Below are 137296 nucleotides of genomic sequence, written 5' to 3' on the forward strand. Positions count from 1 at the left end.
AGCTTATGCTGCCATCTTCCTTACGTCTCCCTAGTGGTCTCAGGACAGGGTTTTTAAAAAGGGAAAAAAGGAGACACTGATATGCAGGCTGGAGGAATAAATCTTTGGTAGACACCTAGCTTTGCCTCTGAGCCACAGCTGACAGCTTCAGCTTCTCATTATTACTCCCTGAATGATCTTTAGTCAGAGCTTGCGTCAATAAATAAAGGATAATGCGCCCTGCCACAGAACAAAGGTTAGGAATGGTTGCAGGAGCACGACGGTGCATTTTAAGGGTTGATGTGGCCTCCAGACCTCCCAGATATCAATTCAATCAAGCATGTGTGGAATGTGTTGGACAACCAGGCTGTTCTTCACAGCTTACAGGATGTAAAGAGTTTGCTGCTGCTAACATCTTGGTGCAGACACTCTGGCACATCTTATTACCAGGGCATGGACTTCAGTGGTGTCCGTCCCTGATTGGTCAGGGCTGTTTTGGCAGCAACACAATATTTGGCAGGTGGTCATAACGTTATTCCTGATTGGTGTACATGTTCATCGTTATACTTACATTTATATTTATTTAGTACTTTGAGTCAAACGTTTACTTATATAATGTGAACACTTGCTTCACGATGGCCTAAAGAGATTTTTGTTGCGAGTCCAGAAAATGACGTGTGCTGACTGTGATGTTGTTTTTACATGTTTGCAGTACAGAGCACTGTGAGGGGTCCATGCAGCCACTGGTATCTGTGAGCTTTGTCTGTGTTCTAATACAATAACCTCCTTGGTCTTTGAGAGAGATCACATCAAAATCAATAATTATTTTTTATTGTTTTTTTCTCCTGCTGTTATTTTATTCTTCCACAGGCGGAAAATGCTCTTTACCTTTTACTGTAAGTCACAGTAATGTTGTGCTGACTCTTTAGGACTCGTGCAGAATAAAGACACGTTTGTTTGTTTTTTAAATATTATTTGTGTCACTTTTGCCAGTCTTGTGATCTTTTTGTTTTTACATCTTCCATAATGATTGGCACTTTTTATATCTTCCTATTTATTTTGTTTTATACAGTTTTATATAAAGTACAGTGGCACTGCATATAGTCTGAGAAAATATAAATAAAATTCAAAATGAAATAAAATTTATTAAAGCTCTGAACATTTCAACATATGTGACCAACGACTTGTAGGAGAGATGATTCCATCTAGTGGACAGGAAGTGACATTACACCGTGCTAATCCCGATCATGATCAACACGATGTTTGACCAGTCCAACACATAAACCAGCAGTGGGGAGTGTTACTACCGTATGCAGGAGGCACAAATGGTTTAAATGGTTGGAGGCAAATATCGGCAGGTACCAATAAAAAACTTTATTAATATGCCAAATTACAGTTATTTACTGCATTTCTCTGCAGACAAATGAGTTTCAAGTGGTTTCATGTTACGCTTGATTAATGTCAGAATTCTCAAAGAAGTCCAGTGTGCCAGCTAAAAACAGGGGTTTAGTATTTATTTATTTAAATGCGTTTTGGAGCTTTCTTAATTCTGTTCATCAGGACGTTTTCACTGGGAGAAACGTTTCGTCACTCATCCAGGTGACGTCTTCAGTCTCAGCTGACTGCAGGTTTCAATCTTATAAACAGGACATCTGCACAATGACTGAAACCAGCCCACTGAAGGAACAATGGGCTGGGAGGTCAGTTCCTTAATCTTAATTATGCAAACTCTCATTGATCAACAACCTCTGATCAGTGGCCATGAGTACCATTCACAGAGAGTTGGGGAATGGCTGCAATCACAGCATGTAAGATGGTGACAGATGCACCCTTAGGCCCCTCCTCCATTCAGAGATGGTCTTTCCCTTTTCACGTAAATGGCCTCCTTGACTCCGCCCTCAAACCAGCGTTCCTCCCTGTCCAGGATGTTACATCCTCATCATTGAAAGAGTGTCCACTGGCCTGTAGGTGTGCATAGACTGCAGAGTCCTGGCCTGACGAGGTGGCTCTTCTGTGTTGTAGCCAGAGGTTGTTTGGTTTCCCCGATGTATAAATCCTGGCAAACCTCCTGCACTTAACAGCGTACACTATGTTACTCTGTTTGTGTCGGGGGACCCGATCCTTGGGGTGGACCAGTTTTTGGTGCAGCGTGTTTTGGGGTTTAAAAGCCACAGAGACCCGGTGGTTAGAAAAAATGTGTCTCAGCTGCTCCGATACTCCTGACACGTACGGGATCACTACAGGTTTTTGCTTAGGCAGCGGCTGTCCTTCTCTCCTGTGGGGATGGTGTTCCCTCTGTGTTATAGCGTCCTGATGACACCCAGTTTGTGCTCCAGTGGATGATGAGAGTCAAACCTTAGATACTGACCCATATGTGTAGGTTTACTGTACACGTCAGCTTTTAGATGTCCCCCATTACTGATGGAAATCTCACAGTCTAAGAAGGCTAACCTGCCACTTTTCATATCCTCCCTGGTGAATGTGATGTGTTGGTCCACCGAGTTAATGTGATCTATGAATTGTGGCACGTCCTGAGATTTGATTTTCACCCAGGTGTCATCCACATACCTGAACCAATGGCTTGGTGGTGTTCCAGGGTAGGATAGCAAAGCCCTCTTTTCCACTTCTTCCATGTACAAATTGGCCACGATGGGTGAAACTGGGGAGCCCATGGCACACCCATGTTTCTACCTGTAGAACTGAGCCTTGTATGTGAAGAAGGTGGAATGAAGACACAGTTCAAACACACTTGGTGGATGCTGACGCTGGTCCTGTTGCTGAGGTCATCCTGTAGTCTCTTACGGACTACCTCCAACGCTTCCATGACTGGGATGCAAGTGAAGAGAGATGTAACGTCGTACGAGACCATGGTTTCATCTGCCTCCATGATGACATCTCTCACCTTCTCAACAAAATCCAAAGTGTTCTGGATGTGGTGTTGAGACCTGTTTATTAGATTGGGGGAAACCTGCAGTCAGCTGAGACTGAAGAAGTCCCTTGGATGAGTGACTAAACGTTTCTCCCACTGAAAACGCTACATCCAGAGGAACAGAATCAACTTTTGGAGCCTTCTAAAGTATTCGTTTCCTCGTTCGATGGTCTAATAAATCTGACCTAAACAGGGAAAAGGCTCTCAGGGCACACATACCGATGGGCCAGAGGCTTCATGTTTATTAGGAGGACTGGAGAAATGATATTAGAGCCGTCACAGTTTCTCACAGCATCATCCACCAACTCAAAGAGTTTACTCAACTTTTCTATTCTGCTGGAATCCTGTTGACTCCTGCACTAAACGATATTTAACCTGCTCCTTTACCTCTGGCCTGACAGAAATGTCAATCACACCAACACAGCCCTGACTCTACGAAGTCTGAAACAAACAATCCAATCACAGTCAGGTATGAAAGTGACTCATACGGCAGGTTGTGTACCAATGGTCGTGTTTAATTTTAAACAGGATTATACACAAATAAAAACCATTAGCTTATTTTATTATCTAAAAAAAAAAAAAAAAAAGAAGCTCACACACACAATCCGTATGGACTGGGAGGAAAAGGTGGAAAGGTGAACTCCACAGAGGCCATGATGTCCCGGTTCAGCAGTAGATGGGCTCTGGCAGACTGGATGTCACATAGTCCTGCTGTAACTCTGTGGACTGCCAGTGACAGTCTATCAGTGCATCGTACAGTTCCTCACTGTGCTCCATGAACTTCCTGTTGGCCTCCACCACATCCACCTCCACACTTGGATCTGCGAAACACAAACATCCACTTAGAAGGTATATGCGCTGCAATTACACACAAGCCTCTTTATTAGGTAGACCTCCACCACTCAAGAACGCAAATATTTGTTTTGCCAAATCACAAGGCAGCAGGATGACCTGTTGAAGACCACAACACCAGCATCATCTGTTTAAAACATCAGCAATGGGCCAAACTGCATACACACGAATAAATAAGTAGGAATACTGCTAGTGTTACCCCTCAGCCTACTAGGAGACACACCTATGATATCAATGTCATGTTATCACATTCACAAGACTTTCACAAAACGTGACCTCTGACCTTTAGTTTGAGGTCACTGACATTCAAACTTGTCTGATGTTGTTAGTAGACGAAACGTTTCTTCCACTGTAAATGTCCAGATCAACACAACCAACCCGTTGAAATTGCCTTACCCAGATGATCGAGCATGCATCGAGAAATTTGAACCCACTTTGGCCCCGACTGCTTGAAGCTAGTACGAGCACGTGCGAGTAAATGTGGTTATCCCAGCCGGGCATTTGTCGAAGCAGGGAAGGCGCCTACAGAACGCTCCAAACCCGTAGTGGTCCCTTATGTGTCAGGAGTTAGGGCTGTTCGATATAACGATATATAATCGCATGACGATATAAAAACATCTATCGTTTGTTTCGTGGTGTCGCCAAATAAACTGTTTACTGCAATATTTTTTCATGTTTTGATGTCACTGTAGTGGCTACATTCATTTCTTAAAGCTCTCTCTTTCTCTTATATTTAATATAACCACACTACGGACGGACAAAATGGTAAAACCATCGCGTGTCCGCTTGTTTATTTTCCACATCAACCTTTCACAATAAAGCTCAAGATCCTGTTGAGACTTTTCAAAATAATCTGCATCACGTGAAAGAGTATGCAGAGTGTTTACAGATGAGAAGCAAAAATGAGCCGTTAGGTGCTCCAAATAAACCTTAGACTCAAACGTTAGAACTTTTCCCCGCAGTACGCCGTGTAATAAATACTCACAAAGAAAACGGCGGCCGTTACAACTTATGTCTAAAAATGTATCGTTTCATGTATCGGTTAAAGCACTCGACTCAGCTACATGACGCGCAGCTGGAAACACGTCACGCAAGTCGAGCTGCCCGAGATTCACAGAAAATGTAAAATTTTTGTGATTTATATCGTTATCAGGACGATGGATGTCTTATATCGGGATATGAGATTTGGTCATATCGCACAGCCCTACCAGGAGTATCGGAACATTTTCTCTAAACACAGAGTCTCTGTGGCTTTTAAACCCCAAAAAACGCTGCGCCAGAAACTGGTCCACCCCGACACAAACAGAGTAACATAGTGTACGCTGTTCAGCGCCAGGATTCATATATCGGGGAAACCAAACAACCTCTGGCTACAACAATGAAGAACTCGTCAGCGGGGCAGAGCGACATGAGGGAAATCTAATATCACAATATTTTCTTTATATAAATATCACCAAATGTTTAAATAACCTCCAAATGTTATTTTCAACCATATAAACCTAAAATTTCACTGCTATACTCAGTCAAATCGACCATTCAATGGTTTTTTTCTACTTGAATACAAAGAAAAAAATCTGAATGTTTTATTTTAGCCGTTCTTTAACCATCAGGTGCACAGAGGATACTGCCACAGTACGTCTGTGGTCAACACCTTTAACAAAGGATTTTAAAGGTTTCTTTGGTGTGTGGGGAGACGTTCACGTGCAAAGTTTAATATTGCCATGGCAACTCATACTCGATGGTTAGGATAAAGACATTTTAACCATTGTACGTGGAGAGACTCGCGATACAATGAAAATGTTCGATATCGCCCAGCCCTACTCGTCAGGCCAGGACTCTGCAGTCTATGCACACCTACAGGCCAGTGGACTCTTTCAATGATGAGGATGTAACATCCTGGACAGGGAGGAGCGCTGGTTTGAGGGCGGAGTCAAGGAGGCCATTTACGTGAAAAGGGAAAGACCATCTCTGAATGGAGGAGGGGCCTAAGGGTGCATCTGTCACCATCTTACAATGCTGTGATTGCAGCCATTCCCCAACTCTCTGTGAATGGGACTCATGGCCACTGATCAATGGTCATGACCTCCCAGCCCATTGTTAGTCAGTGGTGCTAGTTTCACTTATTGTACAAATGTCCTGTTTATAAGGTTGGAATATGGTATCTAAGCAGATTCTTACTCTGGATGGCATTACCTTGGCCTCCAGTAACGCTGTGAGGAACCTTGGAGTCATTTTTGACCAGGACATGTCCTTCAATGCACATATTAAACAAATATGTAAGACTGCTTTCTTCCATTTGTGCAACATCTCTAAAGTTAGAAATATCCTGTCTCAGAGTGACGCTGAAAAACTAGTTCATGCATTTATTACTTCCAGGCTGGACGACTGTAATTCATTATTATCAGGAAGTCCTAAAAACTCACTGAAAAGCCTTCAGCTAATCCAAAATGCTGCAGCAAGAGTCCTGACAGGGACTAGAAAGAGAGAGCAGATTTCTCCTGTTTTGGCTTCCTGTTAAATCCAGGATTCAAAATCCTGCTCCTCACATACAAGGTCTTAAATAATCAGGCCCCATCTTATCTTAATGACCTTGTAGTACCATATCACCCTATTAGAGCACTTCGCTCTCGCTCTGCAGGCCTACTTGTTGTTCCTAGAGTATTTAAAAGTAGAATGGGAGGCAGAGCCTTCAGTTTTCAGGCCCCTCTTCTGTGGAACCAGCTTCCAGTTTGGATTCAGGAGACAGACACTATCTCTACTTTCAAGATTAGCCTTCAAACTTTCCTTTTTGCTAAAGCATATAGTTAGGGCTGGACCAGGTGACCCTGGATCCTGCCTTAGTTATGCTGCAATAGACGTAGGCTGCCGGGGGATTCCCATGATGCATTGAGTTTTTCCTTTCCAGTCACCTTTCTCACTCACTATGTGTTAACAGACCTCTCTACATTGAATCATATCTGTTATTAACCTCTGTCTCTCTTCCACAGCATGTCTTTATCCTGTCTTCCTTCTCTCACCCCAACCAATCACAGCAGATGGCCCCGCCCCTCCCTGAGCCTGGTTCTGCTGGAGGTTTCTTCCTGTTAAAAGGGAGTTTTTCCTTCCCACTGTCGCCAAAGTGCTGCTCACAGGGGGTCATATGATTGTTGGGTTTTTCTCTGTATCTATGACGCGCCTTGAGGCGACTTTTGCTGTAATTTGGCGCTATATAAATAAAACTGAATTGAATCCTGCAGTCAGATGAGACTGAAGAAGTCACTTGATGATGAAATGTTTCTCCCACTGAAAACGCTGCAGCCAGATGAACAGGATCAACCTTTTTGGAAACTACTGCTCATCTTTTTCTTATTTTTTTAAGTCTGGCATGTGAAAATAATGACAAGCAACAGCAAGCAGCTGCCACCCAGGCTAAATGCTAACCTTCCAGTCCTTCGTCCTCCTGAACGGTTTCACTCTCCTAAAACAAACAAACAAGAGGTTAGAATGATTCCATCTGTTTAACAATAACTGATATCTGCAACTCTGGTTTAACAGAGACAGCAGTTACCTGTGCAGCAGAATACTGTGAGTAATCATACTGCGGATAGTTGTAGCCATACATTCCTCCAGTCTGGTCATAGCCCCAGGAAGAATAAAAGCCAGGATAGGTCTGCTGCTGGTACTGGGTGTACTGGTCATAGTTTTGTCTGTATCCAGAGGTAGACTGCCATGATTTGTGCTCCGACTGCTGCTGCTTGTTCTTTAAGCTTAGAGAGGAAAGCACAGAAACACTCGTGAACTGAGCCAGTCCTTGGGGCTGTACTACGGGCACAAATACAGCCGTGTCCTGACAAAGGGAGGTAAGATTCTGAGAACTCACTTGTTAGCAGCCAGGCTCAATCGCAGAGGCTTGCCACCCAGCCCCACAGCTCCCTGACACTCCTCTAACGCCCGCTTCTGCAGCCGCTCATCAGGGAACTGAACGAAGCCACAGCCCCTGCAGAGAAACACGGCGGTGTTAAACTCACGAGGGAGCAACTCGTCTTAGGACCACCAGAAGTTTTCTTATGTTTACACCACATTTTAAAACAGAGGGTAAGAAAACGCTCTAGATTCAGTTTAGTTTGGATACTCCGGGATCATGTTTGAGTCTGGATAGGCTCAGATAAAGACCAACACTTAATTATACATTCGTGGTGCTGTTGATTTTGGCTGCCAGTTAAATCCACAGGCAGTATGGTCAGTGTGGAAAAAGTCTTTTTATACACAGTTACACAAAATACTGCAGAAAAATCAGGGTTAGACTGAAGTTAGCAGCACACGTAGCAGAACATAGTCGCAGCTATGGAGCGGAGCAGTGTCTGTAACATGTTCATATACTGTCTGTCAAATTCATCGCTTCAAAGTTCATCAACAGTCAATAATTGTTCCTTTTACGATAATTAACATGTGTGTAGGTCCCCGTCAGTGAATCACTGCCTTATTGTGGTGAAAGGGTCTGATTGTTTGTTTGCTGTAGGGGCAGACTGGTCCTGAATGAAGGACCAGAGAAAGAGCGATTCAGAAGACCCCCGTGACTACAACATCAAGGCAACAGTTCACCCTGCCCGGGATACCGGGGGCCATGAGAGGCAGTGGGCTGCAGTGGGTATCCTGGTATCCACTTGCCTTGGGGTTTTCCTCAGTGGACGAGAGGGTTTGCTCCCTGAACGGGTCCTGACTGTCATCTGCACGCGCCAAAGGACCATTCAGAGTATCCAGCCTTCTTGGGAGTCCCTGTGTGGGGACTCTGTCATCCTACTGGGGGACTTCAACGCTCATGTGCGCACTGACAGTGAGACCTGGAGGCGCCATTGGGAGGGATGGCCTTGCTGACCTGAACTCAAGCAGTGATGTTACCGGAGTGTTGTTTGTCAGTTTGTCCATAACAAACGCCATGTTTGAACATAAGGGTGTCCGTAAGTGATCGCAGTACCAGGTCGCCCGAGGCCGCAGGCTGTTGACTGATTGTGTAATCGTATCATCAGATTCACGGCCGGATGTTCTGGACACTCTGTGAGAGGAGGACTGAGTTGTCAGTTAATCACCACCTGGTGGCGAGTTGGACCAGGTGGCGGGGGAGGACAGACCTGCCACACCAACACGTATAGCGAGGGTGAAAATATGACTGGATGAGTGCAGCAATGCCATTCTGTAGATCCAAATGTGTTCTGACATGTTAATACTTACTTGGAGTTGCCCATGCTGTCCAATACCACTTTTCCACCACGACAGGAAGGGTAACGATTGTAAAAAAACTCATAAAGCATCCCATCATCCACATCTGGAGTGAGATCTCCGACAAACAGAGAATACATCTGCCTACAACAAGAAGAGACAAAGTCAGAGCAGCGCTCCGTGATGGTTCTGTCATTAGGACCGTTCCGGTCACCTTGGATAATTCTGCTTGTCCACCTGGACTCACCCGCTTTCCTGTTTTCCAAAGGTCGCTCGGTTTAACTTGAATCTTGTGGGCTATGAGAAAATAAAGTCCAATCAATCAACAAATGAATAAAATCTCTGAAATGATAAACAAACAAACAAAAGATAAGGCTGTTGTTAGCAACTGCTGTTCTCCATACCGGGTTGGCTCCCGGTAAAGGTTTTCCATTGATTTTGCGGAGACACCTCTCGGCTGTGGCCTCGTCTGTCATCTCCACAAAACAGTAACCCAGAGCACCCCTGGGGGACGACACACTATTTAACGTCATTATAGAATAACTGCAAATAAGAATACTGCATGTGAATTCAGCTCTTACCCTGTCATCTTGTTGCGGATGATCCTGACATTAACCACCTGCTCGCCCATGGTGGAAAAAGCTCTGGTGATGAACTTCTCATCCATGTAGGTCTCCAGCTGCAGAGCAGCAAAAACAGTTAGCTATGTGATCACTGTAGTGATTACTGTTAGGAACGAGTCGGGCTTCAGCTAAATGTTTCTAACAAGAGAGGGAAGATAAATCTCCTTTGGTCCACAGAACTGCACAGTGAGAAATAAAATGTGAAATTCCCCCTTTTCTAATGAATCTGTCACAAATCTGGGCTCAAAGTAATGCTGGTCTAGTTAAAGTGCGACTTATCACAGCTGTGCCACTCCTATCAAACTGAGGGTACAGTTTGCACAGGCTCACCTAAACTGGACAATTGGAAATATGCTGCCTGGTCTGACAAGTCTCGAGCTCTGCTGCAACATTTGGGGGACAGGGTCCCAGGTTTAGATTTTTAAATACATAGTGAGATTGAAAAGATGCAAAAATATACACGTTCCAATCATTTGCTGGTGATTTTACCAAGATAGTTTAACTAGAACCATTTCTAGGTTATACATTACACGACACATTTTGCAAATATTGTTGAGTCTTATGCATCACATCTTATATAAGTGAGATGGATGTTAGTTTCCCTTTGAGCGATTTGCCTCTTAACATAACAATTAAAGTGATTTTAAAAGTTTGCATTTTGTGTGTCACAGGACATGCTATGGATGATGCCCACATTACCCGGTTATTTCTCTGTGTAAGAAAGTCGTCAGCAGCTTCTCCTACAGCTGGAGGAAGAGAAGAGAGCTGGCTGAAGTGCAAATACAGCTGGGTCTTCCAAGTCACCAGCTACTCACAGAGGCAACAGCTCGCTGGGGATCAAGGCTTCTCGTGATAGAGAGGGGTCTGGAGCAGGAAAGAGCACTTTCTAAAGTTCTCTGTCGACATGAAAACCAGACCTCTAGTCCCTACTTGGCGGGACATAGAGGTCCTGGAGGCAGTTCAGAAAGCTCTCAAACCCTGTCAGGACTTCACTGATGCACTTTCAGGAGAGAAGTATGTGACCCTGTCCTGTGCTACACCTGTTTAACACTAGTCTCCTGGCACCTGGAGAGGAGGATAGTGAGCTGTGTAAATCCATCAAGACCCGCATTGTGGATTACCTCAACAATAAATATGCAGATCCATCCACCAGTGACCTGTTGGACATGGCTTCTTTTGTGGATCCACGGTTCAGGGCGAAATACATCCCTAGTGAGAAAATTAATGCACTAAAACATAAACTCGTCTTGGAGGCAGAGTCTCTGCTCAGCTATCAGGGCACGTGTTTGTCTGAGCTGCCTGATCCAGCCGTGCCTGAGTCTGCAGACCAAGAAGAAGCAGCAGTGGGTGACACAGCTAAAAAGAGATCACTGGCAAGCTTCTCCCAGCACAGCACAGCCACCAACACTGGTTTCACAAGGAGGGAGGCAATCGAAAATGAATTTTCTAGCTGTCAGTTTGTGTAGAGTGATGCTGACCCTCTCAAATGGTGGAAGGAACATGAAGTTGCATTTCCAGCACTGAGCCTCCTGGCCGAGAAATACCTTTGTGTGCCAGCTACCAGCTCCCCTTCTGAAAGGACTTTTAGTTGCAGTGGAAACATGGTAACCTGCCACAGGGCATCCTTGAAGCCTGATACTGTTGACAGATTAGTTTTCCTGGCACAAAATCTGGAAGCTGTACAGTAGCTGGCCTTGCCAATTGTTTGTGTTCTTTCTATATTGTTATTGTCATTGGAGATTTGCACAAAGACCCACTGAGCAAAGAATGTAATTTTGTTCATTTCATTCAACCTGTTTACATGTTTAGTTTTTTGCACAAAGTACCAGATGATTGTTCAGGAATACACACAAGGAAGCAAAACTTTACTTCAGTGTAAGCCACTTCCAAAGGCCAAGTTGCCTTTGTCACTTTTGCTCTGCATCTTTTTAGTTTACATTTAGTTTACAATTGTGAGCTTTTTGTTATACATGAAAAAAAAATTTTTTTTACATTTTATTTATGGAGCATTATTAAATAATAAACGTTGACAATTTATTTTTGACTAATTTTTCATGTACATCTGCAGTTGTATGTTAATAAAAGTGCCTGTGTGACATCTGGGACAAGCAGCTTTGACTAAGAACTCTGTTTGTTCTTACTTTATGGGATTAAAGAAAAATAATCAAGATATATACTGTTTATCGCCACCCAGCTAAAAAATATCGAGATATGAATTTTGGTCCATATCGCCCAGTCCTATTGGTGCTGTATAAATAAAACAGAATTGAAATTGCTTGCATTAATAAATAGACTGTAGTCAGCAGGATCTGTGACACTGTTAAACACAAAATAAAGAAATTTGCTGTTTTGTACCCACAGCATCATTACCAACCGAGTCCACTTTATAGAGCTGTTATACTTGTTGCTGCCCTCTTGGCCAGATCGATCTCGGACAAAAACAAACATTTTTATTGTCATTGAGACTCTTGAGCTGCATTAAGGATATAAAGTGACTTGAGATCATTCATGAGAGATTTGTCTGACATATTACCAGCAAGATATTAACAACAAAGACTGGAAATCGCTTTTAGTGCAACACTGGTATCAGCCAGCGAGTTGCAAGAGTTTGTTGCAGTAGGTCTGATAAGGAAAAGTCACTGTTATGGGTAAAGACCGGTTAAAACCGTGTCCTGGGTTTATCCGCGGCTAAGCTGCGGAACGCGGATGTATGCTAAATGTATGCTACACGAGAAAGCGTGTTTTGGTCTGTCCACGGTTGGTGTTGGCCCCTGACTGCCACATTAAACACAAAGTAACCGTCTTACAGGAACTCCGTACAAAGTTTTGTGCGGCAACGCAACATTACATGAAGTCAAGTTACGTTCATTTGGCGTGTGCGGCTCGTTTACAGCTAGCTAACACTCACGGTCAGACCAAACAAGTTACCGCGACAACAAGCTGGAAGCAACTCACGTTTCCCATCCATAGCGTACTCATGGCGCTGCCGCGGTGAAGATCCGACCACGAATACGGTTTACGGTCCAACTGCTAAACTACACCGAAGCTTCCTGTACGCTTTAGCCTAACGCGGACCACGCGCCACCGCTAGGTCCTACGTCACTCAAAAGGGCTTTGGAGCGTGATGTCACGGGAGGGGGCGTGGCTGCCGAGGCGCCATTTTAGCAGGCCAAACAAAGGAGCGAAAGCACACGGATGGCATCAGCAATGGTTCGCACTTGCTGTGTTGTCGGTTGTAATGATCGCACGATCGTGAAGGGAATAAGCTGGAAATGGGCTGTTTTTATTCTTTCCCCACCTGGAAGCATCGTGAGGCAGCTCGTGTATCCATGTTACCAAAAGAAGCGCCTGGATAGCAGCTGTGAGACGAGCTCCACAGACATCTGTTGGTGCTCCAGACATTTTCATTCAGGTAAGATCTGAATAAGTTCATATCACTCTTTGTAGCCTATTAGTGTTATTTTCAATGCGCTCTGAGCTCATAGCAAATTAGAACAAACATCCTACTGAGTGATTTTGTAGATTTATGTTCTGTTTATAGAGTTGCTATTTGTTTTTCATTATTGCAGCAAACCAGTGGCGTGTCCAGCGGGGTGGCCTGGGGGGGCACAGGCCACCCCCCCAACCAGACTGGCCACCCCAGGTGCCACCCCAAAGGCAAAACAATAAAATTCAATCAAATATCAAATGTACGATTATGTTTTCACGGTGAAGCTCAGATATCCGAGTGTAAGTGAATGCAGCACCGGCTTCTGCGCTATGTGCATCACGTTAGCAAAGGTAGGAGAGCCAAGCACGAAAGACGGCACTGCAGGAAACAATTTTTCGGTGAAAGAAAATGAGGACAGAATAAATGTCAGTAATATTAAGTTTGAGTTTAGTAAACTTCGGTGAAATTAGAATACCAAGGAAAAAATAACACTTAAAATAACACTTAAAAGAATTATTGGAATATTTCAGACAGTATGCTACTGAGGGGAGCTAACATAAGAGTTATGAGTTATAAGATATAATCTAAGTCGTAACATTGCTGTATGGAGCTGCAGATTTGGTTGCAGGTTAACATAGCTGGACTGGCCATCGGGCATACCGGGCATATGCCCGGTGACTTATTTTTTATTTATTTTGTAATGGCATGAACAGTGAGAGGTGGTGGATCGGCCAGATGCAGGTCGATGTGTAAAAATAACTCAGTTGTTTGGTGGTGGCTATGGCAGGGCTTCCACAGAGGCAGCAGGTGGATGAGGGAAGGGGAGGCAGGAGGAGAGCCCCGAGGCAGCCGCCAGTCCGAGTGTCAGGTGAACTGAACTTCAGGTAAGAAGTGATGACCTGCAGTCTATCTGGGTCAGATACAAACCAAGTTTAGGTGGAGTTTATTTTCGTTGTGCTGACTTTTTACCCTCAGTTGCAATAACTCATACTGCGTTCTAGCCAGCTTGATGGAGTTTTTATACAGTACAGCTGGGTGGGTGCTATGATGTTACTGATAGTGAACTTTATTTTATTCATAAGGTTAGTTAGTAGAGTTGCCAATGACTCCTTAAAAAATGGAATGGTCCCTCAATCAGAGAAAATATTACGCGTTTCGTATTGAGCTGAGCTGAGACGCAGTTTGTCCCGAACTTTAGCTAGAATGGAAAAAGAGACAAAGCTGGATTTATTCTGTCTTTATGCTGCACAGCTGCCTCTTCTTCTCTCATTCTCTCCCCCTCCCTCTCCTGTTTCTACTTCAATCATGAAACTGATCAATGATCAGCTGATCGGCTCTCTTGTTTGTTTATCGCCCACTTTGCGCCAGAAAGAGGAAACCAGGAGATGTCGCGCAGCAGCACGTTTAAGCTTGATCAGCTGTTAGAATTTATTTAATATTAATTTCTAGTATCAGCTGATGTTTTCTGTAGCCACAGCTGTAAAGCTGCTGGTCATGATGTTGGTTTGGATATGTGGTGAGAGGGAAACATGAAGATGAAACCAGGAGATGTCCTTACTGAATCATCAGAGCTGAACAGGTGATGGAGAAACAGGTTTACCTTTTAGGTGACATGAATGAGTTGAAGTTATGAACTGTTTCTGAGAGACAAATAACACCAGGATCCTTTTCTAAGTAGCTGACAGCTGGTAACTGTGCAGGGGCAGATCTAGCACAGCTTTTGCCAGGGGGGCAGGTAGGGCATTAACAGGGAGAGGTGGGCACAAAGAAATACTTTTCTTTCTTATTCTCATTTAAAATATCTCGCTTTTATTAAATAATTATCTGAATCTTACAACCAAAGTTTTTATCTGACGTAAAATGTATAGAAATCATACATATACCAACAAGACTGTACATCACTGTCACAACAGGGTTTGTTTTCATTCAAAGGCTTTATGGCTTTAATACCTGGTGGGTCGGTCTGTAGTAAAAATGCCCGATTTTCTGTCCCAGTCCAGCCCTGCATGTTAATACTGGCAGTGTCACCATGCCAGCTGACTGTATTTCATCATCAGCCAGTGTTGTTCTTTATCAATATTACCAAAGTTTACCATAAGGCAGCACAGAAAGTATTTACTTGCTTTCAGGTTTTATTCAAATGTTAGTCTTTTCAGTTGTTTCTCCACTTTTTTCCTGTTTCAAAATCAAACACCAGGTTGTGAGAAGATTATCTTCTTTTTTTAACAGGCAGATAAAGTTTAGCATTGGAACTGGATAATTTGTCAATTGTTTGTTACAAATGTTCGTATTTTAATATTCAAAAATGTTTTTGCCCAAAACATATGTGCACTACATGTCAATAAAAATACTATGCAAATATGGATGTCCTTGACTGCTGAATAAACACTGACTGATTGTATCTCTTGTACTTTATCAACGCAGTATCTAAAAACTTTGCACCGTAGTGGTTAAAATCTCATTCTAATAAGAGTTAAAAGCACATTCGGTTATTAGGTTTACAGGGTTATTGAATTATGGTTAACGGTTGGTAGAATTGTTTTTAACATTATCTGCCAATTACATCTGCCACCCCTCTCCAAATCTGTGCCCCTACCTGGCCCCCCCAACAGAAATTTTCTAGACACGCCACTGAGACTGATGCGACAAAACCAGTAAGTAGGTGTACAGCGTACACTGTAGTGTGTAGCACACAGGAGTATTTGTTTATTACGTACACGTTGGTAAGCTGTCTTGTTGCAACTGACGAACTGAAACAAACGAGCGTGCTGTGTGTGCAACAGCGCGACAAACATTACCTGTCCTTTTATTAACTGCACAGGTAGTGCTGGTCACAGCTGCTGGCTACCTGTGTAAGGCTGTCATGGGTCTGTAGCTCTGTCACCGTTTTAGGGAACATGTTTAGTTTTAAAGTATTTAGAACATATTTAGTTTTAAAGTATTTAGAAACATATTTAGCTTTAAAGTAAGTTTCTGGGCTTTTCCTGCCTTTCTGGAGGGATTATATTTCACTAAAAAACGGTCTAATATGCATGTCCACATAATTATGCATTATTATAATTATAATATATTAAAAACACACGCTGTATTTTAAAGAACATACATTAAGAGGCAGATTATATTAGATTTATATTTTAAATAAGACAAAATTTGGATTTTACAGCAGTAAAATGATTGTATCTCTACAGTTTAAACATGTAATAAGCTTTGCCCTGCACAGAGTGGATAGTGAAACAAATGGAATCATCATAAATACATTATTTCATATTTATTACTTCCCCCTCCTCATTGCTTTATTATTGTAGCTCTAGTAATAAATAATAATGTAAGGATGCCCATAGTATATACAGTATTCTGAAGAAGGTCTAAAATGTCACTGTGCGTGCATGTGTGTTTTATTTAGATGGATTTTTTTTTAAAAAGTATTACTCATGATATAATATTGTGCAGACATGGCTGGTAAGGACATGAGGAGGAAACAGCAGAGCTGTGTGAGGCTACTAAAGGCAGGGCTATAACATTTTTCTGTCATCATTTTATTATAGATTAAGTGCTGGAGTTGTTAGGTGTGGATAATTAGATTATAGTTTATTGCAATAGCAAGTTGTGCCTTGTTCTCACATAGACAGCAAGTGGAGAGTGATATATGAAATGATGGGAAGGAAGGAAGAAGAGAAGCAAAGAGTGATTTACAGGCAGAGCCTAAATTATTTCTCACAGTTTTTTGTTGCCTTATGGTTCCAAGCGCTGTCACCAATCTTTGCATTTTGTTATTATCTCATGACACTTGTTTAATCAGCTACCATCTCTCCTATGGACTTTTTAATGTCTACAGTCTCAGATCAACACAGCCCTGCCCTCCAGCACTATCAGCAGCAGGAGCAGCAGAAACCCCTCAACAGCAACATTGTACCCATCAGGTAAAGCATCGGCTACGTTTGCTTTGCCTTGTTGCCCATATTAGATTCTTGATGAATGTGTGTTGTTGTTATTCAGCCTGGCTCAATGTGCCCCTTTTTAACTTTGAGCACCCGCCCCTTTAAACCTCTCTGCACAGCCCTGACGCAGTATCTAAAAACTTTGCACCGTAGTGGTTAAAATCTCATTCTAATAAGAGTTAAAAGCGCATTCGGTTATTAGGTTTATAGGGTTATTGAATTATGGTTAACGGTTGGTAGAATTGTTTTTAACATTATGTGCCAATTACATCTGCCACCCTTCTCCAAATCTGTGCCCCTACCTGGCCCCCCCAACAAAAATTTTCTAGACACGCCACTGCAGCAAACCAGCCTATGAAATGGATGAAACACCCTGACTGGGTTCCAGCGCTACACAAGGGACCTGCTTCAAACAAACCACCATGCCAATCAGATTACTTCTTCCATGTGAGGCTGAAGAGGGGACCCTCCTGGATAAGATGGTGAAGGTTTGCTGCGTTTTGGTGAACATGTGCCCCAGTGTGGCAGTAAAACCAGGGAAAAGAAACTTGCTCTTGTTAAGAACTCTTAAAAGTCTTGTGCTGTTTATGTAGTGACAGTAAATTACAGAACGCTATAGTGGGTGATATTATTTAAATGCTGTCGTGATTTTATGTGAACATTTTGTCATTTGTAAACTACACATGACATGGATTCTACATTGTTACTGATGTGATGTTCTACAAAGTGCTTTTAATCTTTTTTTAAAAGGCAAACATGTATTTCTTTATTCAACTTTTGAACAGTGGTACTTAGTAAGTACACATTCAGCAAATCCAAATTACTTACATGGCAGTGCACTTCAGGCACAAATGTAGACCCCTAAATACAACATTATGGGTCATTCAGAACAGAACTATGCTTGGAGAAATATTTTCCCATCAGTTGATCCAACTCCTCCACAGTAGCAGGTGGAATTTTTCTTTTTTGAGGACAGCTCCTTTTACCTGTCAATATGGATGGTCTGTTTATGTTTTGATCGAGAGCCTTTTTTTGGGCAGCTGAAGAGGAGAAGTCTATCTTACAGCCAACCACTGGCTGTATCTTGGTCATATTACCCAGCAAAACCCAGTATGCAGGTTCATCTGTAACAGTCCTTGTGCCAAGGATCAACACTGCTGCTTCTACTTTAAACAGAAGAGCAGCGACATGGCTGCAGGTCTCCACGACTCCGGCCATACAGGTGCAGTGGCCGGCTCAACCTTCCCTGTGATGCTCACAGTGACCCATGGCTGCAATGCTGGTTCATTCAGTCTTTGAGAGTGCAGCACCTGAAACACACACCAAGTTCATAAATGTGTTTGATCTACTTTGTTACGGCCCTAGCAGGGCCTCCTCCTGAACGGCCTCCCTCCTATGTGCCTGTGTGGGCGTGTCCCACTACCCCTTCTGCCTGAGGTGCCACCTTTCCCTTTTGTGCAGCTGACTCTCATCAGTAATTAAAAGTATTTAAGCCCAGGGAAAGGTGAGCTCTGGGCGGGAGTGCCAGTAGTGTGGTTACAGCTAGTGAGCTGTGTTTGGTGGTTTTCAGCTGGTGAGCTGCTTTTTCTTTTTGGCTTACGTTTTACTTTATTGATTGACCAACGCCTGAGTTTTGTTTGTTGTTTTTCAAAAATGGTGATAGCGGCTTGTCCGTCTCTTTTAGTTGAATTACTTCAATAAAACTGTTTTATTTAACTGTTTTGCCTCCTTGATTCCTTTTTCTGACCCGGTCACTTTTGTTACTTCCCCCTCATCGCCTAGACCCCCCCAGGGGAACGTAACAAGTGGGGGCTCGTCCGGGATAATTGAAAAGGGAGGTCTGTGTTGGATTTGGTTTTTTTTTGATTATCTCGCTTTGGCGCCTTTTAGAGTTTCACCTTCCCAGTTTAGTTAGGTGAGTGTCCAGCTGAGCTTTGTTTTAAGTTCTTCCTTTGGGCACTCTTTTGTTGTTTTGCCTTTTTTATTTTCGGAGTAATCCTGGGCGGGGATTAGTTCCCTGTTGGGGGTAGGCAATTCAGGGCCCCGGTCGCTGATGCCACTGTTTTGCACATGTCTCAACTCTGTATATTTTATTTTATATATTTTATTTATTGTTTACTCTATTTAATTTGTAAAATATGTGTGTGTACACACACACACACACACACACGTAGAAAAATATTTAGTATACACATCCAGAAATGCATATGCTATTATATATTGTACATATATTTATTAGTTTCAGATGTAGCCATTCTTGTACTTTGCTTGTTTACATTATTGTATTTTGCACAACTCTGTTGCTTGTGAAGCTCGCACACAAGAATTTCACTCACATGTGCTGTACCAATGTACCTGCACATGTGATGTGACAATAAAAGTGATTTGATTTGATTTGAAGTTCTGCCTTTCAAGTTGCCTCGAGCCCAGCACGCTCCAGAAGATAGGTAGGCAAGTTTGTTGTGCTCAGGAACTGGGTAGGTTGTGTGTGTGTGTGTGTGTGTGTGTGTGTGTGTAGCAGAAGGTAAGTTGGTCAAGAAGAATAAGTTGTTCGGTTACCATTAATTGTTGGCTAGCTTGTGAGAATTGGCACAGGTGTGTGTGTGGTGGTGGGTTTTTTTTCAGGCTGGAATGGCGTTCCAGTTGAATCAGCTGGAGCTGACGAGCACTGGGCCTACATCTGTTGGTGAACAGGTGTCCAGAGGCTCGTTTATGAGCAATAACATCCACCTGGTTCCAGTTTTCTGTGAGTCCAATGTTCATAGCTTCTTTATTGCCTTTGAACGCATAGCGACCGCACTGCAATGGCCTCAGGACATGTGGTGCGTGATGTTACTATGTAAGTTGACAGGTAAGGCTCAGGAGGTTTGTTCTGCTTTGTCAATGGAGGACTGCTTAGTTTATGAAAAGCTTAAAAGTGCTGTCCTCCAAGCCCATGAACTCATACCTGAAGCCTATAGGCAGAACTTTCGAGGTTTGGAGTTGGCACAGGGTCAGTCCTACCTTGACTTTGCTAGGGAGAAGGCAAAGCTCTTTGATAGGTGGTGTTCTGCAAGCCAGGTTAACGACGTGGGGTCCATACGTGAGCTTATGCTGGTGGAAGATTTTAAAAACTCGGTTCCTGAGTCTATTTCTTGTTATTTAAGTGAGCAAAGGGTTTCCACTCTACAGCAGGCTGCCATACTGGCGGATGGGTTTACCCTAACTCATAAAACAAACGCGGTGGAATGTGACATCCCTTCTCACGGTAACACATCTTGGAGAGCTAGGAGGGAGCCAGCTAACAAGGCTGAAAAAGTTGTGGTTTCGAGACCCAAAACGAAGCTTTGTTTCTTTTGCCACAACCCTGGACACCTCATTGCTGACTGTTCGAAATTGAAACTCAAACGGAAAGCCGACTCAAAGCAAAAACTGCCTGCTTTGAGAAAAGCTAGTCGTGGTTCTCAAACCGACCAGGTTGCCAGGCCTAGTAAAAGGCTACACTTGGAGCATAATTGCTCAATCGTGTCATGTAGTCAGTGTGAGAGGTCAACTAACCCTGAGCTGCTGCTGGTTGACAATGTCCCTGTTCCTCAACATGACCTGCAGGTGGACAGATCATGTATAACACCACCACTCAGATCTGCACCCCTGACTAACAAGCATGCCTGTACCCGTGACCGGAGCAATTGTCTGAAAACTCTTACAGTAAGGTCTTCTGACTGCCATCACATGTGTTCTCCACATGTGATGGCTCAAAGCCCTAGCTATCGCATGAGACATTGTTTTGAGGGTCTGCGGCCACCCTCAGTAAGTATTTTGAACCCATTGAGATGGGGTTGGCAACTTCCGCGGGCAATGCCTAACCGTTGCTATGGGGTTTGGTAGGTGGAAAGCCTGCAATTTGTTGATGCGACGGTTACGGACATGATTAGTTGTTTTGGTTATCATAATCATTGGACAAACCACGGGTTTGTATTTATGGGAGGGGGTGTTACGGCCCTAGCAGGGCCTCCTCCTGAACGGCCTCCCTCCTATGTGCCTGTGTGGGCGTGTCCCACTACCCCTTCTGCCTGAGGTGCCACCTTTCCCTTTTGTGCAGCTGACTCTCATCAGTAATTAAAAGTATTTAAGCCCAGGGAAAGGTGAGCTCTGGGCGGGAGTGCCAGTAGTGTGGTTACAGCTAGTGAGCTGTGTTTGGTGGTTTTCAGCTGGTGAGCTGCTTTTTCTTTTTGGCTTACGTTTTACTTTATTGATTGACCAACGCCTGAGTTTTGTTTGTTGTTTTTCAAAAATGGTGATAGCGGCTTGTCCGTCTCTTTTAGTTGAATTACTTCAATAAAACTGTTTTATTTAACTGTTTCGCCTCCTTGATTCCTTTTTCTGACCCGGTCACTTTTGTTACTTCCCCCTCATCGCCTAGACCCCCCCAGGGGAACGTAACAACTTTATCATAAATGTAACAAAGTGTTTAGAAAGTTGGCACATACATGTAATTTTTCATTTCTTTATGTGTCCATCTATAGAACGCTGCATTTTATACAGGGAGTGCAGAATTATTAGGCAAGTTGTATTTTTGAGGAATAATGTTATTATTGAACAACAACCATGTTCTCAATGAACCCAAAAAACTCATTAATATCAAAGCTGAATGTTTTTGGAAGTAGTTTTTAGTTTGTTTTTAGTTTTAGCTATTTTAGGGGGATATCTGTGTGTGCAGGTGACTATTACTGTGCATAATTATTAGGCAACTTAACAAAAAACAAATATATACCCATTTCAATCATTTATTTTTACCAGTGACACCAATATAACATCTCCACATTCACAAATATACATTTCTGACATTCAAAAACAAAACAAAAACAAATCAGCGACCAATATAGCCACCTTTCTTTGCAAGGACACTCAAAAGCCTGCCATCCATGGATTCTGTCAGTGTTTTGATCTGTTCACCATCAACATTGCGTGCAGCAGCAACCACAGCCTCCCAGACACTGTTCAGAGAGGTGTACTGTTTTCCCTCCTTTAAATCTCACATTTGATGATGGACCACAGGTTCTCAATGGGGTTCAGATCAGGTGAACAAGGAGGCCATGTCATTAGTTTTTCTTCTTTTATACCCTTTCTTGCAGCCACGCTGTGGAGTACTTGGACGCGTGTGATGGAGCATTGTCCTGCATGAAAATCATGTTTTTCTTGAAGGATGCAGACTTCTTCCTGTACCACTGCTTGAAGAAGGTGTCTTCCAGAAACTGGCAGTAGGACTGGGAGTTGAGCTTGACTCCATCCTCAACCCGAAAAGGCCCCACAAGCTCATCTTTGATGATACCAGCCCAAACCAGTACTCCACCTCCACCTTGCTGGCGTCTGAGTGGGACTGGAGCTCTCTGCCCTTTACCAATCCAGCCACGGGCCCATCCATCTGGCCCATCAAGACTCACTCTCATTTCATCAGTCCATAAAACCTTAGAAAAACCAGTCTTGAGATATTTCTTGGCCCAGTCTTGACGTTTCAGCTTGTGTGTCTTGTTCAGTGGTGGTTATGGGCAGAAATCTGTGCCATCAGAAACTAAATTTGAATAAGTTAAATTTGAATTTGAATTTATGGTTTGAAAATGATCATCACTAAATTGAAATTGAATTTTATATTTTGAAAATGAATTGATTTGCTTTGAAACTGCATTTTATCCTTTAAAAATTCAGCTCTTGAATAATTTCAGTTTCACTTCTCACCATTCAGTTTCAGTTCCAAAATTCAGTTTTTTGGAACTTACATCCGGTTCTGGTTCAAGAGCAGATTAATAGAACTACGTTTTACTAGCGGACCGAAAGTGTTACTGACGGGAATCTACAGCGTCTTGAGCTGAATTAAGACTTCAGAAGTCATTCGTCATGTCGAATGACCAGCGGATAAACTCTCAGGTTGGTAAATGTATTACATGTGAACAAGCGTCATGTTAACAAATGATAGCCGTAAGGTAACTTTTATGCTTATTGTAGCTGTTAGCTAAAAACGCTAATTTAGCGTAGTTTGCCCTGAATTCAGCTTTGACAACAAATATGATCGACTGTTTCTAGTAGAATTCCAAAGTTGTCATCTTGGACCCTCTCAGAGTACCCCCTCTGTATGCTTGCAGAGACCCCTACAGTAGGGAAACATGCAAAACGGTGTCCAAACCTTTGTATTTTAGCTTTATTTATGTCTTACACAGCATCCCAACTCTGTAGCTAACTTAATAACTTTAGCTAAAGTGAATAGTTAGTCTAATTCATTAGTGCAGCATTACTGGATCACCTCTGTTTGAAGTGATATAGTATTGAGTATTGCACACCTTGTGCTTTTGGGCACTCCAGTGATGTTGCAGCTCTGAAATATGGCCAAACTGGTGGCAAGTGGCATCTTGGCAGCTGCACGCTTGACTTTTCTCAGTTCATGGGCAGTTATTTTGCGCCTTGGTTTTTCCACACGCTTCTTGCGACCCTGTTGACTATTTTGAATGAAACGCTTGATTGTTCGATGATCACGCTTCAGAAGCTTTGCAATTTTGAGACTGCTGCATCCCTCTGCAAGATATCTCACTATTTTTGACTTTTCTGAGCCTGTCAAGTCCTTCTTTTGACCCATTTTGCCAAAGGAAAGGACGTTGCCTAATAATTATGCACACCTGATATAGGGTGTTGATGTCATTAGACCACACCCCTTCTCATTACAGAGATGCACATCACCTAATATGCTTAATTGGTAGTAGGCTTTCGAGCCTATACAGCTTGGAGTAAGACAACATGCATGAAGAGGATGATGTGGACAAAATACTCATTTGCCTAATAATTCTGCACTCCCTGTAGTATAAATCCACCTGTTCTCTGTCAGAAACCTGCCTGCAGAAAATGAACCTAAAGTATGTCATGGAAGGATGTCATCACTTTAGAGATGGAGAAAGCATAAAGTGACAATTATGAATCACTTAATATGATAATGAGATTCTGCAGGTCATTAATCGATGTATAAAACTAAAATAAAATGTATTTTTAGTGACACAGGACACAAACATGGAAGCAAGGTGTATAATTAGGATTATTTATAATAAACATTAATAAATTATTGCAATTTCTTTAACCATAGAGAATAACTAAATTGTCACAATTTAGTCACATCAATGCACTGAACTCACTATGTTATCCCTCTGACAGCCTCCACATGTTCTCACTGTAATTTCCCCTCATGAATGAATTTATGCTGCACTAATCTGAATGTTCGGGAGGAAGTCGAACGCATTTCACTCGCAGTACTCGAGCTGACTTACCTTTGTTGGAATGACGGCGTACTCACGACGTGGAGGCTTAAAAATAGCCAAATCTTGTACCCAACCATTGGTGAACTGGATGTGCGCCTCCAGAGATTTATAATTGCGAAATTGGTTCGCCGTGTACGCGCTGACTCCACAGGTACGAGAATAGATCACGCTACGTCAACGGCGGTTGGTCCTCAGGGTTTCTACTCCACTGCTGTTATTTCATACGGGTCCACATTTTCAATGCACGCTATTTTTTTGCAAGTACCGTCTCGTTGCATCCGGTCGCAGTCTGTCTCTGTACCGTCCTTTTTCTTTTGAGCTGCTTTTAAGTGCGGTTCGTAGCACTCTTCCTTCCAACACAGTGGCCGTGTCCCTGTCACCTGGACTCCTCTGTAACATTTATTTGACACTTGATTGAATTTTATTTTTCTGTAACTCAGAGTATTGACCACATTCTAACATTACACGTTCAAGTGTTTCACACTTCCCCGTCTCATGCTTATTCATCTTTTTTACAGTGTTATTTAAACCTGTATGACCAAATCTTACTTTTGAGATTATATCGTCTTCTCTCTTACTGTTATGACTTCTTCTACAGTGTCCAGCTGCTCTCTGTATACCATAATAATATCTACCTTTTCCTTCTCTGTCCCATTGTGCCTGACACGCGACCTTTAACCTAATTTTTACTATATTTTATATCCATATCTACATGACTTCTTCTCGTTGCACCTTTTGCAAACTTACCGGCCTCTTCCTTTCCATCTACACCGATATGTTCAGGAATCCATAAAAATGTATTTCTATTCCTGTTTGATTCTACAGATTAAACGAATTATATTAAAAAACAATATCGTGTCTAGAATCCAAACACGTAAGACATATCCTCAATAGTGCGCTACCAGAGTCCGAGCACATCAAACACTTCCTACTGGTGCCTCCTCCACCCAGTTTGCAGTGATTAACACTGCTACAGTTCTCCAGTATAAACATCAGTAATTCTTTTATTCATCACAAAGCTTGTTTCTGGAATAACAAACACAACACTTTATTATCTAACAATTATGCTGCATCAGTTTACATGTTCTGTCCACATGTTCTGAATACTCTCCCCTTATGTGATCATATACCTGGCTCTTCCTTTGTGTGATGAATGAAATCAGTTGTCTGGTCATATATCCATGGCAGTAAATTTGAAAATGGTTCTGCTGGACTAATATGTTCGTTACTAATTCCTGTCTCATTTATTTTTCCCCTATAATCCAACCAAAACGTCTTATTCGTTCACTTTTTTACTTTTTCTTAAACAAGGTTTAATTATATTCTGAGCTTTATGATTTTCACTGTGTCCCTTTAACTTTGCCCAGTAAGTTACAGCTATTTCATGTCTTCTGATTTCTAATGGTTGTTCACCCACTCCAACGTGCAGTGTGGACACTGGTGTAGTTTTAATGGCCCCACAACAAAACCTCAGCGCTTGACACTGAATTTTATCCAAGTTATTTAACAATGTTTTAGCCGCTGAACCATAAAGCAGAACTGAGCTAATGAAGTCTTTATAAAGCTTTTGATGCTGTCCTATCTGCACCCCACGCGCTGCCTTTTAAACATCTTCAAATATCCAAAACCTTTTTACATTTCTCAGTTATTCCCCAATATGTGTTTTCCATGTGTTAGATTTGTATTGTTGATTGTCATTTATGCTTAGAAATATTTACTTATATATGCTTAGAGTTTTGTAATTAGTTGTAGATTGGTAGAGGTTTTGATCCTTGATAGTCTGCAAACTTTGTGTGTATTAGACAGCACTTTGGGAGCATGAGAGGTCGTACCGTGTCTTATTATTTTATGGTAGGATTAACGTAGTTGCGTCTGTTCTAGTCTAAGTGCTCTTTGTTTAGATGAACTGCAGGACTTCCTCACCGTGTTATCTAGGATGAACCATCTAGGGTGAGGGGGAGGCTACCCTCTTCCTGACCAAGGATGTTTGACCCTTTGATCAGCACCACACACACACACACACACACACACACAGGCAAGGTACTCTTTGTGTGTATGTAGACGTCATATGTTAATGAACTTATGCATATTCATGTAACCTCAATAAAAGAACAGTGGTACGGGAGAACGGACGAGAGCAACTGGGGTCAAGCGAAGGAACGGTGCCTGTCCGGTTCTCTCCCGTGCACGAGAAACATGAAGAAGCTTGCCTACTTGTGTCTTGCTTTGCAGTGTAATTATATTGCCTTCAACGTTCCAGCGGATGGGTTCAAGCTGCAAACCTATCACCATGTAAGCCTTTTATCAAACCACATACCTAAATGTTTAAAGCAATCAACCTGTTCCGTCTCATTCCCATACAATTTGAGATTAAACAGCTAATCTACTCTCTGTAAAAATAATCCAAATGCCTCCATCATCAGCAAATAATGATTGATCTATATTATTAAATACCTCGTTAGGGTTCAGGGTTAGCCTAACCCCTGAGCAGCATTGCCCCCCCCCCTGCTGAAGGACCCGTCCCATCCTGGCAACAATCTGTTCCAACTTCTGCGATCCGGCAGAAAGTTCCACATCATCCGGGCAAGGACAGAGACTCAAGAGGAGCTTCTATCCCCAAGCCACCCGAGCCCTAAACCATAACATGAATACACGTGTGCATATAATGTTCTTCTCTCGCCCTTTGCACAGTCGAGGAGCGTGTCAGGATACATTTCACTGCGTGTTGTACTTGTAGAACTGTGCATGTGACAAATAAGGAATCTTGAATGCTAACGCCTACCTTCCTGCCATTTCCAACTTTCCAGCCCCTGAATTTGGACACAGCCATGATAAAAATGCCTCCCCATCATTGACTGGTTCATCTAGAGGCCCTATATTGAGAAACATTCCTTAAACCGGTGTAAACAGATTCCTGGTCAGTGACTGCACCCAGGAGCTTTAGCTCGCCGAGCCTCAGGTGATCTCAGGACGTCACATGAGAGGGTGAGGCCTTGTCTCGCTGTGACTTCATCCCCTTTCCCCAGTGACATAATGACCCACGCCCTTTTTTCCACACCATGGCTCATGTGATGACTCACATGATCAATAGTGTGTCAGTGATCCCTCAGAACCAAAGATATCAGTCATCATATCAGTGGAATAATCTAACGCAGTCAGCCATGACCTTATTCCTGTTTAATAATGTTTTCATTTTGATCTTTGCTCCATAACAGAAATAAAAACAGCTGTGAGGACAAACATGGTGCACTTTATTCACCCTTTATTTTTAATAAGTATTATAGAGATGACGTTCCTCCATCACTGGCACATCTGTATTCTAACCTATTTTTTGACTTTTATTTTTATCAGATTGTGTGAAACTGGCCTGATATTGTTTATAAAGAGATCCAAGAAAAGTCACAGTACCTCCACACTAGATGTAATTCTGCTCCAACACAGCGTTCCCACAGAGGCATCGGCCTTCAAGCCCCGTGAACTACATTTCTGTTGCTGCTGCTTACAAACGTAGAACCTTTTTACAGGCTGCTGCTTTCATCTTCAATCATTTGTGTGCTCCATTTTTAAACGATGAAGCCCCAACAAACGTAAACGGAGCCTGTAAATGAACCATAAAGGTTGTTTTTTTTTTTTTTTTTAAACGGACACTGAGCGAGTCTGTTCCTAAAACCCTTAGTAAGAAGTACTTTCACCTGATCTGACGTTAATGTCCCGTACAAAGCCTCCCATGTGTCCGTCCCTGCTTTCCTTTCTATTTCACAAAGAAAAGAAACGATAAATGAAACTCCAGAAGCTCAAAGGTGCTGTAACATCTGCGTGTTCAGTTTATTAACAAAGTCTGGTCCTGGAAGGAGAGTGCTGAAGAAGCACGAGATCATTTTCCACCACAAAACAGAGACAGGACGTGTTGTTTAGTCGTACACTCCCAGTGTTCCTAATATGTGACGATTATCAGCAACAGTCAGACATAAAAACACCAAAGTCAGCTGTACTTCACAGAGATCATCGTCTGTGTGGAGAGACGATGTGCGTACTACTCAGAGAGCTTACAGAGTATTAAAGATCAGAAAAGAGAGAATCTTGTTATTATGTCCTAACATGACAAATGTTTCTGAAATGTGTTTGTCGCATTTCTCTAAAACCACAACATGAAATAAAGAAAACGAGCGTGACTCGCTGCCGAGCCGTGAAAACACACGAACCACATATTGAGCCCCTGTCACTGAGTCCACTGTTGGACAGAAGACAGTACGGACCCGTCAGATCGCTGCAGGTGCAGGAAAGACCGAGAGCTGCAGCGTCCAGATCAAACCATCGCTCAGTCTACTCTAATACAAATGTCCTGTTCAAAATACACAAGGATGTGTCCAGAGTTCACAGCTGATTGCATACTGTATAAGCTGGTGAAGAAGTAGCTAGACCGAACATTTGAGCTCACTGGCAGCTCCACGGGAACGAGTGATCTCGGGTCGTGGACACGTGATGAGGTGTGACCCTGTGCCTCATCTCGAACGAACGAGGACCAAAACCAAGGTAACGACTGGTTTAAGATGGTGTCCTGGGTTAATGACCAAGAAAGCTGCACCTTAAGAATAAATCCACAGAATGTTTTAGCAACTAAATCATTTGGTATTCTCAAACTACAGTAAGAACCTTACTCTGTCACACCTGACAGTATTTGGGAAAAGGTTATCATTTTTCCGCTACATCCAGCACCAGCTCTGAAAACCTGCAACAGCGATGCAGACATGCTGCTGCAGGTCAACCTGAAACCACTGCAGGTGAAGAGGACAACATGACCGCCTGGATACTGTCGAACTTTTGCCAGAAACTTTGGTTCCTGGCATTCATTTAAGCTAGCGAAACATGCACAAAGACCGAGGGCACGTTTGATCACCAAGGCAAGCCTCAGCCATGGAGGCCCAAACCCAATGATGATATCGTGCCATCACACATAAAGCAGTACGCTGTAGTGCGCTGTGGTCACCTGCAGGTGGCTCAGATGGTCTCATTCTTGACCCTGTATAAAGCTGAAATGGAGCAAATCAAGCCTGTAACCCTGAAGCCAAACGTTTACCACTGACGGCTCTGTCACAGGTGTGTGCGGCCACAGTTTGTGCTTCTACAAAGAACAAGGTCACCGGCGCTTTTCTAAGGTCGCTTCATAGGAAGACAGATTGGCCACATAGTTATATAATTAATACACAAGTAAGGCTCATTACATTCAAAACTTCCAGAGTGCATACTTTTCATTGCAATACAACATAGGTTTTAATATCTGCATGTTTCATCGCCACGACTGCTGAAGCTAACGTACGGGGAAAGAAAGCACAAACAAGCCCAAACAAAGGGAAACACAGTGGTAGTGTAGTCATGGAAACAACCAACACCAACGAAACCCAGCTAGCTAAACCAACGGCAAACTAAAGCCTGGGGACCAAGGGAAACGAAATTAGATGAAAAGCACGTGTGTGCAGTACAACTGAAGGTGGTCACATGTGCTGCAGACAGAAGACAGACACTGTTTTGTATGAGAAAGTCCAGAGGGCAACACGGAGGCGGCAGGTCAGCCTGGACTCCAGACCTGCCGAAGGTGAAGATGATGAGGTATACGAGCCCGCCGGACCCAGCTCATCCTCACACACACACACAAGCGCACACTTAGTCCATCTTCTCCTTGTGAACCAACTTGGGGGCGTCCACAAAGTCTTGGCCATTAAACAGGATGATAGTGGCTGTAATTGCACTTGCAGCACCCCAGAACATCACATAAGCCAGGGTCTCTGTCCATGTATCACCTGGAAGGCAGACAGCAGACATCTCATCATCATCATCATCATCAGGAACACTTTTAGGCTGTTACTCTGTAAACCAAGCAGCTTCTAACGAGCTGCTTTCACGACACAGCTTTGATCCCTTCGGCCAAGTGTGCGGTTGGATTCTCACCCTGAAATGTTTTGCAGAACAAATTCAAAGCAAAGAATAAGATTATATTAATTATTAACAAATATCAGGAATATTCTTTAAGCTCGCCTTTAAAAGTACGATGCAATTAGTGCAATCTAGAAAAAGAAAGGAGGCAGCGAGAGACTTTATCCAGACAGAAATGGAACCTGAAGCTGCAGAAGTCTGGACCATATTTTACATGAAGACTGTAACTGTTGCTTCAACGTGTAGTTTGGTGACTACTTTTACTAAACAACAGCAACAAAGCTTGTGAAGCTGTTCTGGTTGAACTTAAAAAGATCTGAGATAAAGTTACCAAAATCCTGAAGATGTTCACACGAGGCCTGTTTGATACTCATATTACACAGTGGAGGGCTGACAAACACTTTCCTAAACAAGCACGACGGCTGTCTCTGATGCATAAAACTATTTGATAAGAACTGGATGTTGCACCATCAACATGCATGTTTCAGTGCTGACTGGTTGTGCTTCTTTCCAGTTGTATCGAGACACGTTGGTCCTTTAATACTGACCTATTTAAGCTCAGTATCTCTGATAAATCCACAGGCAGTAAAAAGATGGATGTAGCTAGTGTGACGTCAGCGGAGTATCATTTTGATGGTGAGTGTTTACATTGTTGCAAGCAGCTGTGACTGAGGCTGACACCAGCATGATGATGGTGTCCTTAGATCATTGGACTTTCTGTTTGTCAGGGTGCTGTTTTCCAAAAGAAGTCTTTTTGCAACCACGGGCCAGCTGTGGCTCAGGATGTGGACGACCAATCAGAGCATGAGCAGCTCAATCTCCAGCAGCTTTTGCCTGCATGTCAAAGTATGCTTGGGCATCCATGGGGGTGCCTCAGTGTCAGGTTAGAAGTGAAGGGCTTGTTGTTAAAGTGCTGCGAGTGCTTCAAAACGCCCATGCATTTACCAGAGCACACACATCACCCCTTGATAGCCATTAAAATAATGCAAGTTTGGGTCAAGCTGCATGATGAGCTGAAAACTACGTCCATCATTTATACCATCTATAGTTAAACCCTGGATTCATCTCTATAGCCTGGGAATTACACCAAGTGCTCAATGAGCTCAGTCACTCACTTCATACTGAATAAAACAAGTGCTTTAGAACTGGACAGTGCTCGTCTGTACCAAACTAAACAGGATTAAGGATCAGCAGTTGTACATACCAGCCATGAGAAGACAGACAATGCACATGGAAAATGCCACCAGCATAATGATGGGCAGCTGCAAAAATAAAAACACGAGTTAGTCACAACGTCCTGCTGCTGGTGACGACAGGACACGGTGCTGATATACTGACTGTGAGGAACTTCCAGTCCTTTTGCACACGAAGCGGAGTGGGTCCGTCCGACTCATCGACGGCAAAGTTACCCAGGAACAGGTCGATGGAGTCCTGAAACCAGCAACAACGCACATGCATAAATCTGAACGTGGCTGCATCACAGCTCATTTCTGCAACAAATAAGCCAAAGCAGAGCCGGTGAATGTGGACCCGGTTGTATTTAAGAAGGCAAGTCTGTCGTTAACCAGTGCCACCCTCCATCCATCCAGGGTCACAGGGGGTGGGGCTATCTCAGCAGTCTCATGGGCGCCGTTACCAGTCTGTCACAGGGCTAACAGATAACCATTCAGACCTATGGGCAACTTAGAGTTACCAGTTAACCTGTCCCCACTAACTGCATGTCTGTGGACTGTGGGAGGAAGCTGGAGAGAACATGCTCCACACAGAAAGACCTGCTGGAGGAACTGAACTCAGGACCATCCTGCTGTGAGGCAACAGTCATTTATGTGTTTCCATAGAGAACGTTCTGCTCGTCTCCTCTGAACTTCGGCTTCAGAGTAGAGATGGACCGATCCGATATTACGTATCGGTATCGGTCTGATACTGACGTAAATGACTGGATCGGATATCGGAGAGAAATAAAAAATGTAATCCGATCCATTAAATATCAAAAAAGCACCTCACAAAACTACACGGCGTAACTCGGCTCATAACCGTATGAGCGTCGTCGCAGCAGTGTGGTCACGTGATAGAGCGGCTGTGTGTTTGTAGCCTCGCTACCAAACCGGCATTTCATCTCTGAGGAAGTGATCCCAGAGAGAAGTAAAGCAAGTGTGTAAGTTCATCTCTGAATGTTTGTAAAGCATTCCAGCGTTAAGCTTACCAACCGATATATGGAGCGACTGCCTCTCTCTCTCTCCTGCTGCTACTTCAGTCATGAAACTGATCAATGATCAGCTGATCGTCTCTCTTCTTTGTTTTTGGTCCACTTTGCACCAGAAAGAGGAAACCAGCGGCTGAACAACAGCAGCACGTTTAAGCTTGACTGTTGTTAGGATTTATTTAATATTACTTTCTACACCAGGATCTTTTTCTACAGCTGACGGCTGGTAACTGTGCAGGGGCGGATCTAGCAAAGTTTAGCCAGGGGGGCCGATAGGGCATTAACAGGGAAAGGGCACAAAGACATACTTTTCTTTCTTATTCTCATTTACAATGTTGAGCTTTTAATAAATAATTATCTGAATCTTACACCCAAAGTTTTAATCTGATGTAAAATATATAGAAGTCCATCACTGTATATAGTAACTGTTAAGTCTAATATACCCTAGTAAGCTATAGTACTTTTTCCTTTGGGAACCATCTGTGCAGTCTGCAGTTCTGTTGAAGAAAGATGTTGAATCTGTTTAATTATTCTTGAAAAATAATTTATTTCTGTGCATTTGTTTTTTACATGTGCATTAAATTAAAGTTGATTACGTTGATTAAGCATCATGAGGTGGAGGGCGGGGGGTGGTTCCCTATTTTTTCTTTTTGCTGGGAGTTTGCAGCCCTGTTAGTTAGGTTGTTTAATATTTCTGCTAAGTACTCTTTAAAATACCAGAGTAGGGAGGATGGAGCAGGTTTACGTTTATTAGATTGATCAGTTTTGCTGAACTATGAATTATTTTGGGTGCAGTGTGTGTTTTTACATACAGGTATAACAGAATAGCTTTAGTGTTGTTGTTTATTTAAACTTGAGTATGAACTTCTACAAAATGCAGCAAGATATTAAAAAACAGTTTTATTGATTTAAAAAAAAAAAAAAACAAAAAAAAAAACACACTATATCGGATTCATATCGGTATCGGCCGATATCCAAATTTATGATATTGGTGTCGGACATAAAAAAGTGGTATCGTGCCATCTCTAAGTTCAGAGTTAGCGATGTCTCAGATGATGCCTTAGACCGTTAATATTCTACACAGAGTCCAAACTTTTTCAGAATCAAGACTCCAATGATCTGTTGTTCTGACACTAAACTTGTTTCTTAAGTGACAAAGTGTGTAATAGCTTTCACACCTGTCTGAATCCATCAGAGAAGTTGTTTTTGTAATAACGGATCATCGAGTTCCAGCCGTCCATCAGCAGCCCCCACCTGGTCCGCTTCCCTGTCCTGAAAGAGATGAACTCTGGTTAAACAGCAGTCATCAGAGCAGCAGAACCAAGGCTGAGTACATGCTAGTCAGTGTGGATGCTACGGTACCTTGTGAAGTCTGTTTTTAAGGCTCCAGTTCCTGCGTACTGTACAGCGCATGCATTGGCATTGTCAGCCCATGCTGGTTAGAGAGCACACACACAAAAACAACATGAGGCTACAGTTTCTACCAATCACACTGCACATGCAGCTGTGCTAACAGAGTATCCTACCGTTCTTGTAGATCTTTTCAAACTCGGCCTGCTCTTCAATGCGCTGCCCCACATTCAGAACCCCCATCCTCTGTGGAGACACAGCAACAACACCTGTGCGACTCTTCTGAAACTGCACCTTCCCAAACTGGCCAAGTCCACCAGCTTATTTCATGTACATACAGTCTGCTCTCTACGCTAAAACCATTACAAACCAACGGGGCAGACGTGCGAGCGTAGCACCGTCCTGCACTGCAGCATTACACCACACAGTACGACTGGCAGCTGTGACCTTAAATACCTGGAGCTGAGACTGCAGCGAGCGGCGAGCCAGCAGGCTCTGGATGACGTTGGTCCTGTCCAGGCAGTCCATGCAGTTACTGCGGAATACGCCTTTCTGCTGGGCCACCGTCTTTCCCTCCGAGTTCACCATGAAGTACCTACACACGCACACGCACGTCATCACAGCGAACTGCTCGACATTAGCAAAGAGCAGCTGCTCATTTTGTTACCCGTATTCCTCTTGCTTGTCAGCAACAGCATCCACTAGGATCTGGAGACGGTCCCACCTCATGTGGCTGCACTCTTTGTGGAAGTCGAAGGCTATGTATCTGTGGACAGGAGTGGGTCACACTGTAGATTATAAAGGAGACAACTGGAGGGCAGACTGCTACAAAACAAAACGAAGACTAAATCTTTGAAAGCTTGTCACAGCACACTGACTGAAAAGTAGGGGTGGGGAAAAAAATCGATACTGTGTAGTATCGTGATATTTTGTTTGCTAATAATGTATCGATACAGGGACAGCAGAAATCGATATTTTGTTACAAAAAAAAGTTTTTGTGCTCTGACTTCAAAGCATGTTGATCCTTTTTCTGAGCAACAATCCTGACATTCCTTCACTGTCCAAATGTGTTTAACTTGTTTTTGGCAGCAATAAACATGACAGTTTACTTATTTTAATTTATGTTTTATTTTAATTAAGTTTAAAACTTTTTTATTTAATGTAAAATTATATTTTGTTTTAATTTACTTTCAAATTCTTCAGTTGCTGAATGGGCTGCATAGTTATCATATTGCATAGTTCAGAATAGCTGTAATTGTACCAGATGGTTTCAGTTAAGTTGGACTAGACTGTAATACAAACCGTTCAGTTTGTCAACAATAAAACTGACTGAAATGAGAGAAAGACTGAGTGTGAGACTTTGTTATTAGATAAAATGAATATTGATAAAGTTTACCTTTATGTACAGAATCTGAATACTGCAAAATATTTAAAAAAAAATCTCAATAATATCGTATCGTGCGTTAAGTATTGTGATAATATCGTATCGTGGGATGTATGGTGATTCCCACCTCTACTGAAAAGGTTTGTAGAACAACTAAAACTGATGCAGCACCAGTGTCGTTAATCAATAAAACAATAGTTTATCAAACACTTTTGATGAGGAAGGTCAAACTGCTGAACCTGGTTGATTAAGCTAACGGCGACTCAGTGACCAGTAAAAACACAGGGTGACACTTACTTGAGCATATCATTATTCATGCCAGACACCATCCTATCAAAGGCCTGCTCCAGTGGCTTCTCTGAGCCCTTCTGATTCACCTGAGCAGGAAGAAGACGAACAGACTGGTCAGACTGGTCTCCTGAGTGCTTCTGTTTACCAGTAAGAGACTAAGGAAAGGAGGACGGCTCACCAGGTTCAGAATCGTTTGCTTCCCATAGATGAGGAGCTGAGAGTCGAAATGCCTCTGGAAGCCGTCCATCTGTACAACATTTCCATTACGTTAGCATAAGATTTCCATTTCACGTGATTGAAACGAACACGTGGATGTGCAGAAAGATCAGCTTACATGATTTGTGGTTTTGCTGATTATAGGTTTGGGTTTGTATCTGAGGTTGGGTCTCTGACTCCAGTAAAAGGGCATCGAGCCTCGTGTCTGGTTGTTTCAAAGAAAAAGAAAAAACGCTGTGAAATACCATCCGTTCTCATCAGCTGGTCCTCAGCAGGGTCGCAGGGGGCGGGACTCTGCCCCAGCCGCCATAGGAGGCAGCACAGAGTGTGACGCAGGGCTAACACATCTAATAAATGATCCTCGATGCAAACAGTAAAAACATCGCTGATATGATGAACCCTGAAACTTACCTGCACAAATGAAGCCTTTGCTCCCTCATACAAAACGATCTGCTCACTCTCCACAAAGTTGGCAGCATGGCCTTCAGAGTCGATGCCTGTGGACACACACACCGTCGGTCAGCAGCCACACTCAGGAGCACCGTCTGCTGCTGCACGGTGCAGCATGGTGATACTGCCACACAGCAGGGCACACAGGGTGCCCTTCATTACTGTCTGCCGCTCAGTACAGACTGTTACACTGGTCACATTAGTTTGAAACAATGAGGTCAGGAGGTATGTGCAAGTAATCCCTATGAGCTCAAGCCCAGGGTTTAGGCTGGACAAAGGTTCCATTCTTCATACTGACAGTTTATAAGGAACAGCCAAGCAGCTAACATTAGACAGAGGATGATGCGCCAGTGCTCAGTACGTGACAAAGAAGGATTAGTTTGAACTGGTTATGCAAAGCCCCTCTAGGTCACCCAGCGAATAAAATGATGGGTGTGAAAATTAGCAGAACAGCTGCTCTTTAAGAAAAGTCTCAGCTCCGAGGCTTTTACCTCTCACGTAGTATCTGACGCCAGCCCGGAAGCAGCTTCTCCTCGATATGAGGATCCACTCAAAGATCTTCCCGTTTATACGGCACGGTTTCATGACGATGACTGAACCGGGTCGGTCAAAGAAAAAAGGCTTCGCTTACGATTTTATGAAGAAAAAAAAAAACTTTCACATTCAGTGCAAAGGATACATCCATGGATGACGGGAAGGGCAAACTTGTGAAGCTATGGAGAGACAGTGAAGGTCAGTAATTAAGCACAACAAGTACAAACACATGCATCAGTGTAAGTGAGGCTCAGGTCACCTCGGGCTGCCCAGCCAGCTCCCTCAGCAGGTTCCCGTTCCACACAAACCTCTGATCAGCCTGAAAATAACCACAAGCATCAACACATGACACTGAGGAAGACTTTACACTAATGTTGCATTTAAGTTGGACACAAATGTCAAATTAAGGATGTGCGATTTAAAAATAACTAAAATGCTACTGTGAACACTTGACCGATAAATAAAAACCTCGAGCAATAAATACAGCAAAACACAAAAGATTTTATTTTGAGAAGTATTCTTTCAGCTGCTCCCTTTAGCTCCTCCCATCCCAGCACGCTCCTGTCACTCCACCCTTCACTGCATCCACGAACCTCCTCTGAGGTCTTCCTCTGTTCCTCCTGCCTGGCAGCTGCATCTTCATCCTCCTTCGTCCCATATATCCGCCATCACAGCAGGTTGTAAACCTTCCCTTTCACACACCACCCCGACACCAGACTTCAGCCGCTCCACCCTGCCTGCACCCTGTTCTTCACCTCTCTTGTGCACCACCTGTTACAGTGGATAGTGTCACAGGTATTTAAACTCACCTGCCTTCACTACCACTGCTCCTTGCATGTTCACTCACACACTGTCACGCTCATTTTATCTCCACCTCACCTGCTCGCTCAGAGCAAACGCCACGTCTGCAGAGCTGCGTCTCAGCTTGAAGCTGCACTTACCTCTCTTATTAACCATACCAGAGCCTTCATATTGTCCACTAGACCAGTTCAAAGTCACCTGTCTGTGTTACACTGAGTGCATCGGCTGCTAACAGCTATTAAGACCACATGTTTCACCCTCTCAAGCAGACTCATCTCCTGGAAGTCAGGGCTGGTGTTGGCGAGCCGCTGCAGCGTGTGCGTCAGGTCGAAGTCGGTGCAGAAGTAGAAGCCGTCCGTGGTCAGCACATTGTTCAGCATAGAGAGGAAGGTCTTATTCTCCTGAGACTAGGAAAGGAAAGACGTTTAGATGGCAGGAAAGCTCATGACAGGTCACTTTGCTGCATGTCACAAATTCTACATTGTTAGGCGATTCACCAGCCAAACGCGACAGTCTGTCAGGTACGGACATTTCAGCTCTGTTTTAAAAACAGCACGCACATCTGTCTCTTACAGGTCGGGTCATCGAATCAGGCTCTGCTTTAGCCTGACGGCGTTCGGGGCGCCTCCAGTTTAGCTTTTCTGAATCGCTGCATCACAGCTGGGCTGATGTCAGAGCAAAACTACTTACGGAAACAAAGAGTGTTACTGGCTTACCACCGTCTGTCCCTGTTGCTATTCCTACACTGACTAACAACGTTTATTGGTGTCGTTTCAGAACACGGTGTCCTATTAAAATGAGCAGACTACGGCGACAGCAGCACGGGCTGCGCTACCAGCCGTGTGTGTGGATTAATCTCACACAGAGCGAGTGAGCACGCACCGAAGAAAAACACAACAAAAGAAACACAGAACATGCTAAATGTTTGCTGCACACGAGCGTACAGCGTATGCTTTTTAATGAGCTTTTCTCTTTTTTCCATAAATGTTTTCTTGCCACAGCACATTTGAATTTCCTTCGGGATCAGTGATCCATTCTTACCGACCTGTATCTCAGACAGATGCAGCACCGTCTTCTTATAAGAGATCACGTCAAAGTCCGCAGCCTTCCACACAGCGTGGCCCAGAAGGCTGCCGACATTTCTCTTCCTGGTGATGACAACGAGGTACATCCCTGCGGTGGAAGCAGAAGCGTTTTACTGCACAGCTTCAAAGAGCAGCTCGGACAGCAGTGATGCGCGTGTGTGCTACATACCTGCTACCAGGCGGATAGTTCCCATGATGCCACAGATAGGCCTGGTAACTGCAGAGGGAGGAACGTCCTTTTTACCTGTGACAGGAACAAAGGTTTGATTTTATTCCTCTGAATCCTCCGTCTCAGTGTCTGACATGGGCCTGCACACAAGGCTTCAGCTCACTGCAACATATTGTTCGTATTTGTGGACGAGTACACAGAAGGGCCAGCTGCTTTTGTCTGAAGAGAAAACCTCTTCATCACAAAGAAGTGACGGCCATTCGTGAAGCATCAGAGGCCTTTAAATTCACACAGAGTACACCTGTGCTGGATGCTGTACTCGAGTCACCACAACATACAAGTCCAGAGGGGTTCTACAAAGTTGACCTCAACCTTTAGAAGCAGAGTGTCTGTGTGCGCGTGTGTGTGTGTGTGTGTGTGCGCGTGTGTGTGTGCGTGTCTGTGTCTGTGTGCGCGTGTGTGTGTGTCTGTGTGCGCGTGTGTGTGTGCGTGTGTGTGTGTGTGCGTGTGTGTGTGCGTGTCTGTGTCTGTGTGCGCGTGTGTGTGTGTCTGTGTGCGTGTCTGTGTGCGCGTGCGTGTCTGTGTCTGTGTGCGCGTGCGTGTGTGTCTGTGTGCGCGTGTGTGTGTGTCTGTGTGCGCGTGTGTGTGTGTCTGTGTGCGCGTGTGTGTGTGTCTGTGTGCGCGTGTGTGTGTGTGCGTGTCTGTGTCTGTGTGCGCGTGTGTGTGTGTCTGTGTGCGCGTGTGTGTGTGCGTCTGTGTGTGCGTGTGTGCGTCTGTGTGTGCGTGTGTGTGTGTGCGTGTGCGTGCGTGTGTGTGCGCGCGTGTCTGTGTGCGCGTGTGTGCGCGCGCGTGTGTGCGTGTGTGTGTGCGTGTGTGTGTCTGCGTGTGCGTGTGTGTGCGTGTGTCTGTGTGCGCGTGTCTGTGTGCGCGTGTGTGCGTGTGTGTGTGTCTGTGTGCGCGTGTCTGTGTGCGCGCGCGCGCGCGTGTGTGTGTGCGCGTGTGTGTGCGTGTGTGTGCGTGTCTGTGTGTGTGTGTCTGTGTGCGCGTGTCTGTGTGCGCGTGTGTGTGTGTGTGCGCGCGTGTGTGTGTGTGCGTGTGTGTGCGTGTCTGTGTGTGCGTGTCTGTGTGTGCGTGTCTGTGTGTGCGCGTCTGGAGTTTGAGCCCTGACTTAATCAGAGAATTGGCAAAGCTAAAGGGAAGATAACCCTAACCCTACCTAAAGGGAAGCATTCAAAAAACTCCTGTGAAAGTCCGAAGACACTTCAAAGGAAACCATTTCATAAGCAGGTGTACAGTATCACTGAAAGCAAACAGTAATAATGTCGTCTGCTGTGCCGCTCCCACACGTGGTATCACCCTCACGCTCCAGTGTCGCCTCATTCTCCACGTATCACATGGATAAACTTGCAAAAAGGAAAGCACGGAGCTCAAGACAAGAAGTGACCAACTCAACAACGTCACGTAATATTCATTCGAATTATTTTCCTGCTTTCACTAATCGTTCACTTTGATGTGTGTTTGTGCTCATATAACAAAACTAACTTACCCTTAAACTGTCCTGGAGAAACATTCAAATACAACTGGAAAGAAGAACGAGTGCCATTTCTCATAGGGAGGGGACAGGTGAGGGGACAGGGACAGGTGAGGGGACAGGTGAGGGGACAGGTGAGGGGACAGGTGAGCAGGGACACGCTTGGACCCGGATGATTAAACAACAACCACCTGGAGAGCCAAGACGGCAAAAACCTCCAGTGCTCATTTGTGTTAGAGTCAAATTGTTAAATGTTGCCATTATTGTACTTAAATTTGTAAGTCTCAGTTCAAACTGTATGATCAAAGACATCCCTGTGTTTCTGACCCCAGCCGGGGGAGGCTGTAGTGTCTTATTACAGGCACGTCCTATGTGAGGCTTCTGTTTTCTTGTTTAGTAAACACACACACACACACACACACACACACACACACACACACACACACACACACACACACACACACACACACACACACACACACACACACACACCTAGTGCCTGACACCATGGGGGGGTTACAATGGGTATTTCTGTGACACAGTTTACACAAACAAGAGGCTGACACTGAGGGCAGAAGCTGCTCTGAGATCCTTCCCTTGCTAACGTGAAGAACCGGCTGAGCCGTTTGTCTGGCTTCGTTAACGGGAACACGTTTGTAAACCAGCGGGGCCTGTGGAAGCGCAGACCCAACAGTTTGGTTCAGTGCTCGGTGATTTAGCACGAACTATCTTCAGCACTCTGATAATACAGAATATTTAATCGTCTCCACTAGGGATGGGTACCGGTGTCGGTTCTGACATAAACGGTAGTAACCAGACCAAAAAGCAGCGCACATTTCGGTGCTTTATTTCGGTGCTTTTTTTTCCTGAGCTGTGATACACTTCTAGCCAATCATTTTACATTTCCGAGGATAGTAGGCGGGCCCAGGTACGTACGTTCTGTTAGAGCAGAGCTACAGATTAAAAATGCCCAAGGCGAAGCGGTCAAAGTCTGGCTGTACTTCACAGCAAAAGATGCAAACTCAGCAGCAACAAGTGCTTTAAGCTGATACTGTGATACTGTCAAAGGAGGCAACACCTCGAATCCGATGAAACACCTGGCGACGCATAGCGTTTTTTTTAAAAGCCCAGAAATGCACCGTATTTGATAGCTTGCTGCGAGACCTCACACCGAGCACATCTACTGCGGGTGGGTTGCCTGTTATGCAACATCCCCCAAAAACACGAAGAGGAGAGTCCTGGCCCCGCCCTGCCAGTGTAGCAGAAATGATGAGGATGATGATGCAGCAGCAGCCGTTCTTCTCTGCGTGAGTAGCTTCATGTTGTTCGTGTGTAATTTACGTTGAGTAGGCTAACCACGTTATTACATTAATGCATGTAAGGTGAACTAGCAAACACCATCATATCTACATGCGGCTGTCTTCTTGTTTGATGGCAGATACTCCCTTCACCCTGGCCAAAAAGGCTAAAATGACCAAAGAAAAAGTGGAAAACAGTTAAACATGAGAGGTTTTTGGACAAAGTTTGTGTTTTTTCCATTGTTTAAGCACTGCTTCCAGCCAAGAGTGATACCATATATGCCCCATAGCTGCAGAAAAGGCTAACATTGTTATCTTTTTACAAAAAAAACAGCTGAACATGAGAGGTTTTTGGACCAATTTTGTGTTCTCCATTCTTTAAGCACCGGTTTGAGCACCGTTTGAGCACCGGCACCGTTTCAAAAGTACCGATTTGGCACCGGTATCGGATAAAACCTAAACGATACCCATCCCTAGTCTCCACTCTGAAGTCTAGAAAAAGACGATTTGAGCTCGAACCAGATATTAGACGAGCCGGAGCAGAGTCGAGAATGTTTGTGGACAGCAGCGTGGTTGTAGTGTTCAGGAATCAACTCAAAGTTTGTCTGTGCATTTCCACTTTCACCTGCCGTCAAACTGAGAGAGCAGAGTCCTGGAAAAGCCTGGAATCATTAGTTGAACTTTTCAACACAGTACACAGAGGGAGCGTGCACACTTTTGTGAAAATCCACGTTTACTATTCCTTCTGCACTGATACGATCCACGTTCAGGCCAACAGGCTCTGACCAGGTTTATCTTAAGTCCTCAGGTGGACCTGATTTAGCTCGAGGCTTCACTCACGAGAGGAGATACAGAACTCCAAACTAGGACAAACCTGAGGTGACTTTGATCCATGACCCAGGAGGACAATTCAGTGAGGTCCCGGGTTAAAGTGCAGGTTAGACTGGAACGAATCCTGCACGGGAAACCAGCCCATGATGTTTAAATGGGTCCAGTTTAAAGTTTCAGAGCAGAAATAAACAACGCACTGAGAGCTCAACTCACGGGGTTATATAATGTTTACTGAACTGCTCTGTGTGCTAACCTCTGATGCTTTGTAACTTTGTTGCATTTTACTGTTAATTTACTGAAAACTGATAACGGCTTTTGTTGAGCCAGCTAAAGCAAAGAAAGCCCGGCTGTGTTGAACTTGCTTCATAGTATAAATGAAAATGCAAACGATTAAAAAGCATATCTAAACATCCATAATGAAAACATCAGACGAGAGTTTGGAACGCTGGAAAGGCAAAAACATAAAAACCCCAAAAGCAGCTTATTTAACATAATCTGCAAAAATGTGCAGCACAGTCTTGTTTCCAGGACATGTAATGCAGTTGGACAGGTCTTTACTAGTTTTAACGCCACCTTGTTTCCTTTATCTTCCCATATGGGGACGACTAAGATGGACAGATCGCACAGAGCGTGTCAAAAGGGTTCATCTTATGCAGTAGACGTCTACTTCCTCTGAGGACGGGCTCAGGAGTGTGACTGAGCTTAGCTTGGACAGCAGTCCTGATGTACACATGCATGCACACACAGGGCAGTAAGGCTCACCGTCTAAGCCTCTTATATCCCTGTAACAGTGACATGTAGTTACTGCATGCAGGCTAACACTCTTGAATCGTGTAAATCAGGTTGTAAACATGTATATCATGTGTCAGGACACCCAGTTTGTTATTCTCATACAGTCTGAGAATGTCAGAAAGTTCTTTAGATGTGATTAGCAAACAACGTCCAAACTGAGGCACGTCTCAACGACAGCGTCTTTGGATCATAAGCGATGCTCAGCACTTTCGAACACAGCCTACCTGTGAGGGTCATCTCGTTCGAGACCCTGTCGATTGCCAGCACAGCATCGGCACCCTCATCGCAGGCCTCGATGAAGAACTTCTCAGGGGTCGTGTGCCTGGGAGAGGGAAACGGGAGGAAAGAGGAAATTTTCAGTCGCGCATGAAAATATAGCCAGGAGGTGTTTAGTCAACAATGTCAATTATTCAACAGCATGAACGGTTAATGCTGATTATACTTCAAACAATCACTCAACTACAACCAAAGATCATTGAAATGTCAAAAACGGCCCCTTTGGTCCTTTAGTGCTAGTTTTCTTAGTCACATGTCCCTGGAAACACAATATTTCTGCCGTTGTCAGCTGAGAACAAACAACTTGTCTGACGTCATCTTTCACTCTACAAAGCTCCGCTGCTCGTTTTCTGTGACGGACACTTTCCTTGTCTTTAATTAAATAATGACAAACACGTTGGCAGAGGAACTCCAGCCATCTTCCTCTTAAACAAAAGCTCAACTGATACCAAAACCTACGATGCCAGGAGCACGATGTTGTGATAAACCAGTATTAAATACAAATATCAAAACTAAAGATTGATTTCATGCTGTGTATTAGGAAATGTTTCAGTGAACTTTCTAAATTGAGGCTTTTATTTAAAGCGCAGACTGTCAGAACCCACACTCTGTACGATGGAAATCTGAGAGAAGAGCACATCTGCAGTCATGTTTGCTTTGTGACCCCAGGTAGCCTCCAGAGCAGCACACAGGTTCAGACTGGACGCTGCTCCGGTTTGTTCTGAGGACAGAACAGGCCACGGTTTAAACACAGCATCTACACCTACGCACATTTAACAAAGTTTCAGGGTCACTTAATGCTGCCATAAGCAGAGATATGCTTTGTGACTGACAGTCAGTGTAAAACCAAGAACAAAGAGAAGAGACCGAATAAGGTCCCACAGCCAGGAGCCGCAGCGTGGACAACAGGCAAGTGTGAATCAGGACATGTTTGATCTGTAGTCCTTGAAAACTATGCCATCAGAAGCACAATAAGACACACACACAATAATCAGGTGGTGAACGTGACCCCCATGGTGGAAAACACAGAAAATAGACAGAGTTTAACTGTGGGGGGGTGAACTCTGACCCCCCACCACAGTGTGGACCAAACAGGAAACGAGTTTTCAAACAGACGGTTTTGTTCTGAGGCAACTTTTTCATTTGTCAGTGTTAGAATGAGCAGTCGTGCGATGAGTAACACATGACTGCAGACTGGTCTAAATCACACTTCCAGGCCCGCAGTGCTGGGATGCATCAGGTTAAGGTGCACCCAGCAACTCTTTGTACACAGAGGCACTCCAGGGTTAAATGAAAAACTGGCATTATTGTCAATAACTGGACAATTATGTACAAATTACCGAGAAATGTTAGGTCTTTACTTTATTTGAAAAGATGCTTTGTCAAAGTTTTTGTTTGTTTTGCATTTCCCCAGTTAGATTATGCCAGTGCTCACTGTACTGGCCCAAACTCAGAGGGTCCATTTGTCTAACATGTGTGACGTACTACAGAGCTGTGCCTCATTACCTGCTCCGTGTTGGGAAAGGCTGAGGAACACCCAACACCTTCACTCGTGTAAGTAAAACACGCTGCAGGCAGAGGCAGGACCGGTAGGGCTGGGTACTTGAAATAAAGGGCTTGATCGAGGGTGTGCCGGGGCTGAGCTGTCAGCTGCCGCACGGCTAACGTCACATGTCCGCGGTTATCAGTGTTAGGCTCACTTACAGCTGAGTGACATTCACAAGTAAATATAAACCCTGCACGTCTAAAAACGCGTCGAGGAGCTGCCAGCCGTGGAGTGCCACTAAAGCCGGAGGGAGCAGCTGTGCAGCAGCTCGTTGGGTGAATGAAGCCTCCCTGAATACCAAAGGCGCCCGTCGGCGCTCTCACCCACACTCGCTGCTGCCGGCTCCACACAGCGACACTGGCTAAGTGTTCATTATGAATGAGAGTGGAGAGAAACCTGGCTGGTTCCTGCTCCGCCGGCCGAGCCTGTGAGCAAACTTCAGCCGCTGTGTCATCTACCCCACCAGCACCGCTGAGCCCCCGCAGCTGCTTCACCTCTCACGGACAGCCACTCGTCTTATGTGTCTTTAACCGGAGCTGTGAGCAGAAAAGCCGCAGACAGAAACACTACGCTGTTCCGTATGAACACTACTTACAAATTGTATCTCTCGTAGCAAGTCGCCATCTTCGCTCCTTCTACCCGACCTCAGTGACGACAGCAATGCGAGGACCTGCAGGCGTTGCCAGATACGAGGTGTAAAACACAGAGCAGGCGCGGGGCCTGAAGTGCACGTTTTTCCCGCCAAGCCCAGCGAACCTGGCACCCTGAGACAGACGTGGTGATGGGTGGTACTTGTAGTTTAATCCGGTTCGGTCGCTGCAACTGTCACTGGCTGTGTGAACAATAGCCGCACGTCACATGGTTAAGGGTTAGTGGGACTTTTACACCTGAGTCTTTTTCTTCTTCGGTAAAAGTCTACTTCACGGTTTAGATTTAAGTGCACCCAGCGTGGACTAACCCACCCAGCGTGATTATTTATTTGTTCGTTTTTAAGTTTATTTATTGTGTGTGTGTGTGTGTGTGTGTGTGTGTGTGTGTGTGTGTGTGTGTGTGTGTGTGTGTGTGTGTGAGAGAGAGAGAGAGAGAGAGAGATTTGGTGTATTGTTTTAATCTCGTTGCTCTCTTGTGTATGGTATTTTAAATATATCGTATCTGTGTATCATAGCTTGTTTGCACAAACTGACAGCGTTATGAAGTGTTCACATTTTCTTTGGGGCCTGACTTCCAAACAGGCATTATTCAGGCCGAAACGGGCATTTTTCGAGCCACCAAAAGTCCGGTAGCGGTGAAGGACCCGGATATATAAGCCCTGGGCGCGCTCGTGCTCAGCCTTTGGGTTCTGGCTGTGGAAGGAGGAGGAGCTGATGTTCAAGGCTTTAGCATTTAGACAGATTAACCTCTGAATTGATAATGGAGGGTTTATTCGGAGAGCTCTGTGGTCAGAGTCATGCTGCAGAGCGCGAGGGACGAGCGGCACGCGATCCGCGGGTCAGGTGCCCAGCACGTGGCCAGGAGCCTGGCCTCGTTGCGGTCCTGTTCGTTTCTGTGCAGAAAAAGTGGGGTTAGGGTAGTGAATCTGCAGAGTCTACCTCCGGAGAAGCTGTTAGGGGAAGAGTGTGAGTATTACATCAAAGGTTCTGTTTTCAGTGTCGATTTTAATTTAAATTATTAGTAGGAATGAGTAATCTTCTATTATTAATCAGATACTTTACCGTAGTTTTAGGCTATGCTGGAGTAAAGCCTTATAATCGGGCAGTATTAAAATGCTAAATTGTCCAGCTAACAGCTCATGTCCGCATCGACACAACGTGGTGCGCAGCAGGTGAAATACGCGTTTTTTCCATCTAAATTGTAATCAGTGCAAATATGTAGCAGTTAACTGGGGTAAGGTAATACCATTTTACAAAGCAAGCAAATTAGAGCAGTACATAGCAATTCTGCTGGTGAGATGCGGTTACCTGCCCTAGCACAGTGAAGCTGGTATATTTAAAAATGTATTAAAGCCTTGGAAATAAATATCGTAGGGCTCTAAGGCCTCGCTGTGAAGTAGATCTTTCTGAAGATGGACTATGGCTCTAGAACGTTTACCATATAAAAACTAAACTGACTGGAAATTGCATCCTCTGCTTTCCAGAAAGCTGCAAAGAGCAGATGCAGAACAGTGTGGAGTCTGCAGCTGCGAGCTGATGGTGAGTGTTAGAAAGATCCTCTAATGTGATGGAGGAAGTAGTATGCTGATATGATGATTCATAAGACTAGAGTCTCTGAATACACAATGAAGCTCTTTCACAGTGCACTGAACAGCATTTTACTTCTTAACATGTGAATGCTACAATCAGAGCTAGTTCTAAAACTCTCCTTTGTACTCTGCAGGCACCTCAGCATGGTTTTATCTGCTGGACATAGCTCTTCTGGGTAAGCCTGGACTCTAAACATTGTTCTGTGCCTTAATGTGGGATGATGATTGCATAGACTAGAGTCTCTGAGAAGCATGAAGTTGTTTTCACAGTGCACTGACCACAAAACCCACAGCAGCCCATTTACTGCACATTACAGACATTAAATCATGGCTGGGCTTTCTTCAGGTCTGTCCAACAAAGAACACTTAAAGCTTGTGTTTCATTGCTTTGAGTAAAGGTAGTCATACTCAAGTATGCACTTGGTTAACCGTCTCTGAACTTTAGCACATGTAAAACATAAAAACATATTTACCATTTTAATACTTCAGATGTTTGAAACAAGTGTCCCAGTCATCTGGGACCTTACTGATAGTTTCTCACAGGGAGAAGTTGTACAGTCATGTAACAAGTCTGAAGTGTTTGCAGTAAATGGGTAAAGCATCCATACACATGGTTTCCCTGAATGTGTTCACTGGTATAAGTCAGGTGCTAATAGTGCTTTCTTTTGTCTTGTAGCTCGTCTGCACACAGCTGCTCTCTCCATGTCTGTAAGTAAGAAATGTGTTCATTTTGGGTCACCTGTGACCATACTTCATCATGAGCAGATTATACTAAGATATCGCAGCTAAGCCTGTGTATTCAAATGATCCAAGCTTGTTGAAATGGAGCTGCTGTTTCCTGAGTCTGGTCGATGATGATTCAGTTATTCGGTTCTACTGATGTTAACTGAAGTCTACTCGCAGCGCACTGAGACACTCAGACTGGAGCGCTTCCTGAATATATGGATGAGAAAGAGCTTGTGATTTCATCACTGTTATCTTGTCAGGCATGACTGTAGCAGCCCCAGCTGGATGACCTTCATGAAGAGAAAGCAGGTTGGTGTGAGTAGGTGGATTATTCAAATGATCATTGCTGCAGTATGAGATGCAGTGTGTGTGCTGTAAGTTGGAGATGTACTACACTCTGTGACAATGAGTTCCCCCACCCCCTTACATGTCTCACTCATTTTTGTCCTTTGACAGGTGTAACTGCAGAGGTGGCACTCCCAACACTGAAGAGCCTCGTCTGTCATCTGATGGAAGCATCAAGCTGGAGCAGTGCACGTCTTCCATTGCTTTAAGCAACGTGTCTTCATCTGTGTGAATGTTGAATGTGGTTTTTGTTTTGTTTTTAAACCACTGTATTTAAGGACAATAAAGGTTGACCACACAGGACCAATGGCTATTTTCTTCAGTGGGTTGATCACAGTAAACTCAGAGCAATGTGCTTTGGAAGCTAATATCAGTGGGTGACAGTTTTGCCATAAGTCCTTCTCATGCACTGATCAGATGGTTGTAACTGTATAATCCCCAAGCAGCTTTTGGGTTTACTGTCTTACACATCAGTGCAACATTTTACTTGTATAAATGTGTGAAACCTTACTGATGGGTGACTGAATGCTGTATTAAAGTGCTGCACATGGCTAAACTGGAATTGAATGTTAGTGATGTGGCAAAATTATCCAACATCATTAAACGATCTCATGCAAAGGAATAAAAGGCTGAGCTGAAAGCGGCTTGGTCACGTATTTCTACGCTGAACTGATATAAAATCGGGTGTGTCCAGAACCTGAGAAATTGTGTAGTTTGATATGTTTTACAAACATCTGCCTCCGTGAAATTGACTGACGTGCAAAGCTAATTTACACGTTGGCAACATCACTGAAGAGGACGAGTCTCACGTGATGCTGACCTTCTGACGGTAACCATGGTTTTATTTTGAAGGCTGAAAGCGACCCGGTAGTTCGTCGTCTTTGTTCTCGTAATGAGCGGGGAAACCGTTCAGGCGACCTTTTTGTGCTTGCTAGGAGTGCTCTTAGTGGTACCTGCCTTCCCTTAGCTTTAAGTGGACACGGACCTTTCTCTCCACAGTGGACATTTGAGCCACGACGTGCTGAAGCAGAGCAACTAGTCTGTTTATCGAGTTACCTCATGCTAACGAGTAGCGCTAGCTGGGTTCTGACAAAGCAGCTAACAGCGGCGAAGGTGAGCTTTTAGCTACTGACTTTTATCACTGACAGGTTTATTCACACCGAAAAATCATATGTGAGGTAAACTTTAAACAGCTCGCTCAGTGGTGAGTAACCTGTAGGGCAGCTGACCGCTGTGTTAGCAAAGCTGCACGATGTTGACGTGGAGCTGGATACCAAACTGCACGCGTAAACCAACCTTTCTACTTGTTTGAGGAGTTAACAAATGCGTTTCGAGAGGCTGAAAAAAGTTTGTTTTGTTTTTTTGTTGGGAAGGGCTGGCCAAAGAATAAGCTAACTGTTGGCTAACGCTGAGCTGAAGCTTTCGTCAACTTTCCCAGTTCCTCTGTGCTAAGGTGTCGCTGAAATACTGAAAGCACCCTCGAAGGTTGTCAGCTGAAACCAAACATGTAGACTGTTCTTCTGGACTTTAAATGGTGGAGTCTCGTTAAGAGCTGAGCCCTGTAAGTAATGTAGGGTGGGGGCGAGTGTAACCTTTTGTCTGCTGAACTGCTCGAACACACCCACAGGTGTGGCGATGACCCGAGGACGTCACGTTGCCCAGGCCTGAGGCCTCCTGAACAAGTATTTCAACTTCATAACTGCACCGACAGCGAGTGCATGCTTTTCTCTGAAGCTCGGGAAGCCAACAGGACGTGAGAACTGACGATTTTAACCGAGGTCTAACAAGCTCCGCGAGCAGACATGGCAGCTGTGGTGGGCAAAGCGTGGGGGTGGGTCCGCTCATGGGGCAGCAGCGGTGCCAGGTCAAAGGACACTAACGTTTTGACAGCTGAGCGCCAAAAGCTGCGTGGCAGTGGTGGTTGGGGCATCAAGGCTTGGATCTGGGGCTCATGGGGACGTCAGCATGAACTAAGCAGTCCAGTAGAGGAGTACTGGGAGGCACAGGAGAAGCTTCAGCCCATTAAAATTGAAGATCTGGCGGCAGGGAAGCCAGAGGCTGAAACTGTACTGGTGCCTAGGTGGTGGGATAGATATCTTCCAACTTCTTATCTGTGGCCAAGGAAAACTGAGCTAAGTGGACTACGACACAGGAAACGTGACGGTGGGACTGGAGATCCACGGGAACGTGATACTGATGGAGACTTTTCTGATTATGGAACCCCCCCTCCGTCCCCCACCCCTTCTCCCTCTCAGCTGACTTCTCCTTTTCGACTGTTTGCACACAGCTGGAACGTGGAGATTGTACCAGAGCACTACGAGATCTGCTTTAACTTCCTACGCCACTTGTTTGACCTGTTTGTTGTTGGCTTCCTGTGGACTGTGTCACCTCCTGCCAAGCTTATCCTGGAGGTGCTGGGTGTCCAGGGAGCACTGAGACTGTGGTTTCATGGTATGGCTATGTTTTTTGTCGCCACAGTTGGAATGGCAGGATTACTCTGGTTGATCCAGGAGTATCTCCTGCAGTTTGCCCTGATCTATGGCATCATTCAGGCGTTGGTGATCTCTGTCAGTGTTCGACAGAGTGTGATGCTAGGTGTTGAGGAAGAGAATGACCAGACAGGAAAGGACACTGATGACACGAGAGACACTAAGGAACACAAAGACAAGCCTGTGTCTGTCAAAGACAAGGTAAAGACAAATTAAAGGTGAGTCCATTTATTCTTGTTATATTTGTCAAAGTTATCAGATTTAATTTTATTCTGTAACATTGTGTTGTTTTTTTGTCCAGGCTTCAGAATAATACAGCTGTTTACTGAAGGCGTTTTAGTGTAGGGGCTAGCAGTTGTTACACAGTTGAACACTACGAGTCTGTGTAAGTTGATCAACTACTGTAAGAAGAAGAGAAAAATGCTCAGTGCTGTCATTGGGCATCCAACACAAACACAGCAGGGACATCCTGGATCTATTTTAACCCTGTTACCAAGTGAAACACAAAAAAACATTCTCTGAGTGGTGTGAAACCAGCTCGAAGCTCAGACCTGCTCTGGGAGGAACCACTTATTTCCCTGTCAAGATTGAGTTATTGTGTGTTGTGAGTAAGACCCACTATCAGCTGTCTGCTAGGCTTCACACAGCTTTAACAAACTTCACTGAGCGTGAACTCTGCAGCTAAGTTAACACAGCCAGAGCTGTGGTTATTTGTATGGAGTTTATCTTCTGCAAACACCTGGAGGATCAAACTACATTCACTCTGTCAGCTCGAGCAAAATAGAAAAAGGGCGCCAACTTGTTTACTTTCACTGTTAGTTGAAATAACTAAAATATGTTTGAGGCATTCTGTGACCAGTGGTAAGAAAAGCTGCTGTTGGCTGTGCAACAAAGCCTCGACACATTCAGTACAAGTTTCTCTCCCAAATGTGACGGAGTATTAGGGCCCCGTTAAGAGTAAAAATATATGTATTATTCAAAAAGTGGAGATTAAAGTCGTTGCTGTCACAGGCACCAAAGTAGCATTTCAAGATTAATCTCAAGCTTCTGACTTTATTCTCAATGTGACCCTAATGTTGCCTCATAGTTAAGTCTAACTGTGAAGCACCGATTAGCTGAGATAGTTAGTGCTGGAAAACTAACTTTAACAAACATTAGATGATGTCAGCTGTGCATTTTGTTACACACTTATTACAAGCTTAAAAAAAAAAGTTCAAATCCAGCATTGAGGCTCTTTATGTTTTTTAGGGGCCGATCGTGGCTCAAGAGTTGGGAGTTCGCCCTGTAATTGGAAGGTTGCCGGTGCGAGCCCCGGCTCCGACAGTCTTGGTCGTTGTGTCCTTGGGCGAGACACTTCACCCGTTGCCTACTGGTGGTGGTCAGAGGGCCCGTGGCGCCAGTGGCGCAGCCTCGCCTCTGTCAGTGCGCCCCAGGGCAGCTGTGGCTACAATGTAGCTGCCATCACCAGTGTGTGAATGTGTGGATGACTGGATGTAGTGTAAAGCGCTTTGGGGTCCTTAGGGACTAGTAAAGCGCTATACAAATACAGGCTATTTACCATTTTATGCTGCACTGAGGGGTTTCTGTCTTCTACTCTGAGATCAACATTGGGCCTGAATTGGGCTACTGCACATGCTCACATCCAAGCATTTCAATCCAAGTCGGGAAAGCTGACGGAGTTTACAATGTGTGAAGATAATGAATAACTCGAGACTACGTGAAAAAATGATGGAACTGAAGTTTGCTTTACTTAATAATTTTACATTGGTTATGTCCTCATGTTGGGAGCTGCCTTTAGGATGATTGTTGATTAAATGATTGAATTGGGATTAGTGGATGTTCTACTTCCTGAGTGTATCTGCCAGTCTGTGCTGTGTGTGACCAGCCAAAACAAACCACCGAGCTGCAGCAGTAATCAGGAGGAGACGTACAACAAGCTGAAGAGGCTTTTCTAAAATAAGCCCGTGCTACCTCCACAGTCTAGCCCTGAAAACATACATGGGCAAATGCTCAGTGGAGCAGTTATTACTGAGAGTTCATTCAGTGAGGAAGAGGTTGCATAACAGCGACTATGGATTGCATCCAAAGGGGAAAAAAAACTACTTTAATAAACTTTTCAGTTTATTAAAAAATGAATATTAGTTAAAGAACATGAGATGAAATCGAATAAATACTGGGAGTGCATTCTTTGATCAGAACAGACCAAGATGAACTTACTGATGTTAACAATGAATGTGTCGTCTCCACAGTCGAAGTACTCAGGGGGAGATGACAGATATAAATTACACCAGTGGATGTACCAAAATAATCTGACAAAAGCTCTCCCGGGAATACTCCAGCGTGATGATCCAAAGCACACTGACAAAATCATAGCGTTTCTAAAGGAGAAAGTGGCCTCAAATTCATTACTACACATTTGGATCATTTTAAAGAGTTAAAGCAACACAAAGCCCTGCGTTAAAGAGCACGCAGACATTTTTGTTGCATAGATTGATTCATGTAGAAAAGGTTTACATTCCACAAAAGAACAACTACCCGTCTGCATAGAGCTGTTTTTCTGTCTCTTGTATGGAATTCAGTAAGTAATTGACTTGTTCATAGACACTGAATTACCCTCAAAAGGCAGGTGTGCAAGCGCCTGCTGAAAGTGACTCTGAAGGCCTGCGTTAGCAGCTGGGCCTGAGAATCCTCACTGATTTTATAACTGATTCCATTTGATTACATTTTGACACAGTCGGAAATATTAAAATTCTGCTCATCAGTACATATCTACATTTTTATATCTATGTATAAAAACAAAGACTTGATCAGAGGTGTGAGCATCACAGCAGATGCCTTTCTGTCAAAGTAACTGAGGATAAAACACAGTCGGGTGAACGATCCACGCTGCGTGTTTCTTTGTGTGGAGTCCGTTTACCTGCTCTCATTTACTGTTTTAGCTGTTTGCTGGTTGTTTAAATACTTTAATGAGCTTTAAGCTGAGATTCTGTCGTTTGTAATTAAACATTTATATTTAAAAATTGATTCAGGATTTAATGAATCAATATCACTTTATTCAAGCTGAAATCGTTAAACCCTGCCCTACTTGCAGCCTATTGGTGATTTAACTACATGTTTTTATGTGAACCAAAAGTGTGTTACTCTGTATTTAATGTGCCTTATGTATTGTATCTTTATTTCAGACATATACAGAAAAAAAAACAATATATACACACACAAGTACACATACTTGCATTTACAAAAATGAATATATATGTAAATACACACACGTATGTGCTCAGATAAAACAAAATAAATAAAATAAGTCTAAATGACATGAAATGACAATTATTAAGTCTGAAATGGAAGAAGTATAACATACCTATTAATCCCTACCCCATGCTCAACCTTCTATTGAATCCCACACACAATAAACAAGGAGAACATGTATAAACATAGCTACAGTAATAGATACAATTTAGCATAGTTATACACACAATGGGTGATCAACTTGATCAGTTTCATATTCTTCCAAATGTTATGTTGTTTTGTGTGAGACATACGTTTAAACATTTGCTATTGAGACCATGTATCCCCCCCAAGTAGGAAGGCCTCCAAAGGGAGGAATAAACTCCAACAAAGGAAGAACATCATCAGCTTATGTTTACTGTGAGATGGCAAAGTACATGCGCCTGTTTCACAAAGCAGGTTTAGCAAACTTTCATGTTTGACGAGGTACGGATCTTTGACATGTTTGGCTCATGCCCGGTCTTGAATAAAGCAAAGTAAAATAAAAGCATGCACTATAAGAAGCATTTTAAATCTTACTTTGGGGAAAAGACATCTAACTTTTTAAGTGTCTTTATCAGATTTGACTGTACTTCTCAACATGTCGTTTTTATGTCCCACTGACAGAAGTAAAAGTACCAGCATTCTTCTCATTCATGTAGATTGGAACTTCAAATTAAATTCCCAAATAACTGCCAACATTATGCAACAGTGATAAGCAGTGGTAGCATTGACAAGGCCTTTGGTTTAACTTTCACCTCTGAGATGGAAACATGTTCAGTTGTAGAAGAGCTGAACAGGACACTGGTGAGACTGTCACTAGCAGTTCCACCAAATGTGCCTCTGCTGGTGAAAACTGCATCGGGTCTTTTGTTTTTCATGGAAGCCACGTCAGGCTGCACAGAGCACATGAGGAGAGTATGAGTTAGACACTGGAACAACAAAGAGAAGCTCTTAACTTTTCAAAATAAAAGACCCATACAGACTAAAGACTATGCTTCCTAAACACTGCTGGCTTGATTTTTGTTTTGGGGGATCTGACTGACAGTATAACAGTGTCTCCAGTGTCCACAGAGCCAGTGTTGGAAAGAAATGTTGCACGCTATGAAGAAATCTTAGTTGTCACTGTCCTGCATTTGTAGGCTGAAAACACTTGTTGTGTATCAGACTGATTGTTTTAGATTTCATTATTTCTAAAGACGTGAACTGAGAGCTCGGAAAAGGAAGTTGTTTTAACCAAACTGACAGCAGGGTGGTTTCAGAGGCAGTTTCCTTAGGTTGGCTCTGTTTTTGGGACAAATCTCACGTGTTTTCTTCACAGTTAACAGGATTTTATTAAACCTGTGCTCTTGAACAGAGTTTAGTTTTTGGTAGTTTTAAAACAGAGGCAACAACCACCGTGTTACAGTTAACTCTAATTGTTGAGCTATACCAGGCAGCATGCACACACGTGCAGTGATCGCTGTAGTCTCCTGATCGTCTGTTTATTTGGTGTGTGTCTTCCACAGGTGGAGAGAATTTGCTGGCACCACCAGTACTCCAGCTGTATCACACCTCCTCCAGCCCTCTGACGTCACAGCGGTGGGACTGAGACTGTGGACTGCAGCGTGTGTTCTGCAGCGTAACTTAAGAATTGTATTGCACATTAATTTCATATTCAGAGAAATGATACTTGTGGCACTTTATGTCCAGCACTACAGATCTGCATCTGTGTTCAGTTGATCTCACTGATAACTGTTGTAATCTACACCAGAAGAGCTCATGAATGTTCAGAGAATGCTTAAGTGAAAGGGGAAATCGCCAGCAGGTACCCGTTTCTGTTTTCTTCTTGTTTGTGGGACTACTCTTCCCATGAGACAGTCACTTGATTTGAGACCAGCCGATTGCCTCCAGTGCGTTGTGTTGGTGAGTAGAACAGCAAATCTTAGAGAGGACAGATGCAGCATTTATGAAGAGAGCCTCACTGAGACACTTTAGGTGAAGCAGAAATATCTTTGGGTCTCTTAAACACAGCGAGGAGCAGGAATAAACTCTGAACAGAAGTCTTACTGAACAGCACCACCGACAGTTTGCGCCTGCATCCACTGGCCAGTTTTAGTGTGCCTCCTAATGTTTAGCTCTTCTGACCGTGTTCATTGTGTGGGGGGCAAATTTAAATCTGCCGTATGGCCCCGCTCAGTTTGAACTCAATTGAAGCTTGGCCATGTACATTTGCTTGACTTTAACCTTTGTTCCAACACAGCTGATTTAAATGACCTCAACATGTCTTGAAGTTCTTCAGAGGCTGGTAATGAACCAATCATCTGACTCAGGTGTGCTGACCCAGGGTGAGATCTAAAACCTGCAGGACACCAGCTCTCAAGGCCTGGAGGTCCCACCCCTGGTTTAGACTCTGTGATGGTACTGACCTGTGACTTTGAGCTTGTATCCAGGACACCGTACCGGCTCACTCAGTGGAACAGGGAGCTAATGTGAATGTTTGTGTCGCCTGCAGGAGATCCGAGCTAGTAGCAAACACCACTGGTGAGCTATAGCTACTCAAGACACGCACACTACAGCATAGACCACAGGTGTTGAACTCCAGGCCTCGAGGGCCGGTGTCCTGCAGCTTTCAGATGTCTCCTTGATCCAACACAGCTGATTCAAACGGCTAAATGACCTCCTCAACATGTCCTGAAGTTCTCCAGATGCCTGCTAATGAAGTAATCATGTGATTCAGGTGTGTTGACCCAGGGTGAGATCTAAAACCTGCAGGACCCCGGCCCTCGAGGCCTGGAGTTCGACACCCCTGGCATAGACTGTATTAAAGCCAAGAGTAGTCTGCAGTTTAAATTTCTTTTTTTAGACAAAGAGCAAAAGACTAATGAAATCTAATTCAGATCTTTCCTTTCAAGTCATAAAGGAAGTAGCTTCAGCATGGAGATGGTTGCTGTTCGTTTATAAGTGATCAGATGTTCGGTGAATCAAACAGCAGGTCTACCTGAGCTGTGGAAGCTTCTGCAACCTTGGCATGCATTTGCAGCCGATGCTACATTCAAACTATGAACTGGTTGAAGGAGCAGTACACTCATTGTTGCTTTCTGTGAGAGATATGTGAGATTCTGGGAACCGGCACAATACCAGCAGCTGACTTTAAAGTATTTTGTGTGTACACTTAGATTCTGCCTTTTGTTGTTTTCTGTGCCATGATATATACTCACAACGTAGGGCGCACTTTCCCTCCACAGAAATGTCACGGAGGGCTTTTCCATTTACCACTACTCTCGTATATATTACTGTGTTTAAGTATGTGCCGCTGAACCGTTTATTCCAGTAACACTTATGGACTTCAGCTCCATCAGCCTGTGCGATGATGAAGCCTTTGGGCAAAATTAACTGAAGTATTTGTGTCTTATTTGTGCATGACGTATAACAAAACTACAGAATTCTTATTGATGAAAATATAGCGTAAAATCAAACCCTTACTGACACTGCACTTCACAGCACAACAGGGTTCAGAGTCTGCTGATAGTTTAAGGTAGGAGATGCAAATCTGCTGCTTTTCCTCGTCTTACTGTAACATAGGAGAGTCCTCAGAGGATGCAGCTTTAAAGGGCATCATTGGATCCTTTGGCCATGCTATATTTGTCCATCACAATTCAAATAATGATATGGTATTTTTTCCTTAATCTTACAATCTTAATCTTGCTTTTTTCCAGTTTTTGGCCACATAATGAAATATTTAAGTGTTTGAAAATGTTTGATTTTATAATATTGTTCAAGTAAACAGGTTACACCAAATCTTTACAAGTCTATGTGTATACTTCTTTGTTATTGTATTAATCACTTGCCTGATGCTGATCCCTTGTGTCAACCTGGAAGGAACAAAGCAGGGAAGGATTTCTAGCTGCCATCCTTCTCAGCTGAAATCTTGAAACTCTGGTGGTTGGTTATGTGGATTGTGCTGGAACGACCGTTTGTAGCCAGAGTGCAGGACCACACTGGTCTTTGCATGTAATAGCCAGCTAAACCTGATTGTTTTAAATGATTGATGCATTTGTTTCCATTCATGCTGGGAAATGTACTTGCACAGAGCTGATGACCTTTTTTAACTGCCAGAATTAATTAAGTGGTCAGTGCGTTCTTCAAATCAGATGTGTAACACTGATGCTACTCTGACAAGTGACCTAAAAGCACCCTAGGCTGCGTGAACCTCTGTAGCCTGTAGTTAGTTTCTACAGATGATTGATACCTGCCACATCACGCTGTAAAGTCACCAGGAGCCATCATATGAAATTAAATCTGCATTAAAAAAGACTCTTGGGTAGATTCAAACAATAAATTCTCAGGTATTTTTTTACTGTGGGATGTTGATGATGTAATAGTCTGTAGGCCAAAGTTAGCTGTGTTTAGTAGATCATGAAGAATGAAAAGCATCAGTTTTAAATCTCGGCTTGATTGTGACTCGAGTCTGACAAACTACTTTAAGGCAGGGCTCACATGAAGGAGCAATCTTTATTTGTCCTATTTCCTGCGAAACACGTCTTACTCTTTATCTGGTTAGTATTACACACACGTGAGTTTGGGTTTTTTTACACACTTTTACGAGTCCCATTTCTGTCTCTAGGCTCTAGACCTAGGAAAGGAACTCCCCTGTACTGTGATTGGTCAAAATACATAAATACTGCAGAGAGAGGGCCATTCAGAAACCTTTCATTAACATTTCAAATGTTAGTGCACACATCTCACCCTTCAAATGGAACAAATCATGGAGTCGTGAACAAAGACTTTACAGTGAAAGTTTGGCTTTTCCACCGACCACTAGGTGGCACTGGTGTCACTTGAGCGTTCACAATCATTGGGCCTTTAAAGGCTAAAAAACAAAGCAGCCAGGAAGCAGCTGCTTGCTTGGAAAGAAATAATGATAGCAACAGAACAGTGAAGCAATGTAGGAAGTCACAGTACTGAAAGTGCAAAGTTGCAAATAACTTTAAGCTGTAATGTTTTTGTCAGTTGATGTTGGACGTGTCTCCACCATTCACCAACAGGAAACTCGAATCAGCTGTCAGCACACTGGCCAACCTTTAAACCTTAAGCCAGTTCAAGGTGAGGCTGAGGAAGTGACTGAGAAGCATGACAACCATGTGTTTCCACAGTGGAAGCTACAATTGAGGTGTTTTTATCTTTGTCAGGTCTGTTACTGTGGGGTCTTTACTGAAAGTGGATTTTACACACAGATTTGTCCTTTAGTCCACTGGGGAGACCTGATGGGACATGACTAAACATTTATTCCTGTGTCACACATCAGTACGACATTTTTAATCACAGTTCAAAACTTTAATTCACATTAAATCTGATCTCAGTGTATTCATTGTGTATGTACAGAAAGCTGCAATACTGTTACAAGAACAATGTACATATGTAACAATGTGTGTGGGCAGTACAGGAAATGTTGGTGGAGATGATGTGAATATAACCCACGGTCTGAACCCATCCTGGATGAGGACGATGATGATGGAGTGTCACAGCAGAGACGTCAGAAAAATAAGCCTGGGCCAGTAGTCACGCAGCTTCACCCCCGTTCTCTGTGCCACGTTAGGCAGTTACATGTGTACACTCTGGTCAGCAACGAACCTCAAATCATGTAAAGCTCTGTCTTTATTTACCTCACAGCGAGGAAACCAGCGAGCACAGCAGGAAAAGCACAAACACCCCTCGCCCTCACCGAGGCTTTGTTTTCTGGCTGACATGCAGCTCAGGAACGTGAACACTGTAGTGAATCAGTGCACACACACAACTTCTTACTTTTCCATGCTGCTGCTCACAACCACTGCTGAGCCTGTGAACGCCACGCCTACCAAAGGAAAAGAAAAATGAAAAAGCAGTTGTACTCAAATCTCAAGTGGGCAGACTGGTTTTATCCAGTGGACACGAAGGATTTAAACAACCAAACAAAACTAAACCCATGAAAGTGTTTAAAGGTAAAACAGACCCCGCCTCCTCCTTCTGAGTTAATGAGCTTTGGTCAGAATACAGAGTGATTGTAAATAAGAGGCGGAGAGCTAAAGTTTTGAAGTAAGGCGACCGTGTATCTCCTCCAGGTCTCCATTCTTCAGATCTAGTCTGACTAATCCAGGCTTACATGATCCTGACCAAATCAGCTTACTTCAGTTCATCCAACATTAACATCCTCATCACACATGAAACTGTCTTCAAGAATCCAACTAGCTAAAACAATACCGATTTTGAAAGTGACTCCCAATGACATTAAAAGTTTTTTAAAAAGAAAACAAGCCTATAATCAGTAAATTCTGAAATATATAAGCTTAGTTAATATTTGTATTTATAACCAGCTCACTGCCAAAGTCTCTGATAAAAATCATGGGACACAAAACAAGATGGACTTGTGTGACTAATCTGCAAACTCTAGTTATACAACAGTAGTTAGAAACTCATTTAAAGCAGTTTTGTATGTAAATTGAAACATTTTAGCATGCGTATGTACTCATGATTAAACTGTGTTTATTTACTATATTTCAATAATCTAAATGTTTGACTTTATTTTTCCCTCACTTTGTTTTTGTAGAGCTACTTCCTAATACAGTAAAAGGTGGTACTGATTATGGGGAACACTTTACAGAAAGGCACTAATCCTGCAAAATACTTTTGAATATGGGTCCATTTGAATGGGATACACTAATTCGTATCTGCTGCCTCTATTAGTTAGTGTTATTGTGAGCATGCCTTCCATAGCCTAATGATATGGAGAGAGATTTACCTGATAAGGGTTGCCAATGTGTACAATATGATCCACAAGAGAAAACTAACACTTACAAATCTGTGCAGTAATTTGTGTGCAACTTTTCATTAGCACACACTTCAATCCACACACAAATACAAGCAATCTGACCACATGTAAAACTATTCTAAAAATTCATGCATCAAAACCTGAATACATTCTGATCATTTACACACAGTTCATTAAGATCAGCTTCACAAATCCTATAATCCCACCTTTCAAAAACCTTTCTGTGTGTGTCAAAAACTACACGTAACATTTCTCTCACTTACTCAAAAAACCTTAAATACGTTTGGATGAATCCCCTGATACGCACAGATCACATCGCATGCCCATGTGGGGTAAGCCTGCATCGGCTTCCCTTCATTGGCTTCCTGTTAAATCCAGAATTCAAAATCCTGCTCCTCACATACAAGGTCTTAAATAATCAGGCCCCATCTTATCTTAATGACCTTGTAGTACCATATCACCCTATTAGAGCACTTCGCTCTCGCTCTGCAGGCCTACTTGTTGTTCCTAGAGTATTTAAAAGTAGAATGGGAGGCAGAGCCTTCAGTTTTCAGGCCCCTCTTCTGTGGAACCAGCTTCCAGTTTGGATTCAGGAGACAGACACTATCTCTACTTTCAAGATCAGGCTTCAAACTTTCCTTTTTGCTAAAGCATATAGTTAGGGCTGGACCAGGTGACCCTGAATCCTCCCTTAGTTATGCTGCAATAGACGTAGGCTGCCGGGGGATTCCCATGATGCATTGAGTTTTTCCTTTCCAGTCATCTTTCTCACTCACTATGTGTTAACAGACCTCTCTGCATTGAATCATATCTGTTATTAATCTCTGTCTCTCTTCCACAGCATGTCTTTATCCTGTCTTCCTTCTCTCACATCAACCAATCACAGCGGATGGCCCCGCCCCTCCCTGAGCCTGGTTCTGCCGGAGGTTTCTTCCTGTTAAAAGGGAGTTTTTCCTTCCCACTGTCGCCAAAGTGCTGCTCACAGGGGGTCATATGATTGTTGGGTTTTTCTCTGCATGTAGTATTGTAGGGTCGACCTTACCATATAAAACACCTTGAGGCGACTGTTGTTGTGATTTGGGGCTGTGTAAATAAAACTGAACAGAACTGAATGAGCTGTTCTGTTTATTTAGAAAAAGACACGCAGGTCTACACTTGAAGCAGTTTTACACTGGGAGCTTGGTGCATCTCATATTTGTGGATCTGTGCCAAGCTGGCACGGCTAAATTCGTCTCAAAACCCCACGTTGGCGTGCGAGGTGATCTGTGCACATCAGGCGATTCCACACATATGTAATGTTTTTAAATGAGTGAGAGAGATGTTACGTGTAGACATTTGTACACACAAAGGTTTTTGAAAAGTAAAATTATTGGATTCGTAAAGCTGAACTTAATAAACTGTGCATAAATAATCGTATTTATTCAGGTCTGGGTATACGCATTTGTAAAATGGTTTTCATGTGGTCAGATCGCTTCATATTTGTCTGTGGTGCCCCTGAAAAGTTGCACACAAATTATTGTACACATTTGTAAATGTTAGTTTACGCTTGTGGATCGTATTGTACACAGAAGCAAATTTCTCTCCATACAGTGAAGATATAGAAAAGCAGCTCACACAAGCCCACCTCAGTGAACCAAACTATATTCAGAGCCTTGGCTCATATGTTCAGCATTCGCTGTAAATCTGGTGAACAGCTCAGAAAAGACAAATATGAAGCTAATCTAAATGTCCAGTATTTAACCCGCTGGGCTCAGGTACATGTCAAATATGGACGAGTTCAGAATTAAGAGCAGCAAATAAATTAGAAAACTACATTTTAAAAAAACAATATGCTGTATTATATACATTTAACTCTGCGAGCAGACAGCATTTAATGGCCTCTTTCTGCTGTCACCTTTTCCAAACTGATGCCTTGCAGTCAGAAAGTCCCACATGCTGCTGGGGAGAGTCAGCACTCCTCTGATGTATTCAGAACCAATCACATTGCTACTAATGACTACTTTTGGAATGATTTAAAGTTCCACGAAGTAACAGGAAGTAATGCGACTGTTATAGAGCTGTGAAGCTCTTCTGGGTGCACTGTGGAATCTGCAGACATAACTTTTCTGGAAAAAGGAAAATCGATTTTACAAGTTTTATTTTTCTTTTCTAAATAATCCTTTCAAACCTCCACATCATGGGGTTGATGCGCATCACCTAGATGATGACCATAAAGGAGCCCAACCTGCCAGCACAACTCAATAAAACCAAACAAAGGAAAGAATAAAGTTCAAAGCTCAGAGCTTATCTTCCTAGTGTGTTAGGTCGGCAGATAAGGCTGAGCAGTGATGTCATGCACACCGAGTGGAGCTGATTGGAAAAACGCTGAAACTGTCATTTGATTTCAGTTAGAATCACAATTTGAACGTGTTGCCAGTCTATGCTTCATATTTAAGTTGGCACAATAGCAAACACGCTTTGAGGTCGGCAAAGTATTTTCCACGAGCCCGTGACGTGGCCATGACTTTCCCCGAGAGGAGCAGCAGCACAGAGGCTGCCGTCGTGCGGCAGCAGCTGGGACTTTCAGACTCGGGCTGAAGCCCGGTTGTCAGGCCTGAACCTCAGTGATGAAACTAAACTAAAACAAGAGTGCAGTTTGTTTGTTTTTAATGTGTCATTGTCGTGGCGCCAAAGAGCCCTCAGACCACACAATCAGCCCTGCTTTTTGTTAGTGTGAGTGCGACCCCCCAGAGTTTGGGGGTACTGTAGTCCCCCCACCCCCCGTCTGTCCATGGCCTCTCCTGCCGTGGCCCAGGATACAGTGAGCGCTGCCGCAGCCTTCGTCGTCGTCGTCTCCCTCGCTCTCGGAGGAAGATTCTCCAAACTGTCGGGGCTTCTCGTAAATGCAGCAGCCTGAAACACAACAAGCAGCTCATGATGCCACAGGCTCACATGAAGCTCCAAGTTCGTCATTTCAAAATTAAAAATACTTTCACTTCAGAAACAGTAACTGCAGGAGCGTGTGATTAAACACATACTGTGTCTTTGATGTAGTAAGTGTGCAGAAGGCGGATGCTGAGGCAGGAGTCCGTGGTCTACTCAGGGCTTTAGCTGCATTTTAGTGCATGTTACACATGTGCACGGTACTGAGAAAGATTAAGGCTATTAAAATTAATTAGCTGAGCCTCGATTATGTCATGGGGAAAGTAATGAGATGCAATGCACCGTGACACGCTGAAGCACGTTCGGTACAGCTACTACTTGTTGTAATTACTTCATGCGTGTCATATACTGCAGTTAAACAGGAAAACCACGTGTACTGTACAGTCACTCGTGGTGCGCAGGTGTATATGGTCCAGGCTTTATAAATAAGTGTGCATCATTTGACTGAGTACAGTCTCTGCTGTGGACACACAGTTTCAACCATGCTGAGGGGAAATTAATGATACAAAAATAAATAAATAAAAAGAATCATATGGAAAGCAGGGGTGCAGCGCGGCAGTACTAACGGTGCTGGGCAGCATAGCCAGTGTACTTTGTTGTCATTTCAAACTGGTTTTTCTTTTTCTTGCTTTCTTTCCTGATAATAAAACCACACAGTTCAGAGGAAAACGTCCAAATCGAGTTTCTTTCCAGGACAAACTTCATGAAACAGCTTTTTCAGGACTGACTCTGCAGCCCGGTGCCAAATATTCCATTGTTCCACACTCAGCATAAGAGTAAAATATCAGCTGTGTTGTTTTTGTGATTTAGTTTTAATTGTTTTATGATGACTTTCAATTATTTCATATTCTGCAGAATCCCAACAGACGAGCCACTGGACGCCCACAGAAAATCCCACTGATAACAACAACCCCACTGTGAAACCACCACAATCATAAAATATACCACAGTGCAAGTTTTGGCACTGAACCTAAACAGTAAAAGAAAAAGTGCATCCAATACGTTTGCATTTGTTCCTCCTAAAATGTGACAGAGCAAAACACTGAAAACTGGTGGCAGACATATTTGAAATGCTTAATTACATTTCTCAGCCTGTGTGCTACGGAGAAAGATAAACTCACACTTTGAAGACCTTCTTCCCAAATGCTCGTTGTCGACAGTGTCACTGGACCACTCTACCTTCTTCTCAGTCTTCCTCTTCCTCAACTTGATTGTCAAGCTTCTTCCCTCCTGTAACATGTAAGAGGTCTACTGTGAGACATCGCAAACAAACCACAGTGTGAACTGTGAATCCTGCAGTCACACTCAATGACATCTATCATTTGTAGGACCTTCTTGTTGTCTCTATGGCGTCATGGGCATGCTATTGTTTCCTGCTCTCTGAAAAGTAAAACATGTCCTTGCTCAGGTGATGGAGCAGGTCACCTACTAATCAGAGGGTTGGTGGTTTGATCCCTGTCTGCTGCAGATACTAACCCCAAGGACTTGTTCCTCTGATGTATCAGACTCTAAATGTGTATGGATGTTAGACAGATACAAGTGCTAATTGGCTAAGTTGTGGAAAGTGCTTTGAATGCTCAGAGCAGAAGCGTCTATATAAGAACCAGTCTATGTACCATGACCATCAGTTAGGCAAATTCTGACAATATAAGGAATAAATTGCAACTATTGAAATACTTCTAATTATGACAACATCTGCAGTAAACAGTCTGCATCAGACGAAGATTTGTGTAAAATGATACACAAAGTATGTTGTAGCCAAACACGAGTATGCCTCTTAATATCCTTTAAGACTTCTTCTTATTTAAAAGTCAAACATGACTATGCACATATTTAAAAAGAAATAAAAAATGCGCAACAAATTTTAAAAAAAGTCAAGCCGTGAGGGTTGGGAGGGGTTAATAACAAACTATTAAAGAGCACTTGCCTCAGAAATGACACAAAGCTGGGGTTACCGGGCATGTATGCTAGCAGAGACCATCCCTTTGCCCCGTGGTGCCTGCAGATGGGCCTGTCTGCGCTGCATCTAAACCCATTCTAACCGACTATGGGGATTTCAGTTAATGGAGGTCTGACTGTTTATCTGAGCAGGACAACTTGAAATATGATTTGAACAGAGTGTATTTAACATGTAAACCGGATGCTCCTGCTGCTTTAGACATTATGCAACAATACTACAGATTCGGGTTGTTAATTGAAAGCTGTTTAACTTTCACACAGCAACGCGGAGCTATTCAGCACTTAGCCCGCTATCGGCTTTCCCTAATGCTACCGCGCTACTAGCAGCCCTGTCATTTAAATAAGCCTAACGTAACTAACATATCAGGCCTCACGACGCTTCCCCCGTAATAACATAAACGCTGTATCTTTAATGTACACTGTCACTGGCTGCCAGAGCGGTCCAACTGTCTCAGGAACAGCTGTCCATCGTTTACCTGCTGGGGCGGCGGCGGCGTGCTCGTCTGAACGGTCTCCGTTATGGTCTCACTGGATGTTCCTGGAACCTCCGCCATCCCTGCAGCTGCTTTGCTAACGCTACCGTTAACTAGCTTAAAGATCCAAAAGAAACGAAGCAGAGCGTCAACAATGAGCGACACCGCGTTAGTCGACAGCTAACCGACTAACCTTCCGCTCTTTAACTCCAAAAATCGCACTGAATGGAAAAATGTCAACCCACAGTTACGAGGTGTGGGACAGCGGTGGCTACAGTCAAAGCACAAAACGCGTTAGCCAGGGTCGGAACGGAAACGTACGGCTCCTCGTTACAACTATCAGCTATGGGAACCATCATCACCCACAAAAAATAATCACATGACAGTAGTCGCTGGGCTACATCATTATATTATGTGTGGAATTTAAATGGTTTAGATAGTTAACTGGATAGAAAACTCTGTTTCCACAATTTATTTTATTTTTAAACTCGGGAAGGATGTTCCGGTTCCTCTTAGCTTTAACTTGAAACGCTGTGGGGAAGATATTTCCAGACGGACCAAGTGCGTTTCCTGTTGTCCGTGAAAATATAATATCCCGTCAACAAACAGCACCAAACCATACTGGAACATCGTTTTGTCACGGATTTAATTTTGTGTAAAGCTTCCATACAAACGTCTCTCCTCAGGTTGGCAGGGACAAAGTAGTGACGTTACACGGCTGTGGCTGGCATGCGTGGGCATTCTAGCGTGTAAAGTTACCGAGGATGTGGAGGACAGGTCCTGGTCCGAGTCTGAGGAGGGCAGCCAGACTCTGTTCCAGCACCCCACCTAAAGCTTCTCACACAAACAAACTTCGACCCCACGCCGAGAAGCAGAGGCGCAGACGAGTGCGGGAGGAGGGCATCCTATCGAGTCAGCATGGTGTAAGTTAGAGGGAGGCAAAGCACTAAGGCTAAAGCTCTCTGCCAAATCCCCCAAGGAAAGAGTACTAGTGCGTTTGTGTGTATTTTTACAGATATACTGGCATCGTTGTATCGATGATAATAATAATGTAATAGTTTAATGCTGCACTCATTAGTTACCTCTGCCTCCCATTCTACTTTTAAATACTCTAGGAACAACAAGTAGGCCTGCAGAGCGAGAGCGAAGTGCTCTAATAGGGTGATATGGTACTACAAGGTCATTGAGATAAGATGGGGCCTGATTATTTAAGACCTTGTATGTGAGGAGCAGGATTTTAATTCTGGATTTAACAGGAAGCCAAAACAGGAGAAATCTGCTCTCTCTTTCTAGTCCCTGTCAGGACTCTTGCTGCAGCATTTTGGATTAGCTGAAGGCTTTTCAGGGAGTTTTTTGGACTTCCTGATAATAATGAATTACAGTCGTCCAGCCTGGAAGTAATAAATGCATGAACTAGTTTTTCAGCGTCACTCTGAGACAGGATATTTCTAACTTTAGAGATGTTGCACAAATGGAAGAACGCAGTCTTACATATTTGTTTAATATGTGCGTTGAAGGACATGTCCTGGTCAAAAATGACTCCAAGGTTCCTCACAGCGTTACTGGAGGCCAAGGTAATGCCATCCAGAGGAAGAATCTGGTTAGATACCATATTTCTAAGATTTTCAGGGCTGAGTACAATAACCTCAGTTTGATCTGAATTAAGAAGCAGAAAGTTAGCGGCCATCCAGGTCTTTATGTCTTTAAATGATGCTTTCATTTATTAAAGTTATTCAAACCTGCACAGCCATGTGTGAAATCAGTGGCTGCTTGTGCTGGAAAATCTGTCCAATGTGTCTGAATGGAAACAATCATGCAAAGCAGAGTGGGCTAAAATTCCTCCACAGTGATGTGAAAGAGTCCTTGGCTGTTAACTCAAACACTCGATTGGACGTCTTGAGGGTAGCACTACCAGTTATTGGGTTTAGGGGACAATTACTTTACACACTGTTGTGTTTCAACCGTGTTGACTTGTGACTTGTTCAGTGCTGTGCTAATGCACTCCATGATGTCATAAATATAGTTATGAGAGATACGATAGCTGAAGCTGCCAGTCAGACACGCTCTGATGTTTCTGTTTGCAGAGTGCTGAAGGTAAAGCAGTAAAGTGGAGTGAGAAGCAGAAGATTGCTTACACTGCTCCTACACCTCCTGGGGCAAAGAAAGGTGACTCTCCTGTAACCTCTGCTGGCTCGGCTGTCTCTTCTCCTCACAGGCTCTGAAAGTCCTTCTTCTTTTTCCCTGCAGACACTAGCTTACCGTTCCCATCGTGTTACAGTCCAGAGTATGTGGAGTCCAGCTGGTATCAGTGGTGGGAGAAAGAGGGATTCTTCAGTCCTGAGCAACATGTAAACATGTGAACTTGTTAAATCATTACTGTTGCAGTTAAAATGAATTCACTTTAATGCAGTTTTTTTGCAGTTTCTATGAAACAAACTGAGTAAGTGGTTAATCAGCTAAGCTTTAATACTAATGCTAATAATAGCAAATAAATACTTTTTATTTAGTGATGCAGAAAATGGATGAACTGTTTGAGAGCACTGATCAGAAAACATACATTTGTATTTGTCACAGACAGTTACTTCTACTTTGGTCATATTTTCAGGCGTCCAAAGTGACCTTTATGTCCTTTCTGACCTTGTCCTGCCAGCAGTGCGCTCTTTATTTGCTGTAAAGCAGTTTGTTTTTTCTACAATAATTATTTTTATTGTAGAAAAAATATTGCTTTGCTTCTTCTGTTCCTTTGACAGGAGAAGGCAGGTTGCTGTGATGTCCTCCTGTGTTGTTTTTGTTTTTTGTTTTTCTCTCGGCAGGTGATGAAGCAGATTTTCAGTGGGTTTTTTTCTCCCTCCCTCTTCATCTCGAGTTTTTCCTCCTCTTCTTCCCAACTTCTCTGTCCCTCATCTTTCCCGTCCCTCAGTCCTGTCCGTTCTAATTGCAATAACTTAAAATAAATAAATAATAATAATAAAGGTCGAATAAAATATGACAATCATGTGGTAAAAGCCATAACGATCTATTTGGGAAAATAAATCTGTTGTGCATTTTTCTGGGCCTTCAGAGGATCATTGTGATTGTGAAAACAGAAAAGTGCGTCTTCCTGAGATGTGATCACACTGCAAGCCTGACCACCTCAGATTTGGTCAGAGTGATCTGATTGTATTCAAGTTATCCAGGTAAAGGTGGCACGACGAGGAGCAAAAGAGACTTCACTCAGTCTCAAAGGTCCACCTTAATGTTCAGTTTCATTTGAATCTGAACATGTTTTTTTAATCCTTAGAAGTCAAGTCAATATTTTCAATAATTACAAAGTATACGTTACTAAAGCACGAGCAACAGCACTACGAGATATTTGATTACAGCAAAGGAAAAAGTTGTTCTGTAGAGCGAGTGTGCACACATGCACGCCAGTAACGTGTTTCCCTTCCTGCTCTCAGGAACGGCTGCCCCACGCTGGGGATCGGACCTTCTCTCTGTGTATTCCTCCACCAAACGTGACTGGTACTCTGCACCTGGGCCACGCTCTGACAGTAGCTGTAGAGGATGCGCTGGTTCGATGGTAACTATCAACAGCAGAGCAGCATGTTGTCTTTGTTCTCTGAGCTCACGTGTTGATGGTTTGTATCCATCAGGAGACGGATGCAGGGCTGCAGAGTGCTGTGGGTGCCTGGATGTGACCATGCAGGTATCGCAACGCAGGTACGCGTGATGACGGTTTGGCTCACATGTTCTCAGGTGTCCCTCAGAGTAACATCAAAATATGGAAACACATTTGTATCATGATTGTGGCACATGCTCAGTGCTGAGAGTGTCGATGTGCTCGTGTTTTAGACGGTGGTGGAGAGGAGACTGCTGAGGCAAACAGGGAAGCACAGACGAGACTTTACGAGGGACGAGTTTCTGGAGGAGGTGTGGAAGTGGAAGAATGAGTGAGTCTTCACATCTGGACTTCTGAGCACATCTGCTGTGTGGCCTGCACGGTGTTTGCTGAGTTTTGAGCCTCTGTTGCAGGAAAGGAGACGAGATCTACCACCAGCTGAGGAAGCTTGGAGCTTCTCTGGACTGGAGCAGAGCCTGTTTCACCATGGACCCAGTAAGAGTGGAGTCACACATGTTCCTTACTCTGCGATTCAACGTGTTGATGGAGTTTTACGTATGAAACCATCCCAGAAAGATGATCTCAACCATCCTAACGAGCTGATTTATGAAACTGTACAAATAACTGCAGCAGCGGTACAAAGAGAGACGAATATGAAACTGTGGTGCGATGTAAGCACATACACCACATACACACGATGGGTAGAGATGATAAGTCATTCCCAGCGTCCCTGTTTCCAGTAAGGCAGATTTATTTATTTGTAGCCATCTCTGCCTCCTCACCACGGCACACGCAGGCTCGTCTAAACGAGAAATCGCACCATCCTGTGGCCTCTCCAGGAAAATGAAAGTGCCGTAAGAATTGCAGAGTGAAACACTGAAGCTGAGCTGTAAAGCTGCAGTGGTGAATGGGGCAAAGCACCTTCAACTGTTTATCCTGCTTTTGTGATTTGATTTCAGGGTTTTAGCAGAGCTGTAACTGCAGCGTTTGTCCGACTGTGTGACTCTGGTCTAATTTATCGCTCAGAGGGTTTGGTCAGCTGGAGCTGTGCCCTGGAATCTGCCATCTCTGACATAGAGGTGAGACAGCTTTACATAAATGGATAGCAAATGCAACAAGTGGACAGAATAATAGAGACAGTAATGTGTCTTCTCCCCAACCTAAAGTTACTCGTATCCAGGGGTCCAGACAGCTTTCAGATTGATTAACAACTTGTATATAAGTGGCTTTTTTATATAAGAACGTGTACAAGGTTTGACTTTGCTTGTTCCTTAGCACATGGACGTTAATGTCATATCTAAAACTAAAGGTTATGGGAAGAACTCAGAGACCATGTGTGTGCTGAAAACGGTACCAAACCTGCTCTTTGCCTCCACGTGAACAATAAAACCTTCAGCATGTGTTTGCATGTCTAATGCTACAGTCTGATAATGTGGAGCTCACATGAGCACTCGCTGTACGCTTTTTAGATGAGCTACAGAGCAGAGTGTGCCTCTGATATAATATCACTTGAACTCATCATCAGGTGGACTCGAAGGAGCTCTCCGGCCGGACCATGTTGTCTGTTCCTGGCTATGAACACAAGGTGGAGTTTGGATCGATGCTGAGCTTTGCGTACCCCGTAGAAGGCCACGGTGCGTGTCGGGACCATCCTGGGACATGGTGTGTCCTGTGTTTTGTACATTGATCCTCTTCTCTGTATTTTAGACACCGAGGTGGTGGTGTCCACCACCCGTCCAGAGACTATGCTGGGAGACGTGGCCGTAGCTGTTCACCCTGATGATCCTCGATACCAGGCCAGTTGTTTATGTTAGATACTCTGGGAGTGTCTCAGTGGGAGTGTTTGACAATATTTCAGGACAAGCGACAATAAACAGTACAGATCTCCTACACCGCTCAGTGTGTTGTAACATCAGTGAGCTGAAAACACGACGACTGATTTAAATGACCTCCTCAACATGTCCTGAAGGTCTCCAGAGGCCTGCTAATGAACTAATCGTGTGATTCAGGTGTGTTGACCCAGGGTGAGATCTAAACCTGCAGGACGCCGGCCCTCGAGGCCTGGGGTTGGACACCCCTGCACTACAGCATCAGGAAGCCTGGAGGCCAAATGGATGAACTGCAGGCTGGAAGAGTGGATACCACGTGAGCAGCGTGACGCTTGTTTAACGGAGCGTGTCTTTGCTTCTTCCAGACTGTTCATGGGAAGCACTGCAGACATCCTTTCACCGACAGACTGTTACCCATCATCACTGATTCTATGGTGGACGTGGAGCTTGGAACTGGTGACGACCACACCTGACACCTGACGTGACACTGTTCCTGTGGATGTGTTCAGCCCTCTGACCCGTGGTATCCGCCCACTTCCTGTTTGTCTTTTGCAGGTGCAGTGAAGGTGACTCCTGCTCATGACCACACAGACTTTGTCCTCTCACAGAGACACTCACTTCCACGCCTGACTGTGATTGCTGGCGATGGGACGATGACAGGGTCCTGTGGACAGTGGCTGGAGGTGCTGTGTTACCTGTTTGTATACGTGTGTGAGTTTGTTGTGTGTCTTTGGGTTTCACTGTTCTTTTTCTTTGTGAAGGGAGTGAAGCGTTTTGATGCCAGACAGCTGGTTGTGGATGCTCTGGTTGAGAAAAGACTGTTCAGAGGAAGAAAAGCTCATGCCATGAGTTTACCCGTCTGCAGGTACAGCAGCGCATGCACGCTCAACGTCTGAGTGTTTGCTCTAAAGGAACTGGATGGACCGTGTTGTGTGCAGAGTCTTTTCATTAGAGCGTTTTGTGCCAGCTGACACCATAGTACAGAGTTTGAACTGGTTTTTGTGTCGGTGCATCGATTAAAGGGAAAGCCTGAATGCTTGATCCCTCGCAGTGACCAGCTCAGAGGGCTCGGTTTTGCTTTTGGGGAATTTTGCCGTCGTGGGTTAGCTCCACTTGTCCCCTCGGAGCAGAGGTCAGTAATTAATTTCCCACAAAGCCACATGAGAAGCTGGGACTGCTGTGAGGGGCGCACGAATATATCCTGATCTCTTTATATGAAGCTTATTAGCCCTCAGTCTCTCACGTGGTCCCGGACCCCAAATCAGTACAAAGCTGTCTATATGAGAACCTTATGATCACAGTTAATTCATCCATAGGACAGCAGGGGGCACTGCAGGACTTGATGCAGAGTAAACAGTAGAAATTGTAATGGTCTACATCAGGGGTGTCCAACTCCAGGCCTCGTGTCCTGCAGGTTGAGATGTGTCCTTGATCCAACTCGGCTGATTTAAATGACCTCCTCAACATGTCCTGCAGTTCTCCAGATGCCTGCTAATGAACTAATCGTGTGATTCAGGTGTGTTGACCCAGGGTGAGATCTAAAACCTGCAGGATGCCGGCCCTCGAGGCCTGAAGGTCCCACCTCTTGTCAATATAGTCTCCAGATCTCGCCTATCAGGGATTTTGGACCAGTATAATAGCCACTACTCTTCATCACCATCATCAAAACACCAAATCAGAGAATTTGTTTAATTTTTTTAAAGGAGCGCTTCCACAGCTTTCCCATGACTTGAAATAATGCCAATGTGCACTGAAGTAGTTCTTTTTATGCCTTTCTTTCCTTTAATTTGTCACCTGTCTATAGCTTTGCTCGATCAGCCAAGAAAAACATTCAGTCCTCTTCAGAATAAATTGTTTAATTGTTTAAACAAGTGAAGAGCACAGCTGTCTGCCTCTTTACTTTATATCCATCACCAGATTTTTGAATGCTTCGCTTGTTTCCATGTACAAAGTCTTCAGTTTTATTTATACAGTCGCCTCAAGGTGTTTTATATGGTAAGGTCGACCCTACAATACTACATGCAGAGAAAAACCCAACAATCATATGACCCCCTATGAGCAGCACTTTGGCGACAGTGGGAAGGAAAAACTCCCTTTTAACAGGAAGAAACCTCCAGCAGAACCAGGCTCAGGGAGGGGCGGGGCCATCTGCTGTGATTGGTTGGGGTGAGCGAAGGAAGACAGGATAAAGACATGCTGTGGAAGAGAGACAGAGGTTAATAACAGATATGATTCAATGCAGAGAGGTCTGTTAATACATAGTGAGTGAGAAAGGTGACTGGAAAGGAAAAACTCAATGCATCATGGGAATCCCCGGCAGCCTACGTCTATTGCAGCATAACTAAGGGAGGATTCAGGGTCACCTGGTCCAGCTCTAACTATATGCTTTAGCAAAAAGGAAAGTTTGAAGGCTAATCTTGAAAGTAGAGATAGTGTCTGTCTCCTGAATCCAAACTGGAAGCTGGTTCCACAGAAGAGGGGCCTGAAAACTGAAGGCTCTGCCTCCCATTCTACTTTTAAATACTCTAGGAACAACAAGTAGGCCTGCAGAGCGAAGTGCTCTAATAGGGTGATATGGTACTACAAGGTCATTGAGATAAGATGGGGCCTGATTATTATTTATTTTTCCTGCTCATTTGCAGATGTTCTTCTTTGTGGTTTCTCTTTCCTGATTCTTTTTTCCACTCTCCTCTCTGTTTTAGCCGCTCAGGAGACATCATTGAACCTCTTCTAAGAAACCAATGGTTTGTCCGGTGTGATGTAATGGCAAAAAAAGCTGTGCAGGTCAGTTTACAGCTGTATCGATTCCATGACTTGCTTTCAAAAGTAAAATTTGTGAAAAAGTTCCCGGGTCACTATCGTCACGGAGGTGTGGTCTTTCCCGGTCAGGCTGTCGAGGAAAGACGGCTGGAAATCATTCCTGAGTACTACACAAAGACGTGGAAGAACTGGCTGTCCAACATCAGGTTGTGTGGCAGCGTGTGTCGTCAGTGACATGTGTGAAATGACACCACTCTCACAATAATGCAGCTCTTGTCACAGAACATGTGGGTTGTGAACAATGTGCCTCTGTTTGCTGTGCAGTGACTGGTGCATATCCAGGCAGCTCTGGTGGGGTCATCAGATCCCTGCCTACAAAGTGATGCTTCCGAGTTATGAGGGACAACAAGAGGTTAGTGTGTGGGAAAACTTCCAAAAACAGCACGCTTGTGTCGCCTGTGATTGACAGTTTCATGCAGAGGAACCAAAAGGACTGCACAGAGTTTGTAGATTATTTTGTGAATTATCTGATAATCCCTACATTGTACACCAGTGTCAGTCTGTTCCAGTCTGCAGTGTGTGTGTGTGTGTGTGTGTGTGTGTGTGTGTGTGCGTGCAGGAGCAGTGGGTTTGGGGACGCAGCGAGGACGAGGCCCGTCAGAGAGCTGCTGTCAAATATGGATTGAAGCCAGATGCCGTCACATTGACTCGGGGTGACTCACCTCCCTCCTGACCTTTAACCTGCTGCTGTATCTACACATTGTTACCTTATTGTGTGAATGCCGTGAGGCGTTCACACTATTGTGTTCCTGTTTCTCTTTAAACTTTATTATTATTCTAAAGTTTATCAATTTTTTGCTGCTGAACTAGTCCCTCAGTTTTCAGCCGATTTTCACCAATCAAACTTTAAATTGTTCTGCTCTTTCTGCTGAAGCGTGATATATCTTTTGGTGCTCATAACTCTTATACTTTTTGAGATATTAAGCTTTTTACACATTATCAGTGTGATCACCAGTTTGGTTTGCCGGGCTGAGCCGTGTTTTAGCTCAGTGAGATGAGCAGCTGTTCTCCGAGCGAGAGGCCCGGGTTCGAATCCCGCTTATGACATAAGAAGCTTCAGTTAACACTTCAATTTTTTAAACTCTTTTCAACACAAATTTCAGCTTCTTCACCTCTTTTCAGCAGACAGTTCTCCTCCTGCTGTTTTCAGATTCCACTACATGCCATTTACGCTGCATTTTTGCAGGAAATGCAACTTTTTCTAGTTATTTGTTGCTGTTGTTTTTTCTGTAAACCACTAATATGACTGTGCTACTGCCGGCTAAATGACGAGGACAAGGATTCGCTGATCTAATGAGACGGGTCTGAACATGTTCATGATTATTACACACTGCTGTGTAAAAGTATTAGTTGCCTACTTGATAGTTTGGTAGGTTTTTTGGTGCATGTCTGTCACACGTTTCAGGTTGTGAAGCAGGTTTTATGTCAGGCTAAGATAACCAGCAGGCTTCAGACTCCAAACGCCTGCTGCCACCCTCGCTGTAGGAACTTGAGTGTTGTGTTGCTAATGAGTCGTTCACACTGAGCCAGTCTTCTTTGTAGAATTATTTCAAGTCGGCTACATTGAGGGTGTTTTTGTGAGGCGACCCTTCCTGTTCTTGTCAGCAGTGGTTTCCTCCTCGAACTCTCCCGTGGAGGCCATGTTTGCTCTCATTCAGGTTGTTGAATCGCGAGCTCTGACCTTAACTGAGACGACCGAGGTCTTCTTTTGATGTTCTAGCTTCTTCTGTGACCTCCCGGACGAGTCGTCGGTGCACTCTGAGTAATTTTGTCAGACTGGTCGCTCCTGTGAAGGTTCGCACTGCTTTCTCCATGTGTGGATGACTGATGGTAAATGCCTCTGTACTCGTGTCGGAGTCACAGATGTCAGTGGTTGGATCTCAGTGTGCTGGTTTTTGACATCTTCTGGCTTACTTCACTTTGTCTGCCTTTCTTAGTTGAACAGCTGGGTTTGGATAGCTTTTTCTCCTGTATAAATTTAAAAACAGTCTTTTTTTAAGTTTACTTATTTTTGTCTAATATAAAACTGTTTGATGATCTGAAACGTGTGACAAAAATGGTAATGGGTCCAGTTAGTGGTTTACTGAGCTGGACTGTTGATGTTGAGATAAACTGAAAGGATGTGAGGTGTGTCAGAATTCAGCTACATTGTTCCCTGTTTCAGACCCAGATGTCTTGGATACATGGTTTTCCTCTGCGCTCTTTCCCTTTGCCATGCTTGGCTGGCCAGATCAGGTACTGGACTTCCTCTGACTGAATGTAAAAAGAAGCAACCCTCATCCCTAACCCACCCACTCTTTCCACAGACCGCTGACCTGCAGCAGTTTTACCCTAACTCTGTCCTGGAGACGGGCAGTGACCTCATCTTTTTCTGGGTTGCCAGGATGGTGATGCTTGGAACAGAGCTGACCGGGCAGCTACCATTTAAACAGGTTACTTATAATAATGAGAAAATGGACTACAGCCTCAGCATATCCTGTTATTTTATTTTTGTCTCTCATCCCGTTTCCTTCCTGTCTCTTAGGTCCTGTTTCATTCACTAGTGAGAGATAAATATGGCAGAAAAATGAGTAAATCTCTGGGAAATGTCATCGACCCCTTAGACGTTATACACGGAGTCTCTTTGGAGGTAAAAAGGCCGTAATGACTGTCTGACATCCGTCTCACTCAGTGAAGAGCCCCGGCATCTTTAAACTAGTGTCAGAAACATCATGTTAGCGTCTGTTTTGTTGTTACGCTCTATTTTAAGGAAATGGTTACATTTATTCACTTTTTTGCTCATTCTAGACGTCTTAAAGAAAAGCAGTTATTGATTTGTCTTTACTGCTACAGCGCGGTGTAGAGAGCTAACAACAGCTGGCGAAAGATTGCATTTTTATTTTGTCTCACAGCCTCTGAGTTGCTGAGAAGATGCATAGCAGAGTTGTAAGCAGTACAGCTGTCACCGCGGCACAGCCGTCTGCTCTTCACCTTAAACGATGTGGTTTCCTCCGTCCTCTTAGAGACTTCAAGCAAAAGTGAAGGAGGGGAACCTGGATCCGAGGGAGCAGCTGGTTGCAATGGAAGCACAGGTCAGCTCCCCTCCCTCCCGACTCGTTCTTTCTCTTTATTCCCACTCTTATCTGTCTGCTACATCTGCTTCCCCACAGAGGAAGGACTTCCCCGCGGGGATCCCAGAGTGTGGGACTGATGCTCTGCGCTTTGCCCTTTGCTCTCACAAAATGCAGGGTGAGTGAGTCCCTCCTCTGACGGGAAGCAATTTGTCAGAGCGAATGAATGTGGAAGACAGCGTCACGGGAAAGAAGATGTGATGCATATGTTCACTAGAGTTAAAAGTGACTGCATAACATATTATTGATCCCTGTTTCACATAAAAGCCAGCCGTCATTACAACACAGAAGGTTAAAACCATCTCGGGTACCTTCAAGTAGCTTATGAGATGTTATCAGGGTGATAACATCTCATCTTTCATCACAGTCAGAGGTTCCTAACTTGTAACTAACTGCTGGGGAGCAGAACAATCAAACAAGTGATCCATGTTAGACCGGTGGGCTGCTGCTTTGTCTTTTTACTGTGTGTAACGTTTTCACTTTTGCCTGTTGTCAGGAGAAGACATCAGTCTGTCTGTCGCTCAGGTTCTGAGCTGCAGACACTTCTGTAATAAGATGTGGCAGACCTTAAGGTTCACATTGGGAGTGCTGAGTGAGAACGGAGCAACACTGGAAACTATAGCAAAGGTACAGCAAGAACGATGTCAGACGATTTGGAACGCTTCTTCTTACCTTATAGACTTGTTGTTGTTTGAAAAAGGCTGTGTGTGTGTGTGGCGTTTTGTTTTTTGAAGGACTGAGCCTACATATCAGAGTATGAGCACTGAGCTGTGTTGAATGTAACACAAGTGTAAAAAGAGAGGAAAGTGTTTTTGTACAAAGGCTGTCAGAGGTTCTCTATAGCAAGGGAAAGAAGTTTGTCCCTCATAAACACAGAGTCCTGGGCGTCTCCACGGTCCTGTCAAAACATAGAAGCAGACTAATACAACAACACTGGCTGCCTCGCACAGAGTGATCAGGTCAGCTGACCAGTTACCATGGAGCTCTCTGACTCAATTATCTATCTGCTGATCCTAAAAGATCTTTTTTTGGTTTTTTTTCGTTGAGTCGGATCCAAAGCTGGAGGAAACTCGTTGTTGTTCTTCACAACACAGGGACCAAACATGCACACCAAGAGAAATACACCAGGTTAAAATGAACTACAGTTCTTCTCAAATATCAAAATGCATCATGACAGCTTTGTTTTAACGGCGTGGACACTGAGGCTACGTCCACACTAATGCCTTTGAAAACTCAGTTTTCTCTACGGTTTGGCCTCCCGTCCACACTGAGACGCGGCGCAGTGTGGACACTCGAAAACGATGACGCATGTTGGTCATGTGATGCAGTCATGTGACCAATTCAACAAAGATAGCGGAGGGCATTATACAGCAGTTGTTTTGATTGCTCTCAATTTTGACAGCCCTAAAAAAAGATGAATATCAGATAGCTTTTCTTCAAATTCTTTAGTTCTCACTCGTTTTTGCGCAGGACTGCACGTAAGCGTTTTGGGCCGTTTCAATGTGGACGCACAACTGTGAAAACGGCTGAAAACGAGTGTTTTCAGACAAAAACGCCGTTTTCAAATCTATCCGGGCGAGTGTGGACGTAGTCTGAGCACGACACGCTGACCCCCCACTCCCACTTTACAAACAGCTGTGCCGTCTCTCAGAGGTTTGAGGTGTGGGAAATCTTGTCTGTTTGTGCCTGTTTCACACGCTGTTTGACAGCGTGGAGGAAAAGACATCTGAAAAATGTTTACTTTTATCATCTTCTTCTAATCTGGCATCATAAACTTGACTGTGTACACTGGAAGCGCCTCGTTCACAGTGTTTGCCTCTGCAGACAGCTCCTCTGAGCAGCATGGACCGCTGGATCTGCTCCAGACTACACAGCACGGTTGGGCAGTGTGAGCAGGCCTTTGAAGCTTATGAGCTCCACAGCGTCACGTCTGCCCTGTACTCCTTCTGGGTCCACAGCCTGTGTGATATTTACATGGTGAGGAGCACAACTGTCCCAGGACATGCGTAGACTTTGATCATCCCAACAGACCAGATAAGAGGGTTTCCTTTGTATCTCCACTGATCTTCTTACTGCTCTGTCTAAAAAAAAAAGAGAGAAGGTGATATATTTATCTGGTTTCTCCATGGAAACATGGAGGCTCAAAGCTTAATGCAAAGAGATTAACCTAATTAAGACTAAAGTGTTAGCGCTAAGCCAGCAGTTAGCCCAGCACTGAATGAGCTGCTGTCACTTTGCTCTGTGTGTATTTGCAGGAGTATATAAAGCCTCTGCTGACCCAGCAGGACCAGGAAGTCGTCCTCACAACCGACGCAGAGCACAGTGGTGACGCGAGGCAGGCGGCCATCGCTGTTCTCTATCACTGTGTGTCTGTGTCCTTGGCCCTGCTCTCCCCCTTCATGCCGTTCATCACTGAGGAGCTGTGGCAGAGACTTCAGCCGTTTGCACCCGAAGCTGCTGCACAAACCAGCCTGTGTTTACAGCCGTACCCCCGCTCCGCTCAGTTGGTAGGGCTTTCTGAGGTTTTCAAGTGTTTGTAGCCCCCAGGAAAGCACCTTCTTGTCTTAAATAACGCTAAAAACAACCCTGCTAATGTGCATTGATATCTGGATTTAGGAAAATTCCAAATTTCTACCAATCTCAAGTTATTCCAGTCAGAGTAAACCAAGTACCAGCTTGGCAGAAACCTCTCCTGTCAGAGATGACGAGCAGAGACGGATCCAAACATGTTCAGGCAAACTTGAGACACTAAAACTCACAGCAAGCAGAAGGAAACAGAACACGACTGTTGTTGCTTATTAGGTGAGCTTCACCCAGAGACATTTACTGTAATTATAGTGTAATTCAAGATTTTAATAATATTTCAGTGACAGATATCACTGGAGAAGCAGATAATATTGATCACACTGCCCAGTTTGTACGCCCACAGACTGAGGGACAGTAAATAAGGTCCAGCTGACAACAGCCATAATCTTGAGGCTGTAAGATCAACTCTCCACAATAACATAGATTAGATGATCTTATATTGATAGCAGGAAATAAACTCTCTGAACGTTTGGGAAAGAGAGAGTTCACCAGTAATTACTCCTGAAGGTTTAAATGTCTGTCCATCCCTCTACTGGCACTAATCTAATCAGCTACTGAGCCTCCTCCCAGAACACCCAAGCCTGGTGTGGCCAAATACTTCATCTGGCTCTTTTGGATTTGGAAGAGGAGCAGCTCGACTCTGAGCCCCTCACCAAGATCCTCACCCTCTCCTTAAGGCTGAACCCAGGATTGCTCTCATCTCATTTGGTCATTACCCAAAGCTCCTGATCATAGGTGAGGGTATGAATGTAGATGGACCAGCAACACCTTTGCTTTCACAGTTGGCTCTTTCTGAATGTGAGTGTGTCACCACAATACAACAGACCAGTTCAGAGTGCACTGTCACTCCTGCTCTCCTTACTTAAATCGTCACAGTGAGCACTCCGCCCTTCTCTAAGGACCGTGGTCTTGGACTTGTAGCTAATTTTCAGCCAAGCTGCTTCAATTTCAGCTGCAAACTCTGAGAAGAAAAATTCAGCAAATAAAAATGATGAACAGAAAGAATAACTCTGATATTTTACCAACAATGTGGACCAAGCTCTAGCAACACTTGTACAGAGCCTGGATAAGCCCAATACAATGTATTCCCCTGCAATTCCCCACAGGATACCCAGAGGGATGCGGTTGAATGCCTTCTCCAAATCCACAAAGCACATGTAAACTAGTTCGGCAAACTCCCATGAAACCGCGAATATCCATGCGAGGAGGAAGAGTTGGTCCAGCAATCCACAACCACAATGAAAAGACAGACTCACACCTCCAGTACCCTGGCACAGGCCTTCCCAAAGCCTGAGGAGAGTGAATGTTGCAGAGGCGTGTCAACCAAGACAGTCCTACAACATGACCTGAAAAAGAAAAGATGAAAAAACCTATTTGTGGGACGAGCAAACGCAACTCAGTGGAGTCAGACATGCCTGCAGAGAGAAAGAGCCAAAGAGGAGGAAGCACAAACCGGGGAAAGAGAAGGTGCAAACTTGGTAACATCCAGCAGCTGCAAGTGAATGCGTGGTAATAAAAGAGAGAAAATGCTCTACTGTGGCATAACGAAGGTCACATGATCCAGCCAGAATAACAAGCTTCTAAACTTTTACTTTTTACCGAGGGTTTTCTCCACACTAACCTGGACACTGAGATGCTTTCTTAGTCCAGGACTGAAAACTGTCCCAGAGTTATTAAAAGACTCTTTACAACACTGTCCGTGGACTTCAGCTGATGTGTTAGTTCTCTAACCTCCCGGTCCTTTCCATTCTCACAGGCACACTGGCATTTTGCCGAAGAGGAAAGAGATTTCCTGCTGGTACAGGAAGTGATCCGAGTGGCCCGTTCTTTACGAGCACAGTGTGGCATAACCAAAGCAAAACCTGACAGTAAGTCAGCACAAGAAGGCATAACCATTATCACACCGACTCTTCCACTGGCAAATGCTTGAAAGCAAATATAGCAACAAAGTTACGTTTTATTACTATGCAAAAGTCTTGAGTCACCCGCGATTTCTTCACTTTTTGCCAGGAAAATGGGTGCAGCGTTTTTTCTTTTTAATATTGCACAAACTCTGACTTTATGGAGATACAGCACAGAAGTTAAAGGTTTGCAGATATTTAAAAAAAATCGCTGCACCCATTTCCCGTTTTCCCATAGGACCAGCTTTATTCTTCACAGCCTGAGCTCTCTGAGACAGCTCTCCTTAAAAGTATCTTCAGGAATAGTTCTCCAGGCTTCTTGGAGGACATTCAGAATTTTTCCTTGGATATTTCTGCCTCTTGTTCTGTTATCTGTCAGGATGATCCCACACTGCTTTGGGATCTGAGCAGGCTAGACACGCACTGTTCTGATGTGCTCTGAACAATTCAATGATTTGAACCAAAAGTTTCAGATTTGGATTTCTCTCCATCAGACACGTTTTGATCATCAGTGCACGTCTTGCATAATTTTCATGCCTCAGTTTGTTTTTTCTCGGCTTCATTAAGAACGGCTTCTTGACAGCTGCACTTCCACTGGGACCATTTCTGACAGTAGATGGACCAGTAAATAGCTGATTGTTCAGGTTTTGTTTCAGCTCTTTGCTAGTGCAGTATGTTTTGCATACTAATATATGCCAAATTTTTAACTTGCAGCTTTTTTGGAATCGTCTTGTTTGTGTAAGAATACCATTTAATGCTTGTCAAACTGGTATCTTTGGTATTTTTCTTGGTATTCAAAAATGGGAACAAACTGTGTTTTTGACACTTGTAACAAAGTGCCAAAGGCTTCACTTAAAATTGGTTCTTTGCTAAGTTGCTAAGTTATGTGTAGACACAACACTGGTTCTTCACTTTTCTCTCTTTTTTTTTTTTTTTAAAATGCGTGAATTATTCAGAGGTTCAACAAACAAACATAAAACATTCCTTTGAAAATGGTCAGGTATGAGCACTGGCCTGAATATGTGTAACAAAGTAGCCAAAACTCTGAAAGCTCCTTGAGAGCCACACTCAGCTGTGGCAGGACCTTTATTCTTTAAGAAAAGAACAAAAATGATTTCATGCTTTAATTTCTTTAAATCTCGATGGTTTCAGTGTGGGCAGTGTGTTCGCCCAGCCAGGCCGAGGTCCTCCTTCGCTTCGGGTCAGCGATTAGCACTTTAAGCCGAATCTCCGACCTTCACATCTGCTGTTCTGACAGAGGCAGTATCCCCCCGTCTGTACACTCCACTTCTCCACCCAAAACAAGCCTCGTTGGTGTGGTGGACCACACATGTCAGCTACATCTTCACGTTCAAGTACGTATCGGGCTTCTTCTGCATGAAGCAATGAACTTCATTGTTAATGAATTAACTTTGTGTGTTGGACTGACTGACAGTTTAGTCTTTCAGCATTGGGATTATCATCTGACATACTGCGAATGAAATTATTTACTCTAGGATATGAACCCAATCTGTAATGCGCAGGGTTTAATAAGTAAGGAGCAGTCAGGTTACGCTAATAACTTGATTGGTTGATCATCGCCAAGTGTGCAGTTTTGGCAGTTTGCTGGCACGAACACCATGAGCCAAGGAGATAAACATCTTGTGTGAATAGGCACATGATCAGTAGTGGGTCAACTACCCTCTTACACAGTACAGATTATAATATTAATATCTGGGAGCCGCCACCTTTGGCCTTAGAGCTGAAGAAGCTTCTCAGACGACAGGTGAAACGTCTTCAAGAAACTTAGAGAAGTCCAGTCGTTTTTCTCTCCAAGCTTCTTAGATCATCAGCAGCGCTTTCAGGTGAAGCCACTGAAGACCAGGAGCTCCTCTGTACACAGACGAGTCAGAGGTGAGGGCATCTGTCCCACAGCCAAAACTGGAGTCGTGCATCGGGACAATGTACCCAAACACAGTCAAGGTGCTGCAATATCCCAGTCACAGTGTGGACCTGAACTCCATTGAAATGCTGTGACCTTATGAGAGTAGTGTATAAATAAATGCACGTAATCGACGAATATTAAATGTCATGTGACCTTTGCTTAAGCAAATCTAATAACTCTTCAGAGAAGCACACATTGTTCACGTCATGTTTGCACTGTGATGAGAATCCCATCCTGTTCCTGTTGGATGTTTTTGCAGTGGTGATGAGGATGCTGGTCATGTCTAACGTACTGTGTTGTGTCTCTCAGAGTGGAATGAACATTGAGAAACAGATCGTGCAGCTCTCTCAGCGCAGAGACAGGCTCGTCCCAAAGCTGGATCAAATCCTTGCCAGAGTCCAGTCTCCAAGCTACCTCACCAAGGTTCCTTCTCATGTCCGGGAGCAGATGGACAGTAAGGTGAAGGAGACCTGCAGCAGCTTTGTTTGTAACTGCTTCACTGTATCTGAGTCAGCTTCATGGTTTGGAGAGAGAGAATCAAAGCTCAGGGAATGGCACTGCTGTTATCGCTCTCTAACCAACAGATGGTTGTAGAGTGGTGCACTGAACATTTCAAAGACTGATGCTGAGATTTTGCTGATAAATAAAAATTACAATTTAAAATAGGAGATTATATGAAACCTCGTACATATACGTACATTCTTCCACTCAAAAACCTCGAATCCTGCTGTGGCAGAATGAGGAGCCACACACCAGCTTTGCACATTCTGGTGCTTTTTATTTGTTGCTGTTCAGCTGCCCTGCATACACCTCCACCCTCCTGTCCCAGCACCGTCCTTAAAGGGGAGGCGTGGTTTGGTGTTGGAGATCAGGTGCGTATGACACCACACTATGAACCAACTGCTCCACCTGCCCCCTGCAGCTGAGCCACACCCCCTGACAAAACAGCCCCCAAGCCCCTTTTTGAGCCATCAGTCTGCAGAACAAAAGGTAGAAAAAGGCTAGGCGTGTAGAGCAGGGGTTTCCCACAGAGACCCTTCTTTACCTGCAATAAACACCGCCTGGCACTGCTCCGTCCATTAGACCAATCTGGGGTACCCTTTTGGATGAGGTCAGTCAGTCTGGCGGTTGTACCCAGCCAGCCCCAAGAACCGCCTCAGCTCTGTTTCAGTCTTAGGCCGTGGGCAGGATGCGATGGCTGCCGTTTATCCACCTGCCCCCCAAGTGGTTCCTACTGTACCTCCCGCCGTCCAACTTCACACACATCTAAATTTTTGTGTGGGCTTAGACCAGTTTTCTTGAATCCTGTCCAACGCCTCCCACAGCTTTCTCCCAAACAGTAAATCAAAGGGAGAAAGTGGAAGAAGTTGTTCACGGCCAAACCAACAGCCGCATCCAGACTGGTTGGGTGGTGCAGACCCACTCCGCGGCTTCTGCGGAAAGCCCCGCGATGAACTGTACCACCAGCTCTACGATGCAGGCCTCAACGGGTAACCAAGCAGCTCCCAGGTTCTCCAGTATTTTTGTCCAGGACTAAGACTGGCCCCGTAGCTTCTCCCGCTGGTGGTAAAACACTGCCGCTGGCTCCTTCTGCTCTCTCTAGCCATGATCTTAGCCATCATCTGGGCCAGCATCTCAGTTGGTTGGGCTGGTTGTGGTTCCGTCGTGCTGCGGCTGGGTTTCAGCACCACTGTGACAGAATGAGGACACCAGCTTTGCACATTCTGGTACCTTTGATGTCTTAGATGTTTTTCCTCATTCACAAAGCACCAGCAGGTATTCATCTGCTCTGCACACACCGACATACACACCTCTCCCCTCCGGTCCAGGCACCATCCTTACATGGGAGGCTGGTTCACTGATGGAGATCAGGTGCACGTCAACCTCCCCTGACACCACTCCTCCACCCCTCCCCTGCAACTGAGCCGCACCCCGCCACACGTACACGGTGGATCTCCTCCTAAGCCTAGGCCACACTCAATTTTAAAATGCACAGTCATCTTAAGCTAATATGTGGCTTCCTGCTGTCGTTATGCAATCCTGTGAGATTTTGCACAGTGAAAGCAAGGAAACGCATGTAAATGCTAATGGTGTCATCAGTTGTTGTTGTGTCATTGTGCAGAGAACATTCACTCTGTGAGTTCATACTAGCACTGTATCCATCTCTGTATTTTCATATGTTCTACTCTGTGTGTGCAGGTGTCTGCTTTGGAGCAGGAACTGAAAACTGTTGAGGATCAACTGAAATTGCTGCAAGAGATGCAAACAGCAGAGTAACTGAAGCCTTCGCAGTAGCTGTGTGGACTGCTGTAGGAAAAAAGCTGCTGTTTCATTATTTATAATATTATAGTCAAAAATATGAACTTTATATTATGTAATGGAGTTATACACTGTATAAGTAGCAGTCCTGTCTGGCTCCAGGTGTTTTGAGCATAGTGGAAGCATCTGCATTTGATCTGTTGCTCTTATTCCACAAATATTGTCTTCTGTTCTGGCCTTTTAAAAACTCTGATTTTAAAATAATTTTTATGATCAACTTTTCATTTTCATTGTTTTACCATGAATGCATTTCAAATCTGAATATTGCTGTGGGAAAGCACTTTTTGAGTATATCATAATTTAGACCCCAGAAGAATCATGGAGCGAATAAAGGAGGCTAAATAACTAACATGCGAACTAAAACAGCAGTTAATCTATTGATAGAAAATAAATACATCATAGAAATTCAATTTTTATTTTTTTTTTAAATACATCGATTAGAGACTAAATGTAGAAAGATAACTTAGAGTGTTCATACAGAAATTCATCCTCTTACTTTGCTATAAACAGCAGGAAGTCAGCACTCGTATCTAATGACAGAATGAAGGTTTTCCTGCACAGCTTCACCTTCTCCCAAAGAGACAAGAAGAGCGGTCTGAGTTCAAAGCTCAAGCAACACTTGGCATAAAGATCAGCTTTATTACTTCACCAACATGTTTCAGCCTGTGAGTTTCATCGGGGTCGTCAAGAACTGCCCAGATTTCACAGCCATGTTTTCCACAGGTTAACAGTCCTAGTTATGGTGGTTTTGTGTGGCTGCAGACGTTCCCTGTTTGTCTGTCATGCAGGCGGTCAGTAGCTGTGACAGTTTGCCAGAAAACAGCTTTTACCCAAATTCTGAAAACTGCCTATCCAGAAGTTATTAACCTCAACTCCTCAGAACTTCTCTGCGCCCCCAGCGGTACATCCTTAATTAGATCACATAAGCAAAGAAAAGTAAAAACACTCCCAGGGATTCTACCTATTCATGAGCAGGTTGCACCGTTCTTAAGAAGTGCTCAGCCAAACACCCTGAGTGAGTGTAGGAAGACCTTTCCAAGCTTCTTCCCCAGTTGCAGCTGGGACAGGCTGCGCACACTCAGATGTACATACTTCCTGGCACATTTGTGATTGTGCCGAGCAGCGAGCCTTAATTTTAGCTGGAAAGTATCAGCTTTCCTAGAAATAAAGAAAGAACCTCGAGATTATGCCACAGTCCTCGTTCCAAACATGTGCTGTTGAGTATTTGGTTATCTTGTTTAACCACTGAAGTGAGGAAACCTTTTTTTGTCACATTTATTCAAACTGTGTTTTAACTTCAAAGCTTTAGGGTTACATCTAGGTTACAGTTTGGTGCAGTTGTGATGATTTAGCTTTGGAGTTGGAGTACTGGAATAATTGCAGTCGGTGGAAGTTAATAACAAAAGGAAACAGCTGTTAGCCAAAGAGAAGTCAAGACGGTAACTGGGGGTCCATGACTTCCTGGATGAACACCACTGCCAGTACATAAAGTGGGTAAGTCTCCTTGTGCCCAAGATCTTGCATAAACCCAGTCTTGTTTTGGATTTGAAGGCTACACTGTAACTACCATGTGATGGCCTACGTTCAGCTCTCCAATCTAGTAAACAGCTTCAAAGTTACTGACATGAGTTAAACTCATCCACCTGATTTGTAACTTTAGTTCATTACCTGCTGACTATCAGTGTAGTAAACAAATGTAATGACTCACACAAGCATGAGGAACACCAAACTACTGAACTAGCCAGTTCCCGGACCGCTGACAGTGTGGGTCCACGTTAGGGCAGTACAACCTTGCAGCTGTGCTATGTCCCATTGGACAGATGTACTATAGTGACAGTCCCGTCACCATGGCCTGGATGTCACTACACCCTTTACAGAATTACAAAAAAACCTTCTGATAGGGCAAGACTTGTGTTTTTGTGTCTGTGGAGGTGAACCATTCTCCTGGAGTGATAAAGCTTTTCTCCTTTCTCTTAATTTGTGTGCCCAGAAAATGCCACTAAACCATTCATATTAAAAACACATGATTTACCGTGGCAGTATGTCATGCCTCCACTTCTAAAATACATCTTCAGGAGAGAGGAGGCCTGCCAGACGAGTTAGAGGATGCACGTTTTTAGTTTCTGTGTATAACAGAGGTACAGCACAGCTGGAAAAATACAAACCGTGGTTGGATGACTTACAAACTACTACTATTTTATCTTTAAGGTGATGCCCCTGTGTTTGTGTGTGATCATTTTTTTTAAGTTTTAATGTTTTAAGTATATCTTGTAACATTTGCTCAAGTTGTGAATTTATTTAACTAACTACTATCCTAACCTTCCCTTGCAAACCACGCAGACGTTAGATGTAACAACTGAATTTCACATTCCCAGTAACACATTGAAGCCTACAAAGCAGTAGGTCCGACCTCTATGGAGTGTCTAAGAAAACCTGCGGCAACAAGTGAAGACTGGAATGATCAGAGAAAAGTGATTTTGTGAGCTGGAAAGATGTGAGTTTGTCAGGGATTAGACTTCGGCTCGGTTCGGGTCAACTCGGTTCTAAGCCAGTCGACAATCCGGAAGTGTAGTTTTCTGCAATCAAAAGAAAAATGCCATCAACACACATGGGAGGTAGTGGTCTGTGGAGTAAGTGAAGCCCCTGGCTGCAGGGACACAGAGAAGCGCTTCCCTCCGCAAAGTTTCTCCGTGGAGCACAGACCGCTAGCAGTCTGCCCCCTGCTGCGGAGCAGACACTGTAGCCGGCTAACATAGACAGCTGCTGGCGCTGGATACGGGAACGAGGCCGGGAAGATGACTGAACAGGAGGCGGATAAGGTGCAGAAAGTGATACTGGGGCCTCTGTGAACCCACTCAGAAATGTGCTGCTTAATGTCACACCATAAGAAATAAGAGGGTCTCGACTAGCTAACGTCAGCTAGCTCGCCAGCTAGCCGGTTAGTGCTGCAGCTCGATGAGCCTCAGTTCATTTGGAAATGCAAGCCTCGTTTAGCGGGCCAGCACGGCATGAGAGAGGTGAGTGACCCTGGATCCTGCCGCTGCATCCTGTCGTTGACTGGGGCGGCTGTTCAGCTAAAAAGCTGTCATTGTGGCTATTTGGCGTTAGCCGGCTTGCTAACAGCACGTCAGCGCAAGTGAACTGGTTAGCTGGCCGTGAGGATGATCGGTATGTGTGTGATGCTCAGAGACCGCTGTAGAGGGGACAGACACTGGGCACGGCCCTGCCGCATTTAACACGCACCGTGTCCTGTGCTTGAACTCAGCTTCAGCGACACTGGGCATATGAAGCGAACAGTTCAGCGACACAGACGGCTGCTGTGTGCAGAGTGGACGAGTCAGCTGAAAGCAAAACAACAAGTTTGTAGTGTTGGCAAACTAAGAGGCGTCGGCCGCCCTCCCAGTCCTTCCCTGCCAGCCCCCAGTTCACAGGAATCATGTGAGCCGAACACCGGTAAGCCCGGTCCGTGTCCGTTACTTCAGTAGGTTCGTGCCGCAGGCTGCTCTCTGTCATCCTACCAGTCAGCTCCACGTCGGCTGGCGGAGGGAGGAGGGGATTCACCGAGACTTTCAGCTGGTACACTTTGTGACAGGAGCAACAGTTTCTTCTTCTGCTCGGCTCCTCTTGTCGGCTTGAAGCCCTGCATGGCTGAACAGGACCACGACTTCAGGTACAGTTGGCAGTGAGTTTAACTTGCTGGGCTTAGTCTCTCTGACCAGTTTGTGTCTGTCTGTTCTCTCAAATTTGAGGCATTTTTTTAATTTCAGTTGAGCTGATGATGTCTGACACTGTCCGGGACTCTTGACCCTTTCTTTAATAAGCTGTCTTTTGCAAATAATCAAGCTGCTTGATATATTAAACAGAGAGAGAGAGAGTCATCTGAGAAGTAGTCTCATGGATATTTAGCATAGGTAAACTTACAGAGATCATTATTATAGGAATCAAAAATACTCATAGCTATCTAATGTCACAGTGCTGTTAAAAGTACCTAGTACATGATTGAAAGCTTCAGATTGCAATGGTGAAGAGTTAGAGAGACAAGCCTTACCTTTAACCCCATTCTCAAGTCCACACAGCATTGAACTCTAAATTGGTTTGTTTTGCATATAGGTGGGCGTCTTTGATCGAGTTTTCCTTAGCAAACTGTTTTCATACACAGGTTCTTGACAGTATTGCAAGAATGAGGCAGAGACATGTCTTGATGCATGTTCAAATCCCCAAAAATGCATTCTGTTCATCTGGACTTAGGAGAAACGTTTCGTCACTCATCCAAGAAGACTGGTGGTTCAGTCCCGGGCGACTCTAGTCTTCAGTCTGCATGTCAAATGTCCCGGGCAAGATACTGAACCCCAAGTTGCTCTCTGATGAAGTATGAATGTTTGTAAAAATATAAATTAGAAAGTGCTTGTGTGAATAGGTGAATAAGAACCGTTGTATAAAGTACTTTGGCTGCTCGAGTGTAGTAGAAAAGCACTATATTAGAACCAGTCTACTCCATTACAGGCTGGTTTTCAGCTCTAGTCCCAGGCAGATGGACAATTTTTAAAAAGCTATAAACACAAATGTATTTAACAATGGCTTAATCACTGTTACAGATAATCACAACTAATATATATTGCTGTACAATGTTAACATTTAAGAGATTAAAATGCAGTTTGAAAGAGAATTAGTACTAACTAGCTGGCAGCCAAAATCAACTTTTAATCTTGATCCAGCTGTCTCCAGCTGTTGTGTTCTCACGCTTACCTCGGTCATAAAAAGTTAGGGTTGCTGTGCATGTTTGAAAATTGTTGTATTGCTTTATACAGTTAAAGCAAAACTAAATTGAAATGAAATAAATATAAATGTTACTGAAGGAAATAAGATAAGTGAAACATGAGAGAAGTTTACATTAGTCAATTAATATACTCATTTTCCAATTTCATGAGAGATTTGCATGAATAGTTTATATATTTCCAGAACACGTTTTACATCAAGTATTCTTTGCACAGTTTGATATTACACCTCTCATTTTATTGTCACTACAATATAATCTAACATTCATCTTTTTCCATTTAAAGTTGCCATACATATAAGACCAAGCGCCTCAAGGTGCTTTACGTTGTAGTGCAAAAACCTACAGTACTGTAAAGTATAATCCCCAAATATTGTGAGAGTATTTTAAGCTCTATAGAGGGCTGTCACTGCATTCTGTCATGTTTTTATATGCCACGTAGCTGACATCTATCACTATAGCCGTCTTACTCTGCTTGTTCATCGCTACTATTTCTGGTTGGTTAGCCACCACCAATTTTTCCGTCTCTATCTGGAAGTCCCACAGGATCTTAGCTCAGTCATTCTCGACCACCCTAGGGGGCGTCTCCCATTTTGACCTCGGGACCTCCAGGGGTTTCCATGCTTCTGACACTCACTAGTTCCCAGCCTCCTTCCTTCCGCCTAGCACACAGTCTCAGGGTTCTGGACTTGGGGTGAAACCCTGTATGGAGGAGGAGCTTTCTTGTCTTGATGTTAGTAGCTTCTATCTCCTCCTTTGGCCAGGATATTATCCCAGCAGGGGTACCTGATCATGGGCAGGGCGTAGGTGTTGATAGCCCAGATTTTGTCCTTCCCATTCAGCTGACTCCTCAGGACTTGCCTTACTCTCTGCCTGTGGGATTCACAGGTACTTGTAGCTGTCCTCAACGTCTGCAATGTTGCCTTCTGGTAGGGCTGTCCCCTTACTTCTGACTACCTTCCCTCTCTTTGTTACCATCTTCTCCAGTCTGAATGACATTCCGATGTCATTGCTGGTAGATCCTGGTGGTGTGGATCAGTGATCATTCACTCCTGGCATACATCTTGATGTCAACCATATAGACGAGGTGGCTGATGATGGTGGCTTGCTCCATTCCGTAGTCGGTATCCGTAGCCAGTCTTGTCAGTTATCTCACTGAGAGGGTTCAGGCCTAGGATTTGACAGGACAAAGCATTTGATGGTTACTTGTGCTATTGGCTTGAAGTTGGCTTCTAGTGTTGTTCGCAACATCCCCATTGAGTTCCTGATGAAGCATCCTGTCATAGACTTTCCCGGGGAGGCTAATGAGCGTGATCCCCATCATAGTTGGAGCACACCCTCAGGTCCCCCTTCTTGAAGATGGGAACCACTACCCCGGTCTGCCAATTCAGAGGTACCACCCCAGATCTCAACGCAACATTGCAAAGACATGTCAACCGAAACCTTACAACATCCAGAGCCATGAGGACCTCAGGGTGAACCTTATCCACCCCATGGGCCATGCCACCATGGTGTTGTTTAACTGCCTCAGTGACCTTACCCCGAGTAATGCTTAGGTCATCCCCAGACTCTGCTTCCCTAACCCTATCCCACTGAGACGTCTTAATCCTACGGAAGACGTCCTCCGAGTATTCCAACCCCCGACAATATCATCAGTTGAAGTCAGCAGCACTTCACCCGCGCTGTACACATTGTCGGTAGAGCACCGCTTTCCAAAGTTGTTTTTCCATGGCTTCACCAAACTCCCACCTGAATTTTTGTTTCAGCCATTGTGTGGCTTGGTCTGCCAGTGTCACGGTCTGCGGGGCAGACCATAGAGGTGTGGGGAAGATAGGACCCAAAACGCAGGACTCTTCACCGCAATGGTGCGTTTATTGACAGTGTAGGAGAAATAACAATAAATCCCCGTGTGCTCCCTTGACTCCCGTGCAGTGTCTTCTCCCAAAATCCGTGTCTTGGTGCTCTCCGCTCCCGTGTTTTCGCAATCCCCGTGCTCACTACCCTCCTGTTTCCACGCTCCTCCTGGGGGAAAGAATACCAGAGGCAGCCGTCAAGAAACATGCTCTTGCAGGTATGCACACACTGATTTAAACCTTAGTCAAGACACTGACGTGGAGTCTTATGCAACAATCCAGCGTCGAGGAGCGCTCAGCCAAACTGTTAAATAGCTCCCCGACGAGGCTTGATCGACTTCAGGTGTGTGCGCTTCTCCTCAGGTGTGGCCAGGCTCCTGACTGCCACGCCCAACAGGGCTGAAGAACAGGTGCTTTGCCACACCCACCTACACACAAACATAAGGAAACAGAGGACAGAAGCACCAAAAATACACATGTCCATGCTTATTCACAGACTGTGGGTCCTTCAGACCCAGGTCCGTGACAGTCAGTACCCATCGGCTGCCTCCAATGTCCCAAAGGCTAATCAAGCTCAATAGGAGTCCTTTTTCAGCCTGATGCCTCCTTTCACCTCCAGTGTCCAGCAGCTGGTTCGGGGGTTACTACCACGACAAGCACCAACCACCTTGCAGCCACAGTTCAGTGCAGCAGTCTCAGTCCATTTGGACTCAATGTCCCCAGTCTCACTCGGAATATTGTTGAAGCTCTGCTAGAAGTGAGAGTTGTACACTGGGACCTCTGTTAGGTGTTCCCAGTGTACCCTCACTATACATTTTGGGGCACCAGGTCTGTCCAGCATACTCCCCCTGCCACCTGATCCCAAAGACAGGACTCCAAGAAGCCCGAGTACTCTGAACTGTTGTTTGGCGCATAAGTGCAGACGACAGTCAAGACCCGTTCCCTGATCCAGAGGCGCAGGGAACAAACCTTTTCGTTCTCTGGGAAAAACCCCCAATGTAAAGGCATCAAGCCGAGGGGATGCCAGGATACCCACCCCAGCTTGCTGCTTCTCACCAAGGGCAAGTCCATGCTGGGGCCGAGTTCAGCCCTGCTTCTGGAGACTGGTTCCAGAGCCTAAGCTGTGCATTGAAGTAAACTCGACTGTGTCTAGCCAGTACCTCTCAATGTCATGCACTAGCTCAGGCTCCTTCCCCATCAGACGGGTGACGTCCCCATTTCCAGCCTCGGTAGCCAGGAATCGATCCTCCAGGGTCCCTGCCCTTGGTTGCTGCTTGACACACACAATACACCCAACCTCTACGGGAACACCCAACCGTTCAATCATAAAGAATCAAACAATAAATGACAGTTTAAGAAACCGGTCTTCAGTAACTATAGTGTTTTTTTCATCTTGAAAATCAGTATTGCTCATCCAATCATCCAGTATAATATAAAGTGAATAGAAGAGTCTGTTGTGTTGTACTGTGGTAAGTTTGGATCTGTTGACAGAGTGCACATGGCCACTAACCATAACCATTTCTCACTCTGCAGGCATGACACTACACTTTAACTTGTTTGGCTGGAACAAATGTGGGGTAAACTGAGAATGTGACAGTAATGGGTAGCACCTTTATCTACCCACCTCTCTGCTACCTTAGAGAACTGGCTTCATCCTGTCAGAGCACAGGCTTATGTTTGTCAGTGCTAATTGGTTTAGGTGTTTCTAATGCTAAGAAGTGACCTTCATCCGCTCGCTCACTTACTAAATTTATTCCTCTGTTACTTTGAAATAACAGAGAAAGCTTGTCAACATTCAGGTTTATTGGACTGGACATTTAGTTTTAGATGTCTTTAATTTATGAATACTGTTGGTGTCCAGTTGAAGTTGTGTACAGGTCAGTTTCACATGTTGACTAAAACATCAGCCAGAACCTCGGTGTGACCACTCTGTCCTGCCAGAGGCCTTTACTATCAGTTCTTACCGGGGTATATCACCATGATAACATGCTGCAATCCTCATCTTCCCTGGAGCAAGCTGTGTTCCAGGTTAGAGATCAACAGGCATGAAATCACTGCCTACTGACTAGTGAAGTCTACGGAAAATAGCATCACCATTCCTGGAAGATCCCTCACACCTCTGCAAACTGAGTAGTCTAAGGTTTTCTGATTTAAGTCACCTTAAAACTACATGATTGTGTCCTTTGCTCATATTGCAAGAATCTAAAAGAAGAGCTTGTTTTGAAGGGTTTTTTTCCCCACTAGGGCAGGGCAATATGGCCAAAAATATTTATCACGATATATTTGAAAATTTACCATAACAATATAATTGACGATATAATTGACACTAGACAAAATACTTTACAACTCCACTACTTTATTAGTGCAAAGAAACCCCATCAATGTATTTTCACTTAAACAAGCAGCTGTTTTTATGTGCATTACAAAAATTGTGCTTTGGTGTGTATCTGACGGACAAAAGCGGGGTCAGTTCCTCAACCCTGGAAGTTGCAGCATTTTTACAAACCAATTCTGGTTCATCTGTTTCATTCAAAGATCCACTTTCGCTCTTCTCATTCTCCGTCGCCGCCATGCTTTTTCCGCCATGTGCGTATGAAAGCAAAGGCACTGCGCATGCCCGTTTTACCCATATTCTATTGTGATATTTCATTTTCTTATCATTGCCTAACGTTATACCGGTATTACCGTGAACGATATGATATGACCCAACCCTATTTCCCACCATCTTCCTGTATCCTCAGCAGTGACACCAACCCTCTGCATGCCCTAGTTGACTCTTCCGCTGGGCGAGGAATGGTCTTGATCTTGTTGTGGGTTTAACTGACAGTATAGCTGCTTTTGTTTTACAGAGACACATATACAGTACACTTATGAAATTCTCAAATGACCTACAGTCACCAAGCTGAATGTTTCCCTTCTCTTTTTTTCAGGATGGTGGAAGGATAACATTCAAGGAGTTGCACTCCCTCCACCCAAAGTGACCTGTCTTCTCCTTTTGTCCACTTTCACCTGCAGTCCATTTTGCTAGCTGCAAGCTTGCTGACCTGACCTTATGGGATTTCATAGACTGCATGTATTCCACAGTAACATCATATAAATTCCTTTTAAATTAGACATTCCTATAGCAGACACCCTCCTGACTGAAGGACAGAATGAAATAAGTACAGAATGGTGGGATATTAACTCCCTGCACATCCAAAATAGTCACCTTGGTCTGTAGGATTCATACTGGTATCGCTTGTTCCTTATCAACCCCACCCCTTTTCTAGTGTTATTGGGCCATGGTTCGCAAGAAAAGCTCTTTTATACTATGCGGTGCTTTCCTGTTTGTCGCCTGGAATGCTTTGCTTCTACTTTACCTTTGGGGTCGCCCTCCCATGGGCCACCTAGGAGAAGGCGGTGGAGCTGAACCAGGAGGAAAGGAGGAGTGGGGCATGGTCAGAGGTAAAGGAGGTCAAGTTAACCTTGCTGGGGAGGTCATCCGACTGGCCGAGGAGGTTGAAATTCAACTTGACACCCAGAAAAAGCTATTAAAGCAAATTGAAAGTCACAGGGCGGTGTGGGCTCGGCAGAAGGAGATTGGGAAAAAGCAAACTGATAATATCAAAGAAGTAAATCAGATTGTTGCCCAGCAGCAGAATAATCCAGTTCCTCTCATAAATGATGTGTATGTTGGGGACCAAGGTGAAATAAAACACACACAGAGGTCTGTTGCTACAGTAGCTGCAGGCTCCAATATAGAACGGCATCAGGCCACTGATGTAAAGGAAGAGGTTGCTGAGGACAATAAAGTAACAGCTTCTGTTTCTGGTCCACAAGTCATCATTCCCATTCTGGTTATTGCCTGTGACAGAGTGACAGTAAAGCGGAGTCTTGACAAACTGATACAGTACCGCCCTTCTCAAGAACTGTATCCAATCATCGTCAGCCAAGACTGCGGCCATGCTGAGACGGCTCGTGTGATTGGCTCATACGGAGAAAAAGTAACGCACATAAGCCAACCAGACCTGTCGGACATCAGAGTCCGGCCGGAACACAGGAAGTTCCAGGGGTACTACAAAATCGCCCGACATTACCGCTGGGCACTCAACCAAGTATTTCACACATTCTCGCAGTCTACTGTGGTCATTGTGGAGGATGACTTGGAGGTGAGTGCTCTCAGACATCCACATTATTGTCATGGTATTGATGATGGGTGTTTTGATGCATGCTCAGTCATCCAGGTAAGTAAATCTCCAAAAGTTGATTCTGTTCATCTGGACGTAGCGTTTGGGGGAGAAACGTCACCTGATGATGACGAAACGTCTTCAGTCTCAGCTGACTGCAGGTTTCAATCTTATAAACAGCACATCTGCATAATGACTGAAACCAGCCCACTGAAGGAACAATGGGCTGGGAGGTCAGTACCTTAATCTTAATTATGCAAACTCTCATTGATCAACAGCCACTGACCTGTAGGTGTAAATAGACTGCAGAGTCCTGGCAAGCGGATGGTACAACACAGGAGAGCCACCTCGTCAGGCCAGGACTCTGCAGTCTATGCACACCTACAGGCCAGTGGACACTTTCAATGATGAGGATGTAACATCCTGGACAGGGAGGAACGCTGGTTTGAGGGCGGAGTCAAGGAGGCCATTTACGTGAAAAGGGAAAGACCATCTCTGAATGGAGGAGGGGCCTAAGGGTACATCTGTTACCATCTTACAATGCTGTGATTGCAGCCATTCCCCAACTCCATGTTAATGGTGCTCATGGACATTGATCAGTGGGTTTTGGTCAGTGGTTGTTGATCAATGAGAGTTTGCATAATTAAGATTAAGGAACTGACCTCCCAGCCCATTGTTCCTTCAGTGGGCTGGTTTCAGTCATTATGCAGATGTGCTGTTTATAAGATTGAAACCTGCAGTCAGCTGAGACTGAAGACGTCACCTGATGATGACGAAACGTTTCTCCCATAAAACGCTATGTCCAGATGAACAGAATCAACTTTTGAAGATGATGAGTGTTATTTTGCTGTCATTGTATCATTTTAGCAGCAAAGACTTCAGTAGACTTGTCATCCTCTTTTGGCTAGTCCCTTTATTAGGGGTCACCACAGTGAATGATCTGTGGCATATGCTAGTTATAACCGTGGTCGCACCCCAAAACCCATATTTGATTTAAATGTGACAGATAAAAGCGTTTCATCCTTGTGCACTTCTGAGCAGCTTATAGAGCATCTACTGTGTACATTTTACATAGTGTCTCGACCTTTTTGGAATCGAGGGTTATATTTACATGACTACTCAGAACCTCAGGTGGGAAACAACTTGGTATATCCTATTTCTAATGTTGTTCCTTTACATTTTTACTGGTGCCACTTGTGCCTAATTGAATTTGTTCTCCATAAGCACACAGTGGTCTAAGTATGACTGCACTTAAATGATTCAGAGAGTTTCTGTATAGAAGAGTGATCTAAAATCTCTCCTGAGATGTGTGTAGACCTGGTGACCAACTACAAGGAACGTCTTACCGCTGTGGTGCCAACAAGGGATTCTCCCTCAAGCGTTAAGTCATGTTTGCTTGGGGATCAAATGCTTATTTCACTCAATGGCCTGCAACTTATTTGATGGCTTTTATGTCATTTTTGGTTGATATTCTGCCTCTCTCCGGTAAAAGTGAAACTACCATAGAAATTTCAGACTGTTCTACAGAATTATTACCAGCTCTGCGCATGCTGTTGATCCGTGGAGTGTTCTCAGTTTTTCACACATTGTTTTTGCATTTTGGTTCAGTTTTAGTTAAATAAATCATGACACTATGTAGTATGTCGTGGTATGTGTTGTTGTCCATTTCAGGTTGTATTTATCCAATCGTAAGGCCTGCTAAGAACTTCTTTCTTAAGAACTGACCGCTTTAAAGTACAAATCCGTTCTGAAGTAAAAAGCTTCGTGTGACACAGAAAAGTTGTGGTAAAAAGAGGCTCTGCAGTTACAGCAGTATAAAGTAATTTCAGCCAGCAGCTCTGGAGAAACTGAGCCCTGGGGAAAAATCTGGCTTTACTTATGTAGCTGGTATCTACCAGTTTGCTCTTTTCATGTTTCAGGCAGGTCGTGGAATGAGTCTGTTCTTTGCTGAATGCTTTGTCTTTAAGAATAAAGAGTTTAAGTGAATGGATCTTTTACACTTGGTGTAACACACCACTGGATTACTACACACTGTATGTGCGGAAGCTATCGTTCAGATTTTAGTGTTTTGTGAACTTTTCTGTTTAATAATAGACCTCAGAGGTGAATATGAATGATCAGGAATGATGCTGTGGTCCCAGGCTGGTCTCAAAGCAGAGACCCTTGTTCCTCTACGACTCCCCCCATTAAAATCTGCTTTAGTTGTTTTGTGGGGGAAACTATTTACATAACAAGCATGTGATGTCTGAGGCAGCCCAGTTACTGATCTTTGTACATGGGATAGGGAAAGAGTTGGAGATTAAGGTGGAACTGGGACTGGAAGATCACAGACGCAGCTGCATGCTCCGATAGGTTGGGGCTGAAATGGGACAAAAAGGGAATGTTTATTCATTGATTAATTAAATTGTTGGTGTTTTTACTATTTTTATTTTCATTGTCTAACTGCAATATCTGCCAATAACACCAGAAGAGAGAGAATTATTATTGAACTATTAATGCTGAGTTTAACTTACTGGTGCAGCCCTCCACAACAGTTTGTTTTCCTCTCATGTAGCCCCTTGGGAAAATTCATTACCCAGTCCTCTAAATTAATAGTTGGTAATTAATAACAGCTAGTGTGTTTGATCCCTACCCTAGGTCAAGTCAAGTGGCTTTATTGTCCTTTCAACCATGTACAGTGGTACAGCACAGAGTGAGGCGAGACAGCGTTCCTCTAAGATGAAGGTGCTATATATAACAGACAATCAGCACAGGACTACAGAAAGTGCAAGTGTGCAAAAATTACAAAACCAGTGCAACACCAGACAGGACAGAACGATGCAGACACGCAACAGTCCAACAGGAAAGTGCAACAACCACAGTGGGTTGTGCAAAAAGACTGAGCATTGTGCAAAAGGTAACTGTGTGTGTGTGTGTGTGTGTGTGTGTGTGTGTGTGTGTGTCAGTCCAGTCACTGAGTGTTCGAGAGTCTGACGGCCTGGGGGAAGAAACTGTTCCACAGTTTGGCAGTGAGGGGCAGGATGCTCTGGTACCTCTTTCCAGAAGGCAGCAGGTGAAGAGTGTTTGTGAGGGGTGTGAGGGGTCCTCCACAATGCTGGTGGCTCTGCGGATGCAGTGGGTGTTATACGTGTCCGTGATGGAGGGAAGAGAGGCTCCAGTGATCTTCTCGGCTGTTCTCACTATCACATTGTACGGTATTGCAATCTGATACGGTGCACTTACCATACCAGGCAGTGATGCAGCTGCTCAGGATGCTCTCGCTAGTCTCTCTGTAGAAGGTGGTGAGAATGGATGGAAGGAGATGGGCTTTTCATGTTGAGGGACCAGGAGAGGTTCTCCGGCAGGTGGACACCAAGGAATTTGGTGCTCTTGACGACCTCCACAGAGGATCCAATGATGTTAAGTGGGCAGTGATCTCTCCGTGCTCTCATGAAGTCAACAATCCTGTCTTTTGTTTTGTCCACATTCAGAGACAGATTGTTGACTCTACACCAGTCTGTTAGCTGTTGCACCTCCTCTCTGTATGCTGACTCGTCGTTCTTGCTTCAGTTTTCTAATTAGGTGCTGAGGAATGATTGTGCTGAATGCTGAACTGAAGTCTATGAAACGCATTTGTACATATGTGTCCTTAATGTCTCCATGGTGTGCATTATGCACATACCAACCCAACAGACAGGCACACCTCTACTGCATGAATATCACGAAAGTGACCAGTATAGGTAAGGTACATCATGCCAGGATCAAGTCTTCTGTCACGGAGCAATCAAACCTTTGATATTCGGCTGCAGGTAGCCTCGTTCTACTAAACACTAATCAGAATGCTTCATCTTGAATAAACTGAACGTTCATCAGTTTAGGTTTTGTTTTTTTTTTAGTTTTTTGTAGAATTATTAAGGACCTCATGTAGGACATTCAAGCATGAGAAATTATGCAAGAATTACAATCAAAAAGTTCTAGGACTGCAACCATGAAAATCAACTGATTTAAGAAGTCACAGAAATCAGTCCTGAAGTGAACATCAAGAACATCAAGATCTTCTCAGATGGCAAAGCAAAAAGTGAACGCTCGACTTCCGAAAAAACAATTAACATGGAGGAAGGGAAAATGTAAATGTCACATGTTGCATGCAAACTACAAACCAATAACAGCATTTGTAGGGTAACGCTGGGAATGAAAATGATGGGACTCAGCTCCCTGCTTCAGCTTTTGTCTGCTGTATTTGTTGGCTTGTTTATGCTACAGTACTTTCACAAATATGAATCTACAAAGCCAGAACATGCGCTGTCGTACACTAGAATACTCCTTTCAGGCCCGTTCGTTTTGTGGTGAGCAAACATTTAAATGGTTTCAGGTTGAACAGTAGTAGTTGTTGTTGGCTAACAGACTAGAAGAACAAAGGACATTTGGATTGGCATCTTGTCTGTGACCATCAGAGAAGAACAGATAGTAAAACAATGTCTAATAAATAGGTAAATAATACCTGGATCGTTACACTTGAGGCAGTGATTATGTGTTTGAAGCAGCAGAATTACTCTTCATCTGTCTCCTCTCTTTCAGGTCGCACCTGACTTCTTCGAGTATTTCCGAGCCCTGTATCCAATCTTGCGTTCTGACCCAACCCTGTGGTGCGTTTCTGCCTGGAACGATAATGGCAGAGACGCCTTGGTGGATTCGTCCAAAGCTGATCTCCTCTACAGGACAGACTTCTTCCCTGGTCTGGGCTGGATGCTGCTGAAAGAGATGTGGGATGAACTGGAGCCCAAATGGCCATCGGCCTTCTGGGACGACTGGATGCGTCAGCCGGAACAGCGCAACGGCCGCTCCTGCATTCGGCCAGAAATCTCTCGGACTATCACCTTTGGCCGGAAAGGTGTGAGCTTAGGTCAATTCTTTGACCAGTACCTTCGTTATATTAAGCTAAACACTGAATTTGTGCCTTTTACCAAACTGGATTTGTCTTATTTGCTAAAAGAGAAGTATGAGGAAAAGTTTAAAGAGGTTTATAGCGCCCCACTGGTAAAGATTGAGGATCTGCAACAAGGGGGCAGTTTAAGAGGACCTGGGCCGTACAGGGTGCAGTACTCCACCAGGGACAGTTTTAAAGTCTTTGCTCGAAATCTGGGAGTAATGGATGACTTAAAATCAGGAGTTCCTCGTACAGGTTATAGAGGTGTGGTCAGCTTCCTGTACCGTGGTCGAAGGGTGTTCTTAGCTCCACCAGAGGGCTGGTCGCAGTATGACACCAGCTGGAGCTGAGAGACCCAGATGCGGTCCAAATGGTGTTGAAGAGGGGACAGAGCCTTAATCAGAGGAACACCCTCTCAGACCAAAGAATACGGTGGACGCAGGAGTTCAAAGTTAAACGTGGAGCTGGAAGGCCGAGCTTCTAAAACTGACGCTCATTGAGGATCGGCACGTGTGGGCCACACAGACTTCAGAGCGGTCCCACTTTGGCTGAAGCCATTCCATCCTTAAACTAAACGGCTGCTGTCGGCGTGCCTTGCTTTCTGGGCTCATTTTGTTTGGTGTATTCTCTCTTCTTGTGACAAACTGGCCAAATATAGACTTGACATCACTTTCAGATGTTTGCAGCAGCTACTGGTAATCATGTCATTATCAACAGTGTGAGTGATGGTACACTGCAGTGGAGCCTGACAGGTATTGGATCAATGCAGTTTTGTTTTTTGGTGGGTCTTAGTTTTGGCTAGTCTGTGATGCAGAAAGAGTAAGCACTCTGCTAGATAAACTATGATAACACATTTGTAATGACTCCCCGAGCATTTTGCTATGAACATCATCAATTTGCACATACTAGACAAAAAGTAAGCAGATACTGTGAAATCCTAGAATCAGTCAGACTCTGCACTGAAAGCACACTAATCACCGTTCACACCTGGGAGAAAGAAGTGTCCTATGTAACACCTTATCCACCTCTTGGCTTCTGTAACGCTTGTAGAAGGCATCACGCATTAGATTGTATATAAAAGATGGACACACTGAAGCCTCGAGCTGACCATTTTAAACATCAGCTGAACAAAGTGAGGGGTCAATCTGACTGTGCAGTGTTTCCCTCCGCCTTCCTACAGCTCACAGATGTGACTACAGAGACAAAAGCAGGGAAAAATGATTTGTGACCATGAACCGATTGAAGTAAATAAACACAGCTTCAATTGTTTTTACTTCTTTCCCCTTGATTTCTGGGCTGGAGATCTTGCTGAGAAACTGAGGACCAATGCAGGCTCATGTGAAAATCAAAAGGTAACCCAACAAGTAAAGCATGCTGTGATTTATCCTCCTCAGAATCATCAGGAAGGTTTTTACTGAGTCCTTAAATCAAGAAAGAGGTTTTTCAAGTTTTTGTGCAGCTGCCCCCTGCTGGCCTTTGGAAAGAATGCAGGCAACACGTGCATCTTTTATATACAGTCTGTGGTAGTAAACAGGCCATTTTCAAAGTTTAGGGAGATCAAAACGGTAGGTTGGATTGAGGACTAACTGACAACAGTGCAGTACTTGCTTTACTGTCTCTCAGTCACGAGGCACAACATTTTTTACTCATGAGTGCTACAAATACAGAGGTGTGGATGCCAAATAACCAGATGTAGTCTGAATAAGGTCTGACGTCTAATAACAGTAATAATAGGTTTCAGATATAAAACAAGAGTGTACACCTGAATCTACTAAATATTGTTTCCACAAAGAATGAAGCTCTGGTGAGAAACCGCTGTTTTAGTGAGGAGGTGACATTGTTAGAAGCATTTACACGGGACAAACAGCAGGTGCGTGAGTGCACGAAGTCTTCACTATCAAACCAACATAGGCAACGAGACTCCACAGAGCCCGTCATCCTGTCGAACTCTGATGAACTTGTGTGAATAATGTTAAAGTGTAGTTAAGGAAAAAAGTGATACCTGCCCACAAACCATCACGTAGGTTAGTCTGTGGGGATGGTTAGTGGCTTTCCTGGTTCAGAAAGCTGCTTAAAAATAGAGCTCTAGTCCTGCTCGAGCAGACGTCTAATCTTAAAAAGAAAAACTTTGAAAACCTGTCACTCCAGTGTGAATCACAGCCATGCTTTACTGAAAAACTACATTTCAGAGGGTTACAGTATTTTTCCAACACGCTCCCTTCAGGTGTGTCAAGCTGTAGGTTTATGAAGGACGTAAAGCTGCAAATTAACTTCAAATTTCACTGACATCATGATCGCCCTCATCATGAAACAGCAACCAGTGTTTGATAGTTTCTGCAACAGGAGGTCTGTGAGGTAGCTACAGATGATTATCACTGTACTGTAATTAGCTTTGGGAGATTATCTACATGATTGACTGATACCCACTTCTGTATGGTGATGTGTAAAACCACTGCCTGATGTTTATAACTTTATTACATTACAAATAAAATCCACTATTTTGATATTTGTCCATATATTGAAGGAAATTTTCAGTTCTCATATCCATGGGTGTCCACAGTGATCACTCCTTAGTTGGAGCGTAATAGCTGCACTGACTGAAGATCACACTAAAAAGCACACAGGGCACTACACCCTATGTGACCAGACCACGTCTAAAGAATGAAAAAAATACAGACATTATTGTGTGTTGTGCCAAACGAGCTGTGATGAGACGTCTTCGTTCAGCTTCCTCAGTTATTCAGTTGATTCATGGAGTTAAGGTGGCCGACGCGCTGTGAAAAAACCTTTGCATGCAGGACTGTCAGATACTCAAATTTAAAAGGTGCTGTTCACAAGTATACATGGTCCAAGATGTTGTCTTCAACAAGGCTTGGATTTAAAAACAAATATACAACAGATCATACTAACATGTTGAAAGTAAAATCACAAAGACTCACGAATCTAATCTCATTTTAACTCCAAATGATATTAAACATAAGAGATTCCTTTTGGAAAGGATGGATGGGTGTGTGCTCTAGAGAAGGAATCAAACTTCCTGTCAGCAGTTAAAAATCCCACATGCATGATATTATCAGGCTCCATTTACACCTATGCCGTGAATATTGGTGAAAGCACCGTTAATGGTATGTAGAGGTTTTAAAGAAAACTGTGCTGCCATCCTGACAAGTCTGAGTGTCAGACGATAACAAACACATTGTGCATGTATCCCAACAGCACGAGTGTGGATGTGGATTTAAAAAAGGAAAAGAAAGAATAAAGGAGACCTTACCAGGCAAACTTTATTAATCCACAGCAGTAAACAGTGCCTTTCTACTGTCAGTACTAAACTACCTCTGGTACTTCCACTCACACCTAGAAAACCAGATAACTTGAATTATATATTAACAAATACCGACATTAGAAACTTAAATAATATCATACAAAGTCTATTCTGAATCATTCCTGCAGAGGGAGCTGTGCCCCTGCGTTCTTCCTTTCAATAAGCACAGGCTTGGGTAAATATCTGCTGTTGGACATGCCAGGTTTCATACAAACACAGTCTGCATCTTCCATCAGAGTAAAACTGCAAAGTGAATCGAAGTCCAACTGGAGCGTCCGGCTCGTTTATCGTGCTGGTTCAACTGCAGGAGCGCACACACAGGCGCGCACACACACACGCGCGCGCACACACCCACACGCGCGCACACGCGCACGCACGCGCGCGCGCGCGCGCACACACACACACACACACACACACACGCACGCACTGTTAGTTTGGATGAACCTTACAATAATTCAAGAAACAAAAGAAGACTTAGTGTACGAGGAGATGTCTATCTCTTCCGGCAGCTCGCCGATGTTCACCTCGAAGCGGTCCTGGACATCGTTGAGCGTGCGGGCGTCACCTTCATCAGACACAAATGTGATGGCCAGGCCTTTCGTTCCAAACCTGCCTGCTCGAGCAACCTACACCAAGACACCAGTGCAGCTGACCACATTACTCAGTCAGGATCACAGACTACAGCACAGTAGGGCAAACTAATCACAGTACAGGATAAGTATAAGACAATATAGTATGGCTTTGATAGAAGCCCTCTCCGTGTTCTTCTGGCATAGGTTAATGTTAGTGAATAAATGCTGTCCCAGAGTATTTGATCTGCCTTTTCTCTTCCGTACCCGTGTTTGTCCTATGAAGTCCTCTTTCAACAGAAGACTTCCTTCCAGCCTGGGTGCAGGACAGAGACCCTCCTTGCCACTCTTGGGATAAGCTACTACCTGCTCAGCTGATTATAACATTAATAAATGCCTCACACCTGTGTCTATCTAATAAAGAGCTCAGATTCCTCAGCATCTCCTTAAATATGTATTTGTACATCATCCAATAAGTCACAAATATGACCTTGTGCAGCTTTCACATATATTTCTATTACTCTTTTAGCCTGTCAGGTGAACAACACATGGATAGTCTCACCCTGTGAAGGTAAGTGTCAGAGTCTTCTGGCATGTCATAATTGAAGGCAATATTGACTCTCTCAATGTCCATCCCTCGTCCAAACAGGTTGGTGGCCACCAGGATTCGCCTCTGGAAGTCCTTGAACTGCTGGTAGCGAGACAAACTACAGAGGACAATAAGTGAAGCTTAGTCTGTGTGTCACATATCCTCACATTGAAAGTTTCATTATGTGTGTATTGGGCTGCTGAGTTGATCAACATCCTCACAGTACTGTGCAAATGTCCCCACTCATGTCTTTACATTTTTTTCTCCCAATGACACAGACCTTCTTGGAATTTTTGAAGTGGTCTTGAGTAACAGCTCTCCAGCTTCCTGAAAGACTTTCAAAGTTTTTCTTGGACATCAGCTTTTTTTGAGTGTATTTATGGGATTTTTGGTCACCGACATCAGTCAGACACTGATGCTGGATGAGAAGGACTGGCTCGTAGTCTCCACTTTAATTTATCCCACAGGTGTTTGTGACAGGGTGTGGTTTCTGGCTCAGCTGCAGGGGAGGGGTGGAGCAGTGCTTGGAGGAGGCTGAAGGCCACAGCTGTTCCTCATTGTTCCACCTTGTCTTTCCCTATTTAAGTAGCACGCTAAGTCCATGGGTGTAGAGAGTGGAAGGCGCAGAGACAGAGGAGCAGCTGAGTGTACAGTCATGTGTTCTGTCAGGCAGAGCTAAGAACTCTGTGCAGGCCAGTCAAGTTCTTCCACATCAAAGCTGCTTATTTATATGGAGCTTGCTTTGTGGACTTGTTGATTATCTGACAGGAGGACCACAACGTGCGTCTTCAACATTGTGTGTCTGACAAGGTGATCGGCAACACGGGCACCACAAGGGACTGTCCTCTCCCCTTTCCTCTTCACCATCTACACCACAGACCTTTTACTTTTAGATGATCCTGCAGTGGTTGGATGCATCAGTGAGGGTGATGAGTGTTGGGCTGTGGTCGAGCAGAATCATCTGCAACTCAGCGTAGCAAAGACCAACCGATTTAGGAGGACCGGGAAACCTGTGACCCCTGTTTCAATCCAGGGGGTCGATGTGCAGGACTATAAATACCTCAGAGTACACCTGATAATAAATTGTAGTGGGTTAAAAACACCACTGCACTCTACAGGAAGGGCCAGAGTCGTCTCTGAGGTCTTCAACATCTGTCGGACAACACACAGGTGTTTCTATGAGTCTGTTGTGGACAGTGCTATCCTCTGTGCTGTTGCTTGCTGGGACAGCAGGTTGAGGGTTTCAGATGCCAACAGACATCCTGTCACTCGTACAGTTTCCTCAAATTTTTGTGAAGGACCCAATGCACACTATGCTAATATTTGTGGTCATCAATATGTATGGAAAGGATCAGGAGGTCCAACAGTGAGTGTCTACAGCCATCGGTAAAACAAGGTAGGGTGGGTGATGTTGTGGGGATGGAGCTAGACTTTAATAAGGTGGTGTCTGAGAGGCGGATGTTGTCCAAGGTCAGGACAATGCTGGACCTCCCACCCACTCATGATGAGCTGGTCAGTCACTGAGAGACTAAGATTACCCATAATGCACCACTAAAGGACACAGGAAGTCATTCCTGTCTGTGGATATCACTCTCCATCTAATGCACATCCTCTACAGTGAAAATAACAAAATTAAGTTTTACAGTAAAATGTCAGTTATATATATTTAATCTCTGTAATATTCTGGATATTTACAATTGAGTTATTTTATAATGGAGCTAAATCATGATAGTAAATGGTAAATGGACTGGTTCTTATAGAGCGCCTTTCTAGTCTGAGCGCTTTACACAACTTGCCTCATTCACACAAGCATTTTCTTCGATGCTGTTTCTATGTAAGTGCTTTCTTGCACACTGCCAATGCACTAAAACATACCTGGATATAAAAAACACACACAGGACAGTCAGTCATGGCCTCCCCAAACCTTTGAATGTCCTTTGGGAAGCCTGGAGAACTGCTCCTGAGTACTCATAAAGGAAGCTGTCTCAGAGAGATCAGACTGTGTTGAAGAATACCGGATTCTGGCTTTTAATCTTGTCAGACCTGTACAGACTGTGTTTTAATGTACTATATTTCCTTTTACGGTATGTTTGCATGTTTCAATATATGACAGCACCATTGTCTTAACAATGGTTGGCTCAAGACTTTTGCACAGCACTGCATCTTAGAGCACACAACACCATAAGAACTAATGCTTTACCTAATATAAAGAATGACCTCACTTACCAGTAAAAGTTATGTTTGCGATGGTATAATCATAATATTATTATATAGTAGAAAGCATAAAGATGTGGGGTCCTTACTTTACAAAATAAAGTACCAACTGTTGTTGTGATTTGGTGCTATATAAATAAAACTGAATCAAATTGGCCACAAGAAAGAGACTGCAGCTGCATGGAGCTAAGCTCACTGTCAGCTGATTACATTTGAGCCATTTCCTAAAGGTTCACACTGAGCTTGCTATCCTCTGCCAAAAGAACAAGTAGAGTGAACACAACATGGCAGTTCAGTGTTGTCTGGAGTAATAAAATAGTAACAAACATTTATGGCGTCACCGCTCTCAGTTACCGTTCCACCTGAGGCATCCCTCGATGGATGGCAATCGCTGGAAAGTTCTGCTCCACAAGCAGCTGAGCCAGAGCTACACAACGCTGGACGGACTTCACAAAGATCACCACCTGAGCAGCACAGCGACACAATCACTCAGCTACAGTGGACATTAAGTCCTGTCGGCTTCCTGTGTGTGTCTGTTTCACTGTGTGCGCCCCTCGTCTGCACTTGGAGACAATCGATCATTAACAGCTATTTATTACTTTACTCTAAGTAGAATCAAAAAGTTTTCATGTAGAACAACACCAGGACAAAAGAGACAGAGAGAAACAGGACAGCACCGTCAGCCATGCTTTTTGACACTCACTAGCGCTCGACTTGTTTCTTTGTTCAGTGACAAGCTCGCAAACTGCACAAGCAGAACCTGTTGGATTAGCAGTTATGACACTGCTGTCCTGTTGGTTTCCTCCACGTTCTGTTAACTCTGCTGCTGACATGGTAACGACAGAACTCCAGTGAACTGCTGGCCCTGTTGTCAAATATACATGATTCAGGTATTAAAGTCTGTACTGGGCTGATATCTAACAAATACTGGGTGGGCGCACCCCTCACTCTGGTGGACCCTCACATACTCACATGAGCAAAGTATATTGTTTCCCTCGCTCCCTCACACTGAAGCATAGTAAGGCCTTTAAGAGGACCATTATACTTTTCTGTCTGTACACACACATACTGTACATATCTTATTAAGTATTTCTTTAACTGTAAATGTGAGGAGATGTCCTCTGGCACACAGCCTAACCCTAACCCTTCTTTCTGAGAGGTGTAGCCAATCAGAAGAAGAATAGAGCCTGGTTTCAGGAAGTTGATGAGCTGAGGGGTTGCACACAAGTAGCATAAATAACATTTATTTTGATCTTTGAAATAACTAATGCTTCTCTAGCAGGATCTGCAAGTGTGTCCCACAGTAACATGCTTGTAAGACATGAACATAAAACGCAGCAATCTAATTCCCATCAACAGAAAAGCAAACAGACAAAACAAAAATGTCCACAGGGGGGTTACACTGTGGGGAAAGTATGGTGTGGGTACCTGATTGAACTCTAGTGCATCCAGGAGATCGAAGAGCTTTCTGTTTTTCTCATTATCCTTCAGCTTGACGTAGTACTGCTGCAGCCCATGCAGAGTTAGCTTGGTTTCGTCATCTACAAAGATTTCCATCGGCTGGACCGGCAGGAGTTTGAAAGGGAGGTTGGCAAGATTCAGGGAAGAGCACACAAAGAGAACACCAATCATAATACAGTGGAAGTGAAAAGGAAGCAGCGAGGAGACGGAGGGAAGGCTTTGGTATAGGTAACACACACACACAGTTGTGTTTTCATATCTCTGTGGGGACATCTTATTGACATAATGCTTTCCCTAGCCCCTTACCCTAACCATCAAAGATGAATGCCTGACCCTCAGCCTACACCTAACCATGACCTAACTGTGACCCTCACACTAAAACAAGATTTTGAGCCTCGAAAATCCCTTCAAATTTGTGGGGACGGGAACTTTGTCCCTATAAGAGCTGTTAGTCCCCACAAGTATAGTAAAACTCCACTTTTTGGTCCCCAGAAAGATAAGTAAACACACACACACACACACTTCTTTCTTGTGACTTGGACTCATGGAGGCTGAACATCGACTTGGACTTTGTTACCCACTGTTCCAGCAGGCGAAGGAGTAGTGGAGGTGTGGAGGGAGCGGGAAGAGGCATGGCAGATGAAAGTGAAGAGGCGTATTTACATCTTGCATGAACTTTCTGCAGACTGGACGGATCTCTTTACTCAGGGTGGCGCTGAACATCATGACCTGCTTCTCGTGGGGAGTCATACGGAAAATCTCTTGGACATCTCTGCGCATGTCTAAGGAAGAGAGCATTATTTACAGCGTATTACAAACTCATCTAGATGCAGTGACTAAAGATTCAATAATGATGACTGAAGGCCCTTTCACATATGCACGCGCTGCACTCTGGAACCCATTTGTGTCTATTGTTTGTGCCACACAATAATGATTTCCCGCTGCACCGAGCAAAGCACAGCACATGCACACTTGTGACGTATTGTTGTGCGAGGAACAGAAACGAAGAGTACTGCTGCGCTGAGTTCAACCACATGATGAAGGAGAACATTCTGTACGTATCAGAGTTTGGTGAACTGTTTGCTGCAGGTTCTGCAGACCTCAGAGAGAAGCAGTGTTGTGGAAACAACACACTCTTCACCAGCTGGGATAGTTACAAAGTTTTCTTCTTTATGAACCAGCGATACATGTTTTTATCAACATTTGAACATAATAGGACACAAACTCTCCTCAGAGAAACACGTTTTGAAATGACAAGCAGTGAGTGCAGCGCACGGCCGATGTAAAAGGCCCTTCAAAAGAAAACATTTTTGCTTCACTTCGTACCAAATGAATTGTCAAAAACACCAAGAAATCTATGACATCACATTTGAAACAATTAATTCCTAAAGTTTTTGTACAGTATTGAACAATCATATCACCCAACATCTAAAACTGTTGTTACACTGAGAAAAATAAACCCTAAGAGCTGCTAAGTCTACGTAGGTTCTCGGTCATCCAGGTCATAGTAATCTAAGGAGCTATTAAACACATATGTAAGACTGCTTTCTTCCATGTGTGCAACATCTCTAAAGTTAGAAACATCCTGTCTCAGAGTGACGCTGAAAAACTAGTTCATGCATTTATTACTTCCAGGCTGGACGACTGTAATTCATTATTATCAGGAAGTCCTAAAAACTCCCTGAAAAGCCTTCAGCTAATCCAAAATGCTGCAGCAAGAGTCCTGACAGGGACTAGAAAGAGAGAGCAGATTTCTCCTGTTTTGGCTTCCTGTTAAATCCAGGATTCAAAATCCTGCTCCTCACATACAAGGTCTTAAATAATCAGGCCCCATCTTATCTTAATGACCTTGTAGTACCATATCACCCTATTAGAGCACTTGGCTCTCGCTCTGCAGGCCTACTTGTTGTTCCTAGAGTATTTAAAAGTAGAATGGGAGGCAGAGCCTTCAGTTTTCAGGCCCCTCTTCTGTGGAACCAGCTTCCAGTTTGGATTCAGGAGACAGACACTATCTCTACTTTTAAGATTAGGCTTCAAACTTTCCTTTTTGCTAAAGCATATAGTTAGGGCTATGGCTGAGCCATATTATACCGTTCACGGTATTACCGGTACAATGTTAGGCAACGATAAGAAAATGAAATATCGCGATAGAATATGGGTAAAACGCGCATGCGCAGTTCCTTTGTTTTCATACGCACATGGCCGATTGTTGAGTGAAACGGATGAACCAGAATTGGTTTGTAAAAATGCTGCAACTTCAGTGATGTGGAACTGGTTTGGTGTTTGTCCCTCAGATACACAACAAAGCACATTTTTTTGTAGAACATGCAAGCGGGTCGTCGTTATTGCCGTATTTGTCGGACTAAGATGCTCGTAAATCTGGGAGTAATCTGGGTCCTAAACTTCGTCCGCTTCAGGTCCCAAAGTCAAACGAACACTGCAGCATCACTGAGAGTTAAAAACTGTCTAAATTCTTTCATCTTTAATAAAACGATCAGCGTTGCTGCTTTACCAGGTGTAACAATTAAGTTTAACATCCAGGCATCCATGAAAACAGAATTTATGACATTTAACAGTTAGAAGTTAGCAGGAAGTTAGCTCGCTAGTTACCTAAGCATGATATAGCATGTTCCGACTGAGAGATTTCTGAAACATTCAAACGTACAGCTCTGCTATCACTTCCAACATATATCAAGACAGGAAACTAAACAGCAGTGACGTTTGTAGGGTTACTGAAGTTGGGCTAGCTGGTATATAATGATGTGCCACGTGATCGCTAGCGACACAGCTATGTTAGCATAACAAACACAGTGAAGCTGGAGGATGAACACTAACACTTTTGCACTCGATAAAAGTTAACGTGAAGGTTCCTGATAGTTAGAGACAAATGCAATCGCATGGCAGGATGCTGTAAACGGACCAAACTTCAGTCAGGAGAACAACTGAGATAATCCATCCACAATACGAGGTTAGTCATTAATATACTGCAACAACATGGGAATAGAGCAGCTGCCAGAGAATTCAACATTAATGAATCAATGGTACAGAAGTGGAGGAAGCAAGAAGAATGAGTTGAATAAAGTTTGATTTCTCTGACTGCTTTGTTTTGCTTAATGTGTCTTATAATCCCGTGCACCTTATGGTCCGAAAAATACACATTAGACTTTTTTTATTTGGCACACTGCAGTTTAATGTAGCAAAGCACCTCTTTTTAACTTCAGTGGATATTATACATGGTTATGCTCAGGATATGTCAGCCCATATGTCAGCAAATTTGCATTTGCACTGTTAAATTTGTATATAGCTTTAATGCACATAAAAAACAGCTGCTTGTTTAAGTGAAAATAAATGGATGGTTTTTTTGCACTAGTAAAGTTGTGGAGTTGTATTTTGTCTCGCAGTAACTATATCATCAGTTATATCGTTATCACAAATTTTCAAATATATATCGTGATAAATATTTTCGGCCATATCGCCCTGCTCTAGTTAGGGCTGGATCAGGTGACCCTGAATCCTCCCTTAGTTATGCTGCAATAGGTGTAGGCTGCTGGGGGATTCCCATGATGCACTGGGTGTTTCTTCTTCACTCACTATGTATTAACAGACCTCTCTGCACTGAATCATCCTTGTTATTAACCTCTGTCTCTCTTCCACAGCATGTCTTTATCCTGTCTTCGTTCTCTCACCCCAACCAATCACAGCTGTCGGAGGTTTCTTCCTGTTAAAAGGGAGCTTTTCCTTCCCACTGTCGCCAAAGTGCTTGCTCATAGGAAGTCATATGATTGTTGGGTTTTTCTCTGTATTTATTATTGTAGGGTCTACCTTACAATATAAAGCACCTTGAGGCGACTGTTGTTGTCATCTCGTACTGTATATATAAAACTGAACTGAAAGCAACTGGATTTCTTTAAGTTTCTTGAAGACGTTTCACGTCTCATCCGAGAAGCTTCTTCAGTTATAAAACAAAATGGTGGAGATTCCCAGGTATTAATCCTTAGTGGAAGTTGTCCCTTAACCTCTTAAGGCCCGAACTCTTTCATGGCATGCATTTTTAATTTTTCTTTGCTATTTGGGCTGATTGGGACCCAATGGATGTAAAAACAAAGAATTCCCAGATTTTTTTTTATACCTGATTTTTGTTTCTGAGATAAATTAGATCCACATATGAGGACATTTGCTTTACATTTGGATAGAACAGTGGCAGTATAACGTCCTCGTAAGTGGATATCGGGCCCTTGTAGAACAAAATTTTGTATTTTGGTCTAGACAACCCAAAATGTGATGTCCACATATGTGGACGTCAGGTCCTAGGAGGTTAAGAAGGTTGTTGACCCACTATTGATCATGTCCCTCACCACACGTGCCATGGTGAGAAAAAAGGCGTGGATTATTATCGTCAGAGTTTTGATGCATGCTCAATCATCCAGGTAAGTAAATCCCAAAGGTTGATTCCGTTCACCTGGACGTTTTGTGGGAGAAACGTTTCGTTACTCGTCCAAGTGACTTCTTCGGTCTCAGCTGACTGCAGGTTTCCAACCTTATAAACAGTACATTTACACAATGAGGGAAACTATTGGTGGGTGAACAATGGGCTGGGAGGTAATGACCATTAATCAAAGACCACTGATCAATGGCCATGAGTACCATTCACAGAGAGTTGGGGAATGGCTGCAATCACAGCATTGTAAGATGGTGACAGATGCACCCTTAGGCCCCTCCTCCATTCAGAGATGGTCTTTCCCTTTTCACGTAAATGGCCTCCTTGACTCCGCCCTCAAACCAGCGTTCCTCCCTGTCCAGGATGTTACATCCTCATCATTGAAACAGTGTCCACTGGCCTGTAGGTGTGCATAGACTGCAGAGTCCTGGCTTGACGAGGTGGCTCTGCTGTGTTGTAGCCAGAGGTTGTTTGGTTTCCCCGATGTATAAATCCTGGCAAACCTCCTGCACTTAACAGCGTACACTATGTTACTCTGTTTGTGTCGGGGGACACGATCCTTGGGGTGGACCAATTTTTGGCGCAGCGTGTTTTGAGGTTTAAAAGCCACAGAGACCCGGTGTTTAGAAAAAATGCGTCTCAGCTGCTCCGATACTCCTGACACGTACGGGATCACTACAGGTTTTCTCTTGGGCAGCGGTTGTCCTTCTCTCCTGGATCAGCTGGTTCTTTCTTTAGGAGCCAAAAGTCCAGCTGGGATAACCACACTTACTCAGGGCCTTCTTGATGTTCTTCTGCCTCCCTGGCTGCTGTGTCTGTGGGGATGGTGTTCGCTCTGTGTTGTAGCGTCCTGATGACGCCCAGTTTGTGCTCCAAATCACAGACGCCTCATTAAATTTTATTAGGGAAAGACTGATAGCCCTCAGTGTTTTATTAGATACCCTAGTGGTATCAATTTCACACCCCTATGTCGCTATGTCCTTGAGTTATCACTTCACAAATTTGCGTGTCCAGGCCGCCCGCCTCGCAGGGTTACGACAATAAAAGTAGCAGTTGTCATCAAAATAAAAGCAACAAAGTCATGCTGCATTTGTTTAGCTGCCCCCTCTGCCTCTACAAAGGTGGGAAGACGCTGGTGCCATGATCTTTCACAATCCTCCAAATTTATCTTTAACTGAGAAATTTGTTTCTTACGCTTTATTCTGTTTGTTGTCACACAAGCACAGCAGAGAAATCCACTGTGTACATTTAGATTTAGCTAGATATATGTCAGGGGTGCTCAATACGTCGATCGCGATCGACCAGTCGATCGCAAAGGTAGTATTGGTAGATCGCATGGCATTAAAAAAATAGATGCCAGCCTATCATCCATCCCGTCACTTGATTGATACAGGGAAGCCAGTCAGCGCAAACAGCGGCGCGAAGTGTAGTAAAACTGACAAGCTAGTCAGCGAGTTAACTCCAATTTTTAGCTCTCGGTTTTTTCTCTTAAACCTGGCCGTCAGCAGCTACTGTCCGGACTATGCATCCCTGGCTGATTCAATTCAGTGCAAGTCATCAGAGTAAACTCAGGTAATGACAAAAAATTTACATAGTTAATTGTGTTGTGAAATATTGGATATTGCGGTTATGCATGTATATACATTGTAGATATAAAGAATCCTCAATATATTTATAAATAAGTATATGTTTTGGATTTTTGTAGTGGGTAGATCATTTTGACTTGGTCATTTTATAAGTAGCTCACATGCGGAAAAAGTGTGAGCACCCCTGATATATGTCATGTATACGTTACTGTTTATTCTCACTGTTTATTCTCACACCAATCACACCCGCAGTACAATAACTTCTACCACCAGCACCTTGGCCTCGAGTTGTCAGCTGTCAAACACTTTATTATCCTGGGAAAAGAAAAGATGGATACCTCATGATCCTTATAAAAATCACACATTACAGGAAAACCACAGACTCATATTTACTGCTGCAAGCTCCCCAAGGGAGGCAGGAAACCTTCACACAATATAAAAGGAAACTGGACTCCATACATAAAAACCACAAAGCTACCACAGTGAGACCACAAAGCTAATGAGACAGAGGTTGGTTTGAATGTTATCTTATCCTCTTCTTTGTTTCTTGGTTTTAAACACTGGCACATATTTGGATCTGATTTTGCTTTAAAAAGTGGGTTGTGCCACTTACCAAGCTGCTCGAGCATCTTGTCACACTCATCCAGGATGAAATGTTTGATGTGACGCAAATTGAGCGTCTTGCTGCGCGTCAGTGCCAGGATTCTGCCTGGTGTTCCCACCACAATATGAGGAGAGTTTTTCTTCAGCTCCTCTTCATCCTTCTTTATAGACAGCCCTCCAAAGAACACTGCCACCTGCAGGAAAACAAGCATACATCATACTGTTTGAGCTGGGAGAAACTGATGTATGAGTTCAAGCTGCTTTACCTTAACAGTGGGCATGTACTTTGAAAATCTCTCATATTCCTTGCTGATCTGAAACGCCAGCTCTCTGGTATGGCACATCACCAGGACAGAGACCTGCACATAAAAATGGCAAAGATTAAGATATAGTATCAACTTAATTCACTATGGGATGTATTTACTGCACTATGGTCCTTGAAAACACGATGCATCTGTAAATCTGAATGTACACTGTTCTTTTTTCCCTGCACACTACTGCAAGTCTTTCGTTCAAACTCAAACAGCCCACAACTCTTTACCAAGCGTTCTGCCAAGTGGATGGTAATAATTAAGAGTGACTCAAACATTTTTTCTCTCATCTGGATGTTAGCAGTTGGTCAGTCAAGAGTTGTGAAAAGCCCTAATCACAACATCATGGAGTCAACTGACTCTGTGACTGCCAGGTAAAAGTCGGCATTTTACACAAAAGACACAACGCAATATCCTGAGTTTGCTTTCAGATTTGTTTTTGAGCCTGTTTATCTAGATATGAAGGCTCCACAAGTACAGAACAAATGTGCTCATTAGCTAAAAATCAGCTGTAAGTAGAATCTAAAATGAAAATAAATGCAGAAAAGCAATTAAATGACAGTTGTTACAATATAATAAAACACCTTTTAGCTCTGTCCTGGCTGCTACACCTCACCTGACCGGTGATGGGCTCTAGCTGCTGCAGGGTGGCAAGAACAAACACTGCTGTCTTCCCCATCCCAGACTTGGCCTGACAGAGCACATCCATACCCAGGATTGCCTGAGGGATGCATTCATGCTGAACTGGAAGGAGAACACATGAGCAGGAGAATTTCAGCTCATTCAGGATGCAGCAACCAGAAACCAGTACTCAAGCCATTTCTTTCACTCCCAGTTCAATGCAAAGTTACCTTTAAAATCCTTTAATTATTTCACAAAACTCTCTGTGGTTTGCCCTCCAGTATACTTTCTCAGGGTCTTTCAGAGTCAGAACTCTCAGGTCATCACATGCACATCTCTGAACTGTTCCCAGACTTAGGTCTACGGGTGCTTTCAGCATCTGTGGTCCTGTTCTTTGGAGCAAGCTGCCTGCTGACCTGAGGTAGGTTACAGTGGTTTGCGAAAGTATTGGGCCCCCTTGAACTTTCCCACATTTTGTCACATTACAGCCACAAACATGAATCAATGTTATTGGACTTCCAGGTGAAAGACCAACACAAAGTGGTGCACACGTGAGAAGTGGAACGAAAGTCATACATGATTCCAAACATTTGTTACAAATAAATAACTGCAAAGTGGGGTGTGCGTAATTATTCAGCCCCTGAGTCGATACAATAAATAAATAAATACTAAATACTAAATACTTTGTAGAACCAGCTTTTGCTGCAGTTACAGCTGCCAGTCTTTTAGGGTCTGTCTCTACCAGCTTTGCACATCTACAGACTGAAATCTTTGCCCATTCTTCTTTGAAACAGCTCCAGCTCAGCCAGATTAGATGGGCAGCGTTTGTGAACAGCAGTTTTCAGATCTTGCCACAGATTCTGGATTGGATTTAGATCTGGACTTTGACTGGGCCAGTCTAACACATGGATATGTTTTGTTTTAAACCATCCCATTGTTGCCCTGGCTTTATGTTCAGGGTCGTTGTCCTGCTGGAAGGTGAACCTCCGCCCCAGTCTCAAGTCTTTTGCAGACTCCAAGAGGTTTTCTTCTAAGACTGTCCTGTATTTGGCTCCATCCATCTTCCCACCAACTCTGACCAGCTTCCCTGTCCCTGCGGGTGGCTGTAGCTCAGGTGGCAGAGCAGGTCAGCCACTAATCAGAAGGTCGGTGGTTCGATCCCAGGCTGCACCCTGGCTGCATGCCAAATATCCTTGGGCAAGATACTAACCCCGTGTTTGCCTACTGGTGGTGGTCAGAGGGCCCGGTGGCGCCTGTGTCCGGCAGCCTCGCCTCTGTCAGTGCGCCCCAGGGCAGCTGTGGCTACAATGTAGCTTGCTATCGCCTGTGTGTGAATGGGTGGATGACTGAATGTAGTGTAAAGCGCTTTGGGGTCCTATGGACTAGAAAAGCGCTATACAAATGCAGGCCATTTACCATTTTGCTGAAGAGAAGCACCCCCCAGAGCATGATGCTGCCACCACCATGTCTGACAGTGGGGATGGTGTGTTCAGAGTGATGTGCAGTGTTAGTTTTCCACACATAGCGTTTTGCATTTTGGTCTCATCTGAGCAGAGCAGCTTCTTCCACATGTTTGCTGTGTCCCCACATGGCTTGTGGCAAACTGCAAACGGGACTTCTTATGGTTTTCTGTTAACAGTGGCTTTCTTCTTGCCACTCTTCCATGAAGGCCAACTTTGTGCAGTGCACCACTAATAGTTGTCCTGTGGACAGATTCCCCCACCTGAGCTGTAGATCTCTGCAGCTCGTCCAGAGTCACCATGGGCCTCTTGGCTGCATTTCTGATCAGCGCTCTCCTTGTTCGGCCTGTGAGTTTAGGTGGACGGCCTTGTCTTGGTAGGTTTACAGTTGTGCCGTACTCCTTCCATTTCTGAATGATGGCTTGAACAGTGCTCCGTGGGATGTTCAAGGCTTGGGAAATCTTTTTGTAGCCTAAGCCTGCTTTAAATTTCTCAATAACTTTATCCCTGACCTGTCTGGTGTCTAAATCCAATCGAGAATCTGTGGCAAGATCTGAAAACTGCTGTTCACAAACGCTGTCCAGCTAATCTGGCTGAGCTGGAGCTGTTTCAAAGAAGAATGGGCAAAGATTTCAGTCTGTAGATGTGCAAAGCTGGTAGAGACAGACCCTAAAAGACTGGCAGCTGCAACTGCAGCAAAAGCTGGTTCTACAAAGTATTGACTCAGGGGCTGAATAATTACGCACACCCCACTTTGCAGTTATTTATTTGTAAAACATGTTTGGAATCATGTATGACTTTCGTTCCACTTCTCACGTGTGCACCACTTTGTGTTGGTCTTTCACCTGGACGTCCAATAACATTGATTCATGTTTGTGGCTGTAATGTGACAAAATGTGGGAAAGTTCAAGGGGGCCCAATACTTTTGAAAGCCACTGTATATGTATGCCTACGTTCAAAAACAGGCTTAAAACCTTTTTATTCTGACTGACCTACAATGAGACTCAAAATGTGGTTTTAGTGTCAGGGTTACAATTAGGATGTAGTTAGGCATTCATTTGTCATGATTAGGGTAAGGAGCTAGGGAAAGCTCCATGCACTTGTGTCTTCACGTATTGATTATTGTAACGCTCTTCTTTCTGGGCTATCAAAGAAAAGTTTCAGAGGTCTACAGATGGTGCAAAATGCAGCTGCTCGCATTTTAACAAGAACTGGGAAATTTGAGCACATTACCCTGTGCTGAGATCTCTTCATATGTTTTTTGTTGTTGTTTTTTTGCACCATTTCCAAGCACTTTGTTCTCCAATGTGTGCCTTAGTCTTGTTTTGTACATATTCCTCTAGACTGTACATATGGCTATGTTTGCCATTTATTCCTGCTCTCTATTTACATTTTATTCCAGCACAGCTGGTGTGGAGCGCCTATACATTTGTTGTACAATGAATGGCTATTCTATTTAGCTGTTTTCACTGTAGGTTTACAATGATTTAGATTGTAAACTGTGGTGGGGCGTGGCCTGCGGTGCCGTGCGGATGCACCCTGCCGTGCCACATCCTGGGTTTCGGCACCAGTGTGGTGGAATTAAGGCACGGCGGTACCGCAGATCTGTGTTTTGAGCCATTTTTATTCAACATTTGTCAAACCACCACAACCCCACCAACCCCTGAGTCCCCATGTTTTAACATGGCGGGCTTGACTGTGGATGCCGTGCAGGTGCATCCGCACAGCACCGCAGTCCACGCCCCACCACATAAACCTACACAGATTTTCATGCTTTTATCTTCTGTGTTCAGCACATCGAGTTTGAGCATAATGAAATGTGTTATGTAACTAAAATTACCATTGCCAACACACCAACCCACCACAGCTCTGTAAAAGGAGGAACTGGCATTAATCTTTATCAGACGCTTCAAATACAGAGAGAAGATAAAAAAGTGAATAAAATCAGCAGCGGTTGTACCAGTTCCCAATTTTCAGCTCGTTATCTACGTCGTTTTCTGTCATCCTGACCCTGCTGCGAAACAAGAAAAACAAATAATGTGTATGAAACTTCAGGAACAAAGAGCTTTTAAACTTTTGCAGTGCTAGAAGGTTCAACATGGCCAAAAATTATTGGAGTCAGCATGTGTGCAAATAAGAGCCAGCAGCTTAGACTTCAGAAGGTTGGGCTTGTTTTACTCCTGGTTCGGAGACGTCAGTCAGAGCAGATGTCCTTAATCTAACTATCTCAAGCTCATGCTCTGAGTGCAGCAGCCCAATCCCACCTCCCAAAGTCAAATCCTAATCAACTTCAGCTGCCACGATTACGTCGACTATCAAAATCATCGACGACTAATTTAACGCGTTATTTAAAGCTTTGCAAGATCCCAAAAGACACAGGAATAAGTAGTAGGATTTAAGAGTGTAATAACGGACTGAAACAGAAGATGGTAGCACTGCATGCACAAGGATGCCAGCTGCCATTAAACCCCAAAGAAGAAGAAGCTGTGTCCAAATTCAGGGGGAGCATCCTTCGGAGGCCGCATTTGTGAAGGCTTTCCAAATACAAAGACTTCTGCAAATGCAGAGGGGAGGAGCTCTGCTGTCTCCAAACTGTGGAGTAGAGCGGATAGCTGTGTACATATATACATATACATACATATACATATATACATACATACATACATATATATATATATACAGTGGGGCAAAAAAGTATTTAGTCAGCCACCGATTGTGCAAGTTCCCCCACTTAAAATGATGACAGAGGTCAGTAATTTGCACCAGAGGTACACTTCAACTGTGAGAGACAGAATGTGAAAAAAAAATCCATGAATCCACATGGTAGGATTTGTAAAGAATTTATTGGTAAATCAGGGTGGAAAATAAGTATTTGGTCAATAACAAAAATACAACTCAATACTTTGTAACATAACCTTTGTTGGCAATAACAGAGGTCAAACGTTTACTATAGGTCTTTACCAGGTTTGCACACACAGTAGCTGGTATTTTGGCCCATTCCTCCATGCAGATCTTCTCAAGAGCAGTGATGTTTTGGGGCTGTCGCCGAGCAACACGGACTTTCAACTCCCGCCACAGATTTTCTATGGGGTTGAGGTCTGGAGACTGGCTAGGCCACTCCAGGACTTTCAAATGCTTCTTACGGAGCCACTCCTTTGTTGCCCGGGCGGTGTGTTTTAGATCATTGTCATGTTGGAAGACCCAGCCTCGTTTCATCTTCAAAGTTCTAAACTGATGGAAGGAGGTTTTGGCTCAAAATCTCACGATACATGGCCCCATTCATTCTGTCCTTAACACGGATCAGTCGTCCTGTCCCCTTGGCAGAAAAACAGCCCCATAGCATGATGTTTCCACCCCCATGCTTCACAGTAGGTATGGTGTTCTTGGGATGCAACTCAGTATTCTTCTTCCTCCAAACACGACGAGTTGAGTTTATACCAAAAAGTTCTACTTTGGTTTCATCTGACCACATGACATTCTCCCAATCCTCTGCTGTATCATCCATGTGCTCTCTGGCAAACTTCAGACAGGCCTGGACATGCACTGGCTTCAGCAGCGGAACACGTCTGGCACTGCGGGATTTGATTCCCTGCCGTTGTAGTGTGTTACTGATGGTGACCTTTGTTACTTCGGTCCCAGCTCTCTGCAGGTCATTCACCAGGTCCCCCCGTGTGGTTCTGGGATCTTTGCTCACCGTTCTCATGATCATTTTGACCCCACGGGATGAGATCTTGCGTGGAGCCCCAGATCGAGGGAGATTATCAGTGGTCTTGTATGTCTTCCATTTTCTGATGATTGCTCCCACAGTTGATTTTTTCACACCAAGCTGCTTGCCTATTGTAGATTCACTCTTCCCAGTCTGGTGCAGGTCTACAATACTTTTCCTGGTGTCCTTCGAAAGCTCTTTGGTCTTGGCCATGGCGGAGTTTGGAGTCTGACTGTTTGAGGCTGTGGACAGGTGTCTTTTATACAGATGATGAGTTCAAACAGGTGCCATTCATACAGGTAACGAGTGGGGGACAGAAAAGCTTCTTACAGAAGACGTTACAGGTCTGTGAGAGCCAGAGATTTTCCTTGTTTGAGGTGACCAAATACTTATTTTCCACCCTAATTTACGAATAAATTCTTTACAAATCCTACCATGTGCATTCATGGATTTTTTTTTCACATTCTGTCTCTCACAGTTGAAGTGTACCTCTGGTGCAAATTACTGACCTCTGTCATCATTTTAAGTGGGGGAACTTGCACAATCGGTGGCTGACTAAATACTTTTTTGCCCCACTGTATATATACATATATATACACACACACATATATATATATATATACATATATATATACACACACACATATATATATATATATATATATATATATATATATATATATATATATATATATATATATATATATATATATACACACACACACACACATATATATATATATATATATATATATATATATATATATGTGTGTGTGTGTGTGTGTGTATATATATATATATATATATATATATATATATATATATATATATATATATACACACACACACATATATATATATATATATACACACACAGTTCGATATTTTTTCGATACAAAAAAAATGTTCATGCATTTTTAATTTGTCATTTATTAAAATTATAAATATATATTTTAACTCAAAAGTACAGTTTTTAAATTTAACCCTAACCCTTGTGCGTGTTTTTTATTTTGACAGCGAATGCGCACCTGCGGACCACTTATGTGCAGCCCTGGTTATTTAGCTCGTCATATTGCAGCCACAGAAATTATTTTGTCCATGAAACCATAAAGCTGCACTTTCTTTTTGCCTTATAGTCTGATTTGTCATAACTTCTCCGTTTTGTGGTAAGCTTTTCTTTGGCTGTCACTTCTTCACCCTGACCTGTCTTATTTGGCTCAGCAGAACTGAAATGCTTTTACACACTCACTCACATAAGCTCAGCGATTCTCTGCGCGATCAACCTCTCACATGTTTAAGCTGCGGGAGATTTCACTTGTCATGTTTGCATAGTAAGCTAACGATTAATAAGACGATGTCAGAGGAATTGGTGCACAAATTATCATCACTCACCAATCAGTACTGTCGCTCTCTATACACAGTTCGCACGATTGCAAAGTGAAAGCAAAAAAACAAGCGCAAATTCAAACGCGATTTCAATATGTCACATATTGACAGTGGCTCACCGATGCCAATGACATAATTACCCAGCTACATTTCCGAAAGAATGCAAAAGCATTGACATATATTTTTCCTTCCTACAATAGCCCGACGGGCAGGGCAGAGATAGATTTTGGTAGCCCGACTGAAAAAATCGCTAGGACGTCGGGCTAGCGATATTGCGAGCCCTGTATCTGATTGAGGAATCACTCATCTTTGGAAAAGAGAGTTTATTACAGAGAAATGTCTCTTTCCAAAATAAAAGCTATACTATCCGCTTCTTCTGGGCTATATTCTCAGCAGCATAAGGAGAATCATGTGCTAACAGCTGTCTAAATGACTCGGCTAAAGTTAGTAGCATGCTTGCTTGTTTTTTGTCTGCTTCCACTTGTCTTTGCACTAGGATGATGTCGGTGTAAATGTGCAGTCATATTCGTTGTGTTCCCACTAGTGCTTTCAGGTTAATCTCGTTGAAATGACCTTAACGCCACAACACGGCAAATCTCCGTTAACGAGCTACCGCCGATCGCTCCGTGCATGGGGCTGGACGGCCAACACGTTAACGAGCTAACTGCGCTAACACACTAGTTCACACCAATGTAATTGAGCATTGCGTGGCACATCCAACATACTGTTTTACTTTAGTCCATGACTCGCTTACCTTCAGGGTCATACGTCACATGAAAACCAAAATAATTCCAAACGCCAGATCTGAATGAGGGTGGGGGAGGTTCATGTTAAAAGGAGAGCTTAACTTCTGTCTCGCTAGCTTGCCCTGCGCTCTTCCTTCTGACTATGCTGTCTGTGTTGAGCGCTCAGTGGATCTGCACTGGACAGTGCAGCCTAGGCGGAGTAGTCGAACACAGATCCACTGAGCGCTCAACACAGACAGCATCGTCGGAAGGAAAGTTGATAAAATAAATTACAAATGTTGTATTGTTCGATACATATGCGTACCGAACCGAAAGCACTGTATCGAACGGTTCAATATCGATACGAATATCGTTGCACCCCTAATATATATATATATATATAGCAGCTGGATAGCGTAGTGGTTAGACTACACGCCTTTGGAACAGAGGATCGCAAGTTCGATTCCTGCCTGGGGCGTCTGTATCCAGTAAGGGTCCTAAGGCTAGACCCCCTATGCTAAGCAAGCCTACCGCAGACATGAGCGAGACAGATAAATATGAAGGCATGCCGGCTCGGACGTCGCCCGGATCAACAAGGTCCGCGTCAGGTGTTGAGGAACCAGGGCACCCTGACGAAAAGTGGGCTACTGGAACAAGAAGGCATCGGTGGGCAAGGGACGAAAACAGGGCGTTGTTGGAATGCTACTACGCAAGTAACCCCGGCGGAAGGGGCTACATGAATAGGATGAGGGACCTATGGATTCTTCGATACCCAACATCCACAATGACGGCGAAACAACTAGTAGCTCAGTGTTCCAACATTCGAAAGAAGGGACTGCTCTCACAGCTAGAGATTGACGAGGTACAACACAAATGCTACGGCAAGGAGGAGTCAGGACGCCAGGTCAGGGGGGAGATATCATCACCCCCACCCGAGATTGGGTACATAGCCCCAAGTGTGATAGGAGAAGGATCGTTGAGTGCGAGAGGAACTGACCTGAAAAATAGGATCATGGCCAAGCTTGAAACCTGGATCCCCCGTAGCCGGTTACCAAGATTACGTGAAGTACCCTCAGAAGGTCTGCTAGATGATGTTAATGCAGCACTACGGGCAATACCTACAACCACGATTACCGACACTAACAAGCTGATCTACAATACGGCAGCAGTGATCAGTGAGATGCTTGGCTACAAGTTGAACAGCCATAAGGGGCAGTACCCTCCATGGAGAAGGAGGCTAGAGGGCAAGATCAAAGTAGCACGGAGAGAGGTTAGCCAACTAACGGAGTTGCAGAAAGGTGCGACGAATAAGGTGCCTAAGAAATACAGCAAGCTGTCCATACCTGAGGCCTTGGAAACTGCCAAGCAAAGACTCACAGCCTTGGCCAGCCGCTTGAGGAGGTACACCAGAGAGATAGAAGGCAGGAGAATAAACCAGCTGTTCTCCACAGAACCAGCAAAGGTGTACTCTCAGTGGCAAGGGAACAATAAGAGAACAGCACCACCAAGGCTGGAGACGGAGCAATACTGGAAGAGCATATGGGAGAAGGATGCAACCCATAACGGCAATGCTCAGTGGCTAGAGGATCTGAGGGCAGACCACAGCGACCTCCCTGAACAGGGTCCAGTAACCATCACAGTGGCAGATATCCAAGAAAGGGTCTCCAGTATGAAGAGTTGGACAGCACCAGGGCCCGACATGGTTCACGCCTACTGGCTGAAGAAGCTAACTGCACTCCACGAGCGTCTGGCAGCACAAATGAACCAGCTGCTAGTTAACGAGAGACACCCGGAATGGCTAACTGAAGGCCGGACGGTCCTGATCCCCAAGGACCCCAAGAAGGGAGCGGTCCCCTCCAACTACCGACCAATAACCTGCCTCAGTACTACATGGAAGCTCCTGTCAGGCATCATATCGGCTAAGATGAACAGGCACATGGGTCAATACATGAGCGGGACACAGAAAGGAATTGGCAAGAATACCAGAGGCGCAAAACACCAGCTACTGGTAGACAGAACAATCAGCCGAGACTGCAAGACCAGACTGACCAACCTGTGCACTGCCTGGATTGATTACAAGAAGGCCTATGACTCAATGCCCCACAGCTGGATACTGGAATGCCTAGAATTGTACAAGATCAATGGGACCCTAAGTGCCTTCATCAGGAACTCAATGGGGATGTGGCGTACAACACTAGAGGCCAACTCCAAGCCCATAGCACAAGTCACCATCAAGTGCGGGATCTACCAAGGAGATGCTCTGTCCCCACTGCTGTTCTGCATAGGCCTGAACCCCCTCAGTGAGATCATTAACAAGACTGGCTACGGATACCGACTACGGAACGGAGCAGTTGTCAGCCACCTCCTGTACATGGATGACATCAAGCTGTATGCCAAGAGTGAACGAGACATCGATTCACTGATCCACACTACCAGGCTATACAGCAATGACATTGGAATGTCGTTCGGACTGGAGAAGTGTAGTCGGATGGTAACAAAGAGAGGGAAGGTAGTCAGAACTGAGGGGATTGAACTACCAGAAGGCAACATTGCAGACATAGAGGACAGTTACAAGTACTTGGGGATCCCGCAGGCGAATGGGAACCATGAAGAGGCCGCTAGAAAAGCTGCAACCACCAAGTACCTGCAGAGGGTCAGGCAAGTCCTGAGGAGTCAGCTGAATGGTAAGAACAAGATCCGGGCCATCAACACGTACGCCCTGCCCGTGATCAGGTACCCTGCTGGGGTAATAGGCTGGCCAAAGGAGGAGATAGAAGCCACTGACATAAAGACAAGAAAGCTCCTTACCATGCATGGAGGGTTTCACCCCAAGTCCAGCACCCTGAGGCTGTACGCTAAGCGGAAGGAAGGGGGCCGGGGACTGGTGAGTGTCAGCACCACAGTCCAGGATGAGACAACGAACATCCAAGAATACATTGGGAAGATGGCCCCAACTGACAGAGTGCTCAGTGAATACCTCAGGCAGCAGAAACCCAAGAAAGAGGAGGGAGACGAGGAACCATCATGGAAGGACAGAGCCCTGCACGGTATGTACCACCGGCAGATAGAGGAGGTGGCTGATATCCAGAAATCCTACCAGTGGCTGGACAAAGCTGGACTGAAAGACAGCACAGAGGCACTAATCATGGCAGCACAAGAACAAGCTCTGAGCACAAGATCCATAGAGGCTGGGGTCTATCACACCAGGCAAGACCCCAGGTGCAGGCTGTGTAAAGATGCCCCAGAGACAATCCAGCACATAACAGCAGGGTGCAAGATGCTAGCAGGCAAGGCATACATGGAACGCCATAACCAAGTGGCCGGCATAGTGTACAGGAACATCTGTGCGGAGTATAACCTGGAAGTCCCGAGGTCAAAATGGGAGATGCCCCCAAGGGTGGTGGAGAATGACCGAGCTAAGATCCTGTGGGACTTCCAGATACAGACGGACAAAATGGTGGTGGCTAACCAACCGGACATAGTGGTGGTAGACAAACAGAAGAAGACGGCCGTAGTGATCGATGTAGCGGTTCCGAATGACAGCAATATCAGGAAGAAGGAACACGAGAAGCTGGAGAAATACCAAGGGCTCAGAGAAGAGCTCGAGAGGATGTGGAGGGTGAAGGTAACGGTGGTCCCCGTGGTAATCGGAGCACTAGGTGCGGTGACTCCCAAGCTAGGCGAGTGGCTCCAGCAGATCCCGGGAACAACATCGGAGATCTCTGTCCAGAAGAGCGCAGTCCTGGGAACAGCTAAGATACTGCGCAGGACCCTCAAGCTCCCAGGCCTCTGGTAGAGGACCCGAGCTTGAGGGATAAACCGCCCGCAGGGGCGTGCTGGGTGTTTATATATATATACACACACACACACACACACATATCACTGACTTTCAGCTTGTTGTGTTTGTGGATATATGACTGACTTTAATTATTAAACATTCGCACATAAATAAGTGACGTCATATTCAGCACTTTTGACAGTTCACTCTTCGGCCGCTCCATCTTATTAGGGAAAGTCCACATACATAAATGTAAATTTCAAAACTCAACCCCATCATTTAATTTGTTTTTGATTGAAACTGAATATTACTTAAACTCTCTTAAACTTCCAATAAAAAAGGTTTATCATTGATTGAAGTTCATTCAGAAATGTTTAAGGAATGAGCTGTCACAACTTTCAAGTACAAAGTTGTTATGAAGTCTGTCACATTCCCCCCTTTTTTTCTTTTTTATCCTTTATTTAATTATCCTTCTTATTTCATTGTGCTGTATATTGTTACTCTTATTTGCCTTGTATGTCTACTGTACAAATTGAACTGGAATGACTGACTGTTCGCTTTATAAGTTCAATAAAGTTTGGAAACAAAAAAAACCTCTTCGGCCGCTCCCTTCTGCCGTATTTTGCGGCAAAATTATCCACACCCACTGCCGCGCTATGAATTGTGGGATATATGGGACCACGAAGCGTGCACCGGACCACGCTTGATATTTGGGGAAATCGACGGCGCATTTGAAGTATGCATTTGAAGTACACTTCGAATTGGGACAGCCGTCGTCGCGTGGCGGTGACGTAACCGCACTTGAAATGCGTACTTCAAGCGTGCAGACCCTGAATTGGGACACAGCCGATGTGATGGGTTATCCTTGATGGAGATGAGTGTGACCTCTGACCCTCACTGACTCAAACACCTCCAAATTCTGACCAAAGATGCTTCCAGGCTTTTGGATTAGTGTTTAAATCTTGCTGGCAGTGATGCTGCCCCTTCAGCAGACAGCAGCAGAATAGATGCACTCTCTACCACAGGATGTTAGAAGATCTCCAGCATCTTGCTGCACACATTAAAGGATCTGAGCTTCCTTAGAAAGTAGAGTCAGCTCATCCCCTTCTTGTACACAGCATCACCGTTGGGCCTTCAGTCCAATCTGTCATTCAGGTGACTGTGGTAACCCTGTATTACTAACCACCACATCAGACAGGTTGGCCCACAGCCGTACAAACTGAGGCCTCTCAGACAGATAGTGAGGAATACAAGATACAGCAGAATGGATCCATCCTGGGTTGTATCCGCAGCTCATGGTGTTGCTGTAGTAATGGCCTGGAGGATAATTTCTTGGCATGGTTTGTGGCCCTTAGTATCAAATGAGCATTGCTTAAATGCCACAGCCTGCCTGAGTACTGTTGGTGACCATGTCCACCCCTTTGGGGGATAGCACACCATGTCACAAAGCTCAGATAATCTGAGACTGGTTTTTTGAACATGACAATGAGTTCACTGTACTTAAACGGCCTCCACAATCACCAGATGTCAATCCAATTGAGCACCTTTGGGAGATGGTGACAAATCTGCAGGAACTGTGTGATGTTATGATGTCCACATGGGCCACAGTCTCTGAGGAAATGTTTTCAGCATCTCGTTGAATTGTTGGTACAAAGAATTCAATCAGTACTAACAAAGTGTACAAAGGTTACAAAGTGTTTTGAGTGAAAGCAGAATACTGGTACTGTCACACTGGTGCCTATCCCAGCTGTCTTAGGGCAAGAGGCAGGGTACACCCTGGACAGGTCGCCAGTCTGTCACAGGGCTAACACATAGACACAGATAACCAATCACACTCACGGGAAATTTAGAGTTTCCAGTTAACCTAACCCCACTAACTGCATGTCTTTGGATTGTGGGAGGAAGCCGGGGTACTCAGAGAAAACTCACGCAAACACGGGGAGAACATGCAAACTCCACACAGAAAGACCTCGGCCTGATGGTGGAACTGAACTCAGGACCTTCTTGCTGTGAGGCAACAGTGCTAACAACTGTGCCACCCTGCAAAATTTATTTATATTGCATAGATGAGCAAACATGAGCACATTACCCCTGTTCTTGCCTCCTTACACTGGTTGCCTGTCCATTTTAGAATTCATTTTAAAATTTTATTGCTTGCTTTTAAAGTCTTAAATGGCCTGGCTCCTTCTTACCTGTCAGACCTTTTACACCAATACACTCCACAAAGGTCTCTCAGATCATCTGACCAGTCACTCCTTGCTGTCCCCATGTCGAGACTGAAACACCGAGGGGACCGAGCTTTCGCTGTTGTGGCCCCCAAACTATGGAACAAACTGCCCCTCCATATTAGGCTGGCCTCAACACTTGAAATGTTTAAATCACTTTTAAAAAACACACTTTTTTTCAAAGGCTTTCTAGGAGTATTATCAGAGTCAGTTTGTAGTCAGTTTTTAGTCAGCTGTTGGTCATTCTTAATCTTTTTACTTTATTAATCTTATTCATATTGTTTATTCTACTCATGTTTTGATATTTAATATATACACTGATTTATTTTTATCTTCTTTTTCAATTATATATTTATTTTGTTTATTGATTTCATTGTATGCTTAATGTATGGTTTTTAACTGCTATCTCTGTTTTATTATTGGAAAGCACTTTGGTCAACTTTGTTGTTTTTAAAGTGCTATATAAATAAAGTTGGATTGGATAAATGCCAGAATAGAGGTGAGTGTCTAACATGAGGCACCAACTTTTACAGCAGGCTAGAATTTCTATAAGGACTCCAGTGATGTCCACCACCTCAGTTTGAAGACATGAATCAGTCCACTGTGCTAAAAATCAATTGCCTGGTTTCATTTTGAAGGAATATTCCGGAACTTTTATTTTTATTGTCGCTGAATATTAAATAGCTATAACCACACACGCAGTTATGGTTTGACTTTTGAAAGTTCAAATCCAGCAATACTGATGTCTTTAAGATTTCTTCATCACACTGCAGATCATTACCGACATGAAACTACGGACGCCATAAAACTGGGACCATCCCTGATCTCTGTTATTTACTCGAGCTCGTCTGATATTATGGCAGCTCACGTAAACACAGCGCACATGAGTGGCCGTTTTAGCAATAACCGTAAAAGCAAATCCCAAGTATTCTAAACAGCTAGCTGTCATTAGCTCAGCGGCTAACAAACAACTCATCACATCTCACTGGAACATCTCACGGCTCAACATTAAACTTCAGAGAGGTGACAGTCATGTTGCCGCAGGTACTGATAACGTGCACTGCCTACAGTTCTTTTAATAATCGACATACCTTCACTACGAGAGAGAAAAGTCAACGTCTGTTTAAAGTAAAGCGCGATTGTTAGCGCGTCACAATGACGTGTAGAATGCGACGGACAACCAACCGCTGTAGGACCCCACGGTGTGTAACCATGCAGATGCCAGGCTGAAAGTAACAACAGGGAGTCTTTGCTATAAACCGCGTCTTGTTTAGATTGCCAACCCTGTAAAGACATTGAACGGTAAGTCATCAAAGTGTTTTGTTAAAGCTGAAGGCTGACGACGAAAGCTGAACACATGGTTAGTTGACAGTTGCGGATTTGATCGATCTTCACGTGTTCAAGTGCCACGCGCGGTGTTTTGCTCCAGCGAGTGTTAGACAACAAAACAACATTACCGCTTTAACTTATTTTGGAAGGTAAGCTCTAAAATATGAATCGACAAAGCAAAATAAGTCAGTATAAATTTTTTATTCGATTCCATTTTACAGTTATTAATGGTATCAAAATGTATAACAATAATACTTCGCATGAAACAGAGATGTCGTGTTTTGGTGGTGGTCCGAACTTCTGCCCAGAGTGTGGGAATGTTCTTCCTCTCCCAGGAATACCGGACGTAGTGTGCTGCCCCGGCTGCTCCTTTAGGATCCCTGTATCAGGTAAATTCCATATCAGAGTTTATGTGTGAGCATGAGCAGCAGAGATTTTGCTGCTATCTCACTTTTTGTTTTTCTCATTTCGCTTCCATCTTGATATTCCTGTGATATTTATACAGCCTGTACAAATGAAGTGGCAGAGCAGCTATCTGAGAGCTATCTGCTGTCCATCTTTGGATCATTTTAGTTTCTTGCAGCAAGTGATTGTATTTTTATAAGCTCAATATACAGTATTGTGGCAAACGGATTCACTCACTCATCCAAATCACTGAATTTGGTGTTTCAGTCACTTCCATGGTCACAGGTGAATAAAATCAAGCATCCAGGCATGCAGCCCGCCTCTACAAACATTTGTGAAAGTATGGGTCGCTCTCAGGAGCTCAGTGAGTTCCAGCATGGTAACGTGATAGGATGCCACTACATGTGGCCTTCAGATTAAATCAGAACAGTGTGCAAAGAGCTTCATGGGATGGGTTTCCGTGACCACCAGCTGCATCCAAGCCTTACATCACCAAATGCAATGCAAAGTGCTGGATGCAGTGGTGTAAAGCACGTGGACTCTAGACCAGTGGAGACCTGTTCTCTGGATTGATGAATCACGCCTCTATTTCTGGCTATCCGATAGATGAGTCTGGGTTTGGTGGTAGCCAGGAGAGCGGTTCTTATCTGAATGCATTGAGCCAAGTCTAAAGTTTGGTGGAGGGGGGGTTTATGGTGTGGGGTTGTTTTTAAGGATACTGCACTGATAACACATTAGTGAGTGATAAGTGCACAGATGATTTCTTCTCTGCTTATTCAGAGTTCTCAGGTCAGGAGATCTATTCTGCCGTGGTGTTTAACCCTGTGGAGCAGACGGCTGTGTCTCAGGATGAGGAGGACTCTGAAATGAAGGGTGCTGTGGTAAGTGCTGCCTGTTTGCTGCCTGCTGAGTGTACTGCATGATGCCAACAGCTCTGTGTGCTACTAATAAGCTCTCTGCTTCCTGTAGATTGACAGGCGCTGCTCTCGTTGCAACAAAGAGGGTATGATTTACCATACCAGGCAGATGAGGTCTGCAGATGAAGGACAGACAGTCTTTTTCACCTGCACACACTGCAGGTAATCATCATGAGGTCACCATATGTTGCTGCTGTTGTGATTGTTTGCTCATCGTTTCATTTTGTCATTGTAGGTATCAAGAGAAGGAGGACTCCTAAGAAGAGGGTCCTTTGCATCTCCCCCCTCCTGCTTACTCAGCTATTGTTGAAGACTGCACAAAAACCAGTTTAAACAGAGCTTACAGTAACCTTTATTTTAAACTTGAGTTTGTACAGTTAGGATTGAACAACATTTAAGTTTATGTGACTGTTGTACAGCTGATCACGTCAATAAAAACTTATTAAAGCAGCATTCCTGTTTTTCTCTTTGGCTGCTTGGATGCACAGCGCTGATATATAGTCGGCAGAAAGTTGTGTGTGAATAAACTCAAGCAGGATTTCAGCAACACCATATTCTTGTCCTGATGGAGCCCCCACTAATTCATGTAACTGAATCAGAACAGGTGAAGCAATATTGAAATGTATCAGCTTTATTTTGTACAGGTTTTTTTTCTGCACTAAATAAACTTTGTATATTGTTTAGGTGATCAAAACAAACAAATGTGTGCTTACAGCTAAATGTATCCATATTTAATGCCTTTTAGGTTTCTAGTATTTAACGTCTGTCTATGAGCTGACACAGCTAACCTGGCCTGTTTGGCTGAAGGTTGCAGCAGATACAGGAATAATGTCCATAACCAAAGACATCAGTAACAACTCTGACTGAGACCACTTAGGGCACTGATTGAAGGAATCAAGGGCGTAGATTTGGTTTTGGCGTTGGTGGGGACGGATGATTCAGCCACCGAACCCTGCCCTGTTTCCTTTTTTTCCTTTTTGTCTTTGCTTCTTGATAAAAAAGGAGAAATATACTTGCCTACACATGCTATTCTACATGCTTTTAAACCATTTAAAACCACAATTCATAGTTTTACATGTGAATGATATAATGTTAAATTACTATTTTAAAAAATGACTAAGTATTTTAGACTTTAGTTTACTTCAGTCATATTCCATATAAATCAGGTATCATACAAAAATAAAAATAGCTTCAAATACAGTCATGACAATAAAAGAATATGACTTTAAGACTTAACAGCATTACTTCAGTTACACCAACATCTCTGATACATCAGCACTAAGGGAACACTGAGTGACCTGCTGGTTTCTGTCCATAAAACTACTCATCTAAGATTACCACAAAGTAAAAGATCTCTCAGCAAAATTATGCAACATTTTAGGCACTGTTGCCCCGATTAACTCGGTGAGCTGGGACTTTTTATTCTCAACATGAACTACTGTTACAGCTACTGGTGTCCCACACAACAACTCAATGTCCACTATGTGAAGCAGCCAAACACAGGCCTGCTCCTCTCACTAACAGAGATAAACTGCTGACATGTTTGTTTTACATCTATACTGTCCAGTCTGTCCTGGTGGACACACAGCAGCATTGTTTAATCTCATTTGAGTCATTGTTGACCTTAGCCATGTTTTTAGTCTTCTGAGAGCACTGAGGCTTCTTTCAGCCTCAGTACCTGCGTTTTATCCTCAGATTACAATTATTATTCTGTGCCTCACCTTTGGCCCTGGCTCCTCCCCTCTGACTGCACTAGGACATATTGCCACCTGATAAAATAACACATGATTCGTGCCATATAAAAAGTGAGACGTGTCAATTCAGATTCTTTGTCAAACATACACTAATGAATCAATTTACATCAGCAGCCTGACAATTGTCATGATAATAAATACTAGTTAATCTATAGCACCAAATCATCAGCCAGTCACCTGTGAGCTCGCCTCTCCACCTGTCTGAGCTACAACATGGCAGAGCTGCCTCTGTCACCTGATCAATAACAGTGAGACACTCCACATACATGCAGTCACACATGTGCTTCAAATACAGTCATGAACCAACAAGTCATCATTTCACCTGTGATCTTGTGTCACCATTGCTCTCTGAGCTTTGTGTTGCTTCTTCTGTCACCTGACAAATAGGACAAACATGACAATAAGAATAAAATGTGCAGCTGCTTCAGTGTTTCTGTCAATTTGTGCAGATCTTGACTCATCAGTGATGTTTGTAGTGTGAGTGCATTTTTAAAACAATTTGTGCAAACTGCACTACAAGGTGGAATATTTGCAAAATCATGACTACCTCATGATATATTGTCTCAAAAATTAACCCTATGAATATGTCAGTACCATTAGGATGAAATTTTAACATTAGATGTATAACTTTAACAGCCTCTGTGAACTAATATCCTGGCTTGCCCGAGGCTGCCATTTTCTCTGACAGTTTCAATTAAAATTAGAAATGCTGCTCTGAGACTGAGAGAACTAACAGTGCTGCATGTTGTGCAGTTAGTTTCCCAAACACGTTATTCATGGTTACATACAGTTTTAGACTGATGTGGGCCAAAACCTGGCATAGCCTGTAACGTTATTATGATGGACACATTTTATGAGTGAGCTTGACTTTAAGCGACTCACAGGTTTCTTTGAAAAACACTTTCTTATATCCAGGTTCTTCCATTTTGCTGCCGTCCTCCTCTCCTCCTGGCAGCGCAGGCTTGCAGCTGCTAAAACTAAACAGAGCTCCCTGAATGGCACAGCCAATCACATTGGCCATATTTGTTACATTAGGTAGGACTCCAGTAGAAGTAATTTAACTCTTTCTGCACCGCTGGTTGAATGAGACGCTGACAGTTTCCCCCCCCATTCTATCGCGTTTGTTTTTTTTACTCGAAGAGTTTAAATTATTGGTGGGGACAATTCAATAATTGCTGGATATTGGTGGGGACATGTTCCTTCCGTCTATGCCCTTGGAAGGAATTAATAAACATAACATGACCAGATAATGTGCGATTGAATACAAGGAGTCTTTTCACCTGGATTCAAATATGAAAGTTTGTCACATTGTTAATCAAGTATATAACTGCCCCTTCTAATTTTCTTCTATAATTAATGATTTTTCGCCATCTGCTGATCACAAATCAGGATTGTGTGCAGGTGATTAACAGAAATGTAGGACAAACTACCCCCACATAAACTAAAAGGTGTCAAATGAAAGGAAAATAGGGTCACAATATCTTTTATTTGCAATAACATTTTGTTCTTGAAACCTTTGTTTACAGTTGTCACTCTGTGAAGGTATTCAGAGGACAACTGAAGAGCGTTTCTTTGCCTTGAGACACTGGTGCGTATCTTCTGCAGTTTGTTTTGCTCAGCAGGACATTTCTTCTTTGTAAGAATGTACAAGCTCTCTGATAGCTTTATTTTGTTGGCCATCTTCACTTGTGTTGACATTGAAGACTTTAAATGAGCTAGCTCTTTATTACAAAAATGACTTGTGTTGGGCATCAGACAGTAATATTTGCTTTGATTCTGGCCAAGCTCAGGTTGGAAGACAGAGCAGCTTTGAAAGGTATAAGTGCAGATTGGATTATCTGTGGATTATACCTTTGTAAGATCTGTATCAGCTGCTTTACAGCCACAGTTAAGCCTCAGTTTCCTGGGGGTTTATCAGGGTATGCAAGCGCTTGTTCCAAAACGGAGACAGTATGGAGAGATATTACCTTTACCCTACCCTGAGTATTAGAC

The 137296-nt window shown here is 43.9% G+C and overlaps 8 protein-coding genes, 1 long non-coding RNA gene and 1 other non-coding gene across 20 annotated transcripts; 6 read left to right on the plus strand and 4 right to left on the minus strand.

The window, feature by feature from the left end:
- Nucleotides 1-3411: 3411 nt before the first annotated feature.
- Nucleotides 3412-12675, minus strand: LOC146644471 (tRNA selenocysteine 1-associated protein 1-like). Of its 2 annotated transcripts, none has more exons than XM_085397090.1 (9): nt 12535-12675; nt 9538-9635; nt 9361-9460; nt 9204-9253; nt 8969-9100; nt 7620-7736; nt 7308-7506; nt 7181-7217; nt 3412-3729 (listed from the first exon to the last, which is right to left on the minus strand). In XM_085397090.1, exons 1-9 carry the CDS (start codon nt 12556-12558, stop codon nt 3575-3577), a joined length of 912 nt encoding a protein of 303 aa, XP_085253216.1. In that variant the 5' UTR covers nt 12559-12675; the 3' UTR covers nt 3412-3574. The 2 variants fall into 2 exon arrangements, with proteins under 2 accessions (XP_085253216.1, XP_085253215.1); XM_085397089.1 differs by having other exon boundaries at nt 9361-9475.
- Nucleotides 12676-12841: 166 nt separating this feature from the next.
- Nucleotides 12842-18256, plus strand: LOC146644472 (uncharacterized). Its single transcript, XR_014909447.1, has 3 exons — nt 12842-12991; nt 16845-16929; nt 17277-18256. It is a non-coding gene; the product is annotated as an uncharacterized LOC146644472 (long non-coding RNA).
- A 9769-nt stretch (nt 18257-28025) lies between these two features.
- sacm1la (SAC1 like phosphatidylinositide phosphatase a) lies at nt 28026-45728 on the minus strand. 2 transcript variants are annotated; one of them, XR_014909443.1, is made up of 21 exons: nt 45508-45728; nt 43315-43412; nt 38639-38713; nt 38430-38557; nt 37642-37791; nt 36843-36902; nt 36729-36762; nt 36541-36642; nt 36011-36096; nt 35718-35804; nt 35562-35630; nt 35390-35469; nt 34376-34474; nt 34165-34303; nt 33885-33954; nt 33721-33793; nt 33537-33630; nt 31494-31586; nt 31360-31417; nt 28991-30022; nt 28026-28953 (listed from the first exon to the last, which is right to left on the minus strand). XR_014909443.1 is itself a non-coding variant. In XM_085397088.1 (20 exons), the coding sequence occupies exons 1-20, from the start codon at nt 45534-45536 to the stop codon at nt 29886-29888; spliced, it is 1761 nt and encodes a 586-aa protein (XP_085253214.1). In that variant the 5' UTR covers nt 45537-45728; the 3' UTR covers nt 28026-29885. The 2 variants fall into 2 exon arrangements, 1 of the variants encoding a protein (XP_085253214.1); XM_085397088.1 differs by having other exon boundaries at nt 28026-30022.
- Nucleotides 45729-47365: 1637 nt separating this feature from the next.
- Nucleotides 47366-47432, plus strand: LOC146644474 (small nucleolar RNA SNORD52). The gene has a single exon (XR_014909456.1). It is a non-coding gene; the product is annotated as a small nucleolar RNA SNORD52 (small nucleolar RNA).
- A 1632-nt stretch (nt 47433-49064) lies between these two features.
- On the plus strand, nt 49065-58267 carry lg22h6orf47 (linkage group 22 C6orf47 homolog). 4 transcript variants are annotated; one of them, XR_014909446.1, is made up of 4 exons: nt 49065-50929; nt 55487-56378; nt 56473-56501; nt 56873-58267. XR_014909446.1 is itself a non-coding variant. In XM_085397092.1 (2 exons), exon 1 carries the CDS (start codon nt 50025-50027, stop codon nt 50925-50927), a length of 903 nt encoding a protein of 300 aa, XP_085253218.1. In that variant the 5' UTR covers nt 49065-50024; the 3' UTR covers nt 50928-50929; nt 55487-56638. The 4 variants fall into 4 exon arrangements, 1 of the variants encoding a protein (XP_085253218.1); XR_014909444.1 differs by having other exon boundaries at nt 55487-56501; nt 56873-58266; XR_014909445.1 differs by lacking the exon at nt 56873-58267 and having other exon boundaries at nt 56473-56638.
- A 266-nt stretch (nt 58268-58533) lies between these two features.
- ppp1r11 (protein phosphatase 1, regulatory (inhibitor) subunit 11) lies at nt 58534-66523 on the minus strand. The gene is made up of 3 exons (XM_085397093.1): nt 66123-66523; nt 64809-64917; nt 58534-63657 (listed from the first exon to the last, which is right to left on the minus strand). The coding sequence occupies exons 1-3, from the start codon at nt 66198-66200 to the stop codon at nt 63473-63475; spliced, it is 372 nt and encodes a 123-aa protein (XP_085253219.1). The 5' UTR covers nt 66201-66523; the 3' UTR covers nt 58534-63472.
- A 170-nt stretch (nt 66524-66693) lies between these two features.
- Nucleotides 66694-86419, plus strand: vars2 (valyl-tRNA synthetase 2, mitochondrial). 4 transcript variants are annotated; one of them, XM_085397087.1, is made up of 30 exons: nt 66694-67042; nt 68204-68285; nt 68367-68467; nt 69557-69678; nt 69752-69818; nt 69951-70048; nt 70131-70212; nt 70677-70796; nt 71243-71351; nt 71425-71513; nt 71912-72002; nt 72102-72229; nt 72308-72411; nt 74249-74330; nt 74436-74512; nt 74631-74718; nt 74926-75019; nt 76531-76601; nt 76673-76798; nt 76891-76995; nt 77369-77437; nt 77516-77594; nt 77973-78103; nt 78524-78604; nt 79301-79453; nt 79732-79983; nt 81819-81930; nt 83116-83318; nt 84197-84346; nt 86087-86419. In XM_085397087.1, exons 1-30 carry the CDS (start codon nt 66884-66886, stop codon nt 86162-86164), a joined length of 3303 nt encoding a protein of 1100 aa, XP_085253213.1. In that variant the 5' UTR covers nt 66694-66883; the 3' UTR covers nt 86165-86419. The 4 variants fall into 4 exon arrangements, with proteins under 4 accessions (XP_085253213.1, XP_085253212.1, XP_085253211.1 ...); XM_085397084.1 differs by lacking the exon at nt 78524-78604 and having other exon boundaries at nt 66696-67042; XM_085397085.1 differs by lacking the exons at nt 68204-68285; nt 68367-68467; nt 78524-78604 and having other exon boundaries at nt 66695-67042.
- Nucleotides 86420-88632: 2213 nt separating this feature from the next.
- On the plus strand, nt 88633-104409 carry mgat1b (alpha-1,3-mannosyl-glycoprotein 2-beta-N-acetylglucosaminyltransferase b). 3 transcript variants are annotated; one of them, XM_085396007.1, is made up of 3 exons: nt 88633-89876; nt 95764-96981; nt 101557-104409. In XM_085396007.1, exons 2-3 carry the CDS (start codon nt 96115-96117, stop codon nt 102253-102255), a joined length of 1566 nt encoding a protein of 521 aa, XP_085252133.1. In that variant the 5' UTR covers nt 88633-89876; nt 95764-96114; the 3' UTR covers nt 102256-104409. The 3 variants fall into 3 exon arrangements, with proteins under 3 accessions (XP_085252133.1, XP_085252134.1, XP_085252135.1); XM_085396008.1 differs by having other exon boundaries at nt 88633-89223; XM_085396009.1 differs by having other exon boundaries at nt 88633-89025.
- A 759-nt stretch (nt 104410-105168) lies between these two features.
- On the minus strand, nt 105169-132042 carry ddx39b (DEAD (Asp-Glu-Ala-Asp) box polypeptide 39B). Its single transcript, XM_085396012.1, has 10 exons — nt 131991-132042; nt 117615-117742; nt 116954-117046; nt 116698-116881; nt 110724-110842; nt 110028-110159; nt 108954-109063; nt 106359-106503; nt 105752-105853; nt 105169-105528 (listed from the first exon to the last, which is right to left on the minus strand). Exons 2-10 carry the CDS (start codon nt 117705-117707, stop codon nt 105460-105462), a joined length of 1047 nt encoding a protein of 348 aa, XP_085252138.1. The 5' UTR covers nt 117708-117742; nt 131991-132042; the 3' UTR covers nt 105169-105459.
- Nucleotides 132043-132090: 48 nt separating this feature from the next.
- polr1h (RNA polymerase I subunit H) lies at nt 132091-134003 on the plus strand. Its single transcript, XM_085395921.1, has 5 exons — nt 132091-132377; nt 132498-132617; nt 133414-133514; nt 133603-133712; nt 133786-134003. Exons 2-5 carry the CDS (start codon nt 132500-132502, stop codon nt 133808-133810), a joined length of 354 nt encoding a protein of 117 aa, XP_085252047.1. The 5' UTR covers nt 132091-132377; nt 132498-132499; the 3' UTR covers nt 133811-134003.
- The last annotated feature ends 3293 nt before the right edge of the window (nt 134004-137296 follow it).

The sequence above is a fragment of the Rhamphochromis longiceps genome, linkage group LG22, assembly GCF_057381845.1.
Source record: "Rhamphochromis longiceps isolate RC_006_pf linkage group LG22, R_longiceps_female_GT1.1, whole genome shotgun sequence".
Classification (NCBI taxonomy): Eukaryota; Metazoa; Chordata; class Actinopteri; order Cichliformes; family Cichlidae; genus Rhamphochromis; species Rhamphochromis longiceps.

Coding starts and splice junctions, on each gene's coding strand:
- LOC146644471 (XM_085397089.1), bottom strand. CDS start 12,558: ATGAGTACGCTATGGATGGGAAAC. Junction 7,737..8,968: donor GACAGCATGGGCAACTCCAA/GTAAGTATTAAC, acceptor GTTTCTCTGCAG/GGGCTGTGGCTTCGTTCAGT. Junction 3,730..7,180: donor GGAGGACGAAGGACTGGAAG/GTTAGCATTTAG, acceptor TGTGTTTCGCAG/ATCCAAGTGTGGAGGTGGAT.
- sacm1la (XM_085397088.1), bottom strand. CDS start 45,536: ATGGCGACTTGCTACGAGAGATACAATTT. Junction 38,558..38,638: donor AACTATCCGCCTGGTAGCAG/GTATGTAGCACA, acceptor CTTCCACCGCAG/GGATGTACCTCGTTGTCATC. Junction 36,763..36,842: donor AGCTGGCTGGGCAGCCCGAG/GTGACCTGAGCC, acceptor GTCTCTCCATAG/CTTCACAAGTTTGCCCTTCC.
- lg22h6orf47 (XM_085397092.1), top strand. CDS start 50,025: ATGGCAGCTGTGGTGGGCAAAGCGTGGGGGTGGGTCCGCTCATGGGGC.
- ppp1r11 (XM_085397093.1), bottom strand. CDS start 66,200: ATGGCGGAGGTTCCAGGAACATCCAGTGAGACCATAACGGAGACCGTT. Junction 64,918..66,122: donor CGCCGCCGCCGCCCCAGCAG/GTAAACGATGGA, acceptor TACATGTTACAG/GAGGGAAGAAGCTTGACAAT. Junction 63,658..64,808: donor GGGAAGAAGGTCTTCAAAGT/GTGAGTTTATCT, acceptor GTTGTGTTTCAG/GCTGCTGCATTTACGAGAAG.
- vars2 (XM_085397087.1), top strand. CDS start 66,884: ATGTGGAGGACAGGTCCTGGTCCGAGTCTGAGGAGGGCAGCCAGACTC. Junction 69,819..69,950: donor ATGCAGGTATCGCAACGCAG/GTACGCGTGATG, acceptor CTCGTGTTTTAG/ACGGTGGTGGAGAGGAGACT. Junction 70,797..71,242: donor CTGCCATCTCTGACATAGAG/GTGAGACAGCTT, acceptor ACTCATCATCAG/GTGGACTCGAAGGAGCTCTC.
- mgat1b (XM_085396007.1), top strand. CDS start 96,115: ATGGTTCGCAAGAAAAGCTCTTTTATACTATGCGGTGCTTTCCTGTTT. Junction 96,982..101,556: donor TTGTGGAGGATGACTTGGAG/GTGAGTGCTCTC, acceptor CCTCTCTTTCAG/GTCGCACCTGACTTCTTCGA.
- ddx39b (XM_085396012.1), bottom strand. CDS start 117,707: ATGGATGTGCTCTGTCAGGCCAAGTCTGGGATGGGGAAGACAGCAGTG. Junction 106,504..108,953: donor GGGATGCCTCAGGTGGAACG/GTAACTGAGAGC, acceptor TGTCCTCTGTAG/TTTGTCTCGCTACCAGCAGT. Junction 105,529..105,751: donor ATGTCCAGGACCGCTTCGAG/GTGAACATCGGC, acceptor GCGCTCCTGCAG/TTGAACCAGCACGATAAACG.
- polr1h (XM_085395921.1), top strand. CDS start 132,500: ATGTCGTGTTTTGGTGGTGGTCCGAACTTCTGCCCAGAGTGTGGGAAT. Junction 132,618..133,413: donor CTTTAGGATCCCTGTATCAG/GTAAATTCCATA, acceptor CTGCTTATTCAG/AGTTCTCAGGTCAGGAGATC. Junction 133,713..133,785: donor TTCACCTGCACACACTGCAG/GTAATCATCATG, acceptor TTGTCATTGTAG/GTATCAAGAGAAGGAGGACT.